Below are 141,243 nucleotides of genomic sequence, written 5' to 3' on the forward strand. Positions count from 1 at the left end.
GGAATTTCCTCTGTAGGAGTCCTAGGTAATGGCAGTAGCCCCCTGGGACATATATAATAAGATAAGGCCACAGCAGGAAACAGATGGCACAGAAAACTGGGTCACTGAGGAAAGTTTAATGACGAGACTATTCACAAAGCTGTGGAAAGGGGTTAGAGAACCTAGCATTTCAGGGCTAGGGACAGCAGGTCCGCAAGGGCAAGGGAAGAAGCACGGGGGTCCAGAGCGGGTGGCTGCGTGGAGAGGACTGTCTGGCAGGAGCTGTGGCCCTTAGTAAAAGATGGCAGCCAGTGTGGCTGGACACAAAACAAGCAAGGACGTAGAAGAACTCAACACACTATCAACCTACACGCCCCACTCACCATTCATAGAACACTGAATCCCACAACTGCACAACGCACATTCATCCCAAATGTCTGTGGCATACCTACCACCATAGATCGCCTCAGGAACCATAAAACAAACCCCAACAAATTTAAAGAGACTGACATCAGACAGAGTGTGTTCTTTGACTGCAGTGGACTCCAACTAGCTATTGCTAACAAAAATATAACAGGAAAATCTCCAAACAGTTAGTACTACACAACACACTTTTAAATGGTCCATGGGTCAAAGAGAAAGTCTCAAGGGAAATAAAAAAAGACCTTGAACTGAGTTAAAATGAAAATGTAACACATCAGATTTAGCTGTGGGGCACAGCTAAAGCAGAGTTAAGAGGAAAATTTATAGCATTAAAATGTTTACCTTAGAAGAGAGGAAAAACTCTCAAATTAATAATCTAGGCTCCAACATTAATAAAAAAGAAGAGCAAAATAAACCCAAAACAAGCTGAAGGAAAGAAATAATAAAGATAAGAGCAGGAATCAGTGAAATTGAAAACAGAAAAACAATACATAAAATCAATTAAACAAAGAGCTGGTTCTTTGAAAAGATCAATAAACCTCTAGCAAGTCTGACAAAGAAACGGAGAGATGATACAAATGACCAATATCAGGAACGAAAGAGGGGCGTCACTACAGACCCTGCAGACATCAGAAGGGCAATAAGGGGACACTACAAACACCTCCACACACAAATTTGACAGCTTAGATGAAATGGACCAATTCTTCGAAAAGCACAAACTAGCAAACTCACCCATTATGAAATAGATAATGTGAACAGCTCTATAACTATTAAGGAAGTAGCATTAATAATTAAAATGCTCACCCCAAGAAGAAATTCTTGGGCTCAGCTGATTTCATTGGAGAATTTTTCCAGGCATTTAAAGAAGAATTAACACCAATTCTACACAATCTCTTGCAGGAAATACAAGAGGAGGGAGCACTTCTTAATTAATTGTATGAAGCTAGTATTACCCTGATACTAAAACCAGAGAAAGATATTACAAAAAGGAGTTTATTCCAGTGATGCAAGTTTGGTTCAATTGTCAAAAACCGTTCAATGTAATTCATTCAGAAAAAGGGCTCTGGCTTTCCTGACCCGCCTTGGGCCAGAGGGATTCTCCGTCCTACGGCTGGCCGCCAGCCTCGGGGAGAGTGGGCCTGAGAGGCAGGACGGGAGAAGGTGGGAGAAAAACGTTTGCTCCGAGGTCTTCACGTTGGGCTGCTGTTTTCTGAGCTCCATTATATGCCACTGTGAAATCTTTGCTAACATTTTTCTTCAGCAGAATTAGGATCAGACTATGTGAACCATTTTGTATCCACTTTGCCCAATCTAACATCATTTAATGAACGTTTTTCAATACAATTAAACGTCGCTGAAACACAGGCCTGCTCTGTGCGCAGGGCGAGCATCTGCGGAGGTGCCCTGCTGTGTCCGAGGCTCCCCCCGCTCTGTTGCCCACCTTCCTGCCTGCCTGAGGGCCTCCAGTGTCCTTTAAGCCTCTCAGAAACTGAGTGACCCTGAGCTTCCACCGTGTGGAGGCCAAGTGTGACAATTTCAGTTGGCACTGAGGGGCTCAGGGTAAAACCTGGTGCTCGTCTCTAAGAATCCCTTGATTGCAGCCTCTGCTGCAAGGCTCATGGGTAGGAATCTGTCCCTCTGGTGGCCTGCTGCGACAATATGCACAAAGCTGGCGGGCAAAGTGCCACCAGATGTGGGATAGTCACCCACTGCCTGCTCTCCAGTCTTGGCAAGTGCTGACACCTTCCCTGCTCCCACCGGGTGGGACCCACACAGCCTTGGGTGCCGGGGAGAGCTGACCCGGAGTCAGCAGAGGGTCCTTGATCTCTCCAAGAAGCACACGGCAGGTTTCAAGAGTCTGAGAAGTTGAAATCCTTCTGTGGGAGTTCTAGGATAACAGCGTCAGAAAGTCGGGTTAACTTTCAGCCTCTCCTCCCCGGTCTGCCCCGACAGCTTTGTCAGTAACTCTGGGAAGTGCTAGGAAAAGCAGCAGGGTGGGGGTGGGCAGCGGGGGGTGGGAACAGGCCTCCAGCTGTGCTTTCCAGCCCCAGCTCTCTCACCCCAGCAGGTTGCAAAACATGGCCATGAACTCCCCACAGCACCTCCGTCCTGGAGTGGAGTCCGACTGCCCCTTAAACGTGGGCTTGGCCACGTGACCGGCTCTGGCCACTGGGACGTAAGAAAATGTGCATGTCGAGGCAGGAAAAGTGCGTGAGAATTGGGACTTACGCTCCCTGGCTCCTTGTCACCGGGAGAATGAACCACGTTTGCCTGCCTCGCGGTGACAGGTGACAGACCACACGTGGTTGAATCTCCAGCTGCCATTGAACCGACTGCCAGACGTGTGAGTCGTGGACCATCCAGCTCCAGCCGGGCCGGGCCAGACCGAAGCTCTGCCCAGTCGGCCCACAGAGCTGTGAGAAATGACATCGTTGTGTTGGAGCCACTAGGTTCGGGCCAGGTGCCAACACTCACGCACATCCAGGGAGTCCAAGGCGAACTTGGCTGGTTGTCTGAGCAGAGTATGCCATGGTCATAATTTGTTTTCCTGGGTTCCTACCGCCCTGTCCCCTCTTCCTTCTTCCCCATTTCCATCAGTCCCCCCTTTTGTGTCACCCTGGACCCAGTGCCCAGAGCCCCCGAGCCACCCTCATCCCCTCGGAGAGACCTTGCTGGCTGTCCCGGCTGTGCTCGGGCTGAGTCCGCCGCCCAGCTTGTCACAGGCACCCGCCTTGCGCCTGCCTCGGGTCCTGGCTTGCTTGGGGAAGCCACGACGACAGAAAACCTCCCAAACCAGCAGAGCCGACCTCCGCCGGGAAGGAGGGGGGTGCCTTCACCCGAGGGGCTGCGGCAGGCCCCCGAGGGAGCCCGAGGGTGGGAGCCGGGCACTGTTTTGTTTTGTCAAAACTCCACCACAGCCTGAAGAGGTGGGCGCTGACAGACAGGAAAGCTGAGACCACTGGGTGTGGTGAGTTGAATCTTGTGCCTCCAAAAAGGTGTGTCCAGGTGCCAGCCACCGGCTCTGGTGACTGTGACTTTGTTTGGAAACAGGATCCTTGCCGATGTAATCGAGTTAAGATGAGGTTGTACTGGAGTAGGCTGGGCCTAACCCGGCCCAGGTGCCAGCCACCGGCTCTGGTGACTGTGACTTTGTTTGGAAACAGGATCCTTGCCGATATAATCGAGTTAAGATGAGGTTGTACTGGAGTAGGCTGGGCCTAACCCGGTGACTAGTGTCCTCGTAAGAAGAGGGGAATTCGGACACACACCCACGGAGGAAAAGGCCACGTGGAGACAGAGGCAGGGACGGGCGTGATGCGGCCACAAGCCAAGGAACCCCAGAGATTGCTGGGTCCCACCTGGCAGCTGCAGGGGGCAGGGAAGCATCTGGCTCTACCTCTTTCCAGGAAGCACAGCCCCGCTGACACCATGACCTCTGACCTCTGACTCCTGCCGCGGGACCATGAGAGAATACATTTGTTGTTTAAGCGCCAAGCTTGCGGCAATTTCTCACAGTGGCCCCCGGAAACGAGCACAGGAGGTCACCAGTCCCCGGACCTGACAGCAGAGCAGGGCAGCAGTCCCCAGACCCGGTCCTGCTGGCTCCTTGCAGGGCAGCGGCTCACACAGCAGTGAGGCCTGTCCATGGGGACCGTTCCGTGTGGTTCCTTCCCAGCTGGTGGGCTGTGGTCAGCACACGGCACACCGCATGCCCGGGGCAGCCTTGGCCTGCAGAGACAGCCTCGGAGTTAGCGGGCCGGCTGTGTCCTAGGCAGTGGGGACCTGTGCGTCCTGGGCGGGGCCACCTCAGCACTGGCGGGACACATGTCAGCTATTAACAGGGCTCCCACAGCATCCACCCATTCACCCATCCACCTGCCCATTCACTCATCCATCGTCCATCGTCCACTCATCTGTCCATCCACTCATTCATCCACTCATTCATCCATCATTCACCCACCCATCCACCCACCCATCTATCCATCCATCTATCGTCCACTCATCCATCCACTCATTTATCCATTCATTCATCCATCCATCCACTCATTCATCTACTCATTCATCCATCCCTCCACCCACCCATCCACCCACCCATCTATCCATCCATCTGTCCGTTCTCCCTCCAATAAGTATTTGTCAAGCTCTGAGGATACATCAGGGAATAAAACAGACAAAACTCTCTGCCTCGTGGTGCTTACATTTTAGTGGGAGGAGATAGAAAGTAGACCATCACCACAATAAAAGGAGCTGTGGAGTCTGCCAGAGGCGGTGAGTGCCATGGTGACAAAGAGAGCTGAGTGCTGGTGGCCACGCACCGTGGTCAGGGTGGGCTGGCTGGGGTCAGCTGTGTGGGTGTTTAACAAGGTCAGCCACATCATGGCTTAGGCAGACTCTTCAGGGTTATTTAATTATCACTTCAAGCACAATCTCAGAGAGCAAATGGGTTCTGACTTCCAGCCCCGTTCCCTGTGTGTATGTTCGACGTGGCCCTGGCAGAGAAGGGGCCGCTGGGCATGCGTGTTGGGAGGGGCAGTGTGGGAGGGGCAGTGTTGGGAGGGGCAGTGTGGGAGGGGCAGTGTTGGGAGGGGCAGTGTGGGAGGGGCAGTGTGGGAGGGGCAGTGTTGGGAGGGGCAGTGTTGGAGGGGCAGTGTTGGGAGGGGCAGTGTGGGAGGGGCAGTGTTGGGAGGGGCAGTGTGGGAGGGGCAGTGTGGGAGGGGCAGTGTTGGGAGGGGCAGTGTGGGAGGGGCAGTGTGGGAGGGGCAGTGTGGGAGGGGCAGTGTTGGGAGGGGCAGTGTTGGGAGGGGCAGTGTGGGAGGGGCAGTGTGGGTGGGGCAGTGTGGGAGGGGCAGTGTGGGAGGGGCAGTGTTGGGAGGGGCAGTGTGGGAGGGGCAGTGTTGGGAGGGGCAGTGTGGGAGGGGCAGTGTTGGGAGGGGCAGTGTGGGAGGGGCAGTGTGGGAGGGGCAGTGTGGGAGGGGCAGTGTGGGAGGGGCAGTGTGGGAGGGGCAGTGTGGGAGGGGCAGTGTGGGAGGGGCAGTGTTGGGAGGGGCAGTGTGGGAGGGGCAGTGTGGGAGGGGCAGTGTGGGAGGGGCAGTGTTGGGAGGGGCAGTGTGGGAGGGGCAGTGTGGGAGGGGCAGTGGTGGGAGGGGCAGTGTGGGAGGGGCAGTGTGGGAGGGGCAGTGTGGGAGGGGCAGTGTGGGAGGGGCAGTGTTGGGAGGGGCAGTGTGGGAGGGGCAGTGTGGGAGGGGCAGTGTTGGGAGGGGCAGTGTTGGGAGGGGCAGTGTGGGAGGGGCAGTGTTGGGAGGGGCAGTGTTGGGAGGGGCAGTGTGGGAGGGGCAGTGTGGGAGGGGCAGTGTTGGGAGGGGCAGTGTGGGAGGGGCAGTGTTGGGAGGGGCAGTGTGGGAGGGGCAGTGTTGGGAGGGGCAGTGTGGGAGGGGCAGTGTGGGAGGGGCAGTGTGGGAGGGGCAGTGTTGGGAGGGGCAGTGTTGGGAGGGGCAGTGTGGGAGGGGCAGTGTTGGGAGGGGCAGTGTGGGAGGGGCAGTGTGGGAGGGGCAGTGTGGGAGGGGCAGTGTGGGAGGGGCAGTGTGGGAGGGGCAGTGTGGGAGGGGCAGTGTTGGGAGGGGCAGTGTTGGCGAGGGCACTTGCTCCCGCACCGGACTCTGGACAGGAGGGGACGGCTGGGCTCGCAGGGGCTGCACCTGCCCCCGCCCAGTGACAGTCTGACACTGCCCCATGCGGGGACCAGCACGAGGGGACAGAACTCAACTCAAAGCAGGAAGCCGGGGCGTCCACGGGGTCTGTTTGCCATTTCTGCTTATATTTTAATACTACATCATCCCTGATTAAAAAAACATACAGAATTAAATTCTTCTTGAATTCTGTGCTAGGAAAAAGTTGATTCCTCCCGAATAATCTGTTTGCTTCTCTCTGATAGAAAATTAGGACTGGGTAATTCATCAGGTTTTTTTTTTTTTTTTTTCCTTTGTTTGTGTGTTTTCTTCCACCTTGGCCACCAGGAAACTTAAAGCTGAGTCCCACTCTCCTTTGCAGTCACTCTCCTTCGGCTGGGTTTCCGCTGCAGTTGACTCTCTCCCACCTCGTCCCACCCACGACATCAGTGGCCTCATTTTCCAGTTCGGTGTCATGGTTTAGGGCACAGGCCCTGCAGCCTAAAGCCCAGGGTTCAGATCCCCACCTTACCCATCACGAGCTGTGCGAGCTGGGGCACCGTGTGCCTCAGTTTTCTTACCTGTAAAATGGGGAGAACAAGCGTCCTCTGCCTCCTGGGCTGGGTGGACGTAGTAAATGGTTAATAAACATGAAGTCCTGCGACACCAATGCCTGTGCCCCGCAGAGATGGGGTCACGTGAGCTGTCTTTACCTGTTACATCTGTTTTAAAGTTTGCATTACGTACCTCTTTTATTGCAAGCTGTCTCAAACCCTTTTTGGAAGGAGGTGAGTGTCTCAGGCTGCTTAGACTGCCATGACAAAACCCCACAGACTGCGTGGCTTGAACAACAGAAATTTCTCTCTCATTGCTCCGAGATCAAGGTGCCGGCAGATCTGGGTCCCTCGTGGACTCTCTTCCTGGTGTGTGGATGGCTGTCTTCTTGCTGTGTCCTCGTGTGGCCTCTCCTTGGTGCCCGCGCTCAGAGAGAGAGAAAGCGCCATCTCTGCAGTCTCTTCCTCTTTCACAAGGGCTGCAGTGCCACCAGGAGGCCCTGCCCTCTGACCCCATGCAACCCCAATCGCCTTCCAAAGGTCATCTCCAAATACGGTCACACTGGGGGTTAAGGCTTCAACATGGGGCTTTGGAGGAGACACATTCAGTCCATAAGAGTGGGGGGAAAACAAGAGATTATAAAAAGGAAAAGGAACAAAACAGAAAAAAGAAAAGGAAAGGAAAGGAAGGAAGGCGGGAAGAAGGGAAGAAGGAAGGAGGGACGAAGGGAAGAAGGAAGGAGGGAAGGAGGGAAGGAGGGAGGAGAGGAGGGAGGAAGGCAGGCGGGAGGGGGGAGATGAGCTTTCTAACTCTCCGGTTCCCATTTTCCAGAGAAGCAAAGGGATCTGGTTCTCCCGGCTGCTTTCCGAGGCAGTGAGGCCCCGGCCCGCCCCAGGCTATGACCCCGGGAGTCTCCACAGCTGTCTGGGCGTCTCTCGTCCCCTCCTCCCCAGTTCAGATGCTGGGGTGCAGGAGCCCGCCTGGCGCCCTGGGCAGCGGGGAAGGGAAAATGGTTTTCCGGGAGAAGGAGGGCGAGGGACCGGCTGGGGAGCGCCCCTGGCCTCACCTGGTCACTTGGCCCCTGGCCCGATGCCAGTCTGGTGCTGGCCCTGGTTATACAGCAGCAAACGGACCCTGCCGCCGGGGCTTGCCTGTGACCAGAAAGCTGGCACTCCCGCAGAGGGTTGGTGCTGTAACCCCGGGCCAGGGCTGAGCCCTACGCACTGGGACACGGGAGGGCACTGAGCTCTGCCCAGGCGGTCAGGGGAGGCTTCCTGGAGGAAGGTGCATCTCAGCTGAGAGCCAGCGGACCCCCTCTGCCCCTTTCTCTTAAGCACCTTAGGTAAGGTGTCCCCTCCACAGCCTCACAGGCGCTGGGACGACGCACCAGGGACGTTTCTGGTGGCCCCTGGCCTGAGCCTGAAGACCAGCCCTTCCCCCATACCCTCTCCCGTTCCCCTGCGTGTCTCAGACGTCGCCCTCCTTGTCACCCTCCCTCTTTGTCACTCACCCGTGGTGCAGGGAGACACCTCAGAAACAGCCTCTGATAGAACAAGGGCGGCGGGGTCCCTGTGCGGAGTCCCTGGCTGCCCCGCCCTGCTCTGTCCCCACTCTGGGGCCCGAGCTGCACTCGCAGGGCTTCTGCAGAGGAACAGGCCAACAGACTGACTTCAGGGAATGCGATTATGGAGCCGGCGAGTGGGAGTGTGACGGGCAAGGCCGGCAGGCTGGCGGGCCCTTGCTTGGGTGGGGTGGGCAGACTTTGATCCGCCCAGGGCTGCGCCTGCCTGGACGAGGCCCACCCCCAGCAAAGTCGCCCATGTAAGCGCGGATCTCATCCTCGCAGAACACCCTTGCAGAAACACCCAGAATCATGTGTGGGCACCGCGGCCCAGCTGGGCTGGCATGTAGATTGACTATCACACATGTGTTCGTCCCACCCGCGGTGTGGGGACGCCTGTCTGCACACTGCCGGGCCCAGCCCAGCCTCTGGCTGCACCACAGCGTGGGGACTCTCTGGGTGGCCCTGGGGCTGGGGGCCGGGTGGCCCACTCCCCTCTGCTGTGCATCTCCCGGGGCCTCTTGGGCCGCAACCCTGACCCGCTGCAGGCCCGTGTGTCATCCTGTCTCCCTGTCCCCATCGCTGGGCTCCGCACCCACTCCTGGCCCCCAGGGTGAGTCGGGAGGGGTCCTTGTCCCCAGCCTGCTGTGAGCCTCAGCAGCTCTGAGATCCCTCTCTGTGCCTCAGTGTCCCTGCCTGCAAAACAGGGGCACTAAGTGTTGCTGCCGACAGTCGTGCACCCGGAGGCTCTCGGAGAGGAGGGACGGAGCTGCCCCGTGTGGGGCTCGGGCACAGCCCCCGCTGCAGACGAGCTGGGCTAGGATTAGCATCAGGATTCAGTGACGATTTGTGCCCGTTTCCTAGGGACGCTGTGACAGATTAATACAAACCGGGTGGCTCAAAACAGCAGAAGTTTTTCTCTCGCAGTTCTGAGGCCGGAAGTCCGGGATCGGGTGTCAGCAGGGCCACGCTCCCTGTGATGGCTCCGGGGAGGGTTCAGCGTCGCTGGTGTGCTCTGAATGTTTCTGCCTCCCCGACTCCCGTGTTGAAACCCTCAATGCTAAGGCGACGGTGTGGGAGGAGGGGCCTTCGGGAGGTGATTAGGTCCTGGGGGAGCCCTCGTGGGCGGGACAGGCTCCAGAGATCTCCCTGGCCCTCGCGCCACGGAGGCCACGGCGAGCAGGCGCCGTCTGCCAAGCGGAAGAGCCCTCCCTCCCTGACGCTGGGTCCGCCGGCACCTGGGTCTTGGACCTGCGGCCTCCGGAACTGTGATGAGTTTCTGCTGTTTATCGGCCACCAGTCTCTGGCACTTTGTCACAGCAGCCTGGGCAGATAGCGCCAGCAGTCCCCGGCTCCGGTGGCTTGTGGACACACTGATCTGACTTCACCTTCACATCCAGGGCCTGCTCCCTGTGGCCGAACATCGCCATTTCCACACCCCATTTTGACAATAAAAATGTAATTTGTTTTATTCATAAAAGGAAAGTCATTCATTGTAGGAAATCCGGAAACCGTAGGAAAAACGTTAAGGAATTCCCCCAACCCCCTCCCCTCCTCCCCCGGCCGGGGTGTGATTCGGCCTGAATCCTAGCTCGCCCCTGGCAGCCGAGTGGCGGTCAGAGGGTTCGGCTTTAGGCTTGGTGACCGGGCCTCGCGCTTGCCTTGGCGGCGTCTGCGGCCCTTGGCGGAGAGGCCCTGCAGAGGATGGGGCGCAGGAGTTTCCTAAGGAATGAAACCAAGGCCCGGCCTCGCCTGAGGAGAGATGAAGGTTCTGGACCTTTCCTCGGGCTGCCTCTCCCAGCTCCATGGGCCTTCAGAGCCGGAGAGGTCTGGGCTTCCCGGGCAGCCTCCAGGTCTGGGCCGTGAGGCTGCCTTGGCCGGGTGGACAGGCCACCTTCCCCAGGGGAGGCAGCGTCCCAGGGAGAGGAGGGCAGCCGCGGGGCCCAAGGGCGACCTGGTGCCAGCAGAGCAACCCACATTCACTCTGTCCTGAGCACCCACGGTATGCTGGGCCACGGCCTCTACCCGGGCAGGCAGCCGGGGGCGATAGAAGCCCAGGGGGCCACAGTCACAGAGTGCACGGATGGGGCAGCAGTCGTTTATTCTGCCCCATCCCTGGGGGCTGGAGGAGCCAGAGCAGGTGCAGCAGGGCCTGTTTCTTCTGGGCCTCTCCTTGGCCTGTAGCCAACGTCTGCTCCCTGTGTCCTCACACGGTCAGTCCTCTGTGGGTGTCTGTGTCCTCAGGCCTCTTTTTACCAGGACGCTGGTCAGCCTGGATCAGGGCCCACCCTAGTGACCTTGATTTAACTTAATGGCCTCGATGAAGACCCTGTCTCCAAACAGTCCCGGGAGGTCTAGGGGGTCAGGGCTTTGACATATAAATTTTGGGGGACACAGTTCAGCCCATAACGAGGGCACTTATTCCCCACCAGACCTGGCTCCTGCCCGAGGCCACGTTTCTGGATGGGAAGTTCTGCCAAAGGCAACGGCAAGTCTACCCACCCCCGGCTCCCAAGAACCCGAGGGCCCACGCCCACTGCACACCCACCGCAGGCCACCGTGGCGAGGGCCGCAAGGCCATCTGAGGACACAGGGAGATGCTGAGCCCCCAAACCGTCACCTGGCCCCTCTTGGTGACTGATGGAGAATGACCCCCCTCCAGAGTCTGGAGCGATGTTGTGTCTGCCCTTTAGGTAGATTACAGTTAAACTCTTTTGGGCTGGGCGTGGCAGCGTGCACCTGTGGTCCTCGCTGAGCAGGAGGCTGAGACGGGAGGATCACTTGAGCCCACCCTGGGAGACAGAGCGAAACACTTTCTTAAAAAGAAAATCTTTTCTGCTGGGTGCGGTGGCTCACACCTGTAATCCTAGCACTCTGGGAGGCCGAGGCAGGAGGATCGCTTGAGCTCATGAGTTCGAGACCAGCCTGAGCAAGAGAGAAACCCCGTCTCTACTAAAAAAATAGAAAATTATCTGGACAACTAAAAATATACATAGAAAGGCATGGTGGCGCATGCCTGTAGTCCCAGCTACTTGGGAGGCTGAGATAGGAGGATCGCTTGAGCCCAGGAGTTTGAGGTTGCTGTGAGCTAGGCTGATGCCACGGCACTCTAGCTCGGGCAACAGAGCAAGACTCTGTCTCAAAAAAAAATCTTCTGACTTAGATTTTTAATGCCACCCTCCCAATTGCAATGTTGGAGGGGCAGGGAGACAAAGGCCGGCCTTGGCCAGTCATCTGCCCTTCAGTCCTCTCCTGGCCCGAGGGAAACCCAGCCCAGACCCCATCTTTGACATGAGAATGGAATATGGGTTTCCTGTGGCAACAACCAGGTGAGGCAGCTGCTGTCCTGTGCCAGAGGTGGCCGGGACGCCAACAGTCTCCCCTGATGGGTGTCTGTCGGGGCTAAGGACTTCATGGGCTTAGTGTTTGCCAACCTCACGCTGTAGCAATTCTGCTTCAAGGGTCTCCCACGTGAGTTGGTGAAAGACGCCAGCAAACAAAGACGGTCACATGGGCTTCAGACATTGCAAGTGAAGGGAGCCATGGAAAGTGATTGTACTCTGAGATACGACAGGTGACACAGGCCGGGTGGGTGGGGATCCGGGATGCCAGCAGGAGACATTTCTCCGCACTTCTTTCCTTACGGCAAGGTCAGAGCTGGAATCACAGAGGCCGTGCTGCCTTCTGGGTAAGCAGGAGGGTGGCTGGGCTGGGAGTGACACTTCCAAGGTGGCACATTGCCGGCAGCCAGGTGAGAGGATGACATAATTTAGGAGGCAGATTTGTTGGGATTTGTCAGATCCAGTTTTTGACACATGCATTGTTCCTTGAATTGTCAGGAAAAGTTCTTGGGGAGAAAACCAATGGAAAACTGTTTTCTTGGCCCCTTGGAGGAACAAGGCGCGGCTGGGTCGCAGGATGGTGCTGGGCTGAGCACAGGCCGACCCTCTCCGTCCCGACCCTCGTGGGGAGACGTCCTGCTCTGACGTGCCGCGTGCCGGACGGCAGCCCCAGCGCCAGCGTCTCCGACCTCGCTCTGGAAGCACCGGGCATCGCAGTTGTCCGTGCGGCTGGGCTCTGAACATTCTTATCCTTCATGTTGAGTGAACGCCGACCGTCAGGCAGAAGCAAAGTTCCCTCGGAAGTGCCCTGTCCTAAATGATGACGGAGCCAGCCCGCCCCAGAGGGGCGTCTTGGTTAGTGGGCTGTGCTGGTTGGGCTCTGCCTTCCGGGAGCCCCTGTCTGCAGGCTCATTCCTCCGGCTGGCCCGCCCCCAGGGCTGGGTGCTGCGTGGGGGCTGTGGGCACACCTGACTCGCCTTGTGCCTCCAGGGCCACGTGTGGGTGCTCTGGGGACAGGCTCTGAGGGTTCAGGCTGACTAGGGTGGACGAGGCCTCAGACCATGGTGCTCTGGGGGCTGCTCTGTGCAACGGGGGGCTGGCTGGTGGGCTTCCTCTGCAGCCTGAAGGGAGGGGACCCGCCCCCGTGCGGGGTGACTCAGGCTGGGGCTCATCGCCGGCTCAGCCAGCAGGTGGGAGGTACCTCAGCACAGAGGCATTTCCAGAGCAGACGGTTCAGGAAGCACTTTGTGGGCAGCTGGGTGTCCTGTGTCGGTTTCCGAGGGACCCAGTCACGGACACCGGGCTGGCCTCGCGGGAGCCGGGCCCGTCGCAGGTGCTGCTGGACGTCCTCACCTTGGGCATGTCGTTAGCGGTTGCTCGTGTTGCTCCAGGACGTGGTACAGCCCCAGGAGAGCGAGCGTGCCGAAGTGCAGAGCGCGTGTGCGGATGTGCATCACCTGCGGGTACACGTGTGCTGCCGTGTTTATGCGTCTGTAGGCGTGTGTCTTTGCGACTGTAAAGTTCAAGGACGCATCATATGGGGTTTCGTAAGGGGACAGGTGGCATTCTCAGTACATTCGCACATTGCAGAGCTCGCTTACCGACGGAGGCAGCAGACAGCAAACCTTCCACACAGGAAGACGTGGAGGCCAAGGGCGGCAGCGTCTGCACACCCTCATCTGGGCTGTATTCGCACCAAAGTTGCCATATATCAATATATAAATTATATATATATATATATATATATATATGTATGCTTTAGCAGGATTGAAATGAAAAACAAAAGCAGAAACAAGAAGAGGTGTAGAACTCACAGTTCCCATCTACGCCGAGCTGGATTCAAGGAGAGGTGAGAATTTTATAGGTCAAAAATGAATTATTCCAAGATGGGAAGAAATATTCTGGAATTCACCCAAAGAGAGCAAATGCCGGGAGGAAACGGAACCCGAACACCCCTGACAAGTCTGCAAAGCTCAGCCTGTGCAAGTGGCCTTCAGAGATCAGCTCTTCAGGGCGGAAGCTGTTCGGGGGGTGACTGTCCCTGGCGGGGAGCGGAGAGGAGCCCCGGCCCGGGAAGACGGGGAGGCACTCGGCAGGTGTTTCCTGGCTTTCTATGAATCTAGGCCCCAGGAGTCCAGGCGTGTGCGGGGGTGCCAGTAGAGCTCAGGGGTGCGCCACCACCTCGGGCAGGAGCAGACGCCGGAGCACGAGCAAGCCGAGGGCGGGGCCCCCGTGTGGGCACTGTGCCAGCCACCAGAATGTTCCAGGACAAAGGCAAGAAGGAAGGGGCAGCTCTCCTCCCCGAGAGCCCCCAAGCCTTCCCCTATCTGAGGATTTAAATGTATGTCCCCACCTTCCTGTAAACGGCCCCCCAGTGACAGCTGTCCCCTCGTGGGGTGTGCTTTCGCTGCGACACACGGCACCAACATCTCCCCTGTTCAGAAACACAGGACACACGCAGGTCCTTGCACTCAGGGCACCGTGGTGACATTTAATGTGAATTTACGTAGCACACCAGCGAGCTGCTCTAAGTGGCGTCTGTGGAGAAGCACAGCGTCCTTCGCCGCCACAGGAGAACTTGCCAGAAGCAGCCCCCGGAAACACAACTCCACCAAAGAAAAAGTACAGTACCCGTTTCTGTATAAGAATATATTATTTAAAAGACAGTTTAAAAATAAAAATTCTGTACAGTATCGTGAATTCCTTTGTTTTTCAGTGAACAAAACGGTTCTTAGAAAACGCGGTCCTGGAGCCGGGCGCGGAGAGCAGCACTTCCCGCGGGGGGAGCCGCGGGGCCGGCGCGAGCGGAGCGGCAGCCACGGTCACGGCCGTCCTCAGGTGCGGTCTGCGCGGGGAAGGAAAGCGACCACGGGTTGGTTTTGCGCAGACAGAGCACACGCAGGCAGCAACACACACGTCACAGGATTGCACACAGACCGTTTGAAAGAACCAGGCCAGCAGACACACTGTCGAACACGTTTAGGCAAATGAAACAGCACGGATCCCCCTTCAGAGCCACACACAGTCTGGCTTAAAAGCTAAACGCCAGCATTTCCTGCGCGCTCCGTACGGACCCGCGCTCTCTCTCTCTGACGCTAAGACAGCCACGGAAGGGGACCACGGCCTCCCGTTTAGAGCTTAGGGCTCTGGCTGCGGAGAAGCCGAGACACTTGTGCGCGTCGCTCAGCTTGTAGGTAGCAGAGCTCGGTCTCAAAACAGGGCGTGTCAGATACCAAAGCCCGTCCCTGCTCCTCTTACAAAACCACGTCCGCCTCCTCCTGCCCTGGGCCTCGTGCTTGGCAAGCCGAGGGGCTCTGGAATCATCTGCTGGACTCGTGTATGGTGTGACCCTATTACGAGGTGGCTCAGTGGGCCACCCTGCACCCCACGTGGACTAACGGGGTGGCCAGTGTCAATAAGAGCAGAGGAAAATGCTTAATGCAATGTAAGTACTTTGTTTTGGAAAAGCTTTAAAGCTTAAGTGCTTCGAATGCACTTTTTAAACGTGCATAAGCTGATTGTTGATGCTTTTCTACTAACTAAAGTATGTTCTCCTTTCAGAGCCTAATTCTAACTATTAGATGTGAAGAATAAAAGTTTCACTTAAAGAATTGCGGAATTCAGATGTTCTCCCCTCCCTCCCCCCATTCCCGCCTTTGCTTCTGTCCCACGATTTGCGGTCCCTCCCGCTTTAGTCTGAATCGCTGTGCGCAGCGGGACAGCTCAGAACAGCCTTACCTTCGCTTTTCTTCCCATCTCTGCTTTTCTCTCTGGACGTTTCGGGGCCCCCGGACGTCAAACTCTCCGTCTTTTTCTGTAACTAGACACGGTGCGGAGAAGGGCGGTCAGCTCCGGCCACAGGAGGTGAGCGGCAGCTGTGGCTTCTCCCGCAGCTGCGGTTTCTGCTGCCTGTGGCCCCGCGTGCCCAGACACACCACGGGGCTTTGCAGACACGGCCTTCTCCACCTTCCCGGTCATCCACGGCCCACGTGGGGGCCACAGCCGGGGAAGCCCTGACTGAAGGGGGCCTTGCAGGGGGTCAGGGCACAGAGAGGCCAGAACGGGAGCGGGGGCAGCTGGGGATGCTGTTCTAGCCGCGCCGGCCCCTGGAGAGAGGCGGCAGGAGGGTGGAGGGGCCTCCGTGGCAGCTGGACGGCGGGCAGGGGCTGCGGAGGCCTCCACCGGCTCTGCCCAGGCCTCCACCGGCTCTGCTCTGCGCACCTGAGCCTCCCTTGAGGAGCAGCATCCACCCGACGGCAGCCTGACGCCAGGCCCGGCTCCCCGACCCCTGAGAGGTGTCAGCTGCCGTGTGCATGCCCTGTGCCTGGAAACTGGGATGTGGGTGGTCACTTTGTCCCTGTGCTGAGGGCAGCGTCCCTTTCCAAGCCATGTCCTCCTCTCAGCAAGTCAGCCCTGGGCCCGGGGGAGGTGCGGGCCCTGCTCAGAGATACCCGCACACGTCTGGGTGCCACGGGATCGGTCACGGCTGTGCCTCTCGCTAACGGCTCGGCGAGTAAACTCCCTGGAAGGAGCGCAGAGCACGGACGCAGATGCAGCTGTGGTTTCTGGGAGCGCACAGGTTCCCCCATTCTATCAGCCAGCTTTCAGCGGAGCAGAAGTGCTCCCGGCCGTGGGGCCACCAATTGCGGAGCCCTGCGGGGCATGCTCAGGGCCTGGGCTAGGAGTGTGGCGCGGAGCCCGCTGCGGCGGCCTGCCCCGGGGAGGACGGCCTCCCGACCCCTCCGTCCTACCTCTTTCATGGCGTCGTCGATCCGCTTCAGCTCCTCGTAGCGGTCCCGGGATTCCCACAGCGGCTGCAGCATGAGCCCCTCGACCACGGGGAAGAGCTGCGAGGCACAAAGCGTTTGCTCAGACCGCGCATCGGCCCGAAGGCGACAGGACGTCTGAGAAAAACAGGTGTCAGGTCCTCTGTGTCCAGTGGAGCCCACAGGACGTCTACGTCCACCCCGTGGCACTTGTGGTGGCCTCCTGGGTCGGGGCCTCTGGGGAAACCCAAGTGGCCGAGGTACGGAGGACACCGGGTCAATCCTGCCTCCCGGGGACCCTCGTGCCAGCCAGTCCCCCCACCTCCAGGCTGGCGATCTGTGTCCAGCCCTCGCTGCCCCTGGAGTGGACCTGCCGAAAGCCCCTTCCCCTCCTGCCTTCTGGGCCCCCAGCCCCGTGAGACAGGGGCGGGGCACAGGTTCAGAAGTTCTTACGGAGGTGCAGGGAAGAGGAGCTTGCAGAGGCTGCGGGGCTGGGGGTCCTGGGGAAGGGAAGGGGTGGCCGCTCTGTGCCCTGCAGCCTTGGTCCCAGTCGTGCTGGGTGGGGAGAGTGGGGGGCGAGAGGGTGAGTTTTAGATGTGCTGAGGGGTCGAGGTGGGGGCCTCGGCAAGCAGCCACAGGCAGCCCTGGGGCCCCGCAGGGAGCGGGACAGGACTGTGCCGTGGGCGGGCAGGGCCACCGGCCAGAGTGGGATGAAGGCAGGGACCTGGGCTCTGGGTTGAGCAACCTGAGGTCACTGATCCCGGCTGGTTCCTTGAGGGGCGACGACACGGCCTGACGGTGGGACACAGAGGGAGGGCCAGGAGGTCAACAGAAGCAGCCCCGTGCCCGCTGGGTCCTGCAGGCCAGCAGGGGTGGTGCGGGGGGTGGAGGAGGAGCCCTGATGGCCCAGGGAGGCGGCTGGGCAGCTCCTCGCAGAGAGCAGGGCGCTGGGGCGGGGCCAGGCTGCAGGGGAGCCGGGCAAACGGCCTGGAGAGTGTGGACGTGAGAGCAGGGCGAGGAGGCTTCTCAGGGTTCCGGGGTGTGTGTGTGTGTGTGTGTGTGTGTGCTGTGCGTGTGCGTGTATGCGCACATGGCTGTGTGTATTTCTCAGGGTCAGGCCTCGGCGTGTGGTGACAGTTACCCACCTTGGTCACCGTCTCGAACATCGGGATCAGGACAAACTTGATGAACCCAATTTGGGCTGTAGCTTTGGTCACTTTGTCCCGGTCCATGAACGGGGCCACAGGGAGGCCTTCCGACTTCTCGCGGTCGCTCTGCGGGGAACGCAGCAGATGGAGACATTGGGGACAGAAATCCCACGGAATGTGGACAGTGGTGCGCACGCTCTTCTTGGGGAAGGACCAAGTGAGCTGATTTGTCAACAGCCAAGCACACCACGCTCCGACGCATTGGCAGGGACAAGGGACAGCCAGCCCTGGGAGCCAGGCTGCCCGCGCGCCGCCACCCGGGCTCTCTCCTGCCCCTGTCTTGCTTCTTGACTTTCAGGCAGTTTGCTGACAAGCCCATCCCTGAAAGTGGCTCAATTAGTGGTGACAGGCGGCAATTTTACAACATTAGCTGTTCTGGGCTATCACAGTCTTTCAGGTTTCAAGGACGACCTATTTTGTTTCTGACGTGCGCCTGCCGTGAAGGCTGGTGAAGCCGCCGGGTGGGAGCGAGCAGGCCCGTCCCCCCGGCACCCCCCAAACATGAGCCTTGCTAAACAGGGCTGAGGGGTGATCGCGGGTTTGACTGCTTTGCAAGACTCTTACCTGCATAAAATACTCTTCTAATAAACAGTCCACCCAAGGTTCTGCAACTTCCATGGGACGGACCTCGTTAGAGATATCGCAGCATTTTATCAAAATCATCTTCAGCTGAAAAAAGAGACTTTGGCATTTAGGCACAAGAGGACGTGACAACCTCCCGCTGCTGATCGGGTCTGGACCCGCCCTGGCTGTAGGGGATGCCGGGGGACGGGGGCACCGCATCAGGCAGTGCGGGGTCTGGCTGGCCTGAGCCGCCCTTGCAGAGGTGGCTCTGTGTGCGGTGCCTTCACGGCAGAGCCAGGGCCAGGAACCAGAGTCAGCTTCGTGTCTTCTTCAAGTCAAAAAGAGATGGAAGAACCGAAAGTGCTGCCCACAACCTCAAAGCAGAGCTCCGCCAGGAGGCAAGGCCCTGCTCAGGCTTCCCTGGAGGAAGCCTTGACCTTGAAAACCAGATCCACAGACACCTCGTTCCAGGGCAAGCCTGAGAATCTTGGCTTGTTGGTTTGCGTCTGAGCTGGGTGGCAGGACTCCTACTCAGCCAGCCCTGCGGGAGGCAGAGCAGCCTACTTACCAAGGTCACGTGCTCCTCGTTGCTGTAGTCAAAATTCTCCATTTTTTCTTTGAAAGAATCCATAATTTCTGCATGCCTTGCCATGTCGGTGGCCAAGATTAATGTGATCATTCCCTGAGTAGGGAGAGGATAAAGTGTTAACACAGGGCACAATCTCAGCAATTATTCCACAGGTGCCTACAGGGTACTGAGCCCCCGGACACATTGTTTCATTTAGCCTCATGCCAATTCTGCATGTATCCATCCACTATCCATCCACTTGTCCATGCATCCATCCATCCAACCATCCACACATCCACCCATCCATCCATCCACTTGTTCATGCATCCATCCACTTGTCCATGCATCCATCCATCCAACCATCCACACATCCACGCACATATCCATCCAACCATCCACTTGTCCAAGCATCCATCCATCCAACCATCCATCTATCCAACCATCCACACATCCACCCACACATCCATCCAACTATCCACTTGTCCAAGCATCCATCCATCCAAGCATCCATCTATCCAACCATCTACACATCCACCCATCTACTTGTCCATCAATCCATCCATCCATCTACCCATCCATCCATTTGTTCATGCATCCATCCACCCATCCATCCACTTGTCCATGCATCCATCTATCCAACCATCCACACATCCATCCAACCATCCACTTGTCCAAGCATCCATCCATCCAACCATCCACTTGTCCAAGCATCCATCCATCCAACCATCCACTTGTCCAAGCATCCAACCATCCACACATCCACCCATCCACTTGTCCATCAATCCATCCATCCACCCATCTATTAATACTCATCCACCTATCCACCTATCCATCATCCATCCATCCCACAAACATTTACAGAACACATCTCTGAGCTAGGTAATAGTGTTCTACTTTTCCAAGAAAATAAAACCACAAGCATCAAATACAAAACTCAAATCAATCAATATAGGTAAACTCAAATGTACATTTTGAATGGGGTCATTGCTTGCATTTTGAACTATGTATTTTTTCTGTAAAGATTTAATTATATTTTTAGTGAATTTTCAGTTATACCTCCAATCTTCAATGACAAAATATTTTTACAAATTGGGACAACTAATTTTATCCCTGGAAGAAAGTCTTTTTTTAAAGTCAGGGCAGCATTTGATGCAGGACAACCCCCCGAGTCTCCACGGTGGTGCTATGAGGATGATGCTGTCTGTAGGTGGCTGCTCCTTGGATCGGGCACCCCCTTTTTTGGGATGCTGCACTGACACCCTGCGGTGGGTGAGTCCTGCACTAAGGGGGTGTTCACTTGCTTGGGTTCTCCAGGTCCTGTTGCTGGAGGGGCTCCCACTGGGCAGCCGCCAGAGCGGCAGCAGCACACGTGGCATTCTCTCTTAGCATTCGTCCCTTTACCTACTGCAGAGGAAGATTCGCGACAGCTTATCCCAACCACACGCGGCATATGTGGGCAGGGGAACATAAACGCGGAAGAGGCCAGAGAGCCTGCAGATAAAGAGGAGATAACTGTCCCAGGAGCCGGTGATTCAATAACGACTGCACTAAGACTGCATTTAGCTTCGAACTTCCTGGGCACAGAGACACACGGGAGACAATGGTTTATGGGGCTGTTGCTCTCTGATAAAGGGAAGCTTATCAGCTCTCCGGGGGCAGAGGAGTGTTTTCCCAGCACTGGGTTCTAACGTCTATCAGCTGCACCTTGAAGGAAGGCCATGCGGACTCAGGACGGGCAGGTCTGCATCGTGGCGTGGCAGAAGGCGGCTCCCTGTGTGGGCTTCCTGGGGCTGCCATATGGTACCAGACCAGGCGCTCAAAGCAATAGGGATTCGTTCTCTCACAGTTCTGGAGGCCGGAAGTCAAAGGTCAAGATGCCGGGAGGCCACGCTCCCTCCAAAGGCTCTAGAGGAGAGTGATCTTCCTCATCTCCTCCAGCTCCTGCTGGCCACAGGTGTTTCTGGGCTTGTGGCTGAATCGCTCCAATCTCTGCCTCTGTTGTCACGGGCTCTTTGCCTCTGCACCCGTGTCTTCTCTTCTGTTTCTTAGAAAGACACTTGTCATTGGACTTAGGGCCCACCTGGGCAGACCACGCTGATCTTATCCAGAGATCTTCAGCAGAGATGGAAAGAGCCCTTTTCCAAATAAGATCACGTTCACAGGAGGTGGCTGTATCTTTTTTTGGGGTGGTGGTAGCTACAGTTCCACCCACTACACTTCTCCCCGAGCTCACTCCAAGGTCTCTCCTCCTTGCAAACGTCGGAGGGTGGGGCACGGAGTTAGGGCTCCATGGGGGCGCCCCGTGAGAAAGGGGTTGTTATTTTGGGGGGTTGGGTAGTCTTCCTCTCGTGCAGGTGCCCTCTCATCCTCCTCCCCTAAGAATTGGAAAGGTCCCTTATCTGAGGTGGCAGCAGGGCTGACGGGGCTGTGGGTGGCAGGTGACAGCAACTAGGGCTTATGGGGCAGTGGTCGGCTCTACCAGGCCGGATGCAGCAGATGTGTCTGTCCAGGCAGGTGACCCCTCCAACCTCTCTGAGCCTCAGTTTCCTGGCTGGAAAGTGGACAAAGGACTTATGAAGGGACTGGTGAAGGCTGAATTAAATGGCGGCTGGGAAGTACAGGTCAGTGGACGGCCAAGTGTGCGTGGCAAAAGTGCCCTCTTCTCGAGGCTCCCCTCTTGGCCCTGAAGGAGGTGGGGAAGGAAGGCGTGTTCCCCACAGCCCCTGGTGGGCACTGCTGTGACCAGGAGCTTGTGGGAGCCCCAGCCACTGGAGAGAGGGCTTCTGTTCTGCATCCCCCACGAGTGTCCCCTGACTCCAGTCAGAGGGGACTCGGCCCTGCGCACCTGTCGGATCTGCTTGAACCCGTCTGGGGGCACGTTGGAGAAGATGTTGCACTCGGGCTGGGCGAGGATCTGGAAGGCCACGGCGCAGTGGTGGTTCTCCAGCGGCGAGATGTCATTGTAGCGGACCGCCAGCTCCGTGCGGGCGTTGATCTGGTACCTGGGGGGCCAGGGGGAAGGAAGGGGAGGCTCAGGCGCCCTCCCCAGCCACCTGCATGGCAGGGAGGCTAGAGGGAAGTGCGTGGTTCAGGAACTCACTTCTGCACTTTCACATCAGAGGCTGGGGGCGAGGCCTGTGCCATGCACGGCCACACCTTGGAATCCACCGTGGCAAACGGTGCCAGGGCTCTCAGGGATATTTGACGTCACCCCACAAGCACATGCAAATTCAACAGAAAGGACTGATGCATCACTGTGAACCCAAACCCGTGCACGTGGCCTGGACTCGGTCAGTCACATGGGGTAGAGCTGTGTGGACAGAGGCAGGAGTAGAGCGATGCCCCATAGAGTGTGGCCTGTTGGCCTGTTCTCCTGTCCCCTCACCCCACAATGGACCTCCCACCCCCGTTCCTCTGCAGCTCCTTCCTCCCCCCGCTCCGGCCCCGCCTCTGCCTCGGCCCTGCTGGCTGCAGGCAGGGAGGCTGCCCAGGGCGCAGCGTGCTCTGGGGCCTGGCACTGTGGAGCCATCGCTGGGGTGTGGGGCCCCATTCCCTGCTTGAGGTGGCGGTGTCGGCACTGCCAGGGCTCTGCTGTGCACGTGCTGAGCACGGAGCCACGACCGCACAGGTGTGGTGGCCCCTGGCATTTAATTGCTCTGAAGATTCCTGCTCAGGGGAGGCCCAAGGCGCTGGACAAAGTCCCAAAGCCAGCAGGAGCCGCGTCCTGCAGCAGCAGAGCTAGGGGCTGGGGGGCCCTTTATCGACAGCTCCATCTTGGAGCTCGTCGAGGGCTGGGCTGACAGGCTCTCCCCCGATGGCCGGGGTGCCTTCTAAAAGAGAACAGAGAGGAAACAATGGCGCACGTACGTGTTGTTGTAGCCTGGGTGGTCCAAGTCGTGGCAGATGGCCGCCGTCATTAGGATCAAGATGTCCATTTGGGAAAACTTCTCCTGGATTAGAAAATAAGGTTTTTGCCCTCTTCACTCCAAAGGTGGGATGGGGTGAGGAGGGGCTGGAATGAGGTGGGAGACGAGTGATGCGGCTGGGACGAAGCCCCCTCCGGCTCTCAGGAGCCTCCTGGCCTGGTGGGAAGGACCCGCCGTACTGCGGGGCGGGGTGAGCAGGTGGGGACACGTGCTCATGTCATCCCAGGAGTGGCCTCGCCCACTGGGGCAGCCGATGGCAGATGTGGGGTATTTCCCAGGGGTGGGAGGAGCAGCTGGGCCCCCAACTGCCACTCTTTTCGGGGGACAGAAGCTGCCACTCGCTGGAAGCTGCCCCTGTCCCCAAGAACAGAGGTGGGGGACAGGCAGCAGGACCCACCTGGAGACCGCAGAGCCAGACCATGCTGTACATCATCTGCGCCACGCAGAAGCAGTGCCGGAAGTTGTGGAAAGGGTTGTTCCTGTAGTTGTCGTGCACACAGAGCTGCAAGAGAGGCGAGGGCTGCACACTTTGCTCCCCACGCTGCCTGCAGGGCACCGGCGGTTCGGATGCTCTCGCCAGACCCTCCTGCGCCCCGAGTTTCCCGCAGGTCTGGACGGGCACCCAGGAGCTGAGAGCGCCCACGGGCTGCGGCGGCTCCTGGGGCAGGTGTGGGGATGCAGCTCCCTCTGGGGTTTCACCTGGGGGACTGGGGTGTCCCTGGAGGTGTCTGACAAGCCACCTTGGGGCACGAAGCTAGGGCGTGGGGCGGAGGGACTCCAGGAGGGGCTCGAGGGCCCTGAGCACCGTGAAACTTCAGCAGGCTTTTCACATTCGGTTCCCAGCAGTGTTTTATTTTTTTTAAAACTCTGCTGCTAAACACAATCATACGCACACATGCTCACACACACACTCCCACGCACACATGCTCACACCCCACACACGCTCACACGCACATGCTCCCATGCACATGCTCACACGCACACACGCTCACACCCCACACATGCTCCCATGCACACGCTCCCATGCACATGCTCACACGCACGCATGCTCACACCCCACACATGCTCACATGCACACACTCCCATGCACATGCTCACACACACACGCTCATACACTCACATGCACACGCTCCCATGCACACGCTCCCATGCACATGCTCACACGCACACACGCTCACACACACACACGCTCACACACACATGCTCCCACCGCTGCTGCTGGGGCACGTGTTGCTTCACTTAACAACATCCTTATTCCTCGCTCGTCGGAGCAGGAGCTGGGGGAGAAGAGTGCTTCGGTGCAAGGACAAGCAGAGTGGCTCGGTGTCCTCACAAAACTCTGAGGACACGCAGCCTCCACTGGACCTCGTCAGGACAGTGCCCAGACGATCCGTCTCCGAGTGACTGGGTGACACTACGTGCCCAGGAAGGCCCGGCGGGCCTGCACTCACCAGCCATCGCTTGAGCGTGATGGGGTTGATGCTGAAGTCTCTGGCCAGGCCGAGGTCGTGGTACATGTGCTCCAGGCAGCTCAGCATCTGCGGGCACAGGGCAGGTGAGCGCCCCTCCCCACACGGCCCCCCGGGAGCAGGGCCCGGCCGGGGAGTGGGCAGAGAGACCCCTGCACGGCGCTTTCAAGACACCCCGGTGGGGGGTGGTTTGAGAGTGTCTGGGGGTCTCCTGGGGGCAGAGGGGCCGGTTCGGAAGTCGACGAGAGTTCCATGCAGGAGGGGACAGTGATGGGGGGAGGGTGCCCCCACTCTCAGTAAGCCCCCCCAAAAGGATTTTATTATTCCCACACGTGGAAAACAATCTCTGGGTCAACATCACAGTTTCAGGTTCTAGGACGCAGTTCTACCCACGCACACCTGGGACCTGGGTGCCTTCACGGAGAGAAAGGTCCTTTTCTAAGGAGCTTTGATGATTTACATCCAAAAAATGCTGAATTATGCTCCTCTGGGGCCCCACTGGGGACCAGAGACACTTCTTAACGCCTTGCTGTGGTGTCCGGAAGGCGGCCGGCCTCTGCGGTGCGGGAGCTGCCCTCCTAAACCGTATTCCACTGCGCTCTGTCTTCTACAGACAGCCCTGCTCAAGTCGAAACAGATTCTGTTCTTCGTCCCAAAGAGGATTTATTGCCATTGTTGAGATCTATTTAAATACAGTTCAGTGCTTTGGAGCTAATTAAGTTCGGGAGGAAAAGATGAAATGATTTTTAAAAACAAGAGTTTAACAAAAGTGGCCCTTGCTGTCTGGGAAAGGCAGGTCTTAGCCCAAGAGCCCAGGGAGACGGAAGAGCTGCCAAACAGGGACAGATCAGACACCCCTAGAAGACATCCTCTGCCCAGGGCCACACACACCCAGGCTGCCCCCGACCCGCCCGCCGGCCTCCCAACGCCTGCCGAGGGCACCGGGCCGACCCTGCCGGAGCCTGCACGGCTCCCACCTGCCTCTGTTCACCGCAGGAACTTCCCTTCCAGAAGGGCGTGTCATGGACTGAATTGTGGCCCCCCAAATCAATATATTGAAGCCTTAACCCAAACGTGCTTGTGTTTGGACATAGGGCGTTTAAGGAGGGAATTCAGGTTAAATGAGGCCACAAGGTGGGGCCCCAGTCGGATGGAACTGGTGTCTTTGCAAGAAGAGGAGGCAGCAGGCAGGCACTGCAGAAGGAAAAGGTCACCCCAGACCCTGTGAGAAGCCAAAGACAAAGGCCCCGGAGCAACCGGCCCTGGCAACACCTTGATCCTGCACTTCCAGCCTCCAGAACTGCGAGAAACAAACTTTTGTTTACAGGCCCCCCTAACTTTGTTACGGCAGCCTGAGCCAACCAGGACGGCGTGCCACCGAAAGTCCACTTTTCCTTGTTAGGCCGTATGTGAGACCTAGACCCCTTGCAAGCGAGGCAAGTTCCGTAACCCTCATCCTGTAATCCCAGCGTCCGTGGAGGGCTCGGAAGGGAGCAGAGAGTCCTGTGGCATCACCAGGAATCCGGCTGGAAGGCCAGAGACCACCCCAGGGCACACGTGGGAGGGCCACACGGGGAACATCCTTGAAGCACGCTGACCACACGCTTCCCTGGGGGGACAGTACAGGCGTGGGGTAAATCACGTGCAGGGCTCCAGGTTTCGGAGACGGTGGCTTTGAAGGAGCCCCTTCCGAGTGGCCAGGCATGGGGACCGGCGTGAGGACGGAGGCTGGCTCCCAGGCAGAGGGGCCGCAGCCTCGAAACCCCTCGCGCTCTGCCCTGCCAGCCCAGACGCTGCTCAAGGCAGCCCCGAAGAGCGGACACGTTTGCTGCAAAATCAGAGCCACTTTTGTGGCATACATGGCGGGTTCAGAGCAAGAGTGACAGATGCATCCGTCGCAGTGTTTGCAGCCCCGAGCCCCGGGCAGGCGAGCGAGTGAGCGGGTGGCTGCTGGACGGTGGTGTGTCCTGGGCTGCGTGGGCCGCGTGATCCTGAGTGTGGGGGACCGAGGAGAGCCATGGAGGCTCCTGCGGCCATCAAGCTCTGTGCTTGGTGGGGCAGCCCTGGGAGGAGGTCCCACGAGAGCCGCGGAACAGGGCAGCGTGAAGTCAGGTCCTCGGTCTGGTTTGCCACGGGCGGGATGCTGGGCTGGGCGCCGGGTGAACAGCAGCATCTCCCCACTGGCAGGGAGGAAGGTGATCACCGACAGACGGGGTCCTGACATTCCCTGGGTGCTGGCTGCGGTTTTTCGGGGAGGGTAGGGTGTTGAAGTTCTCAGGTGTGTCCCTTTAGTTCCTTTTTGCCACTCACACTTCCAAATTCCTGGCACCCCCAGATTTGCCTGAGGCCGAGGCTCTGGTCTTTGGGCATCTCTGGTTCTCCACCAGCAGGCAGCTGGGCACGTCTCAGAAGCTCCGGAACCCTCGCCAATCTCCAGGGTGCCCTTGAGACCTGCAGGACAGAGGCCATGGGCCGCAGCCGCCACCATGCAAGGCCAAGTCTGGCTGCAGGGAGCTGCCTGCTGGCCCTGCCGGCAGCTGTGAATGCTCTCCACGAGTCGGAGGACAAAGACGTGGGCTTTCTGTGACGGATGTACAGGCCTTTCAACCTCGTGGGGCAACCTCCGCCTCGCAGACCCGGTCGCCCTGTGCCCCGGCGGGCTCCCTGGGGGCAGGTGGCAGAAACAGCAGGTGCTGGTCTCCACATAGGTGCTTTGCCATCAGTGGCCCGTGGCTTTGCTCTCCCTCCCAGCGGGCTGAAGTCACAATGACCTTGGGGATGGTGATTTTCCCAGGTGATGCTCTGGAAGCAGTGCACCGGCCAGGCGCCGGTGTCCCACGTCCTAGGTGTCCCGCTGTGTCCGGCTTGCCCTGCACTTGCCCAGCCCAGCCCCACCTCCCGAGCGGGGCGGCTCAGAGCTTCCCTTCCCGGCTCCCCTGAGCTCTGTGCGCCTCCCCCGTGCCGGCCCTTTCCGATCATGTGCTGACCCAGCCAGGACGGGAGGCCCTTCTCTCGCAGTCTCGCACCGTCCTGCACCCCAGAGCTGGGGGCCGCTGCCCACGCGGTGTTCTGAGCAGGCTGCTCTCGTGGGGCTGCTCTGACCCCGCGGTGGGGAGTGGAGGCCGCTTGTCTTTTTCTGGCCAGTGCTGCTGAGTTTGTCCTCGTGCTGGGGGACTGTGATCTCGAAAATGGGTCACTTAGGAGATCCCGGCGCCCCAAGCACTGGCAACCGGGCACTATGAATGTTAAGGTGCAAGACCCCACCCCCGCCCTTTGTGGGCACTCCTCGGCCGCGCGCACACGGGCTGGGGGGCTTCTGCATTTCTGTGTTGCTAGAAAGCGTCCTTAGATTTCAATGGGTTAAAAATAGCTTGGCCCAATGTCCGCGATGAGGGAACATCTTCTTTTCTTGGGGTGCAGAAAGAGAGGGGTCTGATTTTGGCTAATGAGACTAAACCAAAAAAATCTCCATTTTTGTGTTTCTCAGCAAATCAGAAATTTCTAAGGAATATCTTGCTGCGAAGGTGGCTCAGTCCCCTGAATGCCACGTTTGCACCGGCCTGGGTGCCACCCAGCTCCTGCACCCTGCCCTGCTGACGACTCTCTCAGCAGAGCGCTCCCGCGGGGGGCCCTTTCCTGGGGAAGTATCTGCTCCAAGCAGGGGGCTCTGCCTCCAGCGTGCAGCTCCGCCGAGGGCACGCGCCTGGCAGGGTCTGCAGAGTCCTCGGACGGCCCCTGGGAGCTCAGTGCCAGGAGGAGGCTGCCCACACCGTCCAGCCGGCTCCTCTTTTCATGGAGTCCCCATCTTGGGGTCTGTCTCCTGGGCCCCCCTATAAAATGTCAGCTTGGACTAAAACCCGGAGCATCGGGTACAGGGCAGGAGGAGCAGTGGGCTGGTCCCCGGCAGGGTTCCACGACCCCGAGCTGCCGTCTCCCAGGGCGCTGGTGCTCCAAGATGCCCTCACTTACCTCGTTGGGCTCCCAAAGCCAGACGTCAAAGGTCGGCTTCCGCAGGGCCTCGATGGTCTCGGGAGAGAGCAGGTACTGGAAGGACAGGAGTTCAGTGTTACCCGGGCACCGAGGGCCTTCGTGTGGACACAAAGGCTGCGACCCTGGATGTGTGCGGAGGGCATTTCTCCTCCTTCTCCTGTTTCCTTTCAAAGACGCCTGTGCACAGACTCGGGCTGCATTCTGCAAAGGGCAGACTCAGGGGACGGAAATCCCACCCGTGGCTGCCAGAGGCAGGGGCAGGGGGAGGAGGGAGCGTGGGGGGGGATGGGAACATTCCGTCTCTTGGTTGTGGGGAGGTCCCATGACTAAGTAAGTGTGTCACATTCACAGTGCTCTGCGCCTAAAGGACTTCACTGCGTGTAAATTAGGTCTCAACAAGCCTGGCAATAAAAATACAGTAAAGTGAAGTCAAGGGGAGAAAAATTCACTGGCACACATTCAAATACCGCCTGAGAAGCTATTTTGAGTTTCTCTTGTTGGAACCGTCCCTGGTCCTCGCCGTGGGGACGGCACACTTGCTGTGGGCTGGCACCGGGGTGGTGCGGGGCGGTGCGGAGCGCCAGTGCCAGGTAGACAGGTAAACTGCCGTAAGGACCAGAGGGCTGCCATCTGAGACGTCAGACAGTGGCAGTGCTTCACTATTACACACGGTCTTCTCCTAGGTCTTTTTATTTGTTTTTTTAAAAAAGAACTGATGTGAGTACCAATGCGTTTTATTTTGTATCTACGCTGTGCGTGTGCTTCCCTGGGGTGGGATTATGAGAAGCGTGGGCCTATTTTCCTATGGGAGAAGGCACCAGTCTCCGTTCAAAAACCTCAGATAATATTCATCACTGTTTGGAACTGAGTGGGGAGCATCACCGACAAGCGGACGCCAGAGGTCCACGCAGAGGCTGAGGCCAGCGCTGGAGCGCGGGCAGTGGCAGCACATGCCTGGCGTGGGAGCCGAGACCCGCATCTTGGCACGAGGGCGTGCTAAAGACCAGGGGGCTGGGACTTCACTGCTCACCAGCTGAAAGCGTTGGCAAGACGGTGACCAGCATCACCAGACCCTTCTTTTGTAGGTATTGGAAAAACAGGGCGCTCCTGCTCCACCACGGGCCCGGCTTCTCTCATAACCGAGACAGCTTTTGTGCAAAAGAGTAAAACTTTCCATAACACCTATGTGTTGCTCAGGGACACGAGAGCCAATGAAACGAATTTTTTAAAATTCGGTTAAACATTAAAGTCTCATTTGAGTGCAAAGACCACTTACCAAGTCAGCAGAGGGAAGGGAGCACAGACAGCAGCAAGGAGCTAGTATCTCCTTGCAAAGTAAAGTGTGGTCTGGGATCACTTTTGCTAAACAAATGTCAAGGAGGAAAAAATACTTTGCCTAAGAGTAACCCGCACCTCCCAAAGCCCAGGGAAGTGGAGGGGCTGCTTCTGCAATTGCACCCACAGCAGGGCCGGGCCAGGGCGGTGCCCACGGAGCTTGGGTTTCTGCAGGGCCAGAATCTCCCCTCACCTTGGGATAAGTGGGGACATCACGGCGAGGTGTCAGCTTCTTGTTGTTATCCAAAAAGCTATACTTACAGGGACAGTTGGTCCTGCAGAGAAGAAGCAAAGATTAGCTTCAGTTTGGGCGTTCACCTGTGCACCCCACGGCGGAGCCCTCATCACAGCAAAAGCAAAGAAAAAACCCAAACCCAAACCACATCCCGAACCCCACAGACCGTGCAGTCTTATTTGTTCTGGGAGGATCAGTCAAGCAGGCAGTGGGGACCCTGCCTGGCCTCTGACGTCACCGGGCTCGTGGAAAACACACACAGCAGATGACGAGGGCGCCCTTCACTCTTAGATACGCCTCTAAAAAAGCTTTTTCTAATGACACAGTAAAACGCTCTTGCTCTAAGAAATCCAAACAACGCAGGAATAGAGAAAGTAAAAAGCATCTAAATCCTTACTTTATCCACTTCTTTTCCCTGAATCCCACACCCTGAAAATAAATTCAAACGGTTTGGTGTTATCCTTCTAGAATGTTCCTGGGCATGGACAGCCGCCTGTACTTTTAAACAAAGGTGGGATTGCACAGATTTACTCTCTTGCACTTTGGTTTTGTCACCTGATGTACCCGAACTCATTCTGCCGCTGCACAGAGCTAACCCTGTTTCCTGAGGAATTGAAGTGTCTGTGTGGTCCCCCACGGCGTGGCTGTAGCCCCCGTTTTATCAGTCCAGCCCCAGCGCTGGACTTTTAGGATGTTTCCACCTTTCTGCGTTACATATAACATTGACAGACAACTCTTCTGTCTGACTGTTTCTCTTCACGACTGGACATCAGGATGTCCCACCCAAGAACAGGACCAAAGGAGCCAGGTGTGTGCTGGAGGGAAAGTCACCTGCTGACTGGGCAGTGTGCCGCCGGCAGGGTCACGGGGTGTGACCGTGGAGGGCCTGCCCTGCAAGGCTTGGCTCCAGGCAACGGGGTCCACCGGGGGGCTGGGCAGATCTGGGGATCATCTTGGACGTTCACCTGCTTGGATGTGAACACGCCCGTTCAGGTGGAGCACGGCGGGGCCACACCCAGGTCATTTGGGATCTCCCAGGCTTGCATCAGCCAAGCACCAGAAACTTGTGCAATTTGTAAACAAAGTTACCTCTTCTGGGAGAGCAACTTAAGACAGCAGAGTGAGAGCCGTAAAGAAACTCGCGTCCCGTGAGCCCACATGTCTGCTCTTAATTCTTCTCAAGACAAGAATTTAGCAGGAGCAAACAGCTCTACGCACAAACGTATTCACTGCAGCGTTATCCGTTGTTACAGAAACACAAAACCAAACTAGAAGCCTCCAAACGCCCCCAAATGGGAAGTCATTTAAGCCCCCGTGGTGGACTACTCTGCCGCCATGAAGATCATTACAGATATTATTTGGAGCGAGTGGACTTTGGGTGAAAAGGGAAGATAAAAATGTTATGTGTGGTGTGCACTGAAAGATAATGCCAAAAATTTACCAAGCTATGAGGGAAAAAGAACACATTTGGTGGGTTAAAAAAGAGTGCTCGATTGTGGCCTTCCAGAAAAATGTACGAGCTGCATGTTGTTTACAATTTAATCTATTTATTGTTCACAACCGTTGTAAGCGAGAAAATGCTTACAAAACAGTATTTTTTAGTTGTCTTTCAATACTAGTTATCTATACACAGAGCAGGATTGTGTCCAGGTCTACCTGGGGCCTTGCTGGGACACCCCCCACCCCCATCCCTCAGCACAGGCTGGGAGCCTCACAAGGAGCCGACAGTATTTTCAAAGTTAGGATAATACGTCTATTTCCTTTTCAAACAAAGAGCCCTCAGTATTGTTTTCTTGGCATGCTGCTCTCTCTTCCCTGGTGAACCCACTACATAATGTCCTTTGCTGTCCCTTCCCGGGACTCGAGTTGTGACGACAGTTTCATGTATAGAGGGGAATTCTGACAGATTTAGCAAAATAACAACAAAACCAACCAACAAAATGTACCGACTGAACGATTTCCATCGTCGCCCTGTAGACGAGAAATCCCACCTAAACACTTCTCAGCAGTCAGGGACGCTGCAGTTAAGAGAACAGACGGCAGAGTTATTAATCCTTCTCTGCTCTGACGTCTTCCGTGTAAACATTCGCACACGTGCTGTCTCTGTAAGTCTTCTGTGTCCCCCAGGAGGGTCATGGAAGTCTTCACCAAGCAGGGTGGTTTGACTGCTGGAATCCAGTGGTTTCCCCGCAGATCCCAACGCTGCGAGCAGTAAGGGTCCACTGGGGCCGCTGACCCCGCCTGGCCGGGCAGCCCCTTGCTCTGCATGTTGCCATGGGAACAAGCATCCTTGGCGCACAGAGCAGCTGGCGCGGAGCCTCCTCTCATCATTCTATTTGGAGCTTTCACTTCCAGGGCTCCCCATGCTCCCCTCCCCCGGGGCTCGGTGCCAGTGGTCAAGGCCATGTGTTTGGGATGACAGCGGAGGTTACAGAGCCCCGGAGGCCTGGGCTGCCACCCCTGCTCCTGCAGCCTCCCCAGCCCGAGAGGACCGGCACATTCTGTACTGCCCGTGGGTGCTGGGGCCAGAGTCCTGCCCTGCCCCAACTGGGAGCCGGCAGCCGGGCCTCTGTCGTCAGGACGGGGCAGGCTGCTCCGGGGTGTTGGGCGCGGGCGTGCTGTGTGCGGGGGACAGGTCAGTACTCAGGCTCAGGCCAGCTGTGTGGCACAGGGCTGGGCTGACCCGCCTGCTGTCCTCTCCTCTCTGCTCCCCGCGGAGGCAAGAGCGCCCGCCCCGGGCTGGGCCGACATCTCGGAAGTGTGATTTCTCTCCCTGCAATGCAGGTGAAGTGACATTTTAACACGCCTAGTCCCAGGGACCTCAAATCGCTACATGGCACTCACGCGTGGTTAGAACAGAACCTGCCACCAACGGCATGAGGGGTAACACAAACAGCCTGTGGTCTCTATTCTGAGTTTCCTTCGATATAAAGAAAAGGGAAGGGTTTTGCGTGGGGTAGGGAAGCGGCCTGGGGTGGGTGGTGGTGTTGTGGGTGAGACTGGAGCCCAGGACGCACGGTTCGTTTTCTCTAAACGTGTAGGCAGCGCTGGAGACTTTCACCCCTCCCGTTTCAGATGGAAGCTCCTGTGCCTCCGTCTCTCACCTACGCGGGCTGCTGCCAGAGCTGTCTGCTGAGAATGTCACCTCTGCACGCCTGATGGGGACTGGAAAGTCTCCTTCTCTTCTGCTGACGGCGCTGCGAGCTCTAAAAATGTACTTCCGGGGGGAGCATGGACGCACACACACTGCCCGGAAGAGCCCGCGTGCTCACACGCCCGAGCTTGCCCCGACGGCGCCTGGCGGCTCCTTCCTCCGCGTGTTCTGCCTTCCCTGCGGGGCGTGTCGTGGCTGGATCAGGTCCCCCTAAAAGTCTCACGTGGAAGTCCTAGCCCCTGACGCCGTGGCCACAGCCTTATTTGGAGACAGGGCTGCTGCAGATGTACCGAGCAGAGCTGTGGTCAAGGCGATCCCCTACTCCACTGTGACCGGTGTCCTTATAAAAAGGGGCATTTGGACAGAGACAGACACAGGGAGGATGCCAGGCGAAGACGGGCAGGATCCGCAAGCCAAGGGGTGCAAAGGACACGAGGGCCACTACCAGGTGCGTGGAAGGAGGAGCCAGGAAGGGTCCCTGGAGCCTTCTGAGGCGGCAGGGTCTGCAATGCCCTGATCTTGGACTTCTGGCCTCCAGAACGGGGAGGATAAATGTCTGCGGTTTCAGCCCCCAGTTGTGGCACTTCGTTGTGGCAGCCTAGGAAAGTCCTACGAGTGCTACAGGGCTTGGGGGAGTGTCCGCGAGGGTCCCTCAGACCACATGGCTGTGGCAGGCAGTTGGTCACTTGGGAAGGGATGAGAGGCTGCATTCTAGGGACACCTCCCGCCAGTGTTGGCGCACCGTCTGTGGGTGAGCAGGTGCCCAGGGAGGCGGGAGGGAGCCCCGGCAGCAGGGCCCGGCTGGAGGCACAGCCCTCTGGGCGGTGGTGGCTGCACAGATGACAGGCAGGTGCCCAGAGGCCGCTGCTCAGGGAGTCTAGTTTCAGGCGCAGACTAGAGCTCGCTCTTAATCCTCTTTCTGCTGATGCTGCATGTGGGGACGGGGACGCTGGCCCTGCGGCACCCACAGTCCCTGCCCGAGGCAGCCTGCCCTTGCCGGGTGGCACCACGCTGGGCCACCACCCTCCCGCCACAGCGGGTAGCACCAGTCTGGGCAGGACGGGGCCCAGCGTGTGGCAGCCGGGGCACAGGGCAGGCAGACGGCCGAGCGGAGCTGTGCGGAACCCCAGGCCGAGGGTGATGCCGCGGCTGGGCCGCTGTGCTCTGAGGCCGCTGAACCAGGTCCCGGCCTCGGGGCCCAGCTGCGTGGCTATGCCCGTGTGACCCTGGAGCTCTTCCCTGAGGTCACGTAGAGGGACCTGTCCCTTAAGAGCTTCCCCCCACAGGGACGGTGAAGATGAACGGCTCACTCACGATCTTTCACGGTCACAGACTCCTCGGTGCCGACTTCCCCCAAATCAAATGGGACAAGATGTCTCTAACTCCAGATGAGCCCACAGAGAATGTGACATAAACGTGGCACGGCCCCCGAGGACACGCTAATGAGGCTCAGCTTGGCCTTCCTCCCTGCCTTCCTCTTCGGTACATTAGTCTCATTAACCCCACCGAGGCCGGGCAGTAACTTCTGCAGTTCTTCAAAAGCTTGGTGCCCTGGGGGGCGACGGGCCACATCATGGCCCTGTGGCCTCCCGGAGGGTGGCCGTGGGTGTGAAGACACACCCGGGAGGCGTGAGCTGGCCCTGCGTGCTGACCACACAGCACGGCGCTGACGTACGTGCTGTGTTCATCATCATTGGCGTCGTTCTCGTCATCACCTTAAGTCCCCATCCCCAGTTTGAACGTGGCTCAGCCACATTTGTTGTCACCGTGTTTTCAGTAAAGGGTCCTGCTGGACTTTCCAGGTGGCGTCATGAAGCCTGGGGCCTTTTTCGCATGAATCACACCTCACTGGCGGCAGGAGCGAGCGAAGGTGCCTGTTTCCGAAGGGCGTGTGATTTCCGCGTCCACGTGGCCGGAGCCCTGGCGGGACTGCACCACTGACGGTTCAGGGGACGTCACACGGGGAGCAGGGTCCCCGGGTGCACCACGAGGCTCAACCCCCAAAACCTTTTTCTTGTTATTATTCTTTCTTTAAAAACTGATGTCGGCCGGGCGTGGTGGCTCACGCCTGTAATCCTAGCACTCTGGGAGGCCGAGCTGGGTGGATTGTTTGAGCTCAGGAGTTCAAGACCAGCCTGAGCAAGAGCGAGACCCCGTCTCTACTAAAAATAGAAAGAAATTAGCTGGACAACTAAAAAAATATGTAGAAAAAATTAGCCGGGCATGGTGGCACAGCTACTCGGGAGGCTGAGGCAGTAGGATTGCTTGAGCCCAGGAGTTTGGGGTTGCTGTGAGCTAGGCTGACGCCACGGCACTCTAGCCCGGGCAACAGAGTGAGACTCTGTCTCAAAAAAAAAAAAAAGAAAGAAAAAGTGATGTCAACGTCTTTCAAGCTGGATGAAGTACCTACCGCTACCCCTTGATCTGCAGGAGGGTCTCTGCGGTTACTTGAAGTCGTCTCCCCGCCCCTGTCCTGAGCCGCGGATGCTCTTCCGCTGTCAGAGGCCTGGTCACTGAGCAGCAGGTCCCAGGCAGAGCGGCGCCTCCACATTGTGCTCCCCAAGCCAGACCCACGGACTCGCACTGAGCCAGACCCCACCAACGTCCACAGTCGCCCTCGCAGGCCTGGCTGCCCGCTGCCGCCCGGCCAGACCCTACCTGCTGCTCCTGGCCGCCAGCTCCTCCCTCATCTTCTTAATGTCACTCTTGCATTTCTCGATCTCCACCACTTTTAGTCCTTCCACTGGTGACAAAGAGAGACAGCAAGGGGTTACCAGGGATACACGCAGAGGCCCTCGCAAGGCCAAGGCCGGCAGCTACGGCAGTGGGGGTGGGGGGGTCCCGCTGCTGCCCCTCCTCCCCGCCCAGCTCAGCCTTGCCTGACTGTCCTGCCACAGGCATGTTCCACGGCCACGGCGGAACCACTGCATCCTTCCAACTGCTCAGTTCCCGGGGACCCCCTACCCCACTCCCCTAACCTCCTCCACCCCCTTCTTGCTCCATACCCCTAAACACCAGCTGAGGACAAACAAGTCTTTTGTTCCAAAAAGAAAAGAAAAGGGCAGAAATGTGTCCCCATGCATTAAAATGCAGCAAAAGGCACAGCTTTCTCAGCGAGGATTAAGATCTCATTAAGATAAAAGCTTTCCATTTTAAGGTCCCCCTAGAGCAGTTCACCAGGAGAAACTGTCGACTCCAAACAGATGAGAAATAAACAGGCGCAGTTAAGGATTAGCGGAACCTGGGCTGGGTCACATTCCGGGAGCCCCACGCAGAGGTGCGCCTCAGCAGCCAGGGCTCAGGGCGCTATTGTTCACCAAAAGACGACCTGGAGCTTATGCCGCAAGCCAGTGTTAAACTTCAGGACGTTGGGTCTTGGCAGACCGCACGCTTAGCTCGAAACGCTGCCACGAAGCAGGCAGCTTTGCAAAGGGTTTTAGATCACAATCGGCTCATAGGACATAAAAAGCCTGGTTACTTGGTAATCACACCTCCATTTTTATGCAAAAAGATACAGCCCACAATGTCACCTTATTCCCCTTTTCATCAAGCCTGGCTCTGAAAAATGCTAAAAATAATACATGAGTGATTCCTAAAGGAAAAACAAAGCGACTCAGAGACTTCGGCTGGTTTCTGACAACCCCCCGCCCCCAGAAGGAAGCGCCTCAGCTCTAGAGAGCAGGGCCAGGACAGGTCCTCCCAGGGCAGCTTCCCGGGTGGGTCTTCCAGGCATTTCCGTGGCCAGAGACCAAGCGGGTCCTTGGCTTCTCGAGGACACTGTGTCTTTCTACCCAAAGGGAAGAGAATCTGGAGGGTCTGGTATTTGGATGCGGAGGAAGATGTGGGGACCAAAACGCGGGGCCTGAAGTGCATGTGGCTGGAGCCAGCAAGGTCACCGCCATGATTGCTGGGTCTGGACAAGCTGCCGGGGAGGATGTGGGTCACCTGAGAGCTGGGGGGACATGGGGACACCGGGGGGCTGCTACATTTTCATTCAACCACCAAGAGTCCACACCTCCCTCTGGAGGGGAGGGTCTCAGTGCCTTCTGCACCACGGGCCCCGTGAGGACCCTGATGAAAGCCACAGGGGTCCCCTGAGCAAAGGCGCCCAGCTCACCGTGCAGGTTTGCACGTGGGCCGGGGAGCCCAACGCAGCCTCCCCGGGCATCCCCAGGCCTGTCCGGGCTGCAGTGGGTCCCACCCCAAGGGCCTGCGGATTTGCCACCAGGACACTGGCACGAGCAAAGGGTCGAGTCAACACAAGTGGGAAGAAGGAGCTCAGTCTTGGTGACAGGAGAAAGGCGGCAATGTCGGAAAGTGAACAGATCTGGGAAAAACGGGCACGCGGTACAGACTGCAAAGGGGGAGGCTGTGCCCCACGGTCCAGGGTTACATTTGTTATGTTTTAAATATCATTTTTCTGAATACAAAATGTCATAAGATCATCACAGGAAATACACAGAATATTTTAAAATTTATCTATGATCCTATGGGGCCAGAAGAAGCATATTTTAAAATTTATCTATGATCCTATGGGGCCAGAAAACAACTTAGTTATTTTATATTATGTATCAGTGCGTATCCTCTCAGGTGTTCCTCCCATCCCTGTGCATTCTAAATACCCTGTCCAGTCCATCCATCCATCCATCCATCCCTGCATTCTGTCTGTCTACCCATCCATCCATCCATCCATCCCTGCATTCTGTCTGTCTACCCATCCATCCATCCATCCATCCATCCCTGCATCCTGTCTGTCTACCCATCCATCCATCCATCCATCCATCCCTGCATCCTGTCTGTCTACCCATCCATCCATCCATCCATCCATCCCTGCATCCTGTCTGTCTACCCATCCATCCATCCATCCATCCATCCCTGCATCCTGTCTGTCTACCCATCCATCCATCCCTGCATCCTGTCTGTCTACCCATCCATCCATCCCTGCATCCTGTCTGTCTACCCATCCATCCATCCATCCATCCCTACATCCTGTCTGTCTACCCATCCATCCATCCATCCATCCCTGCATCCTGTCTGTCTACCCATCCATCCATCCATCCATCCCTGCATCCTGTCTGTCCATCCATCCATCTATCCATCCCTGCATCCTGTCTGTCTACCCATCCATCCATCCATCCATCCCTGCATCCTGTCTGTCTACCCATCCATCCATCCATCCATCCCTGCATCCTGTCTGTCTACCCATCCATCCATCCATCTATCCCTGCATCCTGTCTGTCTACCCATCCATCCATCCATCCATCCCTGCATCCTGTCTGTCTACGCATCCATCCATCCATCCATCCCTGCATCCTGTCTGTGTACCCATCCATCCATCCATCCATCCATCCCTGCATCCTGTCTGTGTACCCATCCATCCATCCATCCATCCCTGCATCCTGTCTGTGTACCCATCCATCCATCCATCCATCCCTGCATCCTTTCTGTCCATCCATCGATCCATCCATCCCTGCATCCTGTCTGTCTACCCATCCATCCATCCCTGCATCTTGTCTGTCTATCCATCCATCCCTGCAACCTGTCTGTCTACCCATCCATCCATCCATCCATCCCTGCATCCTGTCTGTCTACCCATCCATCCATCCCTGCATCTTGTCTGTCTACCCATCCATCCCTGCAACCTGTCTATGTATGTGCGTATCTATTCCTAATTTTAAAAGGCAAAACTGGGATAAGGCCATTTGTTCTGTTTTCCAAGTGGCTATTTGTACTCATCAGTGGTCACGGGCCTTCCCCGTGTTAGCAGCCGGCCTCCCAGCTCATGGTTTCCCACCTCCCCCACCGCTGAAAATGCTTATTTATCACACTAAGCAGGATAAATAAACACCAATGGCTTCATGTCAGTTCAGATCAAATTTTGCTGCTAAAAGAGTTTGCAACAAACCTACAATTTTTTCTTTTCATTTTTCAACATAAAGCACTGTTTAAATAGCTCGTGGTGTTCAGTGGGTGCACAACGTCTGGGCTGGTGCCGGAGTTCACTGAGATCAGCTTCCCTGGCCTTTTACTGGGGTGACGTTAAAATTAAGCCTCTTAGGCAACACAGCACAATGTCACCAGTTTGAATTCCAGAGAATCAGAATTTACAGCAATTAAGTTTATGGAGAGACTGTTTGCCAAGGAAACTGATAGTAACAAGATGGCAAAAGTTGAGCATTAATCAGTGGAAGAGAAAAACAACATGTCACGGAATGACAGAGCTGGAAGAGAACGTCTGAGGAGGAGGTGGCCCGGACAGAGCAGTACAGCGTCCTGGGGCTCCTGCTCCCCGGCCCTTCTGGGACACCAGGCTGCCTTTGGGAGGATTCCATAGCCCCCCTCACCGACCCATCCCAGCCCCCTCCGGCCCACCCTGGAGGGAAGAGCAGGCCAGTCTGATGGGACACGTGGCTCATGCTGAGAGCCCTACGCAGACAATGGCAGAAGGACAAGCCACAGGGTCCTCCGTCCTGGCCCACTCATCATCCACCCTCAGACTTTAAGCATAGGTGGGCACAGACCAAGCACCCCAAACTAGAGCAGAGGCTCCCCAGCCCCCTCGGCACTGCTGGGCCCTCGGAGTCCAGCCCACGACTGCCCCTTCCTATTTCCTGGACGAGGCTTGGGCCCTTGGACACGCGGACTTGGAGGATTAGCATCATCTGGAAGCCCTGGGCTGTCCTCTCGGGCTTTAGGAGAGATTTTATGGGCTTCTCAAAGACACGGGCCACCTGGAGTAGGAGCTTCACGAGCGATTTGCTAAGAGAGACGCTGGTTTCGGGAAGGGGCCGGGTGGGCAGGGGGGCTGAGAGGGTCACCAGGGAGGAGCTGTCCTTCAGCCGCCCCACTGGGCAAGGCTGCCAGGAACCTGGCGGGCCCACTCCTGTGGCTGCAGAGCTAATAAAAGTTGTTTAAAGACAAGCATGGGAAGAGCTTCCTTCCAGTGCTTCCTCCAAGGACTTCGCTGAGGATCTGCCTAAAGAGCACTTCTGAGCGGCAAAGACAAAACAAGGCTTGGTTTTGGCATCTAATCTTTGCCAGTTTTTTTGCATGACTTGTGTTAAACTTTGCCCCCGGGGTCAACTCTAGCCGTGGCCCGCACTGTGTTTGGGTTCTGGCCCAAGCCCAGGGCCTGGGGACGAAGGGTGGATGGAGCAGGGCCGCCCTGAGTCCTCCCGCAGACCAGGAGGGGAGCGAGCAGAGAGCCCCGCGAGGTGCAGTCTCCAGCCTCATGTGGCGAGAGCCCGGGGCTGCGTTTATGAAATAACTTCAACCTAAGTGGAATCCCAGATTCCTGGAAGAAGGCTACACACTGTGAAAGCCAATTCCGAGAAATGGAGAAATCTGTATTTGAGTCAGAGGAATTATATATTTAAAAATCTCAAAGAATAAATAGGAAATTCCTTTAAGACAAGCCCATCGCCACGTAATATTAATATATTTTAAAGATGGCCAATTCTAGCTGGATGAGTCCTTTAACTCAAGAAGCAGAAAACAGCTCATGACAGCTCATATATACCGGATGAAGCTGTGTGTGAGCACACACATGTATGCATGTGTCTCCATGAGGGTGTACATGTGTATGTGCACATATACGCACCTGTCTCTGTGTGTGTGTGTGTGTGTGTGTGTGTGCAGCTGTGTATGTGAGTGCCTCGGCGCGTCTCTGTGTTTCTGTGTGAGCATGTCTGGGAGTGTGTACGTGAGTGCATCGGCACGTGGCCGTGCTACACTTGTGTGTATGTGAGTGCATCCACATGGGTCTCTGTGTTTACACGTGTGTGCGTGTGGGTATGTCTATGTGAGTGTTATCTGCATCTTTCTCTGGGCATTTACACGCGTGTACGGTGTGTGTCTACGTGAGCGCACCCCTCTGGCCCGGGCCCAGCGCAGCAGCATGGCGCGGGGCTCCTGGCCACCTTCCCCGAACAGCGGGCTCCCGGCAGCTGCGCGGGGTCAGGGCTGCTCTCTGAGAAGCTGGCCGAGCAGTTCCCCGGGGTCTGCACCAGAGGTGCCGCTGCAGGCCCCTCCTCCTCGGAAGGATGTCCCCCTTCTGCCCTCCGCCGTTCCTGAAGTATCTGGCTACCCACGTCCTTGGGGTGAGGCTGTGTTGTCTCTGGGGGTCCCTCTGGAACTCTACTCCCTAGGGCTCAGCTCGGGTGCGGCACCTCGGTCACCTCCTGCTAACGCAGAGGCTGCTGGAGCCCGAGAAGCCGTCAGCTAGGGGCACCCAGGGAGGTCGAGCCCACAGCCAGTGGAGTCCCCAGCATCAGCGGGGACAATAAAACCACCTTGAAGATCCAGTGACCAATGAACTTTAAAAATGTCAGTACACTTTGAAAAGGATCAATATGACTATGGAAACCATGTCTCAACATATTTCGATGAGTCAGTTTTTGCACGATCCAGAATTTTTTTTCCTGAAAAAATCACAAGCAATACGAACAAGATATGAAAAGCGACATTTAGTCGATCTTAACAAATCCCAACCAGCCAGATTTTTTTTTTGGTGGCTCCGTGACCCTTAGTGGCCCCCTGCTTGGATGCCATTTACTTAGCGTCTGGGTCAGTGACCGCGGTGCCCTCAGTCCTTGGCCTTTGCCTTGACACTGACAGAGATCTCCGCGCCGCGCGGCCTTCAGGCACCGTCCTTACGGCTGAGGACACAGAGGATGAGTGGCCTGAAGCTGTTTTCCTCGCAGACTGAGCTTTTGGTAACTGAATCAAGGCTTGAACCGACTCGCTCACTCCCTGGCTTTCTGCTTCCTTTGTGTGACGGGAGGCCCAGCGGTGACGAGTGGCAGACACGCTGCAAATGACTGCGGACCTCAGCGTGCAGGTCGGTGTGCGGACACCGTCCTCGTCTATGCAGAAGGGACCCCGAGAGACCCTCAGGGGAGGTTCCAGGAGGGGCTGAGCCCGAGGGCTCCGTGTGTCCCCGCCACACGCACGGAAAGAACACCTACGCCACGCGCTGTGCTGCTTTTAACACAGAAATGAAACGCTCAGGCAGCGACTGTTCCGGCCTTTGTTAGCATCGGAGGTACATCCGAAGCATTTACCATCAGCGCTAAGCTCCTCCCCGTTCCAGGTGGTTAATTTGAGTAGAGGTTAAAGGGCAGACACGCGAAAGGGAAACAAACCCACTCACATTCGACTCTTTTCTCCAGCATTGCCAAGTGATTCGCGACTTCAGCTTTCAGTTCGTTGATTTTAAACGCTCTAGGAATGAAAAAAGAGAGAGAGGAAACATAACCCTTTGAACTCTCAGAGCTAACAGCTACTGGGGCTGGGGAGGGGCCGTGTGGAGAGCCAGGGGTGCTTTGCAGCCCCGCGGGGGGAGAGCACGACCCTTTACCCTGAGGAATGTTTTCCAACACGGAGACACCCCGCGCACGGCACGGGCAGGTGCACTCACGGCCTCAGACCTGGGCAGTGGACACAAGGTCTCTGCCCGTGAAGAGGGACGGCCCAGTCCCCAGGGCCTGCCTTGATGGGCACAGACACCCTCAGGGGACCTGGTCTCCTCCCTGGAGGCTCCAACCCACTCAGTTGAACAACGCAGGGGCTTTTAAAAAGTGGTATCCACCTGCCCTTCCCCCCATTTTAATTACTCTGGGGCAGTAAGATGCCAGAGAACTCGGTCTGACGAAGTGCAAACAGTGTTTATGTTGGAACTGGTGGGCGGACTCAGGATGAAAAGGAAGCAGCCGGACGACACCGAGTCCCAGCGAGAAAGCGTGTTTTTAACATGCTGTCAGTGCTGGCAGAGTATTCTCCTGGTCCCAGAAGAGCCAGGGGAGAAACTTCTCCTTCTGAAAGTGCCTACTCGACAGGGTCTCCGGCATAAGGTGAGCCTTCCCTGACCCACCCACGCCGGCCCAGGTACAGAATCACAGAAGGGTTGCGCTTCCAGGACGGCTGCTCCAGGTGGGTGACACATCCGAGCCGCCAGCGGCCCCCTCACAGCAGGGCCGCCTTTGCCGTTGAGAGAGAGCCCATCTCTGCACCGTGTGCTCAGAGGAGTCTGTACCTTGAGAACTGCTCAGCGACCTGGGCCAGCACCGTCTGGACGAGCTCTTCTCTCTCTGCAAACCGAAGCAGAGAGGCAGATGGAACACAGGCGACAGGGAAGGACATGTGGGGCTTCGTGGGCCAGGATCCCTCCTGGTGTGGACACGGGGGCCGAGGAGCTGCCCGGGGTACCTGGAGGGATGCTTTGGCTTCCTGTGAGCAACCTGGGCCCCCCACCTTCCACTCTCTTCCCCGCCGGCCCCGCAGAGGCTGCTCAGCAGTGTCCAGGGCTCGTGGTCTCCAGCTATAAAAAGCAGGCAGGACTGGGTCTCTCAACACGGGAAGTTTTCTCTTAGTGCCTGGCTCTATTTTATGGGGGCAATTACGGTGACAGAGTGAGTTCAAGTGCAAAACACGGTGTTCTCATGCCGGTCTGTGGAGAGGAAGCTGGCCGGGTCAAGCTAGTTCGTCCCTTTGTTGCCTGGCCCGTAAAACTGGGCTGGGCGGCTGGTTTTATAAGGTACCACAGGGCCGAGTGTACCCTGCCCGTTTCCCTGTTTCCTGGCCAGGCCCAGCGCCGGACCCTCAAGGGCCTAGTCTCGAGTTCCTGTCTTCTATGCTGCTCTGATGCCTAACCCCCCACTGTAAACAAAGTAAATAAAAACAAAACAAAACCAGCCCAAACAAACAAAAGTTTCCAATAATCCAATTCGTCAGTGGGGCTCAAAAGCTAAAAATGCTCATATCCTCTGACCCGGAGTCCCATTTGTAGGAAATAATCAGCCGTGTACACAAAAGATGTTCGTCACAAGGTTATTTAACAGTGAAACTGTAGCAGCCGTGGGCTTGTTAAATAAATGATAATGTATCTGTAATGCGAAATCATACTTTACTATTAGAAATAAAATCTTCAAAATGTTCACATCTATTGTTAAAGAAAAAAAAAAAAAAGGTTTTAAAACAGTCCTACAGAGAGATTCCACTTTTGAAAACACACTGGGAGGGTCAACTCCAAAACAACAGTAGTTACCCTTTGCTTATGAGATTATAGATACATTTTGTTTCTCTGTCTCTTAGGCATTTTTTATAATGAACAACATATATTAGTTTCATAAAAAGAAAAAACATTTAAAAAACGAATCAATTTAAATTAACCGCTCAAGACCTCCTAGCTTCACCTGCCCAAGGTAGACCAGGTGACCTAAGGCCCCTTGGACTTTAGCATTCAATGACTTGATAAGAAGAAGAAAAATGATGTTTTATTGTATCTCTTGAATTATAAGAATAAAAATGTCAGCCGTCATAGAGACCCAGCTGAGCCGCTGGCTGGCCAAAGCCACAGCCTTCAGAAAGGCCCACACCTGCCAGGGAGGAGAAGCGACCTCCGCCAATAAGGGTGACTGTGGGGTTTCACGGGCATCTCTGGGGAACTCAACAGGGTTTTAGGTCACTTATTATGAAGTCTTTGGATAACATATGATGTGTGACATAAACTTTAAGAGCTAATGATCTCGGGGTCTTGAGGTGAACGTAGAAGCCCACCAAGCAGTGCTAGGGGCCACGTCACCTAGCAACGGCAGGTGATGTTCCTCTCAGGTGTGACAAGCATGCGCCAACACAGACGGCGTCCTGGGCCATGGAGAAAACCTCAACACATTTAACAGAATTGAAACCACACACAGCATATTTTTTGACCAAAAGAGAATTAAACTAGAAATCAGTAGCAGGAAGATGGCAGAAAAATCTTCAAACACGTGGCAACTAAACAACACACGTCTAAGCGATTCATGTGTCAAAGGAGAAGTCTCAAGTGAAATGTAAAAAGACGGGGAACTCAAAGGAAATGAAAATGCAACACGTCAGAGTTAGCTGTGGGACTAAACTAGAGCAACGCTGGCAGGGAGGGTCACGGCACCAAGTGCTTAGTTAGAAGAGAGGAAAACGCTCGACTCCATAATCAAAGATCCCACCTTAGCAATCTAGGAAAAGAAGAGCAAAATAAACCCACAACAATAGCAGAAGGAATGGAGGAAATAATGGAGAAAAGAGTATAAATGCACTAGAAGACAGCAAAACAATGCAGAAAATCAATGAAGCAAACAGCTATTAAAAGTTATTTGGAAACATCAATACATTGACAAACTTCTAGCACGACCGACAAACCAAGAGAGAAGATGCAGATTGTCGGTATCAGGGATGAAAGGGGGCGTCACTACGACCCTGCGGACGGCAGAAGGATAAGGGACGCTACAAACAACTCTAGACACACTCATTTTACATCTGATACAAAATGGACCGATTCCCAGAAAAGCATGAGCTATCTCAACTCATTCGGTATGAAACAGGTCATTTGAATACCCCATAACTTCTAAGGACATTCAATTGGTAATGTTAAAACTTCCTGAAAAGAAATTTCCAGGCCTGGATCATTCCACTGGAGAATTCTACCAAACATTCAAAGAATAAACATGATTCAAAACAATCTCTTCCAGAAATAGAAGAGGAGGGAACACATCTCAACTCATTTTATAAAGTTAGTATTACCCCGATAATCCAGACAGAGACAACAACAAAAACTACACACCAATATCCCCTCATGAATACAGACAAAAAATCACTAACAAAATACTAGCAAATGGAATTCAGCAACATATAAAAATAGTTGTACATGAAGATTAAGTGGGGTTTGTACTAGGGGCGCAGGGCTGGCTCTGTATTTGGAAGCCATCCACCCCTAGATTACTTACAATACCTAATACAATGTAAATGCTGTGCAAATGGTTCTTACACTGTCTTTTTGAAATGTGCATTATTTTTTATTGTTGTATGTTTCCGTCCATGGTTGGGTGAACCCACAGATGTGGAACCCACCCATGTGGAGGGCCGACTGTGCTCCAAATGACAGGCTGAATGCTTTCTGCCTAAGATCGTGCCAAGGCAAGCACTGCTGTCGCTCAGCAGAGTGCTGGCAGTTCTAGCCAGTGCAATAAGGCAAGAAAAAGAGACAGAAGCCACACAGACCAAAAACGAAGGAAAAAAACTGTCCCTATTTGCTGTTGACGTGACTGTCTACATAGACAATCACAAGAAATCTACAACAAACCCCTCCTGGAACTAATTTGTGAGTGTAGCAAGGTCAAAGGATAGAAAAACATATAAAATTCAATTGTATTTATATATATTAGCAATGACCATGCAGACATTAAAATTAAAAATACAATATCATTTACAATCACCAAAAAAGGAAAAAAACAACTTAAGTGTGGACCTAAGAAAGCATGTGCAGATGTTGTATGCTGAAAACTATACAACGCTGATCAAGGAAATCAAAGAAGATATAAATACATGGCAAGACTGACTATGTTAATGGGTTGGAAGTCTCCACATGGTAAAGATGCCAATTCTCCCCACATTGGTAAACAGGTTTAATGCAACTTCTATCTATATCCTAGCAAGATTTTTTTTTTGTAGAAATAAAGGTTATGCTAACATTTATACAAAAATGCAAAGGAACTAGAAGAGCTAAAACAATTTTGAGAACCAAGAGAAAATGGGAGGACTCCGTGTATCTGATCTTGAGATTTATTACATAGCTACGGCAATCAACACTGTGAGGTATTGCCAGAGGGCAGATGGGGACAGTGATGGGACAGAACAGAGGATCCCAGCCACACCCACGTGATGTGCCTGATGGTTCCAGGGTGCAAGAGCAGATGAAGGGAGAAGAGAGCCTTTCAACAGTGGTGTGGAGCAATCGGACACCGGCAGGCAGAGAAAAAAGAGCCTCAATCTAAAACTTGCAGTTTAAATAAAAATCAATGCAAAATGGACCACGGATGTAAAATGTAAACCTATAAAACATTTAGAAAAAAAGATAGAGAAAATCTTCAGGATCTTGGGTAAGGCAGGGAGTTTTTAAGACTGGACACCAAAAATACAAGCCAGAAAAGGAAAAATTGATCAACTGGACTTCATCGAAATTAAATTTTTTGCTCTGAGAAAGATCCCGTTAAGAGGAGGAAAAGACAAGCCACTATCTGGGAGAAGATGCCTGCAAACCACATAACCGACAAAGACGTGAACATAGAATACGTAAACAACTGTCGAAACTCAACAGAGAAAAACAAAACCACCCGGTTTGGAAATGGGTGAGAGATGGCAGACATACTTCTGAAGCAGGTACACAGACGGGCACAGCTCGTGAGAAGACGCACCATTAGCCACGAGGAAGCGCAGATGCGAACCGCAGTGAGACCGCCCCACACACTGATCAGAAGGGCCGGGACGAGGCGTGGCGCGGCGCAGTGCCGCTGAGGGCGCAGGCTCACTCGCCTGGCCGGTGGGGGTGTGAGCGGGCACAGGTGCTCTGGGGAACAGTCTGGCAGCTTTTTAAAAAAGCTAAACATGCAACTACATGCGACCTCGCCTTTGGACTCCTGGGCCGAGAGATGAAAACTATTTTCACACAAAACCTTCACACAGTGCTCGTAGCCCCTTTCCCTGTCACAGCCCCAACCTGGGGACGACCCAGAGGCTCTCCCAGGGCGAGCGCATGAACAAGCTGTGGTCCACCCACACCACAGAAGGCCACTCAGCAGCGGAAGGAAGGGACCACGGCCACAGCCAACTCGATGGCTCCCAGAGGACGACGCTGAGTGCAAACAGGCAGTCCCCAGGTTGCCCTGTGTGGTCACATCTACAGAACATCTCAGCATCGACAAAAGTACACAAATGGAGACCACATCGGTGGTCGCTGGGGCTCAGGGTCGGGTGGCGAATAGAAGGGAAGTGGTGTGGCCACGGACGGCCAGCAGGAGGGAGGGACCCTGTGGGGACAGAATGTCCTAGGTCTGGACTGAGTCAGCGTCAGTCCCCGGCTGTGACATTATACTGCAGTTGTGCAATGTGTCACCGTTGAGGGAAGTGTCACCAAGACTGCCTGGCTCTCTCTACACTTGTTCTCACAACCGCACATCAACCTGCAATTACCTCAAAACGAGACCCGTGCGGACGGAATGGAATTGGGAAGGTAAGGGAGAGTCTTCCTCTGGCTCCTCGAGGTGGGCTCCCCTGAGCACTGCAGTGGTTTTATGCCTGAATTTAACCTCGGCACGAGCTTTGTGTTTCCTTACCCCCTCCTTCCCCGTCCAGCCCAGCGCTAGGGCCAGACGTTTGGGTCCCAGTTACAGCCGCCCGGGCCACCCGGGCCAGCATGCCAACGTGTCTGAGCTGTTCCCAGAAAGGGCACGGATTCCCAGCGGAGCTTCCAGCCACAGACGCCCAGGTCTTGGCACTTACGCTAATGGGACACAGGTAACTCCGCGGGAGGAACTCGCTGAACTGTCTCCTTGGATCACGTGAAGTCTGCACTCTGTGGCGAGGGTAAAGGAGCAACACGGCCTGTGTGCACAAAGGCCAGCCACACCCACACGTCCACAAACAAAGCCCTGGTCAGGAAATGGGCGCCGCCCTCCCCACCTGGAATCACTGGAATTCCTGCAGCGGCCACCGCTTCCTCCCAGTGGATTTCTTGACTTAAAGACGCGCTGGGGTCGCAAGCGTGCAGAGTGCTCAGGACGGCGCCTGCCTCAGCGATGCCGCCGCCGCTGCCATTACTGTATCTCGGGGGCTCCGGCAGGCGCAGTTCCCCTGACTGCCTTTCTTGCTTCTGCTGCCTTCCCTGGGACGTCACCGTCCCATGGGGTGACAGGTGAGCTCTGGGCATCACCTCTAGGCTGAGAAGCAGCGGATCCTACCTGCAACATCTGGAATGTGGTCTTCACCCCTCCAGCGCCTCCAGAATCTTCAGCGAGCCTGAAACTGCTGGATTTGGAGGCCACAAGCGGTTTCAGCTGCACATGTTAGTCATTCCCAACCTTTGTGGCAAAACCACACCGTATCAGCAAAATCCGGTATCATGCGTGACACCTGCCTTCTTCCTTAAATGCCATGTGGCATATACTGAATTCTAAAAATAAAGCATATTCAAGTAGTTTCACTTTGAGAAATTTTAAAAAGTGAAGAATAACCAGCAATAGCCCAGGATGCTGGCGATTTGCAACTGGACAGAACCTGCCAAGTTTCCGAGCACCTGGGAGAGTGGGAGTAAGACCCTGAGCGGAGGAGCCAGCGGGAACGGTCGCTGACCACGCAGGCGAGACCGAGGGACGGCTGCGGATGTGCACGCAGAACCACCTGTTTTCCAGAGGAAACCGGCCACCCGGCAGCAGCACAAGGCCCGAGTGTGCCCAAGTCTGGGCACTAGAGTGGGATTCAAGGGTGCTGCTCCAAGCGCCCTATAATTTAGTCCTGCACACGAGTGACTTTAATAAAGACAGAAGCGCTGACCGCGCAAATGAGCGGGTGTGAGGTTTAAGCCGGCCCCTCCCGGCCGCACCGAGTCCAGGCTGCTGTCCGCGTGCTCTGGACTGGCAAAGTTGGCTCATCTGGGTGCTGTGCCCCGACAGCCTCCTCACGTGACAAGCACCGAGTCTCTCACATGTCACAGGGGAGTTGAGTTTCGTTCCAGGGCCATCTCGGAATCCAGCAGGGTCTGGGTCCTGTGTTTAAGACGCTGCCAAGTCCGTCCAGCTTCGGGCCATGGATTTGCAAGAGAGGGCCCAGGACCCGCCCACGCGAGCAGAACCAAGGGGGCTGGGATGAAGCAAAACTCAGGAGGTGCAGAGGGGACCCTGTGGGGCTGCCCGCTCCAGGTTCCTGGTGGCACTCGGCCACGGGGGTGGCAGCAGGCGCCCGCCCCCGGGTGCTCGCACGGCTGCTCCCACAAGTGACCACGGCAGAGTCTGCCCCCTGCCCCCGTCCCGTGCCCAGAAGCCATCACCTGGCCCTACCTTAGGGTGCAGTGGACAGTTCAAGGAACCTGCCCTGGCCTTGCCCACCTGCTCCAGGAATGGCTTACTTGTTTCAGATAAATCACGAGTCTGCCCAGCGCAGAAGGACGTGAAATTTGGTTTAACTGATCCACAGCACATCCCAACCTACAATTCCACCTCCGAAGACTACTTTAACTCAACACACTAATTAGATCGGCCAGTGAGCTGCTTTGCATGTCTCTTTTTTAAATCTTGTGCCTGGGAGAACAATAACAGCAATAGCAATTCTTCTGTCCCCAGACACTGAGCGGGGTTGGGCGCACACTCTTCTCCCTGGCCGAGGAATGCAAACACAGCCCTAGCAACACTCTGGCCCCAAAACCTGTGCACTGAGGAAGGGGGCCTGGAAGCAACAGTAAGAAATTTGCATCCCAAGCCTTGGACCTGCAACAGTGGGACACACAATAGCACAAGGACGCGTGAGTGTGGCCTTGGAGCCCATGCCCGATCCCATCTGTCCCAGTCTCTCTCGACTGGGCAGCTGTTGCATAGCACCACTGGGCTCATGGTTACACGCCATTAATATACAGTGAGCCACGTTTCTCCTTATCAGATACTAACAAACTTTTTTTTTAAAACTCTGCTTTAGAAAGGGGTGTCTTATTTTTGCATTAGGGACAATAACCTACATTACTCGGCCCCGAAGAGACGAGCACGGCAGAGGCCCTGAGCATGGGGGGAGGTGCACTTATTTCCGCTCTTGTCCAGCCCCCAAGCCCTGAGCGCCCTGGCTCTGCCAGGGAAGGGCTGGCGGGCTTCCCGCTGGCGGGGGTGGGGAGGGTCGCCGTCCCTCTTCCTGGGAAGCGAACTCACCTCCTGTTCCACTTTCGCTCTCTCCCGACCCGCGACCCGCGCAGCTGCCCTGGAACCTCCCAACTGACCAAGGATGTTCTAACTCAGGGAACAGTCACTGCAGTTCACTGTTTATGGACACCATAAAGTAGATGTTCAGAACAAGGAGGACATTTCCTCTATGGCCCAGGAGGACAATAAAGTTATATGATTAACGGTGACCTCGCCTTGCTTCTTAAAGGCACAGGAGGCCTTCCATGGCTTGTCCCCCTGCCAAGGAATCGCACAAGTTTATCAGCAGCCAAAGGAACACCCCAGACGACTGGTGTTTCAGCCATTGGGTATAACAAAGGAAGCAAAGTGGGCCGAAGACCCTGACGACCAAATGTGGAATTGTGGAGAGTGTCGTGCAACTGCCTTGTCATTTCAGATTCAGGGCACCTCAGGGCAGGCCCTGGATTGAATTTCCTCCCTTTCGTTGCTGGAGAGGCAATTTCATGTTGTGTGTAGCGTGCATTGGATTGCAGATATCTGGGCATAACTTCTATGCGCTTCTCTCTTCCCTAGGATGGGTGTGTAAGCAGGAACACGCCTACGAAGCTGCAGGCCTCCGGGACGGCTAACACGCGTCTCTCTTTCCTGTGTTACAGACGGTGGCTCCGTCCCATCTTTACCGAGCCCCTGCGGTGCTCCGGCTGCCGCTCTGAGTGCTTTTAGTGCGTGAACTCACTCTAATTCTCCTCATAGCCTGCGGCGGCTACGTGACATTGACAGAGGCCACGTCACGAGCGTCAAACCCGAGCTGCCCTGCCCTCGTCATGCTGTCACCCAGGGCTGCAGGGACGGGCAGGGCTGCTCTCACCCACAGCAGGGAAAGACGATCCGCACTGACGTCTCCCCTTTCTTCTGGGGGACCCTCCCCGCCGGCGGGATGAACTTCTGGTGAAGAAGGGTGTGAACGCCCACGTGGATGCCCTCGGAGGAATCTGGATGGGAACCAGCAGCCCACGGCACATGCTGGTGGGGCTTCATTATACGATGCCCTGCGTGTGTCACTGTGACCTGACAACCCTACGGGAAAGGCTGATTATGGAGAAGCCGAAAGAAATCAACTCGGGTTCATCGTGTCTGGGGCATTGACTTTGTGTCAAATGACCCCCTAGACCAGTTCCAGGAAGAATGCTGTCAGGATAAAGTCTGACCCAATAAACGGATTGCCCATGATGCAAATGACCGGATGTTTGCCAAAATCTGGTAAAGACCGAGTCTTTTTGCAAACGGAAGGTCTCACTACATCTGTGGACTTTTAACAGGCTGCACACGGTTGTAAAGTTTGTTGCAAGAGAAATGAAAAATAGCCAACTGATCGCTGTCATAACAAAAGGCAGGAAGCAACACAGATATCCATCAGTCTCATACACAAGGGTATGTTCACAGAGGGAAGAACTACGCTGCTGTAAAAAATGGAAGATTTCCATGTCCTGCTATGGCGTGACCTCATATTGTAGGTGGCTAGGACGCAAGCAGAAAGTTGCAGGCTTATCTGGCTGAAGTGTCAGAGGACAGAGTGTTAGGTTGTCAGAGAAGATGGAAATGAAAGGGGGAATCCCCAAAGTCCCAAATCCCCAGGGTCCCAAAGGAACCTTGCGGGAAGGCACATTCTGTGTAAACTGTTTCTTGGCTGATCCCTGAATCGCACATATGTGTGGGTCTAGGAGGATGAAAGAGCCTAGCAGGGATTTCAGCTCCAAACAACGGGGAGACAAAGTTTGGAGCCTGAGTCCAGTCCAGTTTGAGGGGCCTAATAAGCACCTCAGGCTTCCTGCTAACCCCCCAGAAGGGTCACTCTACAGAGCTACCCTAACAAAGCATAAATCCAAGTCTCCACAAGTTTGAGGTCACCAGTCGGTAATTTAACTGACTGCTAGAACAAAACCAACACTCCTCAGAGAAAGATAACAAAATCTAGAGTCTCTGCAACATGTTATTCACAATGTTAGCATACGATGCAAAACAGACATGTGAAGAAACAGGAAAATGTAACCTACTGTCAAGAGAAAATCACCCAACAGACATCCCAGATAATTCAGATGTTGAATTAGTAGACACAGACTACAATGCAGCAATTATAAGTACGTCCAATAACCTAAACAAAAAGGATGTTAGTAAATAGTAAACAGACGAGGAATCTCAAGAGAGAAATCTATGAATAAGAATCAAGTGAAAATTTTAGCATTTAAAAATATAATATCTGGATTGTATTATAGATGGTGCTTACAGCAGTTTAGAGCCAGCAGAAGAAAGAGTTAGGGCAGATGAATAAAAATTACCCAGTCTGAAGAGCAGAGAGAAAAAAGATTTTTTTAAAAGAAAGAACAGAGCCACAGTCACCTGAGAGATAATAACAAACTTTCGAACATACATGTAGTTAGTGAGAAAGATGGGTGCATATAATACGTTTAAAGAAATAATGGCTGAAAATTTTACAGATTTGGTTAAAACACAAATTTACAGTCCATGGAAAATCAATGAACACCAAGAAGGATAAATAAAAAGAAAATCAGACCAAATCACATCGTAGTCAAAGTGCTGAAGCCCTAGGCCGGGTGCGGTGGCTCACGCCTGTAATCCTAGCACTCTGGGAGGCCGAGGCGGGTGGATCGCTCAAGGTCAGGAGTTCGAGACCAGCCTGAGCAAGAGCGAGACCCCGTCTCTACTAAAAATAGAAAGAAATTATATGGACAACTAAAAATCTATATAGAAAAAATTAGCCGGGCATAGTGGCGCATGCCTGTAGTCCCAGCTACTCGGGAGGCTGAGGTAGTAGGATCGCTTGAGCCGAGGAGTCTGAGGTTGCTGTGAGCTAAGCTGACGCCACGGCACTCACTCTAGCCCGGGCAACAAAGTGAGACTCTGTCTCAACAAAAAAAAAAAAAAAAAAAAAAAAAAGTGCTGAAGCCCAAAGAGAAAGGGAAAAAGAAAAACACCTTAAAAGTAGCTAGAGAAAGGACACATTCCATGCAGAGGAATGATGATAAAATAAAGCTGACTTCTCATCGAAACAATAGAAGCCGGGGAAAAATGAATCAACATTTTTAAACCTCTTAAAGAAAACAAAAAAAATCCTTGTGAATGAAGAATTCTATACCCTGAAAAACCATCCTTCAAAATGAAGGCAAAATAAAGACACGTTCCACTAAGCAAAAGACGAGAGAATCAGTCACTGACAGATCTGCACTGCAAGGAATGTTAAAACGGAAAAGAAGTTCTCCAGGCTGAAGGCACAGAATACAAGTTGGGGGATGGGGTAGGCAGGAGGAAATAAAAGCATCAGAAATGGTAAATATGTAGGCAACTACTAAAACATTTTTCTTTACGTTTCCTTTCGTAATTTCTTCCAAAGACAACTGGCTGTTTAAAGCAAAAGTTATAATACTGTATTATGGAGTTTAAAATGAACGTAGCTGAAAAATGCATGGCAGCAATAGCTCAGAGGTAAGTAGAATGATACTCCTCCAGTGTGAGGTGGCACAATATTAACTATAAATAGACTGTAAGAGATTAAGGATGATTAAAAACTGGGCGAAAGATCTGAGCAGACACCTCAAACAGAGAAGATATACGGAGGGCAAATAAGCAAATTTAAAGATGCTGAACATCATGAGTCATTAGGAAATTACAAATCAAAATGACAATAAGATATTGCAACACACCTATCAGGATGGGGACACTCCGAACAGGGAGACACCAAATGCCGGTGAGGATGTGCAGCAGCGGGAGCTCTCGCTCACGGCTGGGGGGTTGCGAAGTGGTGCAGTCAGGCTGGAGAACTGTTCGGCAGCTTCGCACACAGTGAAACATTCTCACACGAGACCCAGCAATTGTGCTTCTTGGTATTTACCCAGTGAACTGAAAGCCCGTGTGCACGCAAAACCCTGCACTGATGGCAGCTTCATCCATAACTGAATAAACCAGAGCCTGGAAGCAGCCAAGACGTCCTTTGAGAGGTGAGTGGATAAATAAACAGTGGTACCTCTGGACAGTAGAATATTATTCGACACTAAAAAGCTATGGAAAGGCATAGAAGAATCTTAAATACATATTAGTAAGTGAAACGAAACCCGAAAAGGCTACATTTTGTAGGAGTCCAACTATGTGACATTCTGGGAAAGGCAAAACCATGGAGACAGGAAGATCCGGGTGGGGCAGGGAGGGATGCCCAGGTGGGGACGTTCAGGGCGGTGGAACTGTTCTGTGATAGTCTGATGGTGGACACATGACGTCACACATCTGCCCAAACGCAGAGAATGTGCAACACCGAGCGTGAGCTCTAACGTGAACAGCGGACTTTGGTCACGAAAGACGTGCCAATTCTGGTTCACGGATCACAGCAAGTGCACACCTGACGCAGGGCGTGGCAGGGGCTGGGTTCTGTGTGGGGAGAGAACATGTGGGAATGCTGTACTTTTCACTCAGTTTTGCTGTGCATCTAAAACAACAAAATCTACTGATTGAAAAACAGTTAAAGATCCATATTGTAATATAACAGCCAACTAAAATAACACTAAAGGGTCCAGCTAAAGAGCTGACAGAAGGAATAAAATGGGACACAAAAATTTGTTCAATTAACCAGACAGGAGGCAGAAAAGGAGCAGCAGAGAAACAAAACCACGATCAATAAAAAACCACGAGCAACATGGGAGACCGAATCCCAACCCTATCAACAAATGCATTAAATGTAATGGACGTAGGAAGAAATAATACCAGAGCTGCTTGAGATCTTGCAGAAAACAGAGAAGAAAGTAAAACTTCCATGTTTTTTGAGGCCACCATAACCCCAATATCAAAACATGACAAAGACATTGCAAGGAAAAGAAAGTTACAAACCAATATCCTCCTTAAATATATATGCAAATCACTAACGTATTTCTAGGAAATCAAATCTAGCAATATATAAAAAGAGGCCATGTCAATACGTCAGGGTAAAGGGCCTGGGTGCCCTTTGTTAAGCTTATTCTTAAGTATTTTCCTAGGAATATTTCCTGGGAATACCAGTGGGCCGAGCCCAGGAAAGCAAAGTGGTTTTAACATTTGAAAATCAATCAGTATCATTCACCGTATTAAAAACACAGAGGAGAAAAGCCATCCGATCATCCCTGGAGGTGCAGAAAGAACGTGTAAAAATCCAACAGCTCTTTAGGACAAAAACCACTAGAAAACTAAGAATAAAGGGCTTCTTCAACCCATCTCAATATAGGCAGAGGGAACATTTGATAAAATTTAACAAAGAATTTTGTCAAAGAACATTTGACAAAAACATTCTTAGACAACGAGGAGCAGATGAAGACTCTGGCCTGAAGAAGGGCGTGCACGGGACAGTCTGCCGCTGACACCGCGTGAGAGGCGGAACGCATCTCCCGAGACCGTGCACAGGCAGGTGTCTGCTCTCACGCAGTTACCTGTACTGCAGCTTCAACCAGCGCAAGGACACAAGTAAGAGAAACAGAAGCCAAGCTTAGAATGCAAGAATGAAACCATATTCTAAGAAGCTACAACAGTCTCTATGGAAAATCGTAGGAATCTACAAAACAACTACTAGAACTAACAGATGAATTCAGCAACGTTCACAAGATACCGTGTCAATATACAAAAATCTATTGTATGTTTACAAAACCAGCGGCAAACTATTGGAAAATTAATAAAATATCATTTACAAGAAAACCAGAAAACAGAGAACACTTAGGAGTAAATTTAGCAAAAGATATGCAGGGACCTCTACCCTGAAAATCACAAAACTTTGCTGAGAGAAGTTCCATAAGACCTGCTAAGTGGACAGTTGTATGTTCCTGGGTTGGAAGACCCAACATGGTTAAGATGCCATTGTCCTCAAATTAATCTCCATATTAAATGCAACAGTAATCAAAGTCACAAAAGGCCTTTTTTTTTTTTTTTATAAATTGACAAGTTGACTCTAAAATTTATAGGGAGAAGAAAACGACCCACGTAGCCAAAACAGCTGAAGGAAGGACAGACACACAGGACTGGCCGGAGGCGACTGCAAGGCCCAGCAGTTCAGCCCGGTGGTGTTTGCGTGAGGACGGACAAGTAGATCCATGGAACAGAACGGAGTCTGGTGAGAGACCCGTGCGCGTGACAATTAACCTCCAACAAAGGCACAAAGGGACTCAGAGGGAAAAGGAGTCTCTCCAGCCAGCGGCGCTGTGCCAACCGGGTGTGCGTGGGAGAGAGCCAGGAGCAGCCCCAACTTCACCACACACGGCGTTACTTTGAAACGGATCGCAGATTAAATATAACAGCTATAACTCTACGGCCTCTGAAAATGTATCTTCATGATCTTGGGGCAGAAAAGGGTCCTTAGAGAAGACATGAAAGGTACTAAACATAAAAGAAAAACCTGTTACATTAGATTGACTTCATCAAATTAAAAACTTCTGCCCACCAAATGACCTCATTAAGAAAATGAAAAAGGCGAGTCACAAAGTGGGAAAAAAATTTGCTATCCATGTGTCTGACAGATGAATCATTTCCAGCGTATATAGCGTTTCCTACAAACCGGTGATAAAAGGAATACAAGCTGATGTAAACAATGAACAGAATACTCAGAGCTTCACAAAATAAGATATTCGGATAGCCAATAAGCACATAAAAACATGCTCACCTTCAAGTCATCTGGGAAATGCAAATTAAAACTATAATGAAAGGTGATTGATCTTACACCTACTTGAATGTCTACTATTTAAAAAAAGTGGGAACGCCCAGGCAGGGGGACCTGGAAACCACATCACTGGCGCATTGCTGGCGGGAGTGTAAGGTAGGACAGACACCTGGGATAAGAGCTGGGCAGTTTCTTGTAAAGTTAAACATCTACTTACCAGACAAACCAGCAATTTTACTCCCAGGCAGGAGTAAAAATTTTACTCCAAGATAATTGACAAGTATGTCCACGATAAGAATTATAGTAGCCGAGCCCCAGACCAGGAATGGCCCAAACGCCCACCCACAGGAGAATGAGCGGGCAAAATGTGCTGCTCAACAATACGAAAGTAAATACACCGCATGAGTGGATCTTAAAAACACGATGTTGAGCGAAAGAGCCCGGACAGCAAAGCGCACGTACCGTGGGATTCCAGCTCTGTGAAATTCAAGAACGGGGACAGCAGTCCGCGGTAGTGGAGGGTGGGACAGTGGTTTCTTACCGTGCGTGGGGACTGGCGTGAGGGAGGCACAAGGGAGCCTTCGGGGGTGATGGAAGTGTTCTCTGCCTTGACTGGGGTGGTGCCACACACGTGTGCATATCTATGAAAGCTCCTCACACCACGCATGTCGGATCCATGCGCTGCACTGCCCGGTTGCAGGACACGGGTGTGGGTGTGGTCCCCCTGTTCCTCACAAATGCCCGGGGGCAGAGAGGACAGTCTGAGCATGTGCGGCCTTGAGGTCCTTGCAGAAATGTTCTGCTGTCGTCGTTTTCATTATGCTGAAATCTGCAGTCAGGATACACAAATCCCAAGGCCTCGCTATTGTTTTTGCCACCCACATCTTGGACTGCGGTGCGCTGAGGGCTGCTGTCTTTGTCGGCCAGACCACCCCGAGGGGAGCGTGAACACACGGTTCCAGAAGTGGTTATTTTTCATTTCATACACTGCAGCCTTTTTGTTTTTTTTTTAAAAAAAAAATAGTGCAAGTAAGGATGACTAAGACTATGTTTCTAAAGCTCTTTGGAATGAAATTGCACTAAAAATAGAAAATATTATTAAGAAGCATTATTAATTCGCATAAGCACCATGTTTGTGCTCAAATTTCAAGCATTAACTTGACTTTCAAGTGCAAACACAGCCAGCACTGCATGGGCTGCTTTAGACCTCAGGAAGCATCCCGTTCTATTAAAATTCAGCAATTCCAGAGAGACATAACTTTAGCCATTCAAAAATGCCCTCTAGGTCCTTTTAAATGATAGCAACCATTTATCGAGCAAGGGGCAGGCACTGTGCTAAGCATTTTGCATAAATTACTTCATTTATCCTCCTAAGAACCAGGCAAGGTATGCATCATAATTCCTATTTGCAAGGGAAATTGGCGCCCAGTGCAGTCAAGCAGCTTTCCTAAGGCGACTTCATCCCACTGACAAATGAGTGCCTGTATTCTCTCACTCCCCCGTCCAAGTCTGCGGCTCTCAGTTTGACATCCTGCAAGCCGACCCGGAGACAAGGGGCTGGGTGCTGGTGGTGTATCTGGAGGTGACCCTAGGAAGCCCCAGGAGGGAGTGGGGAACAGAGGCAAGGAGGGGAAGTGAGGCAACGAGGGGAAGAAGGCTCCCGTGGGGTGAGTTAATGAGTAGGTGACCACTGTGGGGTCCCTCTGAGCAACCGTGCAGATGACATCAGAGAACTGTCCCCCAGCAGAGCAAGGAAGCCGAGCACCTGCCCACCAGCTCCCTCTCTCACCAGCGGAGGGCTGGTCTTGGGGCGGTAACTCCCAGCACTTTGGGGGTGCCCTGCACAGAGCAGGTCCTCACGCAGGGGGCGCAGGGGTTGGGCAAAGGCCCCCTCCATCCGGCTGCAGGGACCTCTGGGACGGGCCAACCTAGGGCACCAACGGCATCTGCTGCGAATGTTTAACAAATCCCTTCCCTTCAAGGTGGCTGGACTCTAAAAAATTTTATATTTTATTTAACTCAAAATATCTCATTTCAACATGTATATAATTCACACAAAAAATTGCACACAGATGTTTGCAGCAGCATCCTTCACAACAGCCAAAAAGTAGAAACGACCCAAATGTCCACCAGCGGACGAGGGATACACAGACTTCGACACAGCCACACGTGTTACACGCTCCCACACGTGTGAACCCGGAGAACGTTAAGCAGAGCGAGAGAAGCCAGACGCAGGCCGCGTATTCCGTCCAGAGCAGGCAAACCACAGACGGAGAGTGGCTGAGTGGCTGTCGGGGCCGGAGGTGCAGGGACTGGGGACAGACTGCTAATAGGTCCGGGGTTTCTTTTGGGGGTGACAGAAAGGCTCTGGAATTAGATGTTGGTGACGGCTGCACAACAAAGTGAACACACACTGAGAACGACTCCCTTTGAATGCTTTAAGATGGTGGACTGCATGTGAATCATGTCTCAATAAGAAAACATTAAATCAATATGAAATGATTTGAGATACATTCTTTTTTTCACACTAAGTCTTCAACATTCAGTATGCATTTTATGTTCACCGTGCATTTTCATTTGCACTGTGGCTGGACTTTTGATGCCTTTGTCACCTGGGGGAACTCTCCTAGGGGGGCAGTCCTGGGGTTCCACACTGTCCCTGAAACCTCCTCAGGTGCAGCGTTCTGGGGCACCGAGACTTCAGCGAGCCGCCACTCAAGCACTGACCACGACTTCTGCTTCTCAAGCTGCTGGGAGCAGGTTTGCAGGGAGTGTCCACTGCCTGCCGACGCCAGCAGCTCACCTACCGAGGCTGGGTCCTTCTGACCTGGCCTCCCTGGGTCTCGGGGAAAACAGGGCCAGCTCTGCGCTAGCACGGGCATCTGTAAAGAGCTGGAGCTCTCTCCCTGAGGGAGAGGAGCGGGCGTGTGCCGGGGGCAGGGCTGCCTGTGCCCTGTTGGAATTCTCAGCTCGTCCATGCACAGCCAGCCCGCCCTCCCTGCCGGCCACCTGTCCCCTCTGGCTTGCAGAAGCACAATACATGGCCGGGTGCGGTGGCTCACGTCTGTTATCCCGGCACTTTGGGAGGCTGAGGCAGGAGGATCACTTGAGGCCAGGAGTTTGAGGCCAGCCTGGGCAATAGAGTGAGGCCCCATCTCTACAAAAAATTTAAAAATTAGCTGGTCTCAGTGGTGCACACCTGTAGTCTCAGCTACTCGGAGGCTGAGGCAGGAGGATCGCTTGAGCCCGGGAGTTCGAGGTTGCAGTGAGCTATGATGACACCACTGTACTCCAGCCTGGGTGACAGAGCGAGACTCTGTCTCTTAAAATCAAAAGTGCAGCACAACACCGCTCTGTGGTGGACGCCCCTGGTGTCTTCAAGGCTCCCCTCTTACTGCCTTTCAGAAACAGCAATGACAATGACCCTGCTGCAAACAGGAAGGCTCTGAGTCACCCACGGTCTCTGGCCAGGGAGGCAGAGCCGAGAGCCGAGCTCAGCCAGAGGCAGCGTGCGGGACCCGCGGGGACTTCCTGCAGGACGCAGAGGCTGGCCAGGAGCGGGGCCACCAGAGAGCCCGTCCTAGGCCCTAGGGCTGGCAGGGACATGGAGGGGAACGCACACCCATATGTCAGGGTCTTATTCTTAGTTCTGAAGTTGAAGGTGCTGTCCCTTGGGTGAAGTACAACTCAATGGTTTGATAGGGCTGCACCCCAGAAACCGTGAGAGCGCTCGGCGGGGACGGCAGCACGTTCTGGCCAAAAGGAGCCATGAGGCCCCTGGCATAGTATCGTGAACACACCACACGGACTCATGCTGCCGGTCACGGGCCCAGGGAACTCGGGCCAGGCGAGGCCCACCGTCCTGTCCTTGCGGAGGTGGCTGTTGTCTAACGCGCCCTGCCCCTCGGCTCCTGGCAGGCAGAGGCAGCGGGCAGGCACAGCAGCCAGCTGCAGACTGAAATCATGCACTTACAATCTGGAAAACGCCACTATTTCAATGTGAGCTGCTTAAACAGAATAAAAGTGACTGATGGTTCAAGGTTTTGGGAGGAATCAGCGCTATTGTCACAGAAAGACACACAGGAGCCCGGCCCGCGGTTTTCATAGTCACTACTGACTTTATTCACAAAAGGGAAAAACAGTCTGTCCACACCACCATCTCCTACGATTAGGCAAAAAGAATGTTTTTCTAAGACAGAAGCCTGGTAAGTGCAGCGTCCGTGTGGACAGAGGCCGGCGCGTCCGCTCTGAGCCGCAGCAGGAGCCACCTGGCCGCTCGGTGACACCCCGCGAACAGTCTCGCGGCTCGCGGCGGTGCTGTGGGCCCACACCAGGACTGGCCGGTGTTTCCTTTCTATGAAAGTCATGTTTTTGATAATACTGTTCTCTTCACTGTTTCCTGAGTATTTAGGCAGCAAAACAGCAAAACTCTGGGTCATTTGTGCATCGCACGGTCCCACCAGGACCAGTCGCGGCATTTGCTGAAACCCACCGAGAATCCAGAGGGGCTGGGACCTCGGGAGGAGGGTGTGGGGCCTTGGCAGCTGCGTGCCAGTCGGGAACAGGCCCTGTCCTTCCTGAGGGTGATTGCCGTCGTCAACGCAGGCTGCTGGTTCAAGGGTGGCCCTGGCTCCACACCGCAAGAGGTGCGGGACCTGGGCAGGGGCCCTGGGCAGCGAGGCGGGCGGCCGGGAGAGGGGAGGTTGTCGCCACAGGGAGACTAAGGATTCCTAAGAACAAGTTCCGAAGGGAAAAGATGTTCTCCAAATGTATTTCTCACAGAGCCCCCTGTTCCTGCTTGTCTCAGGAAAGCCACGAGGGTCTGCCTGACCCCACCTTGTCCCCAGACGAAAACCCCGGAATTCTAGCCCACGTGAAGAGCAGGGGGCCCCACGCACCCCAGGCCGGGGAGAGGTCGTGTTTGCCTGGCCGGGCACGTGACCGGGCAGGAAGGCAGGCCCGAGCGGGAGGGGCTGCCGTTGCCAGGGACAGTGCAGCCCTTGGAAACCCAGTGACTCCTCGATGCAGAGTGAACGTGGCGCTGCCAGGGGGGTCCGCAGGGACAGAGCAGACCCGCGGCTGGCCCGGGCCTTTCACTGGGCTGGGGACGTCCTGCCCGGTCCAGCAGAAGGGGATGCAGCTCTGGTCCCCTCTGGGCTGCACCACGTGCTGCCTGACAAACAGCAAGCACTTGCGACCTGCAGGGCCTCGTGGGGGTGCGGCTGGCCGGAGCCTGGGCCCTGCGGACGTTCTCAAGGCCGCCACACCCTGCGCTTTTGCTGACACGGCCAGATGCTTCTGAGCCAGCCCGGCCCGCGTGCAGACGGTGCAAAGCCTGAGGGGTTTTCTGTTGTCTTTCATCCTGGCACAGTTAGGAGAAATGCCCCTGTCGTTCCTTTACTCAGAGTGTTACAATGCTAAGATCAACACAAGACTTTGTGCATTGCAGTTCGGTTTTCGGGGCTCCTGGGACCCGGGCTCTGGGAGGGCCCCAGAGGACGCCACCTCAGTGCCTGTTGGGTGCAGGGCACAGCCCTCAGCTGCCAGCCGTCGGCCAGAGTCCTGCGTTCCGTCCCTAAGGCAGCCGACATGACTTACAGCTGGCTCTAACCTTTGGTAAGTTCTGTCCCTTACTGAGCCCAAATCCATGTCCCATTGGTGCTAGGTGGGGCCCCAAAGTTACCCAAAGATCCACCTTCCTTCTTCCCGTGATACTCTGAGTGCAGCTGGCCTGGCCCGGGCTGCCTGTGCCGAGCCCTGTCCGGGCCCCTGTGCTTGGCCTGCCTTTTGTTTCTTTGCTCCCAGGGCTTTGTCACTCAGTGGCTTAAGACACAGCCCGGAGGCTTCTCTGACTCCTTTTGCCCCAATACCGAACATCCCACTCCCACTCGGTCAGGAACAAGGCTTGGCCTTCCTTCAGAACATCCCGGAATCTGGCCACTCCCCGCCCCCCCAGCCTGGGCCTCCCTCCCCTCCCGCCGGAATCGATGCCTTGGCCCCCTCAAAGGTCACTCTGCTTCCACCTTCGCCGCTGCCCCTGCGTGGTCTCAGCACGGCAGCCTGAGCGAGGTTTACAAACATAACCTGGTGATGTCACTTCTCTGCTCAGAACCCGCTCACAGCTCCCGTATCACTCAGGGCTGGAGCTGGAGTCCTTACAACGACCTTCGAAGCCGACGCCTGAACGCGATGAGGAGATAAATGGAAGATATAAAAATGGAAGATATAAAAAAAGAGCAAAATGGAATTCCTAGGGATGAAAAATGCATTGCCTGAAATGAACATTTCACTGAGTGAGATTAACGCAGACCAGGCAATGTGGAAGGGAAGACCAATGACACTGAAGATAGAACAAAAAGTCTAAGTAAAATCAAGCAACAGAGAAAAAAAATGAACAGGGCCCGAGTGAGTCTGGGGACACCACTCAGGTGATTGGGGTCCCAAGGAGAGGGGAGGAGGAGAGCAGAGTGTGGGAAACTTCCGAATTGGATGAAAAATGTGAACCTGAAGGTCCGAGAAGGTCAAGGAACCCCGAGCAGGCTAAGCAGAAAGAAAACCACACCAAGGCCACCGTGACCAATCCCTGAGAACCAGTGACAAAGGGAACATCTAAGCAGTCTGGGAAAGGGGCACATCACAGACAGAAACAAGGGCACGGCCCATCGCAGACCGACGCTCACCAGACACTGTTCCAGCCAAAAGGCAACGAAAAGACCCACTGAAAGTGCTGAAAAGCGTCAAACTAAAATTCTATATGACAACAAAATGCCCCTCCAAAATGAAGGTGAAATAAAAACGTTTTAAGACAAATTTGTTGTCAGAGGACCAGCAATATGAGAAATGTTAACAGAAGTTCAAAAGGAAGAAAGAAAATGGCACCAGATGCAGACCCGGATCTACACAAATAAATGAAACAAAAAATACAATTGACCGATGAAAGCAAAACATAGCAACAGTGGATTGTAGGGTTTCATACACACGTGGAAGTAAAACGTATGTCATTGAGCACAGAGCGTGAGACGCGAGAAATGGAAGTACACTGCTGTGTCATATGTCTCAGTGACGTGCTGTGATATGATTAAAGGCAGATTGTGATAAGTTAAGGGTATGTGTTGTAAAACCAAGAACAATCACAAAGAAATAAAACAAAGAAGTACAGCTCATAAACCAAGAGTGGACAAAAAGTATTAAATTGAAAAATTCTCAGTATCCAAAAGAGGTAGGAAAAGAGAAAAAAATCTAAAAAGGATAAATAGAAAATGAATAGCAAGATAGCAGATTAAAACCCAACCATGTCTATATTTGCATTTAATGTAAATGGTTTAAAAATGTCAATTAAAAGGCTGAAATGGCCCAAATTGATAACTGCTGCCTATAAGAAATGCACGTCAACTATAAAAACATACATCCATTTACAGAAGGAAAGGGCATGACATTTGAGCACTCAGGATGAGAAAGCGGGAGTTAATATGAGACACAGAAAGAAGACTTCAAAACAAGGAATAGCATCAAACATAAATTTTCATAAGAATTAAGGGGTTAATCCATCAAGAAGGTTTAGTGATCCTAGATGAGGCTGCACTTAATAACAGAAATTGAAAATGTGTGGAGCAAAAACTGACAGAACCGAGAAACGAAATCAATAAATCCACAATTATAGTTGGATATTTTAATATTCATTTCTCAGCAAGTGCTAGAACAAGTAGACAAAAAATAAGATACAAAAAACCTGAACTACACTGTCAACTAACTTGACCTAAACAATAATTACAGAATATTCCACCCAGTAATAGCAAAATACACATTCTTTCACGTGCTCATGAAACAGTCACCAAGATGAACCATGTATCCCGATAAATTTAAAAAGACTGTAATAATAGAGTCTGTTTTTGATCCTAATGGAATTCACTTAGAAATCAATAACAGAGAAAGATACCCGGAAAATACCCAAATATTTGGGAATTAAATCATACACTCCTAAATAAAAACTGGGTCAGGGAAGGAACCACAAGGTAAATTAGAAAATATTTTGAGCAGAAGGAAAATGAAAACACAACATGTGAAAATGTATGGGATACAAGTATGCTTACAGGGAAATCTTTAGCTTTAAATTGTTATATATAGGAAGGTCTAAAATCCACAATCTAAGCTTCCACCTTTAGAAGCCAGAAGAGTAAATCAAACCTGGAGAGAGCAGGAGGGAAACCCAATACAGAGGAGAAATCAATGACACAGGAAACAGACAATGGAGGAAACCAAAGAAAGCCAAAGGTGATCAATAAAATCTATAAATCTCTAATTCGACAGGTTAACCTAAAAAGGGAGAAGATGCATATTACTAATACCCCTGAATGAAAGGGGGGATTCTCCTAAACTCCACAGACAAAAAGGATAGCAAAGACGTATTTCAGACTACACTACACCAGTAAGTTCTTAGGTGAAACTTGGAAGAAATGGACACCACTTCCTGAAATTAATCCTCAAAGAAATATACAACCCGAGTATTCTTATCTAGTAAAGAAACTAAATTCATAATTAAAAATCTGCCCACAAAGAAACTTTAGGCCCAGATGGATTCATTGGTGAATTCCATCAAACATTTAAGGAAGAAATAATGCCAATCCTACACAAACTTTCCCAGAAAATAGAGGAGGAGGGAACATTTCTCAACTCATTTTATGAGGACACCATTACCCTAATTTCGAAACCAGATGAACATATTATAAGAAATGGAAACTATGGAACACCATCCCTCATGAATGTAGATGCAAAATTATTTGCAAATTGAATCCCAAGCAAAAAGATAAAATAATATGCCACGACCAAATGGAGCTTATAACAGGAATGCAAGGTTAGTTTAATGGTTTAAAATCAATCAGTATAATTCACTCTTAACAGAATAGAGAAAACATGATCATTTCAACAGAGGCAGAAAAGCATTTGATAAGATTCGACACCAATTTATGATTAAAACTTTCAACAAACTAGAAATAGAAGAAAAAGCAAACAAAACCCTCTCAACCTGATTAAGAGCATCCATAAAAAAAGCTACAGCTAACATCATAATTGATGGTGAAAAGACCTCTCACATGTCTCCTACAATTAAGAACAAAGCAATGATCTCCATCTCACACCTATTCCTCTACTGTGGTGGACATCCTAGCCAGTACAACAGGCAAGGAAAGGAACTAAAAGAAAGAAAAGGCATCAGGAATTAGATGGAGGAAACAATTCTTTATTGGCAGATGTAGAAAATCATCTACAGAATCATGGGAAACCTACAAAAAGGTACTAGACCCAATAAATGAGTTTAGCAAGGTCAATACACTAAAGCCAATTTCCATGAACTAAAAACTACTGGAAATTGAAATTTGAAAAAATCCATTGACAATAGCATTAAAAATATAAAATAATTAGCAAAGAATTTATCAACATATATTCAAGAACTTTACACCGACAGCTATAACACATCATCGAGAGACATTAAAAGAGACTCAAACATGTGGAGAGGTATACCATGTTCATGAATTAGAAGACTCAACATTATGAAGATATTAATTCTTCCCACATTTTTCTGTGTATTTAATGTAATTTCAATCAAAATCCTAATACAGAGACTTTTTTATTGGTATCAATTGACAGACTGATTCTAAAATTTATTCGAAAATAAAAGCAATAACATTTTTGAAAAAGAAGAAAGAAACCAGAGAACTTACACTACCTGACTGACTTGCTATCAGGCTATGGTAATCCAGACAGGTGCTGCTGGTTTAAGAACAGACATGTATATTAATGGAACAGGACATGAAGCCCAGAAAAGGACTCACACATATATGGCCCACTGATTGTGGACCAAGGCGTCATGGTAATTCAGTGGGAGAAAAGGACCATCTTTCAACAAATGGTGCTGGAGCAAATGGATATCCATACAGAGAAAAGAACCTCAATTCTTTCTCCCCCCTTAGGTGGGCTAGACTCAGTGACTTGCTTCCGGAGAACAGTGAGTTAGAGGATGAACAGTGCTCCATGAACTGTACCATGGAGAAGCCAGTGATCCACGTGACATCACACACATGCTCCTTCCAAAAACCCCACGCCCAGGCTGATCATGAGGAACATGTCAGACACACCCAGACTGGGGGCACATCCTACAGGCTCTTCCATCCCACTCTTGAGGAAGATGGTTAAGTATATGTTTAACTTCATAAAAAACTTGGCAAGGTCTTAGGGGTCTTAGGTATATACCCAAGTAAAATGAAATATATAAGACCATGGCCACCCCTACAAACACTTGTACTTTATTGTCCAGAGCAGCCTGATTTATAAAAGCCCCCAAACTGGAAATAACCCAAACAAACATCCACCCACAAGTGAATGGAAAACTCACTGTGGTAATTTCAACAAAAACTGAACCACAATATAAAGGAATGAACTATATATACACACCACATGGGTGGATCTCAGAAACATTCTGTCGAGTCAAAAGAGAGCACACATGTTTTATAATTTCTTTCCTGTGAAACTCTCAGAGACAAATCCAGCGGGTGGTGTCAGAAAGCAGGTCGGCCGTGGACAGAGAAAAACTGGGGGCACAAGAGAACTTTCCAGGCGGCGTAAATGCCGTGTCTTGATTTTGGTGATGGTTACAAGGGTGTAGAAATGTTTCAAAACTCATCAAAATAGGCACTTAAATGGGATCATTTTGTTATGCACAAATCATACATAAATAAAAGTGATATAAAACCCCCAAGGAAAGGAATTCTAACACAACACCACGACCGGCTGCGTGGGCTGCAGATGGCCCAGCCTGGCAGCCACCGTGGGGGGCACAGGCGTGGGCTGGGAGGACAGAGCGGAGTGTCGCCTGGCATCTGCTGAGTCCTCAGGGACTGCGGGGGGGGGGGGTCCCAGAGGGTTGTCGTGGGCAGAGCCTCCACAGTGGTATATACAACGTTTCAGACTCTTAATGGTATCGGGCTGCAGATTCAAACGCTTAACTAATACATATTTAACCACAGTGCAGGCTCAATCATTCTTTTTTTCTTTTTAATTTAAAAAATGACCGCAGCACCTTACCAGAGAGTTGCTTGACGGCCACGGGTCTCACTTTGTAGGGAGTGCTGCAAGAGAGAAGACAGTGCCACTGTGAGATGATGTCAAGGCCGCCTGGCGGGAGAGATAAGTCCCTGCGTGAATTAGAATTCAGTAGATTAGGCTTTTTTTGGTTTGTTTTGAAATTAGTTTCTTTGGCTGTTCTGAGTTTCTTCATTCAGATGAATGTTAAATATATCATTTAAACGATAACTTCCTCTATAATGTTCATATTTGGGCAATGAAACAAATTTCGTCATTGGCACCGTTGCCAATCAACGCGCAGCCAGGAGCCAGGGAGGGCGGAGCTGACGGAACCGCCTGTGCCTCCCGTCCCTGCGGGTGCGGAGGGCTCCTCGCCTTGGCTCTGTTGGGTCACAGTGTCTGTACCCCCAGATCAACAAGTCCAAAAGTCACCAGTGTCTCGGTGATGTCACCCCCCAGTAATCCCAAGACCCCAGGTGGATGGGGAGGACGCTGGCAATGCGCACGACAGACAAACGGTTACCCACGTTGACACACAAGGGCCTCTGGCAGGAAACGATGACTTAGCCAGCGGAAAACGGGCAACGAGCAGGACTGGGCAATGGCCTGTCGGGGGGGACAGCACAGGAGGGGTTAACTTCGAGAGAGAGGTTATTTTACCCGGCGGTGCAGCCAAATTCTGAAACCCGGTAAAAGGAGTGCCACAGGGACACAGGGAACGGCTCACGGGTGTTGCTGGTGGGGTGTGGGCTGCTACACCCCGGGGAGAGCAGTCGGCAACCCCATCGAAACTCCAAAGAGGTGACCCTCTGTCTCAGCAAATGAACTTGGGAACGAATGTATCAAAATGAAATACAGGTTCGTGTCGTTCACGTGTTCATTCATCTCCTCGTCCATTCTATCCAGGTCTTACTGTGTGTCCCCATAGTCCGGTGCTGGTGACACCACTGTGAACAAGACCAAAATGCTCCTGCCCTCGTGGAACTGACGTCCACATCCAAGCACAAGTTGGACCCCACCCCGCTGTAGGTGGGAGCAGAGCGGGAGAGGCGTGTCCAGCAACTTCTCCCATGTAAGAGACGCTGGGGAGGACGCCCTGTGGACTTGACACACCACAGGGGCACCAGGAGGCCCTCCACTGCCACCGGGCTCCTGGGCCTGCCTGTGCACCCGGACGGAGCCCCCCAGCCCCTTCTGCCCAGAAGCACACGGAGGCAGCCTCTGGGGGATGGGAGCCGCCACGTGAGCCACGGAGGCCAAGTAGCCGTGGGACTGGACACCAGGCCTGTGTGAATGCTCCAGGCGGCTGCAGAACCTTCTGGGCTCTTGGGACCCAGATCCCTGGGCTGCATTTTTTGGCCACGCAAGATTAGTCCCGGCTTCCAGTTCCCTAACCCTCCGGACTCCCACAGCAGCGCTGTTCTCAGAACCGGCCACGCGGCTCCTGCGATGGAACAAACTCGGCTCAGTCTAAATCAAGTCGCATCTTCATTGTCCTCCTCGGCCACAGAATTAACATAAACATCCCTCTTTGGAAGGGATAAACTGGCCTTGACCTTTCATTGTATTTGTCTTTTTCTAAAAGTTCTTTTTTACGTTTTTTCTTTTAGACAAGGTCTTGCTCTGTCTCCCAGGCTGGAGTACAGTGAAGTCAGCATAGCTCACTGTGGCCTTGAACTCTTACGCTCCAGTGAGCCTCCTGCCTCAGCCTCCTAGTAGCTGGGACTACGGGTGCACACCCCCACGCCCGGCTAATTTTTCTATTTTTTTGTAGACATGGGGTCTCTTTATGTTGCCCAGGCTGGTCCGCCACAGCTAAAGAGAAAGTGGGAGAAGACCACATAGTGCAGGTTCTCATCCATAGCCCCACTGACACCCCGGGCCAGTGAGCTTGTGGGGGCATCCCGTGGACTGAGCAGCACCCCTGGTCTCCACCCCCAGATGCCAGCAGCACCCCTTCCCCTTGTGACAACGAGAATTGTCTCTGGACACTGCCCAGTGTCCCCTGAGGAACAAAATTGCCCCGGCTGAGAACCATGGGCACAGAATAAAGCACTAAGCCAGACGTGATGACGGGACGTAGTGATATGAACCGTTTAGATGCTTCTCGCTCTGGGCGGTAGAGAAAGGAGGAGACGGACATGAGCTGAACGTGTCCATTCTCCCGCTGTGACTGAACACTGTCACGTGCCACCTCCGGCAGGGGCTGGCCGTCCAGCAGTGGACACGGCCGGATTTCCCGGACAGGGATTCCAGCCCAGGGGGGCAGGCAGCAGTGAAAACATCCAATGAGCAAACGAGGCCATTTCAGACTGAGGTGCGTGCCGAGGGAGGAGGCAGAGTGACTGGTGAGGGCGGGGCGGGGCTGGCACCTGAGGGACGGGTGGAGCGGAGGAAGCAGGACCCTGGGGGCTGAGCCTGGTGGTGGGGGGCCATGGGACAAGCAGAGAAGTCGGCGGGGCAGAGGTCACGAGGCCACCACGGGGAAGGCACTGTCTGAGCACAGTGAACCTGGCAGCTGGGTGGGAGAGGCAGGCTGGACACAGGGTGGCAGAGGAAATGGAAGACGGGACAAATGACACGGCGGTGCAGGACGTGGGGACCACATCCACATCTCGGACACGTTCCCTGCAGTCACCATCGGTTTGGCAGTGAGTTTATTCTCTTCTCCTGCCGTGTCTGTATCTCCACCCGTATCATCTACGCCCACGGCCACTCTGTCTGCCCACGGCCACTCTGTCTGCCCACGGCCACTCTGTCCTGCCCACGGCCACTCTGTCCTGCCCACGGCCACTCTGTCTGCCCACGGCCACTCTGTCCTGCCCACAGCCACTCTGTCCTGCCCACGGCCACTCTGTCCTGCCCACGGCCACTCTGTCCTGCCCACGGCCACTCTGTCTGCCCACGGCCACTCTGTCCTGCCCACGGCCACTCTGTCCTGCCCACGGCCACTCTGTCCTGTCCACGGCCACTCTGTCTGCCCACGGCCACTCTGTCCTGCCCACGGCCACTCTGTCTGCCCACGGCCACTCTGTCTGCCCACGGCCACTCTGTCTGCCCACGGCCACTCTGTCCTGCCCACGGCCACTCTGTCCTGCCCACGGCCACTCTGTCCTGTCCACGGCCACTCTGTCCTGTCCACGGCCACTCTGTCTGCCCACGGCCACTCTGTCTGCCCACGGCCACTCTGTCCTGCCCACGGCCACTCTGTCTGCCCACGGCCACTCTGTCCTGCCCACGGCCACTCTGTCCTGCCCACGGCCACTCTGTCCTGCCCACGGCCACTCTGTCCTGCCCACGGCCACTCTGTCCTGCCCACGGCCACTCTGTCCGCCCACGGCCACTCTGTCCTGCCCACGGCCACTCTGTCCTGCCCACGGCCACTCTGTCCTGCCCACGGCCACTCTGTCTGCCCACGGCCACTCTGTCCTGCCCACGGCCACTCTGTCTGCCCACGGCCACTCTGTCCTGCCCACGGCCACTCTGTCCTGCCCACGGCCACTCTGTCCTGTCCACGCACAGTGACATGACTGGGCCCACAGTATCTCCATCTGTCTGTCTCTGTCTCTGTCTCTGTCTCAGGCATTTACTTTATCTCACAAGACAGCATTTCAGACATGTGGGCTCTGTGGGCTCGGAGGGCTTTTGTCTGGTGTGTCTGATGCTTCCTCTTCTTACAGAGGCACCTGGGGCCAAGGTGAGCTGCCCCTGTACTCTGCCCGTGTGACACCTCTGCAGATAGACTGTTTTAATTGAGTTCAGGAAAAACAATGCAGCTTCCCTCAATCAGAGACCCGGCTTGCACTGCCCAGGCGCTGGTCTGCGTGAAATCCCCTTTGACGAGACCACTTTAGTCTGTGGGTGTTGGGGTGACAGGCCACTAGGGGACTGGCCTTCTGAAGCAAGATCCAGCGGTGCCGTAGCTGGTGCCTAGATTTACAAGATCCTCATGGAGCCTCTGGGGAGCCAATTAGCACAGTGCCTTCGGGGAGCGCGGAGGCTGAGAATCGGAGCCGGAGGGTGCGGGGCAGGAGATGGTCTCCAGCTGCGGACGGGAGGGGAGGGACGGGCACAGCTGGCTGGGGAGGAGGCCTGGTCAGGGCCTCAAGGTGATGAGGAAGACAACCGACCCGGACGGTGCTGGCCACAGTCCACTAGGACCTGGCTGAGCGGGACAGCAGAGTTCTGGGGGCAGGAGGAAGGAGGCAAGGTGCATCCTGGGTGCACAGGTGCACACACACCTTGGGTCGGGGGACCCCCTGGGGACCTAAGTGGGGGTCCCAGGCCATGCCATCAGTGGAGCCCAAATATTAAGCAGCCAGGGGACACGTGAGGGTCTGCCCGGCATGCACTTCTTGCTGTGGGTGCAGAGCTGGCCGCGGGTCAGTTAGGCAGAACCTGATCACGGGATTAACAAAGGTCACCAAGCATCTACGGAGTCCCTCAGGGGCTAATCAGCAGAGGACAACAGAGAGGGGCCCCCAAGGGCACCCCACGCCTAACGACTCACCTGCTCACTGCCTCACAAGAACGCAACTTAAATGCTGCCTCTCCCAACCTCGAATAGAAGTGGAGACGGCTGGGGACTGTCCAGGCCGCCCGGCACAGGGCAGGCCACCGCCTGGAGGGGCCCCGGGCGGTGTCCTTTCCCTCCCTATGTCACGCACGCTCACAAGTGCATTCACAGCCAGCCCCGCTGGACTTCCTAGGCCTGCCCCACTCCCACCCGTGTCCCCAGCCTCTCCCGCCTGCTGTGCACGGAATCCTCCCGCACGTGCCACTTTAGGGACACGGGGACCGGCTCTAAATGGGTAAATGCTAACTGTCCACAGAGGCTGTGGCCGGGGTGTCTCCCACAGCCCTTCCTGAGGTTGACGCAGGGTTCCCAGGGCTTGGCTCTGCTGCTCTTCTTGCCCCCTTGCCTCAGTTTCCCCCTCTGTACAACGCTTCCTCAGAGGGCTCCTGGTGTGAGTGTAGAGCCATGCCTGCCATGACTGTCACCTTGGAAAGTGACTAACTCCTCCGCCAAGGATGAGCCAATCAAGCCTCCTGCATGCTCCCTCCCACCCCCACCCCGCCCTCTCTGCTCGGAACTCAGACTTCCCTGCAGTAGTAAATTTAAAGGAAATCACAGAAACCCTCTCACGTCACATAGAGAAGCGTCAGACCCACCCAAGAAGAAGAAGCCAATGGCGCTGGCGGAGCCCTTACCGTTCTGAATTTGCCGGCATGGTGGGGTCGATGGAGACCATGGCGTCATCTGTGGTCAGCAGGGAGATGGTCGTGTTCCTGAAAAACACACCCAGGTCTGTGTTTTCACCCAAAATGTGCTCTGGGTGCACACTTGAACTTGGGCCTCATGTGAGGCTCGAGCCACAAAAGATCAAGAACACAGTCTCAGGGCCCAGCCGTCCCCGGGCCAGAAGGACAGGGAGGTGAGAGGTCGGGCTCCAGCCCCTGACATTCCATTTGCAAATGAAATTAAATGGCCATGTGTAATTCTAAGTGCTTGCAGGTTTTTAAATAATTTAAAATAGGAATTGGAGCAAGTTGAATTTACTGAGTTGGGAGATTAAAAATAGGAACTAACATTTGTATCAGCAGATGATGAATTTGCAGTTTGCCTTTTTACTTCCAGTTCCTTTGGGAGTCCATCTAGACCACACATCTTCCCTACGAGATGGTTTTGAATGGTTACGGTGAGTCTTCCTCCAACCGCTCATCTTTTGGGGGCTCTTATGAGCTGTGTTACCTCAACCAAGTTACTTAAGCTCTCCGATCTTCAGTTGTGAATTTTAAAAATCTGTGCAATGGAGGTGATACCTGAGTCCTGGGGTTGTTATAAAAAACAATGTACATATATTTCTTAGCATGGTGCTTAATATACGCACCCAAAGATGCCTCAAACTATGGGCTATTTTTGCTGCTACAAACTGCTATTTGCTGCAGTTTCTGGCATGTAATTCCATCTCCCGGGTCTCCCTTTTCTTGCCTGTCTCTGAATGACTTCTATTGCTCTCTCTGCCTCAGCCCTAACTTTAAAGTTAACTGCCATGCCAAAGCTAGTCGTCATGCCAAAGCTACTTGCTATGTCGAAGCTACTCCCATGCCAAAGCTACTCCTGGTCACCCTCTATGATGGGGAAGTTAGTATGCTAATTAGAAAGTTCGCTTGTTTGAACAGACTGTTGATTTAGGAAAATAACTCTTAGGGAATTCTGATGATTCTATAGCGTAGACCACTGGTCTTTTCCACTCACTCCCGAAGTCAGTCTTTTGCCAAATGTAGACCTGGGATGAGCCCCCGACATAGAAAAGGCACCTACTGGCCTGAGGACCAACCCAAACCCAAACGTCCTCCTCTCAAAAGTGAATGGAGAAACCCCAGACTCGGAAGCGGCTAGTTCTGCTTGGTTCGGCCCAGTGGTTCCCCTGCGTGGGCACAGCCAACACCCGTGGCAGGCAGTGGGCAGGGACTTCCTGCGGGGTTTTGTCCACTGATCCGAAAGCGCCCTCGTGGAGAAGGTGAGCCCAGTGGGCCCCTGTCCCTCCCCGCGCCCTTCCTGGCACTGCCCTTCCCAGGTGCGGTGAAAGGCGCGAGGCCCCGCGGGCGCTCACCTGGGCAGGCCCGTGGCGATGCAGAACAGGTCCATGATGTCGCTGGAGTTGCAGTACTTGCTGAAGATCACCTGCAAAACAGAAGCCACCGCGGTGAGGCGCACAGGAAGGGGCAACAGGTTTCCATGGAGACGCCAGATTCCGCCTGCTTCCTCTCTCCCTCCAACCTGAAGGTTTACTTTAAAAAGCAAGACTGTAACCCCCGGCATGGGAACGTTACGTCTATCTTTTTATTGGTTGATTTATAGGGGCTGCGGGAAACTTTATTCTTTTGTTCAGCGGAAAGAGTTGTGAAAAATAAAGTGACTCCCCACGTCCACGCGCCTGTAGGTGACGCCCTGCCGCGTGGCGCATCACTGCCACGGGCGGAGCGGGACTGACAGCCTGCGCGTACCAACGTTGGCAGCCTGGCAGTGAGTCCCCAGGTACCTCCTGGGGACCATTATGTAAAAAACAAACAGACACATTCAAGTTTATTAACTTTAAAAAAAGACTGCCTTTTCGTATTTGGGTCCTGAGGGCTTGAGGTTGAAAGACTCAGTCAAAGAGGGGAAATCAAAACGACACAAGCCAGCGTGGGTGGTCGGCGCCCGCGGTGAGACAAACTGCTCTGACGACGGTGCGCCAGCCCGCGTGTCCGGCCGCGGCGAGGGCGGCACCGCGTGCACCTGTGTCTTTTGCCCACGGAGTCCTGAGTGTGCGTCTTGGCTCCAGATCCCTCCAGGGAGGGGGGTGTCGGCACAGTGAGGACGGGGTCCCCCAGGCCACACCACACCCGTTTCCATGGCAGGAGACATTTCCCTTGACAGCACCGGCTGGCTGCACCAAACCTTCTCTCCTCCTGAGCACAGTCCTGGCAGGGGAGCCGCAGGCCCGAGAGGACGGCTGGGTTTTGGTGCCCAATGTATCTTTTTTTTTTTTTTTTTTAGCTAAGATTAATTTGCTTTTTTCTTTACTTGGAAACAGTGAAATACAGAAAACAGATTTCTTCCCCCGTAGACTTAGCCTTTCTGTGACTAATACCGTTTCCTGTGTGCGGCTGCACCAGCAGCGATAGGACAAAAGCAGCCGCTTTGTTCTCGCCCTGCCGACCCCTCCCCCGAGGACCTGTGCCGGGGTGACCGAGGTCACGTGTGGGCTGTGTGGGGTGTCTGCACGGCCCTGCCGTCTGCAGCCTCTGGTCCACCCTGAGGCTGCTGACGCGGCTCCACCCCGGTGACGCTTGGACTGGTGCAGTGGCCCCTCACGGCCCCACTCGGGTCTTGCTCCCTCCCTGGCACATCCCCCCGACGGTGCCACGGCTGTTCGCGGCACTTTACTGCCTCCTCACTGCGGGCAAGTCCATCTCCTTGGCTGGGCATGGGGGTCCTGGGGCTCTAGCCAGCGTCCTCTTCAAGCTCCCCCAGCCCAGGGCCCTGCAGTCCAGACTCACAGACACCCCCAGTCCCTGCCGCTGCTTCGACCTCCCTCCGCTGGGGTGCCCTCCCCCTCCCGCCTCTAACTCCCAGCCTCAGTGCAGCGGCCGCCCCTCTCGACCCCCTGCCGCGGGCATCTTGCCTTCCTCTGGCCGGGAGCCAGGCCCTCGCTCCCACCCTGGCGCCATCCTCAGCACGGGTCACAGTCCACCCCACGGCGGGCGGGGTGGGGGTGGTCATGACCATTTACCCCGAGATTGGACGAGTTCTGACTTTCCCACTTTGAACCGTGGGGCTCACCTCGCCTGGTGCGGGCTTGCTGGTGGGTGCAGAGGGCAGGGGTCATGGGGGAGGAAGGCAAGAGCACTCTGCATTTGCCCGCAGACTTCGGAAAGTGGGAGGCGGCTGCAGAGGGCCCTGCTAAGGAGGTAGGTGCTCCTCAAAGTGCGAGTCTGGTTAGAAAATGCTGATCTCCGGGCCCTAGCTCAGATTTCTCATGCAGTGGGTCTGGGCTGGCCCCAGGAATCTGCATTTTATTTTACTGGGCTCCACAGATTAAGAGCCGCCACTCAAAGATGTGTTTCTGGGGGTCTCTCCCAGCTGAGGGGTGGCCCTGCCAGAGGTGGGGTCCTGTGGTCCCCACGCTCTGTCTTGTGTGGTCATGGCAGGGGACCCCGTCATAAAGACACCCTCTTCCCCTGCTTTTCCTCACGTGCATGACGGGCACCCTGTGGCCTGCGGGGGTCCTGCCCCAGCCCCTCAGAGCCCACGGGGGTGATCTGGGAGCTAAATTCCCTCCAGTCACACCTGGCAGGACCAACTCAGACCACGGGCTTCTGGGGGCTGGCCTGGCGGAGGCCCACCTGTCAGCAGCACCTCAAAAGGCGCAGGGTGTCGACTACGGCGTCTCAGCCTCTGCACACTGGGAAGGGAAGGGACTTTGCCGAGGGCGCCCGGTGCCCAGCCCAGGGCTCCTCCGTGCAGCAGTGCGGGACCAGGGCAGGGGGCAGGGGGCAGGGGGCACCCTCAGCTGCTCTCACCTCCGGGACCCTGGGCAAGCCACTCAACCCCTCTGTACCTCGATTTTGTTTTTTGTAAATTGGGCCCAAAAGGGGGCAGCTGTCCTCTGCAGATGGTTCGTTTCAGTCTGATCAGGCCGGAAGGCCGTGCGGTCAGCTGGGCCGGAGTTGGGGACTTGGATGATGCAGCCCAGAGTCCCACAGGCAAGGACTGCACCAGGCACCTCCACTGCCGACCCCCAAAGAACAGGCCTGAGGACAAGTTCTGACAGCTTTGCTCGGACCATGCTCGGGCCCGTCCAGTGGGCTGGCCAGGGTTTCCAGAACCTTCCCTGGTTGAGAAACAGCTTCCTGAGGCTGCCAACCCAAGCCCACTGGAAGGAGAGTGAGGTGACAGGAGACACTGCGGGGCTTGCTTGTGGCATTGTTGATGTTTTAGGGTTTGACTTTCCGGCTCTGCAAGAAAGCTCTTTCTCTTTCTTCTCAAGCCACTGAAACCCTTAACAACCCAGTGGATATTTTGTAAACAGAAACGGATCATTTTGAGGTGATATCTGATTTTTACTGTCTGCTCTCCTTCCTCCTCAAATCCAGAAGCTCTGATGGAGTCGTCACTCCTCCGGCAGGACAGTTATTTGCCAAGCTCCCGTGAGGACCTGTCCTCCTTTCGCCAGGACATAACCAGGGACGGCTTACACCACCAAGGCCTCTCCTGGGAGCTGTGCGTGCTAGTCACCCCAGTGTGACCGCTGCTCTTGAGGAGCTGGGGGAGGCCCTGCAGAGTTTGTGCCCACACAGTCCCGGGGGGCCAGGAGGCTCTCGGGGCCCCAGCCTTGCAGAGGGGAAGACGGGTTCTACGCACCGGCAGGCCAGGCCCTGAATGTCACGGCAGGCCAGGCCCCGAATGTCACGGGGCCCTGCGAAGAGAGGCGCTTACCGGACACGGTAAGTACTGCAGGTAAACTCCGCAGGAGGGCTTTGTGCCTGGTTTCCCAGCCTCAGGGTAGCAAATAATAAAGGCTTTTAAAAGTCTAACCGTGAAGTCTTCCAGCAGAGCAGACCCCAAACGGCCCCCTCGGCACATCGACACTCCCGCCATTCCCGTACAAATCATCAAGCCGGACCTGGTGACACCAGCCTTATTCTGTGGTGAAGAATAATCTTGCTCTGAGGTTATTTTTGGCAAAAGGTAGGGGGCTGTAAGGAAATTTTGCATAAGCAAAAAAGTCCCCGCTGCGTCCCCAGTGGAGAACAGCGTCCTGTGCTCGCTACCGTCCTTCGGTTCTCTTTGGGGCTGGTTGAAGCATCTTACCGGTTCCCTCATTCCGTTAATGAGCGAAGTAAAAATCTTTGACACACGTTCACTTTATATCTGAATGAGAGTCTTGATTTTAGCTTTCGGTGGTGTTGTTAACCAGCCTTCAGAGGGGCTGAAGCCGAGGCGAGGCCGGGTGCGGAGCAGCACGAGACCCCGACGGCGGGGTGGCGAGTGGAGGCTCGGACAGCCGCATTCTTTGCTGGCGTGCGGGAAACCAGCCCCGCTGTGGCCTGTGACCGTGCGGAGACCCTGGGGCTTTCTGTCCATGTGCTGAATAATTGTGCAAATCTTTTATCCTTTATCCAGAAACAATCGCACAAGAAAAAAATAAAGTTGATGAAATGAAATTTAAAAATGAGATGTGGAGGCAGCAAGATTAATGGAAAAATAAAGCCTGTCTGTTCCATCCAGCCCGGAGGAGACCGGGACGGGAGTTGGTCAGGAAGCCGACAAATCACCCAGACTCTTTTGTGTGGCTTGACTGGCAGCGCCACTATATTAAAACAAGATGAGAGACGCCAGCGAGGGACAGGGGCTGCTGGGCCGGATATTGACGCTGCTTCACATTCAGCCGGGACCTGTGGGCGTCGGGGGCGGCTTCGTTGTCTGGGCGTCTTCGTCCCGCCTGCGGAGGAGGATGCTGGCACTCACCAGGCACCGGCCACAAGCCATGGGCCATTCTCAGGTGTTTACACAAGAAACCGAGGCACATGGAGGTGTGTGTAGCACCCACGTGCCCAGCCAGCGGGAGATGCACCGGGACCGCATCCCGGACTGCACATGCCTGACCACAGCACGCACTGACTCCCGTGTTCCCGTTATTCAATGTCTGTACTCAAACTGGCCTCCTGCTACACAGCACGCTACGGTAGGGCCAGTGGATTCGAGAGTCGGAAGTCCTGCACTTAACCAGCTGCTCCTTTCCTCTGCCAGCTCTTTCGACCCTGCAGGCAACGCCGTAGCCACTGGAGCCTCAGTCTGCCCTTCCCATAAATGGGTTGACGGCATCAGCCCCACCTGCCTCTCCGGCAGTAACGGAGGGACACATCTGAAAAGAATTACTCAAAGTGCTGCTGGTTTAACACAAGATTCAGTTTTATACCATTTCCATTGTCTGTGGATCTCAGGGTGGGGTGGGGGCCGAGGCAATGCTGGTGACATGGCAGATGTCACATTCCATTCCTCCCGCACCCCAGCTCCGATTTTGGGAGTGTGTGTTTGCAGATACGTGTCCCTCCGTGTACTGCTTCCGAGCCACACATGCACGCAGCGACACGGAAACTCTAAGTTTGAGGAAAAGCCGGCTTTAATGTCCATACTCTGCCTTCTCTCGCTCCTTGCCTTCTCCTATCCTGAGGAGGTGGGGGCAGGGTGCCGGGGCTGGGCCTTCCTGGCCCCGCACACAGGACGAGCCCGGCCGGGGAGAGGCCGCTCTCAGGGGGGCGTCGGCTGCGGAGGGCCGGGGCCGGCGGGAACGCGTGAGGCGGCACCCACACGGTGCACGTTTTTTGGGCTCCAGATATAAAAGTGGCTCCTCATTGTCTCTGCCCCGTTTACCTGGCCACGGCAGCAGCCACTCAGTCCAAACGTGGCCGCTGAGGAAACTGTTCCCTCTTCTGAGCAATCAGGGGCCTGGGCAGGAGGGCGGGCGACCGCAGAGCCGTGATCGCCAGCCAGCAGCGATGCGGCCAGGCCCCCGCCCGGTCCTCTCCTGTCTACCCCGCACCCGAAGGGGCGGCAGCCCCCAGTCGTTTTCCTATTTCCACTTGAGCCACTTCCTTGCAGCCGTGTGAAAGACTCTTGCTGGGTTGTCAGATTCCAGTTTGGATTGGCACAAAGTCAGTGGCCGCTAGAAACTGTGGGTTTCTTGCGCAAACATTTGTGGTGCTGTGTCATGAAATGCTCCAAATCCTGGACAAATAAGATAACCGGACGGCAATTAAGGTTTGGGCTGAGTTTGGTAGGCTGGGGGAAAGCTCAGCATCGTCAGGAAGGAACAGTGTTGTCAGGGACCCGCGGGGGCGGGGTGGGAGTGTTATTGGAGGTGTCCCCGGGACGGCTCCTCTCTGCCAGGCCGGCTGCAATCTTTTCCATCAGGGAGACAATCTCGCTGAGCTGGTAAACCAGGATGGCGTGCGTTCCTTTCCAATCGCTGAAAATATCTGTGCTACCTTTCAAAATCATTAAAAAACTATCTATGTCGGGTAAGTTGTGCTTTGGGGTTGGTTGTTGTAAAACATGCAATTATATTCATTGTCTTGCTGTTACTCGTACACTGACTGTGAAATTTTTTTATTCAACTGCCTTAGCAACAATTTTCACAGAGCTTCTTTGAACTTGGAGTAACCAATCTGGAGCAAAATGTTCCTCATTATAATTCTTCTAGTGTCTTCCCCCCCAAGTGATTTTAAGGGGCTACGGCTGAAGATGACAGCCGAGGCCTGGACACGGCAGGATGCTGAGCTCCCACGGGCAGGGACCAGGGCGGCAGCCTCTCTTTCCGCCCTACCGCCCTTCCCGAGGACAGCGAGCCGGCTCCGCGCCTGCACCGGCGGGCCGGGGCGAGAGCCGCACCTTTGCGGGCGTGTCAGCATTCACCCTGCATCGCAACTGTATCAACTCCTGTAACTGGACGATGCCGTTTATTGATTCTAATGTCAAACTGACATCAGGCATCTGCTACCCAACCACAACAAGGGGCGCTGATTTCGGAAACAGCCGCGTTGGCCTCCAAGATGCTGAAGGTGACACTAGCGTCACCCAACCGGCCGTGAAGGGAAAGTGGCAGGTGGCCCCGGAACTGGAACCGGCCCCGATGCCCTTCAGAGGGCAGATGCTACACAAACTGTCGTCATCCACACCACGGAACACTCCGCAGCAGAAAGGCACAAACTACTGCTGCATGCAACAATCGGATGGGTCCACAGGGAATGACGCTAGCGAGAAAAGGCCGATCTCGGAAGGTTACGGACCGTACAGTTCCATTTGTGTAACAGTCTCGAAATGACACAGTTATAGACGTGGAGAACAGATTAACCCTCACCTGGAATTAGGGACGGGGTGGCGGGAATGGGTTCGGGCTGGGGCTGTAGCAAGGTGGGGGGGTGGTTACAGCGGGGATCCTATGGTGACGGAATGTTCCGGACGGAGACTGTGGCAGTGGGTGTAAGAAACTACGCAGGTGTGAGCATCGTAGAGAACTAAACGTACATGCTCAGGTGAGTTCCAGTGAAATGGGGGAGTCTGAGTGGGGGTGTCTCCCTGTCAACACCCCGGCTGTGGCACTGGGGGGAGCTGGGCGGAGGGCACACAGGTCTCTCGGATCCTTCCTTACGGCTGCGCGTGTGTCTGCTGTGACCTCCAAGAGACCATCTGAAATCCAGCGAGGGCACCAACGCGCAGGTGGCGGGGGCCCCGCCCAGGAATGCGGACCACACGGCCCAGAGGAGAGCAGTGTGACCATGCGTGTTCCCCCGGACTCAGCATCCACTTCCAGGACGGCTCTTGGGGAAATGATAATGACACACGTCATACGAAGAGCATGGACGGGGTGCCAGGCACCCTCCTGGTGCCTCCCACGAGTCGTCTCATCGAATCCTCACAGCCAGAGGGTCACCGCCCGGGTCTGTGCCGAATCCGCGCCCCGGGCTGCCCTGCTGCCGGCACTGACGCACAGCTAGGACGTCCCGCTTGTGTCTGCTACTGCAGAGAAGCGGAATTAAGCTAAATATCTCATAAACAATGAAACAATCACATTTTAGTAAGTCTCCACGAAGGAACATTATAAAGGCAGCGAAATCATGTTTTGAAGACTATTCAATGCTGCACTGGAAACCGCCGCTTACGTAATGCTGATTGGAAATGAGCAGGATACAAAGTCATGCAAAGAGAGCTGCACACACACACACATGCACACACGTATGTATGCTCACATAAGAAAATACTCGCAAGAGAGGCCCTGAAGTGTTAAAAGCAGTCTTCTCTGGGTAGTAGGAGAAGGAACTATTTTCTTTCTTCCTGATATCGTTTCGCATTTTTCAGATTTCCCACAGTGAGTGTGTGGGGTTTTTATAACCGAGGAAAAAGTTGTGCCGCTCTGGAGGCCGAGCTTGGAGACTGATGGCAGTGCCAGCTCGTGAGCACAGCCACATAAATTCCCACGGGAGAGACAATCTTTGCCACTGGTATTTGGGAAGAGTACTCGTTGGCAAGAAGCCAAGTAGATGAGAAAACTAAATGACAGTTAAGCAGAGGACAGAACTCAGAATTTAAATAGCACAGAGCTGGGAGTCATGGGGGATCGGTGCAGGGGGGGGTACCAAGAGAAAATCAGAGATGTGGGGGTCACAGAGGGTCACAGAAGGAACAAGAATGAGGCAGAGAAGGAGGCCAGGTCCTGCTGGGAAGGAGACAGGGAGGGGGCTCCATGGCTCCGCACGGGCCACAGGTGCACCGACGCCCCAGTCTGCCAAAGGCCAGGAGCTTGAGAGGTCGTGCGCCTGGTGACCCCAAGGCACGCAGATGGAAGGGGGAGGGGAGAGAAGCAGCCCCAACCCCACTTTTCGTTCCTGACAGTCACGCCGAATCCCACAGCCAGGCCTCGCTCCCCAAGGGCCAGGACTCGGCACGGAGTTAAAGAATTTCGAAAGCTCCACCGCCTCCTACCGCCCTCAGATCCACGCACCTCCCAGACTGTGGAAGTGAGGTTCTCGGTGACCAGGGACGGTGTGCGGCCTGGGGTGCCCGGGGGCTGCGGTGAGCCTGGGCAGGGGCTCCCCTGGGTCTAGACCGGCAGGGGGGCTGAGACCTGCTCCTGGTCCTGTGCTGCCCTGGGGGCAGAGTTTGGGCGGGTATCCGTAGCATGAATTCAGATTTCATTTCTTCATTTCTGTTCTAACTCTTCTAGACACCAACTACGAAGCAACACACTCGGTGTGTAGGACCCGAAACATCAGCACATTCAAGGGCAGGTCCATCGTCACTGGGGTCAGGTCCACTCAGTGTCCAGTGAGCTGCCCACGGCTGCTGCCCTGAGCTCCAAGTGTCTTGCAGGCGCCCGCAGGCCAGCGGGTCGTGGGGCTGCCCTGCCCCGGTGGCCCAGCCTGTCCCCATCTGCAGAACAGTGCAGGCAGCTCCTTCCCGCGCAGCACGGTGGGGTTTCTCCATTTGGGGACCACCAGGACAGACTGAAGCAAAGTGATGCTGAGGCTAATGTGAGCCTGCAGCAGTCACCCTGCATGCCCAGTCCCAAACTGGTGCTCACACCAGAACCTTCTTTGTTCCCGTTAACACTCTGTTGGGTGCTACAAATGGGACTTTATAAAATAAATGGATATTAATAAACATGTTGCTTAACTGCTTATATATGCTTTATATATTAGGTACACACAATTTTGTAAGAAAAAAAGGTTCAGTTACCAAAATTCTGCAAATTGCTACACTAAACTCTTAGGCCATCAGGGTGGAGGCGGCTGGCAGTGAGGGCAGTCGGTCAGCAGAGTGACTTCCGCAACGAGTGCTCCCAGCTGGCTCCGTTCCAACCGGGTGGGCCTTGGGTTGGCCGCATCAGTGCTTTTTGACTATCTGATACCTGCAGGGTCGCCCTGGTCAGGCGTTGATGCTGTGTACTGCTCCAGGTGCAAGTAGGGAAGAGGGCAGGGAAAGGAGGAGTCAGAGATGTGAGTTCAGTCTGGCCCCTCCTCTTACCAGCTGGACCCAGGGCAGATTTCTCAAACTTTCTGGGGCTCTGATCCTCCGGCTGCAGAGCGAGGCTAGTCCAGCCTCGCCCACGGGGACGCTAAGAGGCTTTGTCACGGCAGAGAGAGGCCTGGCGCAAACCGAGTGCTCAGTGGACGGCAGCTGGGACTGCAGGAGGGCCCTGAAAGCTCGCGGATCGTCTTCCTCCTCCTGTCCCTTCAAAGGCCATTTTCACAAGCAAGAGGCACCAGGGACGCAGGCTCAACTTCAGCGTCCCAGCATTTCCGGGTGTTCCCGCGGCACGTGGGACACGAGGCTGTCTGAACTTGGCAGTCCCGTCGCAGCACAGGCTCTGGCTGCTCTGACTGACCTACTGACCCCCGTATCGATTGTGAACCGCGTCCAGCTGTGTCCACCGTGCACGGAGAGCCGGAGGTCACGGCAACGCGAATATGTATTGGCTGATAAGCTCAACCACGCGGGATTAACAGAAAATCAAACTCTGATAGGTTAAATGATCCGTTTGACCTCACTCTGGTTAGTGTCAGTTTTCTCTCCCCCGGGCACGGCAGGGGCTGTGGAGAGTGCAGGCCCCTGGGCGAGGCCTGCGTCAGCCCCTCCACACCCGCCACGGAGCCCGACCTGCCCTTCGGCCCGTGCTCGGGGAACGCCGGCGCCAAGGCACGTGCCTGTGTGGTCCCTGGTTTTATGTTATATGACTGATGATGCCACCGCCGCCACCACCAACGGGGATGAGCCCATGCTCGGGCCAGAACCAGAGCCAAGCGCCTCACAAGCCCAGGGACCTGGGGCCTCATAAAGACCTCCTGAGCTCGGAGTCACTGTCACCCCCACAGACAGGGACATATGAGAGAAGGGCCGGCCTAACCACCGCGTCCTGGACACAATCTCAGACTCACGCGGCCGCCAGCCCAGGGCTGCAGAGGTGCACGTTGCCCCTGACATCGGACTTCAGCTGAGGTCTGCGCGGGGGGTGGGGGTGGTCCCGCGGCCTCCTTGCTACCATCACCCCCCATGGGACAGGCGTCTTCCGTCGGCCTGGTTCTCCAATCACTGATAATTCTGGCCGCGCACGCAGGAGACATGCTGACTCAGGCCTCCGCAAAGAAAATAAACGAATTCAAATTCCTTTTATTGTCTCTATCCCAGACTGTGATTCAGTTTTTATAGCTTTTATAAGCTATTAAGCTTTTGCATGAGCTTCCATGAGCTTCCGCTAGACTCTGTCCACCCTCGAAAGCAAACCCGCCGTCCCCGACGCCGGCGCCCGGGTCGCGTTACCGCGGAGGTGGGAACCGAGGACCTGCCCTCAGAACCTCGAGCCCGAGGTGGACTCACACTTCTGTCTCCAAGGGAGTGAAGAGCCGTTGCCTTTCCAGCACCCGAGAATTACAAGTGTTTAGTATAAAAAACAAACAAGCTAGGAAGAGACCAACCCCAAACTCCACATCCTATTGTTCTTTATCACCCAAGAAATAAACACGTTACTGAAGAAAACATTGCAGGCTACCTGTCTGTCCACCCATCCGTCCATCCTTCTCTGTACGCCGGGAATTCATCTCTAATTCTAAATTACATGCATGAGTTTAACATCTTGTTCACTCTGCTTCGTCTTCTGTTTTTAGAATACAGTAACGCCACGTTCAGAATGGGTAACAGTCAACCACAAGCAATCACTGCAGTTTGTTTGCTAAAATAAAATCTGTTCTTCGGCCTCCTTTCCCTTTCCCATTTAGGAGATAGTTTTCAGGTCATTTCATTTGAAAAAGGATATAAAATAATAACAGAAATTACCATTAATGACTATGTGCCAGACACACTGCAGACAGTTATCGTAGCAAAAATCTCTGTGCTAGAGAAATGCTGGGATATGTCCAGAAGGAGAGGACGCACACGGAAACCTCCGCTACCCGCCTCCCCGCCTCCCGGTCCCCCCACGCGCCCCTCCTGCCCGGGCCGCCCCGCCCCCACCCCAGCTGGGTCACGCGGAGCTCGTGTCAGAGGCCATGGCGCCCACCGCGTGGAGGTCTGAGCGGATCTCTAGACACAGCGCAGGCGCGTGGGAGGAAGTCAGCAACGACCCCCAGCGTCTCTCGGTTGTCACGTACATGTCTTCGGGGCGTGTTTCAAGGGTCAGAGACAGTCTGTGCTTCAACGGTAAATGGCAGGAGCAGCACAGGGATGAAGCGCAGGTAGAGAGAGACTTAGGGACACGTCGAGCAAATGCGACGTGTGGGCCCCGCCAGGATCCCGACCTGAAAACAAGTGCATGTGTGTGTGTGTGTGCATGTGTATGTATGTGTGTGCGCATGCGTGTGTGGTGTGTGTGTGTGTGTGTGTGTGACATACAGTCCTTCCCCTCCTTGCCACCTGCTTGGGGGTGCACACATTACCTTTGACCCCAAGGACACACCTTGCAGGTGGGTGCTGTCCCTCCCACCGCAGAGGCTGCGGCTCAGAGAGTGAGGTGCGTGGGGTGAGGAGGGCAGGGACGGAGCCCAGCAGGGGGGTGACAGGCCGCAGAGACTGAAGAGCCGGTCGGTGGCTCTGAGTGACAAACCGCGGTCGGAAGAGGAAGACCGTGGTGAGGGTGGTGGCACCGAATTGTTGACGACACTCGGAAGCAGCACTCGTGCGGAGCCTCCTGGAACGGAGGGAGGGCTGGTTCTAGGCAAATACAAAGAGACGCCCCGAAACCGTCCTCGCTGCCCTCACACAGCTTGCAGGGTCGTGAGGAGACAGAACTTTCCGAGCCGGCTGGCGGGCGAGGTTCTGCACTGGGGCCTGGAGCCCACGTTTGGGCTCTTCTCTCGCCAGCCGCGTGGCCCTGGGCACGTCTCCGCACCCCTCTGGGGCTCCCCACGCTCACCCCCCACACGGGGACAGCGCCAGCTGCACCTGCCTCCAGATGCCACGAGGCTCCGTGGGGGGTGAGCCGCAGCCTCTGCGGTGGGAGGGACAGCACCCACCTGCAAGGTGTGTCCTTGGGGTCAAAGGTAATGTGTGCACCCCCAAGCAGGTGGCAAGGAGGGGAAGGACTGTATGTCACACACACACACACACACACACACACCACACACGCATGCGCACACACATACATACACATGCACACACACACACACATGCACTTGTTTTCAGGTCGGGATCCTGGCGGGGCCCACACGTCGCATTTGCTCGACGTGTCCCTAAGTCTCTCTCTACCTGCGCTTCATCCCTGTGCTGCTCCTGCCATTTACCGTTGAAGCACAGACTGTCTCTGACCCTTGAAACACGCCCCGAAGACATGTACGTGACAACCGAGAGATGCTGGGGGTCGTTGCTGACTTCCTCCCACGCGCCTGCGCTGTGTCTAGAGATCCGCTCAGACCTCCACGCGGTGGGTGCCGTGGCGTCTGACACGAGCTCCGCGTGACCCAGCTGGGGTGGGGGCGGGGCGGCCCGGGCAGGAGGGGCGCGTGGGGGGACCGGGAGGCGGGGAGGCGGGTAGCGGAGGTTTCCGTGTGCGTCCTCTCCTTCTGGACATATCCCAGCATTTCTCTAGCACAGAGATTTTTGCTACGATAACTGCCCCGGCCGCAATGCTGGAGTGACCGCCCGTCCCAGGGGCCGACCTCTCCCAGGCAAGCGCGTCCACACTGCGCCCGAGCTGAAGCCAGGCCTGCTGGCTCATCCCCAGCTCTGCCTGTCACCTGTGACCGGGCAGATCCCTCCACTGCCTCAGCCCAGTTTCCCCGCAACAGGGACGTGACACTAGCAGCCTCTGTGACACACTCGGAGAGACACCAGAGTGCAGCAGGCACTTTGTCTGCCAGGCAGGCACTATCCCCACGTCACCGCTGCGGAAACTGAGGCCCGAGAACACACAGCCGGCGCGTGGCACTACTGGACTCACACCTGCTCTGCCCATCCCAAGCCCCGGAGAAGCATGGGGGCGGTGGGGGGGCGGGGCGGGATGGAGCCTGAGGCCAACGCTCTGCAGCACGCCACGGTCTCCCGAGATGTGTCTCCTGTTACGTCCCTTCCCTCTGGCGCACGCCAGGCCCTCCCCACGTGTGCTCCGGGAAAGGATCCGAGGGGCACGTGGCCCAACAGGGCAGGAGTTCATTCAACCAAAACATACAGAGAAACCCGACGGGAAGCAGAGAGGCGCCTAAGACCCCGCAGGTGGGGGAGGGAGCAACGCCAACCACAAACACCACAATAAAGGCAGGCGTGCGACAGAGGGACCTTGAGGGACGGGAGGCACAGGGCACCGTGATGACACCGTGACAATGTGAGGCTGGAAAGCAGAGTGTATGGTGCTGAGGAAACCGAGGGGAGAGAAGCATTTGCAGCCCAGAGGCTGAGAGCCTTGGAGCAGGCCGAGCGACGCTCCCAGCCCACAGATACCGAAGTCCCATCCCGGGAGCCTGTGAACGTTACCTGATGCGGAGGGTCTCTGCAGATGTGCCTGCATTAAGGATTTTGAAATGAGATCACCCGAATGATCTCGGTGGGCCCTAATGCAATCATAGGCATCCATATAAGACGGGTAGAGGGGACAGGCACCCAGAGGAGCCGGTGATGTGAGGACAGAGACTGAAGACCTTGGCCTCGAGGGCTGCAGTGACGTGGCCACAGGTCAAAAACTGCGGCAGCTGCCAGAAGCCGGAAGGGGCAGGGACGGGCTCTCCCCGGACACCTCGGTTTCGGCCCAGTGACACTGACTTTGGACTTCTGGCCTCCAGAGCCGTGGAGAGTCAACTCCTGTTGCTCTGAGCAGTGCCATTGAGACCATTGTCACAGCAGCCACCGGGCGCTACCACGAGCCTTGCCCTCTGCTCTAAGACGGCTGGAATGGTTTTTGCAGGGAATGGGAGTCTCAGAGTGTGCGCGTGATTGGGGGCGACGTCAGGAGGGGCCGGTGGAGGATGGCGCAGAGATGGAGCTGGTCAGAGGCCTCCGGCCGACCCTCCCCTCGAGAGCTGATGCGGGGGGCCTGGACGGGGGGGTGGCAGGTGGGGAGCCTCAGGTGCCGCAGGTCTGCGATCCGCGCAATTCCTCTCCTGGCTGAGGGTGCTGTGAGCAGGACTCGGCTCGGACGTGTGAACGCCCCCCGGGCTCACGCTCAGGGCCACCTCTCTGCACGCGGGATCTCAGGGCCCACTTCCCTGCCCGGCGTCTGCGCGGATCCCGGGCCTCCAGCGCACAGGACACATTCGTCACGGCTGGTGCACGCGTCGCTCTTGTCATCTTTCTGGGCTGCTTTGTTTTTGTTTTCTTCACTTGTGGTGTCTGAAGCCAGTCTCCTCTGGTATAAATAATGGATCACAGGGGACTGAAATGCAGAAGGCAGGGAAGTGGAACAAGCGTGCTGAGACAGCTCTATTCAGAGGACTCTCGCGGCGTCTCTGAAGGTTTCTCCCTGGTCGCAATCGCTTGACTCCTCGAGATCCGGTTCAAGTAAGAGGCAGCTCTCGATGGGCGACCCACAGCCCCCCACGACGCTCCTAGCTCCCCTGCCCCTGGGCCCCGCGCCTTTGCATAATTCTTGCCACTCCTCCCTGGGCCTCTGTCTCTGTTGTATCAGGACTCCAGTGGGACCCCTCCCTGGGGTCCAGGCTCCTTGTCACCCCAGAGGTGAGGGAAGGGGAGGGTGGAGGAGGGGACCACTGGGGAGAAGCTTCTCCCAGCATGCAGCCCCTCCAAGCCAGGTTTTAAGGCCCTATGCCAGGACGGTGTGGCTGGGCAAGGGGGAAAGGCACGGAGGAAAGCGTGGGAACAGGACCGGGGGAGGACGGGGAGGACTTTTCTGTGCACCCCTTGCCTGGCTTAGACCGGGAGAGCTGGACGCCTTGGTGACCAGGCAACATGGCCTCCGTCACCACCAGTTCCAAGTGGGAATGAAATGGGGGTGGGGAAGTCCCCACCAGAACTGACGTGGGGGAGGGGCTGTGCATTTAGCAGAAACTGTGTCCTGTGTGGGTCCCCTTGGGAGGTGCCAGCAGGTGGGGGGTCAGGGCTGCAGGAGGCCTGGGTGGAGCTGCAGGTGCCGGGAGGAGTAAGCCTGCCAAGGGAATTCCTGGAAGTGCTGCCTTCAGCCCTCTCAAGAAAACCCAGCCTGGCTCTGGGAACTGGACAGAGGCCTGGCCGGCCGTTTGGAGACACCTGTTGGGGTCTGAACTTAAAACCTGCAACTTCTGCGAGCAGAGACAGGCTGGCTGCCAGACCTCACCTCCGCAGGAACGCTGGCCAGCAGGACCCCTCCTGAGTCACGCACGGGAGGGGTCCCACGCACCACCTTTTTCTTTCTCTCAAGGGGACGAAGCAGGCACACAGGGCAGCCATTGGGGGGGCATTCTCATTCAGAGCTCTCTTCATGCCGCCCTTCAAATGTAATACAATTCTGAGTCCCCCTTTAAAAAGCCGCGCCCTCCCCAGAGTGGAGCAGTTTCGGAACTGGCGCCTTCCCCGAGCTGACGCCCTCTCCACCGTCCCTGCTGCTGGGAGCCACCTTCGTCCCCTTTGGGACGTCAGCAGGTCGTCTCCCCTGTGGCTGCCAGGGCTCTGTCCCCACCCAACCTCCCCACTGTGCAAGACAAAGTGGCCACATGGCCGGTCAGTCCGCAGACCGTGTCAGGGTCGTGCGGTGGTCCCCAAGCCTTGCCCTTCACCCAGCTGGAGGACGAAGAAGAAAAGCTTACACAGAGGGAGCGAGTGGCCAGGCAGGGCCAGGCACCCGATGTGCTGAGGGGGCGGGGTGGGCAGGGTCAGCCATCACTGGGCGTGGGGCCTCGGGGACGCCATTTAACCTTCTGGACCACGATGCTGTCCTTGGCGACTTGACATCTTCCAGGCCCCTCCTACTTTGTGGCTTTAGGATTCCAGAGGCTGGAAGACGGGAAAAGGTGACGGTCACGTCTCAAAGGGGGTGTTATGGACTGAACTGCGTCCCCCTAGAATCCACATGTTGAAGTCTTAACCCCCAGTGCCTCAGAATGCGACCTTATGTGGAAACAGGGCATTTAAAGAGGAAATTAAATTAAAATGAGGCCATTAGGGTGGTCCCTGACCCATTCTGGCTGATGTCCTCATAAGAAGAGGAAATGAGGACACAGGCCCGCTCAGAGGGATGCCCATGTGAGGACAGGGAGACGACCGCTGTCTGGGAACTCCGGCTCCCCAACAGTGACAGGGTCAGTATCTGTCGGGCAAGCTGCCCGGCCGCGCACAGGCAGCCTGAGTGGACTAACGCAGGGGAACGTGGCCCTCGGAAAGTGGGGACCACCGGGGTGGGCAGATCCTTGGGGCCTCCTGAACCAGCTCTGCACTCCTGCTGGGTCCCTAACGACGATCTCGTGTGCAGAAACGAGCCCATGATGCCCATCTTCCTTCCCCAGCCCCCCTCACACTTGGAGGTGGGGGTCAGAAGTACTTTGGCTCCAGCCCTGTAGCTGGTAGCTCCCCTGAGACCCTCATGGACTAGGACAAAAGCCAACCCAAGGGCAGCAAAAGTGATCCCGTCCCTGGTGCAGATGGCCACGCCCCTCTGCTGTGACCACGCCCTTCACCTTAACCACGCCCTCTTTGCTTTAACTTTTGCAGAACATCCCTTTGGATTTCAGAGCCTGAGGGCCTTGAGGAAGGCAAGCATGCCCTTCTTCACCCGCCCAGGGGCAGGGGAGTATTCTTGGCTAAGGACTTCTTTCCCCAGCAGGCCCCTCCCCTCCCCCACACGCTGCCTCCTGAACCTCAGGGGACCCATGGGGAACAGGTGCCGGGGAGCCCACGCTGGAGGAGGACACCCCTCGCCCCGCGGGGAAATGCTTTCTCACAGGAGAGCGGAGTCAACTCGCTTATCATTCAACAGACATTGCTGGGTCAGGCCCAGGCTGGAAGGAGGGTGACAGGGCTGCGCTGACAACAGGTGTGGCCCCGATGACCAGCGCAGTGCAGGGAGGTACCTGCGCCAACACATGGGCGACCTAGGAGGGGAGAGAAGGTGGCGAGCAGGAGCTGTCGGAGTGGAGACGCAGAGCCAGTGAGCTGGCCAGCAGGGCTGGAGCCAGATGTCCCCACGCCCTGCTGGCCCCATGGGAGCCCAGGAGAGCAGGAGCAGGGTGACAAGATGCAGCTGCAGGGTGACAAGAACAGATGACCGCAGGGCTTTGGCGAGCTCCCTGGGGCAGGGCTCAGTGGTCGCTGGGTGGGGCTGGAGGAGATACGGGGGGCAGTTTGGAGGGTCCCCTAAGAGCCAGGCCCTCGGAGGGCCGGAGTCGGGGTGGAACAGAGTGGCTCTGAGTGTCCTGGAGCTGCCATGACAAAGTAGCACACGCTGGGTGGCGGGAAGCAGCTGAGACGTTCTCTCAGCTCTGAGGCCAGAAGTCTGAGATCAAGGTTTGGCCGGGCTGGTTCCTTCTGAGGGTTCTAAGGGAGGGTCCTCGCCCCCCGCCCAGCTCCTGGTGGCTGCCGCGACCCCTGACTGTAGACACATTCCTCCTTGTGTAATTCTCTGTCACTGTGTCTTCTGTTCTCCTTGTGTCCCAGTTTCCCTCTCCTTGGGACACCAGGCACATGGGATCAGGACCCACCCAATGCAGTGTGGCCTTGTCTTGATGTGGTTCTGTCCGCAAACATCCTGCTTCCAGATGAGGCTCTGTCACAGCACCAGGGCTTGGGGCGTGGACTCATCTTTTTGGGCGACACAATTGAATCCACAAGAGCGACGAGGAGGGGTGGACAGAGGTCACTGACAGGATGTGGTGCCCTTGAGGCGGGCGGGAGTCGAGAGGAACCCGAGGCTCTCCCGTGGCCACTTGGCTGGCGGTGGCCGTGTCTATGGGAACAGGGCGTTGCAGAAAGGGGGTGAGTCGAGCTTGAGGAGCCCTGCGGCTTCCAATCAACGGGAGAGGTCCTTCCTCCCTCTTTTCCTCTTCCTCCTCTTCTCCTTTTTATTGCCTTGAAATTTCATTAGAAAAACTGAGCACGGTTTTCCTGCCGCCCTGTGGCTGCGGTGGCTGGAGTCCCCGCCACGGCCTTCCCGCTTCTTCCCCGTGCGGAGGCCGGGGTGGCGCCTCGGCTGGCCTCGCGCCGCACCTGCTGCCAGCACCGCCCAGTCCCGGGTGTCTGCTCCGTGCCGTGGACGTGGGGATGTGTCACTGCAATGTGTCATCACCTGCAGGCAGCGAGTCCCATGCCAGGCTGAGATCCGCATTGTGTCACTAACGTGCCCCACGTCACGTGGCCCATGTCACAATGTGCGTCAAGGCAATGTCGCCCGTTGCGCTGAACACAGAGAATTCCTCTCGGACTGGCTATTTTTAGTTTGACGCCTCAGGCTCCCAGCGGGTTGCAGAGGCCGCCAAGCCCAGCTTCCTCTCCCAGAGCCACGCCTGGCCCCTCGGAGGGGCAGCGGGAGCCGGAGACGCCTCAGCAGCCCCTTTGGCGTCTGGGCCCACGCGGCTCCAGGCCGTCCTCCGGGTGCCCCGGATGCAGGGTGGGCTTTGCCCAGGGACAGAGGCTGAACCAGAAATCCCAGACCCCAGCAAGGACCTGGAGTGACACCAGCACCCAGGAGACCCCAGAGTGCTGGACCCTGGAGAGGCCTGGGCTTCAGGGAAAGGCCCGGCACACGCCACCACCATCCAGGGTACCAGGGACAGGGGTGGGCCACGTCTGTGGTCTGACACCAGCCTGTGGAGTTGGGACGAAGCCATGGAGCACGGACACTCCTTGTCTGGGGTAGGACCGGCTGGCCAGCTGCCGCCATCTTGTCTAGGGGACACCTGAGGTCCCTGTGTGCACTCTGAGGACTCTCTCAGCCCTCCTTGCAGAAGGCCTTCCCCCATTCCCCAGGAGTGAGGCTCGCTGGGTCAGCTGCAGCCAGGGGAGTGAGCATTTGGGTGGCACAGTGTCCAGTGTAGTGGGAGAGGCCCTGTGGCGTGTCCTCCATCCCCAGGCAGGACAGGGCTGTGTGGCCCAGGCTCTCAGTGACCCCAGGCTACCTGGCGCCCGGTCCCTGCTGCCTCCCTGCCCGGCTTGTGCCCCAAGGCGTCCTCATCGCTGGCACTGAGATCAGCGCCTGCCGCATGCCGGTGTCAACTCTCATTTGCATGCCAGTTCATCTGAGGCACCCACAGGGACACCATGCCCTTCCTCTGAGCCTGCGTTCCCTTGCTGGTCACCAGAGCCGTGCCCTGCACATCTCCGAGGCTACAGCACACTCTGGAGTGGACAGGGTGGAGACGAGGTTGCTAGGCTGTGGCACCCAGGGGCTGGGAGGTCATGGGGACTGCTTCTGTCCTCATGGCTGCCTTGGTTCGGATTCACAGTAGACTCGGGACAATAGCCAAACAAGTGACAGGAAGGTGCCTGCCGTGGCTTCCTCTACGTCTGCCAGTCGGCAGGTTTGGGGCGTGAGCGTCTCAGGGCTGTGCAGCACCCAGGCCTGCGGGTCCAGGTGGCATTACACGCCCTGCACCCCCACCCATGCTGCTCAGCACGGTCTGTGTGGTCACCCCACGGGGCACCACTGTCCGCCCCCGTCACCGTGGATACTTTGCCCAGGCCTCTCAGCTCGCAAGTGGCAGAGCCAGACGCAGTGAGGCCGTCTGTCCCTGCCCCAGCCCCGCGCCCAGCGTGACGCCAAGAGCAGGGGAGCCCTCCGAGGTAGGGCAACCCTGCATTCAGTCTGAGAGGTCTCTAGGTCACGGATGGTCAGCCCTGAAGGTATCCCCTCCGGGACCTCTGGACCCTGGAAATGTCTGCTGGAGAGGCCACCCATGCAGCAGGGCCCTGCCTGGGCGGTGTCCCAGGCGAGCTTGGAGGGACCTTGTTTGCCAGACCTTCCGTGGACAGCGCCTGCTGTGGCACCCCAGGTGCTTGGCGCTTGTGGAAAAAGAAACCGCGAACCGAGATGCTCTTCCTCATCTTCGCAGCCCGGCTCCACCCAGGTGGAGACACAGGCGTCACCCCCGCCAGGGGTCAGGATGGAAACGGGGCGGCAGTGACCATGCTCCCTGCGGCCCGAGGCTACCACCCCTCCATCCTTGTGCTGGGAACCCTCTTTCTCCAGCTCCTCTTGGTCCAGTGAACTTATATTACCCTTTTCATGTCTGTTTAAATATCTTGTGTTATAAACACGTAACAGGAAGACAAATGATATGCTGGACCTGGGGACGGTGGCCAAGGAGAGCAGCCGTGCACCTGGCAGTGAGGAGTAGCTGGTGGTGCTAGAGCCAAGAGACTGGAGACGGGGGAGCCCAGCCGTGGGGTGTCCCTGCAGGAGTGAGCAGAGGCCACGCAGCAGGGACGGGGCCTGGTGCGTGTGGGCAAAGCAGGCACCCGCCTTCCGGGGTGAAAGGAGACTTGCGTGCGACTCGGCCAGCGCAGGGCAGGCAGCTTCCAGGCGGCTGGAAACGCACCCGGGAGCCAGGGCGAGACTCAGGCCCTGCCAGGTGGACACTGGACAGGGCTGGGGCAGCTGCACCCTCCTGACAACAGGAGACGAGATGGCCTGAAGAGCCGGCCTGAAACTGCAGCTCACGTGTGTGCCAAGGCAGGAAATGAAGGGGCCTGAGGGCCCTTGGGATGCAAGGCCCGAGCAGAGCAGGGGCGGGGAGAAGCGGGGAGCTGGGAGAGAGCCTTCCGGGGGCTGGAACCAGAGGCGGGCCCGAGGGAGGGCGCAGAGTCCAGGTCTCTGAGTGGGAGGCGGAGGGCCTGAGCCAAAGGGGAGCACCTGTGGGACCCAGCAAGGCTGACCTTGGGCCCGCGCTGCAGTAGAACCCAGCTGGGTGGAAGGTGGGCAGGCTCCCACCCCCACCCCGCACTGGGGAGACCGAGCCCTGGGCTCTGGCCGGCCAAGCGGGCAGTGGCAGGCGGGGCGCAGCCACCATGGCGCAACCCTTGAGAACTAGGAGGAGCCTCCTGCGGACACTCTCACAACCCTTCTGGCCCTTCTCATCGGCTTCCCTGTCTCAGAGCAGAAACAGCTTGGCAAACTCCAGCGGCTGTTTACGCATTCAGTCCTGGGTTCCAGCTGCAGAGCGGGGCTGGGACAAACACACTGCAGCCCACAGTTGCCAAGGGGGTCGGGAAGAGCGCGGACTGTCCCAAGGGAGCCGCGAGACCAAGGCCGCGGCTCCAACAGAGGCTCCGGGGTGTTCAGTCTTGACCAGAGGTGGCTTCTCACCAAACCCAACCCCAAGGCCAGGCCCAAGGGCCCCCGAGGCCTCTCTCGTCTCATTCGGAAGGTTGGTACACCTGAGCCCAGACGTGCCACCAGGCAGGAGCCCTCGAGCTCCCCAGTGCCGAGTGTACTGCCCCTGTCATCCCGTGGGTGGCTCGGCGGGGCGCCCTTTCCCACAGGCAGAAGGAGCGGGTCGAGGCCAGGGGAGGCTGAGCGAAGAAAGGCAGCCCGCCTGAAGAGGGCCCACACCTGAAGAGCAGCCCTCTGGGGCAAAGGTCTCTATTCTGGGCTTGGGGACCCCAGCCCCCACCCCCTCCTCCTCCAACAGCTCGCCTGAGGGATCAGACACGGGGTGGGGAGGGCTTCACTGCTGCCAGGAAGTGGGATCCCAGCGCCCCGGCAAGTGGAGGTGCACACTACCAGACAGGTGTGTGGGGTGCTGCTGGCCAGGTGAAGCCGTCCCCAGGCCAATCGGCAGCTCCTAAGCAGGTCGTCCTGGTGGCCACTGGGTCTGCACAAAGGGCTCCTCCCCGACAAAGCCAATCTCCGCGGAGCAAGGAACCCCGATCCCCAGGCCCCACACATGGTGGCACCCTGGGCCCTCCTCACCTGCTGCCCAGCCCTACAGCACCTGCTGTAGGTGCGCCAGGCCCAGCACCCCGCCCAGGCCAGAGCGGACAGTCCCTGGGTAGCTACTGCTCAGTGGGGCTCGCCACGCACCGGGACTGTCACGCTCACACTGGATCCCAGCACTCAGCACGTGGCAGACGCTCAACAAATGCGTGTGGCTAACTGGGAGATCTGCCCCACCCCATCCAACTCTTACAACAGCAACACCAGCCGACGCCCATTTTACAGCTGAGACAGCAGTGACACAGAGGGGTGATGTCACTGACACCAGGAGTGGAGGCGGTGAGACTGGGACTCAGTTTATCTGACCCTGGGGCACCAGCGTTCCGCCACTCGGACCCCACCCAGGAGACAGGCCGCCCCAGCCCCGCAAGCTTTGGCTGCACAACCTCCAGGGATGGAGACAGCAGCCCCCCCGATTCCCGTGGCTGGTGCCCCACTGCACAAGCTGGGCAGGTGATGCGACACCTGTGTGTGTCTGGAGTCTTCGTCATGTTAAAAAAAACACATTGAACTGGCTGCAAATAGCAGCGACGGTTTCTCCGAATCCTCTGGAATGCCCACAGGATCACCTTTACAGGTCGGCCGAGACAGGTACGTCCAGCCTGGGGCCTCCCCTGAGACAACGTCAGATCTTCCACCCTAAGCTTTGCTGGAGCAGATGACACTGCAGGTGCCCCCTTTGGATGTCACCTCCTTCCCGCCCTCTAAGGGGGAAGCTGGAGTGGCCGGCGTTGGAAACTAGAGGGACCAAGAGCACAGACAGTGCAGGAGCCTCTGGCCCACCTTGGGCAGGACTGATGACCCACACAGGGTAGGACCGATGACCCACACAGGGCAGGACCGATGACCCACACAGGGCAGGGCACAGCACACACCCTCACACCAGAACTTGCAGCGTTTACCCAGTGCCTGGGACTTTAAGAAGGGAATGGCGGCTGATGGCAGCGCTACAGAGGGTGCTCCCAGTGGAGGGTGCTCCCAGGGAGCCCCAACAGCGCTGCTGGGTGCAGTCCGGGAGGTGAGGGGGAGGTTGTCACTCTCCAGCTCAGGCTTGGAAACCCCAAAGCCTCGCTCTCCGCCAGGGCTGAAAGCGCAGGGAGGAGCGCCCAGGGCGTCAGCAACACGGAGCAGAGGGCAGCGACAGGGCAGGGACAAGTAGGGGACCTCATGGGCAGCAAAGGCACAACAACCATGGTCGCCTGCTCCCTGTTTGTGCCAGAGAAAGGACGTTCATGGAGCAGAGAGCGAATAGCGCCCAGGGTGTTCCGCAGTGTTCCGGGCACTGTGCGCACCCTCCCCTGCACTTCTCAGGGTCTGCAGAGCAGATGCTGCCGTCCCTCTCTACAGCAGGCGCCTGGCAGCCCCGCCACTCGCTCACGGTCACGGAAAGTGGCGGAGCCAGCATTCAACACAGGTGCCCATCCTCCCGGGGCTGCTTTCCTGGGGGTCACCCCAACCTTGACATGTCAACTGGGAGAAAATACCCTGCCCACAATGACAGCCCCACCCACCACACCCAGGGTTCACCTCCCCCTCAGCCTCGCCTGCAGTGTTCGCCCACTTCCAGGAGAGCTGCTCCTGGGACACCTTTGGGAAGTTCTAAGGAGGGACCTGCCAATGTTGACCTGGGGACAACTTGCCTCTTTAAAAATATAAAAAGAAGTCAGGTCTTTGCTAAATTCTCACCTGCTGGGGAAGAAAAAATGTGCCCGTGTGCATGAGTACATGTTCATGTTCACATGTGCGTGCATATGTGTGCACATGATTGTGTGTGCACAAACGTGTTTGTATGTTGCTGTGTGTGCACACGTTTGTGCATGCCTGTGTTGGTGTGCATGTGTATGCATGTTTGTGAGTGGATGTATGCACACTGGAGCATGTGCGTGTGTGTGTGTGTGTGTATGTGTGTGCATGCGTACGCTGGCCCTCGAAGGAGGGCCGCTCCTTCCTCTGGGAGGAAGGGAAGCTGTCACGTTTCCATGTAGTCTCAGGTGCCTGGTCCTGGAAGTCAGGGGACCTGGGTCTAGCTGTGCCTCTGCCGCTGACCGACTGCCTGACACTGATGAAACGGTTGACCGTCTGTGCTGGAAACCGCTTCCTACTCTTAACTGTGTCTGCCAAAGCGGCTGCAGTGGGGGAGGAGGGCTGTACTTTCCATTTCATGGGGACCAAACTGAGGAGGGGTGAGAGTGGCTTTTTGGCTGAAATCCACTAAGGTGGCCGAGTGCACATCTGAGAACAGGACAGACCCAAACCTGGCCAGCACCTGCTCTGTGCCTGGCGGGGGCACCTCTCCCGTTCCAGTCACCCGGGGCTCCTTGGGCTGCAAGGTGAGGAGCAGCGGCTCACTCAGGCTTCCTGACGCGTCCAGCTGAGGTCTGGGAGCAATTTCCTCACAATGGCTTTCCCCCAGGGACTTTAGGGGGAGCTACGGAGAGCCCCTCTGCAAGCCAGTTCCCTCATTGTCCCTGTCTGCCAATCAGAAGCAGGGGTCCAGGGACACTCTGGGGGGGCTTAGAAGCGGAAGAGCGGCGAACAAAGGGGGTCTGTTCTGAAGCCCTCTCCAGTGTCACTCAAGCTGGTTAGGAACACGGAGGACTTCCTGTTTCCCAGCCCGAGGGCAGGTGTTCTGCGGAATTGGACCAACGGGCCCCCAGTCTCTGCGCCCCTGGGAAGCACAGCAGTCGGACCCTCCGTTGTCTGGGCGGACCACCTGCGGGCCCAGGACGCGGGGGGCGCAGTCCCCGCTGTGCCGCCCGCCCTCTGCACCTGCCCCCTCCCGCCAGGAGGCAGCCGATGGTGACCCAGGGGCTGCCCCGCAGGTCTGGGGGGGTCTGCTCTGGAGGTCGTTCCACCAGAAATTAAAGGCTTAATGGACCAGCCTTTGAATGTAAAAACTCAGCCCAACCACATCTTTTTAAAAAGAAAAGCTCTGCCCATGAAATAGAAAAAATGCACCCCCTTTCGAGTCGCCCCTTCCCACGGGAAGCCGGCGCGCGGGGAGCCCGCCCGGCAGAGCCCCCCGCCCGGCCGAGCTGGCGGAGCGCACGGAGGCCTCGGCCGGCCCCGGGCTGCGCGGACGCACGGACAGCGCCCCCGCCCCCCGCTTCGCCCGCGCTGTCCCCGTGTCCGCGGGCGCTGTCCCCGGCCCGCACTGCCCCGGGCGCGGCTCGGCGTAGCGAGGCGCGGCCGCGGTGGGGTGGGGGGAGGAGTACCTTCTGAATGCGCCCATCGATGTCCAGGTAGATGGCCTTGGGCCGGTAGCTGGAGGAGCCGGAGCCCATCTTGCGCCGCCGCTGCACTTGGACTTTTACTGTACTTTCCCGACGCCAGCCGCCCGGAGGGCGGGAGCGCGAGCGCAGGGGGCGGCGGGGGCGGGCGGCCAACCAGAGCGGCGCTGCGCCGCAGGTCCCCGCCGCGCCTCCCCTCTGCCGCCTCCGCCTCCTCCGCCTGCCTCCGCCTCCGCCTCCTGCTCCTCCTCCTCTCTGGAGCTGGGGCTCCGGCTCCGCGAGCGCACGCCGCTCCGGCTCGCGCTCCTCCTCCCGCCGCCCGCCTGCCGTCGGCTTCCCTCCGCCTCCCCTTTCCCTCCTCCCTCCCCCCACCTCCTCCTCCCTCCCTATCCCTCTCCCCGCTCTCTCCCCGCACCGCCTTTCCCACATTAAGGCACACCCCCTTCTTCCTTTTGACTCCAGCCACCTTGGGGACAGGGCCAGGTCGGCAGCCTGTCTCCAGATGCCCTCTGGACAGATATCCATAGCGACCCCTTCGCCCCAGCGGTCACCTCCCACGTGGTCAGCCAGTCGTCAGCCAACGCGGGCTGAGAATGGCCCGAGCTGTTGCCATGGCTGCTCCAGACCCGAGCCCACTTAGCTCCAGGAACGTCCCCCTGGCTTCCTCTCCCATTTGAATAGAAAATAGGAAAATTTCCTTTTCATTCATCCACATCCTTCCCCTAAGTTTTCTGTACATTCTCGGGGGTGTCAGCCTCTTCCAGCTGCGCCCGGAGCTGAAATGGCAATTTTATTTCTGTCCTTTATGTAGCGGGGAGCGAGGATTACCCAGCGGCGCGCTGTTTGCTGGATTGGCTGCTCTGGTCTCCTTGGCCCCCTTTGTTAATTGCTGCAGGGGGCGGGGAGAGCGGGAGGGGTCAGCAGGGTAAGGGCAGCCTGTTGACCTGCAGGTAACGGGCGGGGCTCCTTTGCCGCCCCCAGGCCTGTTGGGCCACAGGCGGCAGGAGTTGTGGGGGAGCTCGTGAATGCTGTAGTGGCTCTCAGTGCGCTGCTTTGGGGAGCGAGTGTCAAAACCAGCCGGAGAATGTGCTTATTGTTTCGCTGGAAGTGAATTCCAAGCCAGCGCTTTCCATCTGTTAAGTGTCTGGGTTCTGCCTGAGAGCGCCTGGTGCACGCAGGCTCCTCCCCCCCTGCCAGGCAACGCAGAGCGCTAACCAGCGCCACGGCCGGTGGGCATTTCCCGTCCCCCCTCTGGCCAGCGGGGTCTCCACCTGGTGGACAGTCACTGGCTGCACAGACCCTCCAGGGCCATGCGGAGCGTCAGCCAGGGCTGGGGCCCTGGGGAAGGTGAGAACTGTCCACAGGGGTGACTGGTTGTCAGGTGAAGTCAGTGGTCATCCGCGGCCTTTTGACAGTCCAGCCCACTTGTCAATTCGTGTCCCCCGCCTGCCCTCATGGAGAGGCGCTGGGAGAAAGATGGCCTCGCCCCCCAGCTTGCCAGCCGCTGCCACGCCGCCAGCGCGGGGAAGGGGCCGTGTCAGCGTGTGGGCGCCATGAGGCTCGCTTTCCCAGCCAGTGAGCATGAGAGGAGGGCAGCCTGGAGGCTGTCAAGCGATGGAGATCCAGTTGGGTGGTCCCAGCGGGCCACCTGGCTCACAATTGTAACAACATGTCCCCAAATACCTGAAATGAGCCCTATAATTAATAGTTCCAACACTATTTGGGCTAATCCGGAGACTGCGCTCAGGGCTTCGTGTGCCGCCTGGCGTGGGATTCTCACCAGCAGATGGCCCGTCGGTGCCCGCTGGTTCCCTATGCCTCGTCCTGGTCTGGCCTAGTCCTCTCCAACAACGTCCTCCCAGAGCCCCAGAAAGACCGAGTGCCCTGGAAGCAGAGTGTCGTTCTGCAGGGCGGTTTCCCGCGGGCTGGAGGGCCTGGCTCTGTGCCTGCGCGTCCAGCACGGGGCAGGCTGGCCCCCATCGGCCCCACTGGCTGCTACTCAGAGTCACAGTCACTGCTGTTAACATACTGCATTCAGCGTCTCTATTCCCAGGAGACAGACCATGCCCCAAAGAGCAAAACCCGATTTACCCGAGTCCCTGTGGAACAGTGGTCTTCCACCTAACAGGACTGTTGTCGCGGTGTGTTGGGTGCCGCTCTGGGCACTGGGGACACAGTAGTGAACAAAATAAGCAAACTCCTGGCCTAGGGGAACTGGCGTTTTAGTGGGGGAGGTGACAAGATGAGATGAGTGAACAGAGTGTGTGGTGTGTTGGATGGTGACTAGTGCAGAGAAGAAAAACCCTGCTGGGAAGGGACATAGAATGTGGAGTGGGGGGAGCTGGAGTTTTAGAGAGTGGCCAGGCAAAATGTCACCAAGAAGGAAAGACCCGGTGGAGGTTAGGATGGAGGAGCCCATGTGTATCCGAGGGAAGAACCTTCTAGCACAGGAAGCTGCCTCATGCAGGAGGCCCACGTGGCTGGAGTGGCAGTAGGAGTGGGCAGAGGGGGCTGCAGTGAGCTGGGAGGTCGCAGAGGTGACAGGGGCCTGGGCCAGACAGGAGACCAGCGGGCGGCGGCTGCAGTTGTCTTTGCGGAGCATCATGAAGGTCTGAGCCATGGTGGGTGTCGGGGCTCTTTGGAGGAACAGACCAGGGACGAGGAGTTGGCTCCCACAGCGATGGATGCAGGGAAGTCCTGCCATGTGCCACCCACAGGCCGGAGACCCAGGGAAACCTTGGTGTGGTCCCAGCCCAAGGCTGCAGGCCTGAGCACGGGGGAGCTAATGGTGTGACTCCCAGTCCAGGGCAGGCGAGGACGGGCATCCCGGCCCCAGCAGGGAGGCGGGAAGACACAGCACAAAGTCCTGCTCCCCACCTTTTGCTTCTATTCAGGCCTTCAGTGGATGGGCCGTGCCCCCCCACCCTACAATCCAATGCTAATCTCTTCCGGAAACAGCCTCACAGATGCCCCCAGAAATGATGTTTCACCAGCTATGGGGTATCCCAGCCCCAGCCCCAGGGACACACAGCCCTGACGTCACGGTGCTGGGGAGCGGTCGATTCCACATCCAAGTTGGGGGGCATTGGGGTCTTTGCTCCTGTTCGTTTCCCAGGTTGATGCCATTGCTACTGCCTTCCCGCCCGCCCTCTGTGCAGTGTTGCTCTGCCTGCAGTCGCCTGCTTGGTCCTGGACGGCCTCTGTGGGTGGGTTCCGGAAGCCCCTGCCCCGCCCACCACGTCAGCCCGGGGTGCTCCCAGCGTCCTAACCCTGCGTTCCTGCTCCTGGCCTGGCCACCAGGAGTGCAGTAAGTCAGTGTCTCAGAACCGAGATAAAAATGGAGCGAACCTCCCGCTCTGCCAGTGGCTGGGGACCCCTGGTGGAGTCGAGCAGCCCAGCTCACCTTGCTCTGCGGCTCGGGCTGTGGGTGTTTTGCCAGCTGGTGACTGAGTTCACGCACTCACAGGGGACGACAGGAGGGAAGTTTCCAACTGTCCCAGACCTCAGAGCTGAGGTTCTTCCCGTGTCCCCCAGGGCAGGAGATTCTGGAGGTGCAGAGCGCCTGGCTCCCCCGAGCTGGAGTAGCCCCAGCCTCCATCCCAGCCTCTGTGTGGACTGCAGTTTCTTCTGGCACCTTCCAGGGTGCACACAGGCTCATTCCTGTATGCAGAGCTCACTCTTTAATTCCCCCCAAAATCCCACCAAAAAGGAATTTCTACTTAAGGCATCAGAGCCAAATTGAAGAGCAGAAAGAGCTGAGCCGGCCCCGGGCCAAGGCCACCACCTCGGCGTGAGGAGCTGGCCGCTGGGTCCCCAGCAAGAAAGGGTGAGATGACGCCACAGAGGAGAAGGGAAGGGCTTGGCCTCCCAGAGTAAGCACCTCCACCGAGACGGGGAGACGGGGAAGGAGGGAAACGACTAGAGGGTGTGCCCAAAGGCAGAAGAAGGCGCCATGAGGTGTGGCCAGGCCAGGCAGCATCTCCCCCATGGCCAGCGGCTCCCAGCAGCCGGCCTGGCGGGCGGGTCCGAGCCAGGGGATGGCGGCTGCTGCTGAGCTGGTGCCCGGGGGGTTCCCTCCAGCCTGTTCTCGCTCAGGCCTAACGGGTATTTTTCCTGACTATTCTGAAAAGACTCCAGTTGCTGCCTCCCCCTTCTCTTCTTGTTGCGGTAGGGACAAAATCAATTTGTGCAACAAGCCAAACGCAATTAGCGCCTGCTTGCTGCGGACAGGCTCCGGGAGGGGCCTTGCTGCCGGGGACCGGAGTCCTTCGACTCTGGAGCCTGAGGGGAGGGGAGCGAAATGGACACTTTCGCTTCACCTTCTGAAAGGTTCGCCGTGGGTCTCTGGGAGAAGGCAGACTGTTTTGTATGTATGTGATGAACTTGAACTCTGGCGGGCACTGGGTCCCCACGGCGTTGCTGTTTCCACATGCGTGCTCTTTGGTGGCTGTGCTGTTATGCTTTAGGATGGATTTTTGACAGTAAGATTTGTGGCTAAAAGTGTGTTTTTCGCACTTTTGTGTGCTGGGTAAAGGCACAGTTAAGTGTTTGGTTTTGCCAGGTGGCCCTCCAAAATGGTCGTGCCAATTTATCATGCTCCCACCTTTGTAAAACGAGAGGCTCCGTGGGCCACGCTTTCAGCCAAATAAGGTAGGTTTAATCCTGTTTATTTTTCCAATCTAGAGAGGGGAAAAATCTCGTTTTGACTTTCGTTTCTGTGTTTGTAAGCGAGACGAGACGCTGCTCGTGGCGCGTGGCTGGCGTCTGCCCCGTGAGTGCGTATTCCCGCGTATTCCGTCTGCCCCTCGTCCTGCCGCTGACCTTCCCGGACCCCGGTGCGTGGAGGACGGCAGCCCCTTGGCTACTGCGCACTTTGCAGTGTTCTCTCCAAGTCAGCTCGTCTTCTAGCCTTACTCACGATACCATCACCATGCGGCTTCACGTGGTTAAGCCATCAAAACCGTTCCACGTTTCCTGTGGGTATCTGGAGTTCTTGCCAGCTCAGAAAGGAGGTATTATTTGTACTAGAAAATTTAAAAAGAAGAAAGAAATGACCTAGATTTCCCAAGATCAGGCCTAGCTGAGGAAGCCGGCACATTTGCAGAAGGGACCAGCACGGACGATGACGGTGACACTGTGCGGAGCCCGAGGGAGAGGCTCACGCGTGGCTGCTGGCGCACAGAAACCGCGCGGGCCTTCGCGCCCCAGCCGTCCCCACTCGCTCGCAGGCCAACTTGCTGAGCGGTGTCACGCGCCAGGCACTGGCGACCCCCTGGGGACAGAGCCGCCCGCTAGGGGGCGCGTACTTGCTGGCGTCAAGCTTTGTAAACACCGGCAGAGCTGAACCGACCCGGGATGGGACTAGGAAGCGGTTGTGTTTAGAGTGGTAGGATTCTAGGCATTTTCTTAATTTTTTAAAAATTTGTCTAATGCTTTGAAGTTAATTTTGCCGTAAAATCAGGAAAAACGGAAGTGTTGAAGTGCTGAAAACTTAGCCACACAAAGCAGCGTGCGCCACCTTCCCGGGCGTGGCCGGCAGGGAAGACCAGACCCGCGCGGGGGCGGAGCGGCCAAGTGGCCTCCCGGGCCGGGGCAGACGTGCAGGTCATTTGCAGTTGCCTGTGGGCCGAGGACAAGTTGTGAGGTGGCCCCCACTGGCCACCCTTGCTCCCCTGCCATGGACACCACGTGCCTTTGCGTCCCCTCGTCCTTCCTCGTGCACTTCCTGGGAGTCTTCCTCTCACGCTCACCTGCCCGTCATGTCCCTGCTTGGCCTCTCTAGGGACTTCCCCTGACCTCCAGGGTGGCGTTTGTGGCCTCTAATGTCTGGTCCTCTGGCTTCTGCCCCACCCCCGCAAGGCACCAGATACTCCCCCGTCATGTCCTTGACTTTGTGGCTTGTTTCTTCCCCGAGGAATGTCCCTAAATCTCTCCTCCCCTTGGTCACCTCATTCTTTAGGACCCATGAAGGAGTCACCTACACAGTCACATCCTCCCTGCACTCCCGGATCCCTGGAGCAGGTGACGGGCTCCTCACTGGCCCGAGACCCCTGCAGGCCTCTGTGGTCCTTACCGTGGCCTGGACACGTCCTCACTGAGCTTTGGTGTTTAGTTCATGAAACGGACGAGGCAGCTTCTGCAGGTGCCTGGGAGAACCGGCTGGCGCCTGCGCTTTGCGGAAGGAGATCGAAGTCTCGGGGCCACCCCACCCCCGACTCCCTCTGCCAAAGAGAAGGTAAAGACCTGCAAAGAGCCGGCCCCACAGATCATCCGGTGGGGAAATTCCCCACAGGCCCCACAGGCAAGGACGTGCACATGGTCCCCGTGTCCAGCGCCTAAAACTGAGACCAGCTGATTCCACCTAATAGCGAGTTTCAGGTTTGTCTTACGAGTAAGAGCCGGAGACAGGCTGGGCGTCCTTCCACCTGCCCGGGTCCGCTATGGAGCGACGCTTCCTTCCCTCTCCGTTCTCGCCTAAGGTTCTCCTTGTTTCCTGTGAGACGTGGATTTCCTGGGCCGCACAAGGAGGCCACAGTTCTGCCTCATCAGCCCCCCTTCCCTTCCCTTCCCTGTCGCCATCAAATGCAGGGGCTCGGCCTCTCCTCCAGGAAACAGCTCGTGTGCGGTGCGTGTTTTTCCCCGGCGCCAACTTCGGCTTAGCGAACCTCCATTCACTGAGATGTTTTTCGCCTCAGGTGTTTACTTGGGTGGACAATGTCCCCCAGCCCAGGGCCTGGCGCACAGTGGGAGCTGTGGGATGGAGGAGGGGCCCCTCGGACGGGGCGGGTGGAGGTGCCCGGGGGCGCGGTCTAGATCCCCCACAGGAAGGCCCAGCTTGCCGGCCAGCCTCGGCCTGTGGGAATCACTTCCTCCCGTGGCGTGGGAAACGGCCTCCCGCAGGAGCCGACCCCACAGGCTGGCGTCTTCCCGTTTGGGCCTCTCAGGCCGGTCCTGGGAGAGAGGCGAGCGTTGGAGGCTCTGCGCTCAGCGGCCCCTGTGTCCGGGGGCCCCGAGGTGGGCGCGCGAGCAGCCGCGGGGTTCTAAGTCGGTGTCGAGGCTGGTCTGAGAAGCCAAATGACCCCCGTGCTCGGGCCTGACGGTGTTGTGTCTGCCATCCTACGTGGCACAAACTGCAGACTGGGCTCTCACTTCCAGAAATAGGACGCGGAGCCCAACTATTCTGCAGACTGTACTTGCTGTGCCCTGACTGCATAGACCCGTAGACCCTGTCATTCCAACTTGATAGCAAGCTTCTTACAGAAGAGGGCTGTGTCCCGTTTATTTTGGGTGCCTCGGGTTGCTTCAAAAATACATCGGATGCTAGTTTTAGGGGCCGAACTTGTATTTGTTTGGTGAAAGAAACTCTGGCTATGCTGCTTGTAATTTGCGATTAATTTCTTAAGCGCTACCTGCCCAGGTGAGCCGGCAGTGCCCTGTTGGAGCCCCTCCCTGTCTGCGTGTGCGGAAGCGCAGGGCTTGTTCACGCAGGTCTGACCCTCAGCCGGCGATCACAGGGCGATCACAGGGCGATCACAGGGCTCCCATTGGCCCATTTCTTCTACGCTGCCCTGAAAAACAAGCCAATAGGCCCAAAGTGCCCTTCCCCAAACACGCGTGTAGGATTGTATTTTGCAAGTTGTAGGATGATAGAAAAATGAGATCTTAGTAGGAAGAAGTATGAAAAGTCTGCTCCTTTTTTTTCTTTCTTAGAAGTTGGGTTGTTGCAGGTATTTGCTCATTTAAATATTAATAATTTGGGTCTGCGGGCCATGCGGATCGGGTGATGCCCCGGTGCTCTCACTTGGGTGTCCCTTGGGTGGGGCGTTAGGGAGCAGGTCTCATGGTGACATTCGTGCCTGCAACTCGCTGGGGTCACAGCTGCCTGAGAATGGCTGTCACCACGACCCTCAACCTCCAGGAGCATCTCCCCCTCCTGCCTTGTCCTCTTGTCCTCTCTCGATCACTTTCCTGGCACCTTCTAGCCTGTGGACATCACTGTAGTGTCCCTTCCCTTCCTGTGGCCCTGGGAGGATGGGCTTTGGCCTCTGGGGCAGGCCCGTTCTCACCATTACCTCGACACCCGACCAGAAGAGGCTGGAGTGTGTTAAAGAAGCATCTATTATACTGAGAAGTTAGTGAGGTGGGGGTGGGGAAAATCAGAAGGATTTGCAGACACATGGTAGCGTGAGCTCATGTCTGACCAGAACTTCATAGGCCAAGTGTGAAGGAGGAGGTCTGGCAGGACCTCAGGCCTGGGCCCAAATTCAGAAGATAGCAAAAACACTCACGGAGCACGGATCAGGGGCAGGTGCTGGCTCAGAAGCTGGAAATTGGAAACAGGAGTTGGGGCAAAAGATACATGCAGCTGGGCCTGGCCCTGAGGAGCAAATGGGCAGACAGAGGCGGGGGATAAGTAAACAAGCAAGTCCTCCCACCCCTCCACCCTCCATGTGACAAATACTATCTCTAGCAGAGGTTTGCAAAAAGCTCTATCAGTAAATAAGACAGGCAGAGTTCTACCAACCTGAGACTTATATTCTGGTGGAGAGACAGGCAACAAACACCTACCTGGGGCTTATATTTTGGTGAGGGGATAGACAATAAAAAAGACAGATGTCTAATATAATGCCAGGGCAGAGATAAGAGCTATAAAGGGGGAAACCAAGCAGAGAGAGGGGCAAGAGAGTTCCTGGGGCTGCTAGTTTTGATATCGTGGTGGGGCAGGCATCAGGCAGGAGGTGACACCTGAGCAGAGACAGGAAGCAACTGAAGGAGGAGACGCCGAAAGGAGAGCCATCGAGGTGGAGAGGAGGCAGAAGCAGCTGAGGACCAGAGTGGGCTGGTTTTTGCAGGATTCAGGGTTTTGTTCCAGGTGTGATCAGAGGACAGGAGGCTGGGGAGTGGGCGGGGCTGACTTAGATGCAGGTGGCACCTGCGTAAGGAGGCCTGTGTGGTGGCTGGGCCAGAGGGTCCAGCCTGGTTTGCTGGGGTCTGGACCAGCTCTTACCTGCTGGGCCACACTGGATAAGTTGCTTACCCTTCCTAAGCCTCAGTTTTCTTCTCTGAAAAAGGGGGTAACGGGCCTTTGTGGGGAGGAGCTGGCACATGGCGTGGAAGCTTCTGGCCCCCATGCATGGTGCTTTCATCCTGCCTTTGCTCGTCCCCCTTGCCCCTCTCTGCCGCCTTCTGTTATGATCCACGAAAGCCCTGGGAGCTTCGCTAGCTGTTTAACAAGCACCGGATGCCTGTTGCCATGGCAGTTGCAACGTCTCCCCGCCGGGAGCGTAGGTTTACAAATTGCCGAAGAGGCCCCTTTAGAGCAAGCTGAACACTCTACAGAAAATTTCTGCCCACTCCAGGGAACCAGCAGTGGTTTCCCGGGACACTTGCAAGTCCCTGCGCCCAGCTGTGGGGAGGGGGAGGCCCCAAGCAGCGTAAATCTTGCCGGAGACTCACGCTGGGTGCAGCGTGGCCTTCCCTCCCAAATCGCTCCTCGCAGCCTTCAGAGGGTGGTGCCGAGCCGGCAGCCCAGCCTTCCCAAGGCTGCCTTCCAGGCCGCGCTTGCTTGACATTTGTGCAGGGGCAGCTCTGCCACTGCGGTTCTGAAACACGTGCAGGTGTTGCTGTCGTTGTTGTTTTAGTGTGAATTTACTGCTCCCCCCTTTAAGCACAACGGCAGGAGTAGATGCTTTAAATTCCCGTTTTAAGGCAAGCTGGTCCTCAGCCACCACAGCCACAAGCAAGGAGCCAAGAACAAGGACGCGTGGCCACTGCTCACAGGAAAGCTCGGGGCTTCGGAAGCAGACATTAATAGACTCGAGCTTTCCATCTACGAGGTTCCCAGTACAAATTTCAGTTGCTCATTTGATGACACAATACACGGCTCTCCGGAGTCCCTTCCTTTCTAAAGCACAAGACCAGCGCAGCATTTCTTAGAGTCGGCGCGTGTCAGAAAGTTTTCAGCTGCAAGTGAAGGAATCTCAACTCAAATAAACGTAGGCAAAGGCGATGTTTTGACTCACAGCTCCTCAGTCCGGGGGCCGGTCTGGCTTTAGATGTGAGTGCAACCGGGACTCAGACTCACTCTCTCTCTCCCCGTCGCCCCAGTGGGCCTTCCCCACGTGGCAGCGTCGCTGCTGGCTGGCTGCCCAGAGCGCACGTCCTACCAGCCTGCAGCCCTGGCAGAAAGAATAATTTCCTGGGAACTTGATGAGAATGTTCTGGAGAGAAGCCGAGGGGTCGAACGGGGTCCCGCGTGAGTCATTTCCGTAGGGGCTGGGCGCTCGGGTCGCAGCCTGAGCAAGAGTGCGCATGAGTCCCAGGTTTAATAAGGTTTATTCTTTAAATAAAATTTCATTTTAGAACTGAGTTAGATCTGCAGAGACGTTGCAGAGATAGTGCACGGGCTCCCACGGACGCCACGCCGGTCTCCCTTGCTGCCACCTGACGCAAGTAGGTGCATTTGTAAACGTCATAAACCCATATCCATGCATTGCGATTAACCAAAGTCCATGTGCTTTTCAGATTTCCTTAGTTTTTCCCAACGTCCTTCCTCTGTCTCAGGATCCTGCATGACATTTAGTCATCGTGTCTCCTTAGGCCCCTCTTGGCTGTGACAGTTTCTGAGTTCTTCCTTGTTTTTGGTGAACTGCACATTTTGAGGAGTCCTGGTCGGCTGTTTTGTACGATGTCCCTTCATTGGGGTTTGTCTGATGTTTTCCTCATGATTAGACTGGGGGATGGGCTTTAGGGAGGAAGACCACACAGAGTAAGTGCCACTGTAGTCATGTCGTGTAAGGGCACATGCTATCGATGGGACAGTTGTCACCGCTGATGTTGACCTTGGTCACCTGGCTGAGGTTGTGCTTGCCAACTTTCTTCACTGGGAAGTTACTTTTTTTCTCCCTCTTTCCGTACCGTCCTCTTTGTTTGTTTGTTTGTTTGAGACAAGGTCTCGCTTTGTCACCCAGGCTGGAGTGCCGTGGCATCATCGTAGCTCACTGCAGCCTCCAACTCCTGGACTCTGGCGATCCTCGTGCCTCAGCCTCCCGAGTAGCTGGGACTACAGGTGTGCGCCGCCACACCCAGCTAACTTTTTAAACATTTTTTGTAGAGATGGGGTCTCGTCATTCCCCAGGCTGGTCTCAAACTCCTGGCTCAATCGATCCTCCTGCCTCGGCCTCCCAGAGTTCTTGGACCACAGGCGTGAGCCCCCTCGCCCGGCCGCCGTACCATCTTCTGCGGAGGGAAGATACTGTGCACAGCTCCCACTTGGGGGGTGGGTCGCACCCACCTCCGAGGGCAGCGTGTCCCTATCAGTCACCTAGAATTCTTGTGCTCTGAGAGTTGTCGCTTCTCTTGCTGGGTGTGTCTCTTCAGTCACTTACACCGGCAGGGACTCAGAGTGTTTATGTTGCACTTTGGGTTATAATCGGACGCTACCGTATTCACCCTGCTGCTCCAACTGCTCAGGCTTCGGCTGCCGGGGCTCCCGCAGCTGGCCTGTGCCCCGTGACACCCCCGTCATTGCGGCTTTTGTCTCTCTGTTTTCTCGAGCACTTCGTCCCTCCCTGGCCCCACCAGATGCCCCCGCTCATCTGTGGATGTCCTGCCCGACCCTCGCGTCCGCCACTTCGCCAAGCACCCCGGCTCCTTTTCCCGGAGAGGGTGCTGGGAACTGAGATCCGGACGCCAGCTGTGCTTGTCGCGACTGGGCGTCGTGGCCTCCGGCCCTCTCAGCTGACAGAGCCGAAAACGCGTGTACGTTCTGGCATGTGTGTGTGTGCACATACCCGCAGGTATTTCCACACGTGGCCTCCGCGTGCGTGGTGAGTCAGATGTGTGTTCTCACCGGCACCTTCAGTCCTAATCCGTCGCCACGTGGATCCGTCCGGCCTCTCCGCGCGTACCTGTCACCTCCCACTCCAGCAGTGAGGCCGTGGCGCCCACCCTCTGCCGTCCTCCTGAGAGGTGGGGTTCCAGCGTCCGTGCGTGCTGATGTGTGGGGAGCAGCTGCGGGTGGGGGTGTCTGACGTGGTGGTTTCCACGTGGGGAGTCGGGGTGGGGCCCTGCTTCGGCCCGGGCCGTGGCTCCCTGACGTGGAGGCCGAGTGCCGGCTGTGACTGCGGAGTTACTCTCAGCCGTGAAATTCACGGGCAATCGCGCCGCTTCCCTGCAGAGCGTTGGCTCCGGGCCTGCACAGATGCCACGTCCCCTCTCAGCACAGGCCACCGCGGGGATGAGGGAAGGACGTTGCCACATGTGGGGGGGGACATGAGCCCGACAGACCAGCTCGGGCTGCGAGAACACAAGTGAAGACCGGCCCGAAGAATCGTGGCCCAGAGACGGCCCGAAGGACACACTCTCCAAGTGCTGGGCGAGGAAGAACGCGACTTAATTGCGAATTAAGCAGCGGCTGTCTTGACGAGAGGCCCAAGGTTAAAATGTGTTTCGGCAGGAAACGTTGAGAGGCAGCCCTTGTCCTGCCCCTCAACCAACGTGAAAAGTCCCCAAGCCAGACTGGGGGAGCGAGGGCTGGGCCCCCGGGAGCCCACCTGGTGACGCTAATGGCATTTCTAAAGCACCGGATGTGGGTCTGTTCCTAGAACAGGGCTCCTGCTAGGGCAGCACCAACGCCGTTCCTGCTCACTTTGTCCCCCTGAGCCAGGGCTGTGCGGGTGAGCTTGTGGTTGTCCCACACTATGAGCCGCAGCTGTGGCCAGGAGCCTCGCTGCCTGTGGCTTGTGGGTCAGCAGAGCTGGCTTGAGTGTTTTGCTCAAAGGCAGCCCAACGCCACAGCGCAGGGAAGATGTGAAGTCCCCATGTGACCCGGCCCTCGGTGTCACCTCTGTTGTCACAGGAGCTATCCCCTGCAGACTGCCGAGAGAGTGAGGAGAGCCTGTGTACCACCAAACGCTGCAGCGCCTCGTGGTCACGTGCTCCTTTCCCGGCTTGGGATGTCGCTTCTCATCAGAGCTCGCAAGTGAGATCAGAGCTCGGCGCTGTGGAGTTCTGGGAAGGAGGCGTGGCCCATCAGGGCAGCTAAGAAAATACACAGTCCTTCGGTATTTTAGAAGTATTCATTTTTCTTATTTTGCAACTCAGATTGATTCTATAGGAGATGCCGTTATCAGGCACACGAGCCTGATGTGCATGTGCACGCGTGTGCCATGAAATCTCATTCATGGCCTGTTTAGCACCAGTGGGAATGGGCACGCATCCCTTCTGGCGCAGGCTCATGAACATAATCCCACCTGCAAAGCACACACGGCCTCTGAGGCTCAGTCCTTAAAAGTCTCATAATGGTGGCTTAAGAAAATACACAGTCCTTCAATATTTCAGAAATATTCATTTTTCTTGTTTTGCAACTCAGATTGATACCTTTAGGAGATGCCGTTGTCAGCACATGGGCTTGATGTGATTATGCGCATGGTAAAAAATGACACCAGCCCACACTTGCAGCCGGTGCGGTTGTTTGTCCTGCTTGACCGCTGGGCTTGGTCCGCTGGCCTGCGCTCACTTTCCAGGTTTATAAGAAAAGACAATGGAGTATGAAACGGCACAAACTGGAAAAGACAAATCTCTTCGGAAATTACGAAAGGCTTCTGCAGGAAACTCCTTCCCTGGGTTGTGGTGTGTTACCGTGTAACTAACACGTTGCGCAGTAGGGCTCTGTCATAGAACACGAAATAACCACCTGCTTCAGTGGAAAAGCCAGCCACGGTGGTGATTTCTCGCTCTGTGGAGCAAATACCTAGTTATTTGGCTGATTTTAAACCTTTCCACTGACTGATTTGATGTTCTGCAGACAGAGCTTTAATTAATCATTGTTATATCTACTTAGCTTCCTAAGAGAAAGAAAAAAATTGTCTTTAGACACACAAAATGAAAACCAGGGACTGGTTCTCTAACCTTCTCTGCATTCTAGTCTTTGCTTTAACGGAGGGTCGAATAAGAAAAACAGCTACAGTCAGTTAGGGCCTCTCTGTTCACTGAGGCCCCTGCACGGGTCAGGAGGTGGGCTGTGCAGAGCTTAGTGACAGGCAAGACTTGCTCAGTCTCAGCACCTGCATCTGTGTTACTCCGTGTGATCTCTGAGAGAAGCAGCCAGGGAGGAGTTAAAAATGAGGTAAATGTCATAAGCCACGGGCACCTGATGGAATCGTGTTGATCATGAAAGGAGCAGGAGAAGCTGTCTTACGTGGATGGGTGGATAGATGGATAGATGGATGGATAGATGGATGATGGATGGATGGGTGATGGATGGATGGGTGATGGATGGATGGATGGAGAGATGGATGATAGATGGATGGACAGATGGATGATAGATGGATGGATGGATGGGTGATGGATGGATGGGTGATGGATGGATGGATGGAGAGATGGATGATAGATGGATGGACAGATGGATGATAGATGGATGGATAGATGGGTGATGGATGGATGGGTGATGGATGGATGGGTGATGGATAGATGGATGGACAGATGGATGATAGATGGATGGATAGATGGGTGATGGATAGATGGATAGATGGATGGATAGATGGATGGATGGACAAATGGGTGATGGATAGATGGGTGACAGAAGGATGGATATATGGGGGATGGATGGATGGATAGATGGGTGATGGATGGATAGATGGATGGATAGGTGATAGATGGATTATGGATGGATGGACAGATGGATGGATAGATGGCTAGATTCATGAATGCTTAGACCTATGTATATATGTATGTATCTGTGCATGCTTGGATGGATGCATGTATGCATAAATGTATGGATGGATGGTTAGTAAGTAAAGATTCTTGGTTTGGTTCAGGTAAATGTCAGTACATCTAATCACAGAAGCCCAGTAGGCGGTGGACGCACATTTGTTGAGTACTTACTTTGTGCACTGTTCCAGCTGTTAGGAGCATGAGGTCCCTGCCGGTGTGAGGCTTACCTCTAGGGGTTGGAGGTCACTGCTGTTGGCAAAGGGCCAGGAAGGCCTTCAGGGAGATGGCCTCTGTCTGGGCTGAGTGAGGAGGAGCCAGCCCTGAGCGGAGGGAGAGTGAGGTGGGAGCAGCTGGTGATGGGTGGATCCCTGGGGGCTGTGGGACTGCAGCGCCATGCGCAGTGGCGAGCCCCTCCAGGTCCACTCTCCCCCAGCTCAGCTGCCCTGGGCTGGCCGCATGGACACACCCACAGGCCCCTGGTCGGTGGCCTCTGGTTGGCTCAGCCAATGGGGGGCCCTGCTAGGAGCTGGAGGGTGAGGCTGTGGCGGGTCCTCATTCCCTGGGCGGCTGCCTCTGGCTGGCTCTCCCTGTACTGCGGCCTCCTGACACGACCCCTTCATTCAGGTCCTCGTAGCCTCCACCCCAGGGTGGTCACAGCTCCCCGGTGACTAGCCCAGGTCACTGCGCCATCTCTTAGGCTCCCCCAGCACCCTGTCCACTCCTCTGTCATGGTCCTTGCCCAGGTTCCCCCACGTGACCCTAATTCTAGCTCTGCTTCCTGCTGGGATCCGGCTGATGGGTACCTGGTACAAGGAGTGGCCGGCAAACAGGCCCTGCATGTGGGCAGGCCTGGCTTGGCGGCAGAACAACCTCCTGCTGGGGGAAGGGGACGGGGTGACCAGTGGCAAAGTGGCATCTCGGTGACTCAGATTGTCACCACGCTGGTGCGGAATGGCTCTAGGGAGGGTGAGGTACAGGAGAGAAGCCAGGGTTGCTATGGCGATAGCTGTGATTGAAGGGAGCTGGGTCTCCTGGCTTCTTCCACCCACAGGAGCAGGAGAAGCAGAGTGGCTGGACGTGCAGTCAGGGACAGAGGGGCAGCTCCGAAGGACCCTGGTCTCCCGCAATCACGGGGAGGCGTTGCCGAGACCAACACGGGGGGTCAACTGTTAGCTCCGTTGGGTCTCAGGGTGCAATGGGGTTCTCAACCGTGGTGGTGGTACCCCCAGGGGACGTTGGCAATGTCTGGGGGTATTTGGGGCCATCTCAGCTGGGAGGAGGCTACTGGCATTTAGTGGGTAGAGGTCAGGGGTGCTGCTAAGCACCCACAAAACACAGGACAGCCCCACGGCAGAGTCATTGGTGCAGACGGTGCCGAGGTTGAGACCTCCTCGCTGAGACAAGAGTGCTGGCGGGCGAAGAGTGGGCCCTTGCAATGTGGATGACCCATTTGAGCATTTGAGCTGAATACTTCGAATTCCTGAGTTCCCCAGCCTCCCTGGCCTCTGAGGCAGTCTCCTCCCTCATCTGACAGGCCTCCCTCTTCCACTGAGGCTGCTTCTCCTCCTCTCCCCTCACCCCAAACCACCTCCCTCCCACCAGGCCCAGACGGGAGTGAGACCAGCACTCCCCGTCTCAAACTGGAACCACAGATCCCCTGGCCATCCTGAGACAGGAGGAGTTGGCCTTAGGTTTTGTCATGACCCCAAGGGACAGGGAGGGACAGACCTGCCGGGAGTGGGAGGAGGTGGCCCACCCACCACCAGGGCGCAGGACCCCAGGGGTGCACGTGTGAGGGAATCTAGGTGGTAAGACTGGGGGTGCCAGGCTGGACAGGGCCACATCTGCCAATGTGGGAAAGCTACGGGGACCAGCTGTGATGCAGGGGCTGGGCCTTCTCTACTCCCTGCAGAGCCTGATAAGTTCCTGATGCCCGAATCCCACCCTGAGGTTCCGATTCCCTTGTCTGGGGCAGGACTGGGGCACTGGGGTTTGTAAACATTTCCCCGGGTAGCTGTCGGGACAGCCAGGGCTGAAGCCAGTAGTTAGATGCATGGACTGAAGCCGCTGGCTCCCCCAAACCTGGGCCCAGGGACAGTCCACGGTGGTCTGGGCGGGCCCGTGACTCTGCATTTCCGAGACGACTCCTGGAGCGGTGGAGGCCAGTCACAGGCAAGAGGGGTGACGTCCCCACCAGAATGCGCAGGGCTGGGTGCTGGAATGTCTGGGTCAGTAGGGGTCTGTGGCAGAGGCTAACGATCACCAGGTCACTGTGAAATGGTGGGTAGCCTGCGAGATACACAGTAAGGGGGAAATTCTCTGTACCTCCCTCTTTGTGTGTTTATATGAGCCGGAGGGGACACAAACATTCAGCCCATAACAGAAGCCCTGGAGCCGCCCTACACTTCACACCCAAGGTGACCGACCACACCCCGCTCTACCTCCCAGGGCAGCAGCAAAGACCTGAGAAATGGAGGGGTGGGGTGTGCCAGGGTGGGTGTGCCGGGGTGTGGGGTATGACCAGGGGGGGTGTGCCAGGGTGGGGGTGCTGGGGTGTGGGGTATGACCAGGTGGGGTGTGCCGGGGTGGGTGTACTGGGGTGTGGGGTACGCCCAGGTCGGGTGTGCTGGGGTGTGGGGTATGCCCAGGTGGGGTGTGCCGGGGTGTGGGATACACCCAGGTGGGGTGTGCCAGGGTGCGGGGTACACCCAGGCGGGGTGTGCCAGGGTGGGGGGTACACCCAGGTGGAGTGTGCCGGGGTGGGGGGTGTGTCCAGGTGGGGTGTGACGGGGTGGGGGGTATGTCCAGGCGGGGTGTGACGGGGTGGGTGCACTGGGGTGCAGGGTGTGACGGGGTGGGTGCACTAGGGTGCGGGGTATGCCCAGGCAATGTAGCTCCTCTCTTAGTTGGTGGAGAAGTCAGTGGGTCCCAGAGCTGGCGGTGGCTTTTTGCAGATGTGATCACGAGTGACAGTGGGTCCCACCCGTGGCTCCAGGTAGCGTTTTTACTAGAAGTCAGCACAGCCCCTGGCGCCTGCTGTGCAGCCCCTGCCTGGAAAACGCCTTCTCACTTCTCCCGGTCAGTGGGGCAGCCACGGGAAGTCCGAGTTACGCGCACGATGGAGGCTGCCCAGCGGTTCACCAAAGCTGCTCTGGCCACCGCTGCCGAGTGCCTGGCCTGCTGACTCTCCTCCCGGGACAAGCTGACCGCCTGGTGGCAGGTGAGTTATGGGGAGCCTCTCCCATCATGGAGGGGGCAGCCTCCGCTCTCAGGGGACAGATCCACCCTCCTGCTCTCTGCACCTCTGCCAGCACCGCCGTTCCGGGACTCGTAGAGCCTCTCACTCGCCCGTCACTATGATATTCGCACCCCATCACCTCCAAAGGGGGTGCTGCAACCCCAAAAAGAGATCACCAAGTGACCACGTGACCTGAAGCACAAAATTAGACGTGCACAGCAGAATTCCACCATAAAGGGGAAGTTTTCGCACGGGGAAGAGTCCTGAGCAGCCTGGAAGGTGCATGGTACAGACTTCATGGAACCTGCCCCACTCCTTCCCCCGCCTCCCCCCAAGCCTGTGGCTGGCGGTCGGAGGAGGGGGTGGGCCTGGTTAGCCGAGGGTCTGCACGCACGCCGGCACAAGCTGGACATAGGGGCCAAGGTGCTGCAGCCGGGTGGGTGGCCCTGGAGACAACAGGGGAGGGAAACCGTCCCAGTGGGCAGGACACCATGAAGCACACCTGGCTGTCCACTTCCTGTGAAATGAGGCTTGGCCGCAGGTGAGAATCTGCATGTCTAGACGCGCAGGCAACGGTGAGTGGTGAGAGTGTCAGCCAGTGCCAGAGACTGGGACGGGACACAGACGGTCAGCCAGGGGTCTCCAGCGGAACCAGTAGGAGACATGTCGCTCTCCCCGTCTCTCTCTAGAGTGAGATGGTAGACACAAGCCCAAATATGTTATTAATAGAAATGATTGAATTAGATGGAAAAAGCTCTACAAACTGAACAGAGCAATGCACTGTACGGGCACAGCGTGAGCCTACAGGGAGAAGTTCTGCTTCCTGTTTCGCCGGTAACCGGCTCTGTGGCTTCTAGCCAGGCTTTCCTTGTCCCAAACACGTGTCGCTTCGCGGTGGGAAGAGGGTGAGCTGGGGCTTGCCCACCCCTCAGCTCCAGGCGGGGTCTGACACATGCCTAGAGCGCTGAGTTCTAGAAGCGCAGCAGACAGGTGCGGGCGAGCCAGACAGCGGCCCGGGAGCAAAGCGGGTCGCGCAGCCGCGTGTGAAGTGCAGAGATGTCTGATCTTCCCGCCCACACCTGTCAAACGTGCCGCACCCAGGAAGCACAGACAGGAGAAGCGGGGTTCAGAGCTGAAAGAAGTAGCGCTCACAGCCAGGGATCATTTCCAGATGGAAAAGATGGAGACGTCCCACCCGGCGGCACGTGGGGCCCGTGCGAACCTCCTTGCCGATGACCTCACCCGGCCACAGCTGGCGACCTCCTCAAAGCCCAGTCGCGTCCACGGAGGTCAAACTGGGACGCGTCCTTTCTGAGCGACTCCCGGCCTCACAGCTCCTCACTGGCACCGGCTCGGCACTGTGACGCCTGCAGCCCGGATCTCAGCGCCGGAGCTTCGGAATAGGGTGCGGAGTTGGCCTTTTGGGACCAGCCCTTGCGGGGCGGGACAGCCCCATGCCCCGTGCTGCAGGGCTGCCGCCAGCACAGAGACAAAGTCGCCTTCCAGGGCCTGCTCTGGGTACGGCCTTGAGATGACAGCAAAGGCTTCGTCCTGAAGGGCGTTCGCTGCTCCCTCCGCTGTTTCTTCCACAGCCACACCGACCACTCGGGCCTCGGGTCCCGGGGACGGGGCTCGCTCTGCCTGGGTGGCGGCTGTACCCCGCATCCCACACAGTGTGCCCTCAGCAAATGCTGGCTGGGCAACTAAATACGTAAAACAAAAAATGAATAAACGAATAAATAATTCAGGGACCTAGAAGGCAAAGTGTAGCTCTGATGGAAACCTGAACTCCACAGAGCAGAGGGTGACATCTGACACCCTCACCTGATGACACACGCACCCTCCCCGCTGGCCGTGCTCCCCTAGGGAAGAAAGCAGAGACTTCCAGGAGTGCCAGGCCGGGCCTGAGTGCCGCCACCGCCGAGGCTGACGCGTGCCCCGCTTGTCACTGGGTCCCTCTGGTCCCGTCAGCGTCTCGGGAAAAGGCCATGCACGTGCACCCGCTCAGGACCCCCACGCGTCTCGGTCCCTCTGTGAGTCGCCATCCGTGTGGGCCGCTCGGCCAGCCTGCTGGGTTTCGAAGGTGGGCTGGGGGGTAATACCGGAAAGGAGGCAGGAGCCGGGCCTGGGGAAGCCTGAACCCGCTGCCTGCCGGTTCTGCCCTGCGGTGGAGACAGAACTGCCCGCGGGAAGAGAGGACAGGGGCCAAGGTGTGTCCTAACACAGCTCCGGCTGCCGTGACGACATGGCACGCCGGCGGCTGGAACAGACGCGTATCTTCTCTCAGTTCCGGAGTCCGGAAGCGTCGGAGGACGGTGTCGGCAGCTTGTGTCCCGGGGAGGGCCGGCCCGCCTGCAGACACCGCCTTCCGCTGTGTCCTCATGGCAGAGAGATCTCGCGTCTCCTCATCCGGGCCTTAATCTCGTCACCGAGGCTTCACCTGTGTGACCTCATCTAACCCCGATGACGTCCTTACTCCAAACAGCCGCACTGGGGCTTGGGGCTTCCACATATGAATTTGGGGGCAGGCACTTCCACCCATAGCAGGGTATGGTGTTTTCCACGTTCTGGAAGCTTCCGTCACAGACTGCATATCAACGTCCCTGCTTGTGACAGGGGCTGAGCTGCTCTGTGCCTTCTCTCGCTGTAGAATTGGGAGGACAATCCCAGAGGAAGGTTTACAGGGTCTGGGGGGCTGAGACTGCCCCCCGCAGCATGGAGCAAACCCTCCCTGCCACGCCGGCGCCCACGCTGGGAGGGGCGGCTCCCGCCCGTCACTGCTGTGACGTCCACTAGCTTGAGGGTCTGTTTTATGTACAACTTTATCTTATATAATAAATTGTTGGGTACGAGAAACAGCCATTTTACTGTATTGTTTTGGAAAAGAAATAATAGCTTCTCATGTGAAATAAGCTAAATTATTTCAAGAATTTCAGAAAAAGCCAGGATTTTAATTTGAACAAAGATGATTTTAGGAATGTGCTCCGGCCCTGCAGAGAGGCTGGGCCCAGGAGACGGAGACCGTTTAGGGATCCTAGTGCTCAGGCTGGAAAAGCCCTTCCCGCAGAGAGGGCTTCTCAACTCTGGGTGCCCGTGGGTCCCACTGCCTGGGCCCCAACTAGCCCAAGGGAACCAGGGCCTCTGGGCTGGGCCTGGAACCCGCAGGCGGAAGAGCACACGCAGGCTCTCGCCCGTGCAGGGAACCCCCTGGTTTCAGAACACAGCTGGCACCCAAAGTGTGGCTGGGCGGGGGCGGGTTGCTGGTGGGGGTCTCCCTGCAGCCTGGGCCCCCCAGCAAGGCTCAGTGGGAACCCCACGCCCCTGACCCTTGACCAGGAAGATCCAGGCCGCTCGCCGGCCGGGAAAGGTGGTGGTTGCGTAGGGGAGGCTAGCAAGTGAAGAACCGGACTGGGCCAGTGCCATCACTATGGCACCAAGCAGACGAGCCGCATCAGTTCTGCTGTGACGTTAGTCATGCATCCAGCTGTCCCTGCGGGAGCCTGTGCCTATCCACGTGCATCCCAGGCAAGCGGTGACTGACAGCTTGTCCCAGAATGGCAATGCAGACGACAGAAGCTTAATCAGAATGGAAGAGGCGTCTCTTAAAGACCCCAGTCCTTGAAGCACAGCTCGTGCGGGAACAAGAGCTGAGTGGCCTGGAGTGGAAGAGCGGTCGAGCTCAGCAGGCTGCCCCCGGGTGCGGAGGGAGGGGCCTCGTCACTCTGCTGCTCTCTGGGCGCGTCCCTCCTTGTGGGTACAGCAGAGTCCGACGTCCTTTATCCCCCACTGGGCTCTAAACTCCTCGAGGGCTGGGACTCTTATCCTATTGACCTGATGTCAGACACATGACAAGAATTCAATTTTTGTTTAAGGAATGAGTGAATAGAGTCAGCAGTGTCTTGAGGATAGGGGTGACACCAGCCTCCCAATGAGACGCCCCTGTCACCGGACATGGAAAGACTCCTCCAGCCCCACGTGCCGACAGGGAGAGAGAAGCGTGCAGGCGAGCATTTCCAGCGCGGTGGTGGCCTGTCCCGCCCCGAGTTCCGTCACCAGCAGATAGGAGCCCGGCAGTGGCGGGCAGTGGCGTCTCCACGTTCCGCAGGGATGGGTGTGTTACGAGGGCTGAGTCTTGAACCTGAGACCTCTGTGCAGCCCTTGGCAGAATGACAGCGAACGGGTCAACACAGCACTTGCTTGTTCACTTGCTTGGTCGGCGGTATTACTGTGGCTGGGGAGCCCCCGCAGCTGGCCCTCGCAGAGCTCGGGGTCCAGCGTGGAGACAGACAACCCCAGCTCCCCCTGAGATGGCGCGCGAGGGGCACCCAGACGGTGGCGGCACCACCGATCCAGAGGCACAGGGGCGAGGCTGGGAGGGGCCTTGCCGCTCTCCAGCATCTGACCACTTAGTGAAGAGAAGGGGGAGGCGGCCTGGGCTGGGGCGTGTGGGTGCCCTCAGAGCATCTGTGCAGAACCAAGTGGCTCTGTCCAGTGAGAGTGGGGGACTCTCGCAGAATAAAACCTCCACCTGGCACAAAGCACACAGGATGCTGCTGAGTCACCGGTCCCGGGTAACAGGGACAGGGCGCTCGCCCTGCTCCCTGCCAGTCAGCTACAGTGCGCGCTGCCCGAGGACAGAGACCAGGTGTTTCCCGACCAATTTGTGCCATTTCTGGTTTACAGTCAGCTCCGCAAGTCTCTGACAGCTGAGAGCCGAGCCGAATGCCCAAGCGCACGCACGCCCTGCGCTGCGACAGGTGCGGCTGCCTTTGGAAACGTCTCTGTGTTTCAACTGTAGACATTTTCTTATTTTTAGCGTTTAATTGCTTTTGATTAGAGCACTGATACAAAAGAGACGCTATGCATTTTTGGATATGCTCTAGCTCATCCGTACGGAAGACGGTCCGCCGTGGAACAGATGTTTACATTGATTCCTGAAATCTGTTATTTCTGCCAGTTTTCTGCTGCCAGGGCTGGTGCCTTAGAATCTTTTTGAGGAAGGAATGAATATCACATTTTTCACTGGCTTTACACACGGCGTAGAAGTGCCGGGGATGAAAGGTTGTCTGCCTTGAGCTGTGCGTGACGGCGCCATTTCGGGAAGCTTCGAGTTATCTTTTGTCAGCTCAGATGGACGACGATTCCAGTGAGCTACGGCCCAATCCACCATCACCCTGGGGCTCCCTGGACAGAGACGGTGGCTTTCTAGACTGTCTGCTTGAGTGAATCACTGTCATGCAGGGCGTCTCTGCTGCAGGCCACCCCCGGTGTCCCCAGGTTGAGTCTGAGCGCTGCCCTAAGAGGACAAGAGACCGTGTGCCCTGCGGCCGTGGGGACAGAGGGGCAGCTGCCCCCAGAGGCTGATGAGCGGACTCTCCCTACTGCAGAGGTCTGAGTGACCAAACAGGACTGTTGGATTTCGCTGGCACGCACACTCGCGGACTCTCTGTGAGGTCCTGCCTGGGTGTGGGGCCCCGTCATTATAAAGACAGCAACTTGTCATAATTTAAAAGGCTTGTTTTGTCTGGACACATCATGACAAGAATCGAACTCACCGAAAGACATAGTTGCCATCGTGAATGGCACACGGCAGCGGTCCCCAACCCTTCTGGCACCAGGGACTGGCTTCACGGAGGACAAGTTTTCCGAGGACCGAGAGGGGGGTGGGGTGTCGTGGGCGGGGGAGGTGGTGCGGAGCCCAGGCCGTGACACGGGGCCGTCTCCTGACAGGTCACCGACTGGTCCTGGGCTGCGGCCCAGGGATTGGGGACCACAGGCGTCAAGTGTAAGTTGCTTCCTGAGGGCGGGATTTGGAAGCCCCTGAAGATCTTTTCAAACGCACTCAGGGGGCGAAACCCACTTCAGGTCCCCACTTAAGTCCTCCAGTCTGCCGAGGAGACATCTCGCAAGAGGCGACGTTTGTGCAGAAGACGCGAGCTCCGCACAAAGCCGCGCTGTGCCAGTCACGCTCTTCCAGGAGGCGCTGGGAGTGGGTGCGTCTTGCGGAATGGCAGGATTTGGGTGCGGAAAGCGTTCAGGACACAGCCCATCCCCCTTTCTGACAGCCCGCGCAGACGCTGGCTGCAGATGACACGGTGGTCGTCAGATGAAGGGCCCCGTGTGACAAAAATCCCTCTGGACTGTGTCCAGTGAGGGCCACAGAAATCGACCATGGTCTCAAGATTGGTGTGAAACTAGACAAACGCCGGCCAGTTATTCTGGCTCGTCGACAAGACTGTGGGCACCAGTCAGGGGCATCGGCCCGTGTTGCAGTCACTGCGCAGCCGGGTGCCTGCCCGGTGTGTGCCCAGGGTGTGGCCTGGAGTCTCGCTGTGAAGCCATGGAAACGCCTCCCCTCCTGTCACTCGCACACACCAAGGCAGGGGGGCGGGGGGGGGGAGCGGCTGCGGGAAGGGCAGGGACCGGGCAGTCAGGTGTCCACGGCAGGTGTCCGTGCGAGTGCTGCTGCCAGCTCGCTGTCGGAGAGCGGCCACCCCTGGGACCACCCCGGCCCCTCTCGCCCTTCTCGGCAGTGCACGCTCCAGATGGCCCCTCGTCTTGGCTCCCCGCCTGTGGTGGTCCCCATCCCAGCGTCCGGGAGCAGGGAAGGACTTGAGCTCATCCCCTTCAGCTTGTGCGGTGGCAGGTGGGTCTTGCTGCCCGGCTTCGGGGACCCACCCCCAGGAAGGGCATTTGAATGGCGAACAGAACAGCGGGAACAGCCAGGGGCCGCCCGGTCTGCGCATTCGTTACAAAGGCCACAGAGTGACTCCATGAAGGGCCACCGCGTTAGTGAGACCATATTAAATCACACATGGGGTTTTTATTTCTTTTGAAGCTTATTTCTTGCTTTTGAGCTTCAGTTTTCTTACTGGTGATGTTGCTCAAGTCGGGAGGTGGGAGAAAGACCAGTACCCCTAATACTGCCCGAAAAACCAGTAAGCACTTAGCAAATGCTCAAAGAATGAATGGGTTACACTGTTGGGCAGTGAGTAAGCAATTAATTATTGCAGATACTGAAACTACCACCTTTGAACGTAGACTGTGAGAGCAGCCCCGTCAAGGTCCCCCTACCAGGACACGCTCCGCTGTGGCATCCGTCCCGTGTTCAGGGCTGGTGCAGACGCTGCCAACGCCCAGCCCTGCGCTCTTGCTAATGAGCCTCTGTCACACTTGAGCAGCAATTTTCTCAGTCCCAGGAGGAACTACTTTCTGGTCCAAGCCAACAGTGGCCGTCCTATCCACCTGTCCCATCCACCCGTCCCATCCACCCGTCCCAGAGAGCGGCCTGGAAGTCAGCAGGGGACCCAGTGCTGGCCAGCGACACACATGGAGAAGTCGCCCAGAGCATTTCTGGGAAATACTTTCCTTTTTGATAATAAAACCAAATTTTGCGAAGACATCCCTTTTTGTCCTCTTCCCTCCTGCTGTGGATTCCACCGCGTGAGAACCTGATGTCAGGTGCACGGAGCCGTTTTGTTTCTGCGTGGGAAGAGCATTTCTGTCACTCTTGGGGCGGCAGTGTGGGGGCACAGAGGGACGTGGGGCTCTGTCACTCGGCAAGCCCCGGCACTCTTGGAGGGGAGGGGGGTTAGGGCGAGGTGCTTGCTGGAAGCCCACCAGGCCGTTGGTCCTTAGGGCCTCCCCCCATTAGGGCTCAACACCGGGTTCTCTACCTGGCACATTTCTGGGACCGCAGGAGACCCCATTAGCCACGGTGAACTGTTTTTGAATATTTGCACCTTAGAGGAAACAGTCGGGACACGTGGCTGGACCCGTAGAAATCCATCCGTATTTCAGGAAAAACGGCTCCCAGTGCACACTGCGCCGAGGGCCGCACTCTCTGGAAGGGGCTTCTGGGCAAGTGTGCGCTCAGCGGGAGGCGGCTGGGGAGCAAGACGGGGCAGGGACCGGATCCCACAGATCGCCAGAGCTGGTCCCCCAGAGGCCAGAGCTGGTCCCCCATAGGCGAGGGGCCAGCTTTGGAACTGTCAGTCAGTCACCGACTGGGGCGTCACCTGGGGCAGGCGGCCCCCTTTCAAGAGTGTCCCTTCCAAGGTGGGTCAGCTTTCGCCACGAGCGGCACCCGCAGGAGCAGGGGATGTGCTGGCCCCAGCAGTGTCCGCACGCCACCCCCGCTCACGCTGCCAGGACCGTGCGTCCAATTTCTCTGTCCCACCTGCGGTGCTCCAGGAATTTAGTGGGTCACAATTTCTGAGAGCACTTAAAGGAGCAGGGCTAGAGTGACAAGCTCAGCTCCCAGCTCTGTGGCTCTTCCTGGGGCTATAGTCCCCATCATCCCTTCGACCACAGGTTCCCCGTCCATGGCTGGCCCCTCCACGGGTCTGGGGGGCTTGCTGGGTGGGGTGGCCCAGACTGCCATCCTCGAGGGTCACTGCAGGCTCGTCAGGCTGTGCCTGCTGCACCTGTCCATTCTCAACGTGACCCAGCCCTGGGAGAAGCCAGAGATGCCCAGGGGGGCACAGAGCTGCCGAATGGACTCCTCCTCCTCCATACCCGGCCACGGCCCCACACCCCCTTGCGACCAGGGCGATCGCCCTGCCAGGTGCCCGTGCCATTCTCCACCTGCCAGTCTGCGGGTCTGAGGAGCCCAGTGTGTGGCTGCCACGGGTCCCTGTTTTCCAGGACCCTGTCGCCCTGTCCTTCCCAAGCACGAACACCCCCACCAGCCCCACCCTGCAGAAGCCCAGCACTCTCCTCTGCTGAGCCCCTCATGGAGGCAGGTCTAGGACATCTAGAAGCAGCATCACCAACAGCTGTGGCAGAGACTTTGGAATATTTGCAGTAGGTGCGTGTGAAGGGCTCTTTCAAATCCACAGGCGAACCACGTGGACAGGTGCACGGGCGGCATGAGACCTCCGCTGCAGGTGTACACACGTTGATGAAGTAAAAGCCTGAAACGTGCAAATTGAAAGAACATGAGCACCATCTTTATCCATCAAATTAGTGGAGATTAAAAAGAACTTTGGACCGTGTAGTTTGTGGTTGCTTACAGAGCCTCCGGCAGGTTTGCGGGCGGCGCCGTTCCGCGCGTGTCTGTTGCACAGAGGTTGTTCTTTGTGCGCCACCTCGGTCCTTCTATGTCTCAGCTGCACCCGTCGGGGGCTTTGCTGCTTCTCACTCACCAAACACTCTGCGCTTAGTCTCTGCACACGCGACACAGGGTGGCCAACGCCGCGCCCTTCTTACCCCGCAGAACAACTTGGGAGTAGGCTGAGAATTTACCCTCATCGGGATGGTAGACGCTGGCAGAGCTGGAAAAATTACTAATATTAGTGACCAATGCAAGATCCGGCTTGGCCGTGGCCGTGTGTGTGTGGTGTGTGTGTCTGTGTGTGTGTGGTGTGTATTCATGTGTGAGTACACGGTGTGTGTGATGCATGTGTGTATGTATGTTTATGTGTATGGTGTGTGTATGTGTGTGGTGCAAATGTGTATGTGTGTTTATATATGTAGTGGGTATATATCTATATGTGTGTGTGTGGTGCATATGTGTAGGTATGTTTATATATGTGGTAAGTGTGTGTGTGTGGTATGTGCATGTGTGTGTTTATATGTGTGTGGTGTGTGTATGTGAGTGGTGTGTGTATATATGTGTGGTGCATGTGTGCATGTGTGCTTATATATGTGGTGTATGTGTGTAGTGTGTGTATTTGTGTATAGGTGCATGGTATGGGGCTCCCTGTGCGCACAGCATTAGCCAAGTGGGGCTGAGAAACCGAGACATCTGGGAGTAGCTCTGCCCACACCTGCAGAGGGTGACATGCCAACTGGCACTTTGTCTCTGTAAAGCCCAGAGAAGTCCTTTTTGGAAAAAAAAGATCCCAAAGTTTGAGTGTCCTAAAGTAGCCCCTTGGCGAGTGTGACTTTCTACCGAAGTCACTTTGGTCAGACAAACCCCGTCAGCCGTGAGGACAGGTTCTATGGAGAAATGCAAATCACGCCGCAGGCCGGTGCTCAGCTTGGGACCAGCAGCCGGGGCCGCCGGGGCTTTAAGCCTCGTGTTCTTCGTCTGTGAACTGGGGCAGCCGCTCAGCTGTACCCGGTGGTCTTGTGGTCTTGAGGGTCGCGCTTAACCACCAGTGGAGACTGTGCCGCCCTGGGGCAGTTAGTCCCCTCTGCCTTCCCAGGTGCGTCTGCTCCTCCTCCCTTGTGGCTGCGACAGGGCCAGGAAGGTGACCTGCTTCACTGCGAGCCAGTACGGTGGCATCACCTGTCGAGCAAAACGCAGGCACCTGAACCCTGCCAGGGACGGAATCTGACTTATTTTTAAACTGATGATTTAAAAAAGAAAAGAAAGAAAGAAAGAAAGTAAAAGCAGCAACATTGTAGCATATTAAAAATTTGATTTATCTGAGGCAAAAATGTTACAAACATGACTCCAGAGAACCCCAGGCTTCCGGACGCCGGGTTTATAAACACTCGTAAACACAGACGGCCCCCGACACCTCGGCCGCACCCAGGCCCTCCCACCCCGTCTCCCCTGTCACCTGTGGCTGCGCCATTCCTGAGAGGGTCGGGATTCGGGTCGGAGGGAGGGAGGGGGGGGCGGGAAAGCGGGACCCAGGGAGTGGCCCAGCCAGAGAAGCACAGACTCCCCTCCGGGCTCTCCCCCCAGGTGACTCCCCTGCAAGTTTTCTCTTCACTCCGTGTCCCTATCTGAAGTGACAGAGTCGATAGCGTTACAACACTGCCTGTTTTCCACCTTCACATACGGGCTGGCGGCTCCCCCTCCCTGAGCTCTGAGCCGAGGCGATGCGGGAATGTGAGGTTTTACTCTCGGGAAGCCATTAGAAGAGTGGGGTGCATGGAGCATGTTGAGGGGAGCATGGGCCAGGTGGGGAGACCCCTCCCAGGGAGGCCCCTGCAGGGTGTGGACTAGGGAGGCAGAGAGCCCGGAACACAGAGAGGTGGGCGAATGCCACCAGGAAGCCCTGTGTGACGCTCCCTCCCGGGCCCTCCGTGCTTGGGAAAGGGGGGGCACGGTCCCTCCTCTAGTGTCTCCTCCCCTCTGCGCCCCTGGCTCCACGATGCAGAGTTCAGGCCACTGCTGTGGCCTCTGTGGTTGGCCCGTGGCGGGGCTCTTGTGGGCTGCCCTGTCGTGCACGGGACATACACCCCGAGCTCCAGACAGCCGTGACACGGTGTCTTCCGGACGCACCCGGTTCAGAGAGTCGGTCAGCCGGGCTCGAGCCTCTGAACTTTTTACAGAGTTTGACTGAAGTCCTTTCCCACCTGGATTCAGAGTGGAGCCGCGCAGTCGCTGTCAAAGCGAGCAGCCAGGAAGCCACGGCCGGCTGGTGTCAGAGGAGGCGAGAGCTGCCACGGAATCTCTGCTGAGAACGGCCGCGACGGCCTCTGTCTCCAGCGATGGGGGACTGAGCAACTGGGACCAACCCTCCCTCTGAGGACAGCAAGAAACATCTGAACAACAGATTTTTTTTTAAATCTTCTTGAGAGAATACTGATGGGCTAGTAAGACAGCAAAAACAAAACAAAGCAAAACGAAACAAACGACACACCCACTGGGCCAACATCAGGAAGACAGAGGTTCTGACTGACGATGTCCGTCAGTCCCGGAAGAGACGCTCAGAGGCGGAGCAGCACTTTCTGTGCCGTCCTGTAAGGATAAAAGCAAAGCGAAGAGCCCAAGACCCTCCAGGGTTGGGGTCTTAGCACCCTCCTTCTTTGGGCTAGGACCTCTAGGAATGACACCTAAGGAAAAAAGATGAACGGGAAATAAACAATCCCTTACAAGAACTTTAGCTCAATATTCAGATATCTGGATGTTCCAGAAAAATCTCAATTCCTACATTAGGTTAGGGTGATTCCAGATTGCTGATACGCCCAGGTGCTTGTTAGTTATGAAAAGTTCTCAGAGAAAGATTTTAGCAGCAAGTTATTTCTACGAAATATTTTTCCCAAATGCAATGTCTAGTATACAATCTAAAATAAGCAAACACAGGAAGAGAAAGACAATGGGGACGAGAACCGGTGGAAACTAGGGACAACAAAAGTAGAGCTTCATGGGCTCCAGGTATCGACATTAACCAGGTACAACTTCAAGTGAGAATTGAAAATTATTCTAAAAAGACAACAGGTTTGGAAAAAATTTATATACAAATGTGAGAACTACAATATGTAATTCTGAAATTAAGAACTCAATGGATGGTTCTAATAGAACATTAGTTGGAAAACTACAGAGAAAGTCAGTGAACTTGAGAATGGATTAGAAGGTGCTAACCAGAACAAAGCACCGATGGACACAGAGCTGCACAGTAAAAGGGGGTTCAGGGCTGTAGGGGGCGAGAGGCTCGCCAGCGCTCACAGCAAGCAAGCCGGCGCACACGCGCTGGTGCCACCTAAAACCGACTGCAGGAGTAAAATCACAAGAGACATAAATTTATTAGAGATGAAAGGGGACACTTTGATTCACCAGGAAGATATAAGAATTTTAAATTTGTTAAATTTTTATTTTATTATTCATACGTGCTCATATATACACATAAAGTTTAAATGTGTATATATGTATATAACAGAATGAGAATTAGCAGAAAAACACAATTGCAATTATAGTGGAAAATTTTGACACACCCTTTTCATTAATGCATCAATAACACAGACCAAAAAAAATCAGTAAAGACGTAGAATATTTTAATAGAATGAACAAACCTGACATGAACATATATGGACCACCAGGCCACATGAATGCTACACATTCACTTCAGGCAAATTTGAAACACTTATCAAAATATACCCTAAAGTCAGTCTCAACAAATTTCAAAAACTAAACTCACACAGAATAAGTTCTCTGACTGTAATGCAACTCAGCTATAAAGCAGTAACAAAGGAAAAATAGAAAAACTCTAGATATTTGGAATTTAATACTTTTAAAAGCTCCTAGGTCAGAGAAGAAATATCAGTGAAAAATTTTTTAAAAGTTTGAACTGGAAGATAATAAAAGTGCTGAATATCAAAACTTCTGGGAAGTATTTAAGTAGTCCTTGCAAATCAATTCATAGCTCAAACACCTACACTTCAGAAGAAGAAAGACTGAAAATAACTAAGACTTTGTCTCAAGAATTTAGAACAAAAATAAACACAAAGTAGAAGGAAGGAAAAAAGAGAAAGACAGAAATTATTGAAATAGAAAACAAATATGCACTAGAAAAAAATCAACAAAAGCAGCAGTTATTCACTGAAAGGACTAACAGTATTGACAGGGCTCTGGGGAGACTGCTCCAGGAGAGAGGCAGTGTCAGCAGGGAGGACGTCACTGTGGACACCAAGGGACATCACTGCGGACACTGCAGACAAAACAAAAACAATTTTATGAACAATTTTGTGCGAGGAAACTTGAAAATTTAGAGAAAATAGAAATAGTCCTAGAAAAAAATAATTTACCAAAAACTAACACAATAATATATGAAATGTGAATATTTTACCATCATTAAAGAATTGATTAAATTTTTTCAGATAAGGGAAAATGCATGAAACAATGTCAACACACCCTTGTGATTTTTTTGAAAAAAGGACTCTTGACAGGAAATGGTGGCTCACACCTGTAATCTCAGCATTTGGGAGGCCAAGGTGGAAGATTGCTTGAGCTCAGGAGTTCGAGTCCAGCCTGGGCAACATAGTGAGACCCCCATCTCTACAAAAAATAAAATTAGCCAGGTGCGGTGGTGTTTGCCTGCAGTCCCAGCTACTCGGGAGGCTGAGGTGGGAGGACTGCTTGAGCCCAGGAGTTGGAGGCTGCAGTGAGCTGTGATCACTCCTCTGCACTCCAGTCTGGGCGACAGAACAAGACTCTGTCTCTAAAAACAAATTTTGGAAAAAAAGACACAAAAGGACTCTTAGCAAACTAGACCATAAGGGAATTTCCTTAATCTGACTCTGTACAAGCTCCACACCTACAGGAAACATCGTAATTAAGAGTGAAATGCTAGAAGCTGTCCCCTAGAGACTGGGAACAAGGCCGCTCTTACTGCTGCTACACGACATCGGATCGAGGTCCTGCCCAGGCCCGGCTTCTCCTGAGAAGTCGGCCCAAGCCGGGTTGACTCCTGCTAGGGAAATCCCTTTGAGGGACTGACTCAAGACGCTGGCCCTGCCCCTCCCGCAAGCGCAGCTCCCAGGCCTGCTTGCGGCCGGTGGGGCCACGTGACTGGGTGCCCAGCGAGCCGCGCGGGGCAGCGCTCGTGTTCCCTGCGCAGGGTCTGTCCAGCCCTCCAGTGGTGGCCGTTTCGTCAGCCTGGACCTCCGAGTTGAAGAAGAGCCCCGAACTTGGCAGTGGAGGAGGAGCACAGATGAGCAATGCGTCTTCATTATCACATGCCGGAGGGCACAGCGCTGGGGCACAGGGCTCAGGGGGGTCTTGCACCGGGAATTAAGTGTTCCAGAAATTAAATGTTCTCCTTTACCCTGTCTGTGACTCAGTCCCCATGGGTGAGCATTGTCAGAGTCCAGTCCTGTATGCACAGAATTGTGGAGGGAGGAAGTAATTTCTTCCCCCGCCCCAAATCCACGTGTCGAAATCCTAACTCCCACGGTATCAGGAGGCAGGGCTTTGAGAGGTGATTAGGTCATGCGGGTGCAGCCCCATGAATGGGAGCCTTACAAAGGGGGCCCCAGAGAGGCCCCGCACCCCTCCTGCCACGTGAGGACACAGCAAGAAGGCACCGCCTTGAGCCAGAAGGTCGGCCCTCACCAGGTCTGCCTTGACCTTGGACTTTCCAGCCTCCAGAACTGTGGGGCGTAAGTTTCTGCTGTTTATGAGCCACCCAGTCTTGGCATTTTGTTACAGCCCAAATGGCCAAGACAGCCGGTGTCAGAACTCAACCGTCAGAAGACCAATGGCTGCAATTATCGTGGCGAGCAGAAAGGTCAGAGTGGCGGCCAAGGGGGCCCGACCGGCAGAGCTTGTGAAGATGGTTAATGGCACACAGCGTCCTAGAGACAAAATACACGGGGAGGCAGCTCGGGTACTGCTCACCTCCAGCCGTCGGAAGAAAACAAGGATGGATGATCTGAGAGGTGAGGGCAGGTGCCGTATTAAAAAGTCACCGTCTCTGCTCAGTTTCAGGACCTGAGCCAGTTTCCAGACCGGACCTATCGGCTGAGGAGGCGTCTGGGTCCTCGGGAGGAAAGACCACGCGACGCTGTGGCCAGTGACCTTGGTAACGCTGTTCTCATTCCTTCCCCGAAGAGACGCACAATTGCTTGGGTGACTGTGTACTGGGGGGAGGGAACCACCCAAGCATTTTAAGGGTGGTGGACAGAGGGTTAGAGTTGACACTGATTATCTACAGACCCAAAGTGCCACCGTAGCCCCTGCTGAAGTGAGGGTACACAGGGGCCACGCAACAGAGCCGTGGCAAGGACTGGCATGCAGTGGGCCCACTGGGTCCCGGACCCCTGGTGATCATGTCCCTGGTTCCCAAATTATAATTAGGAAGATTCAGAGAATTGCCATTGATAAAATTCTTGGGGGGTCCCATAGCCAGGAGCACACTGGGACCTCCCATCCAGAGTAAAGGACCAATTGCCGCATCTTGTGTCTGCCACCATGAAGCCAGTCAGACAACGCCACTTGTGCCCCCAGCATGTCCCACACCGGGGAGGCGGCTCCAGCCTGTGCTGGTGACGTGAGAAGCCGCCAGCTCCGACCGAGCGCAGAGCAAGAGGGGGGTGTGACACAGGGCCGGGCTGCGGGGCCAGCAGCCCTGTGACGCAGGCCGTGTCACCAGCCAGGCTGTGCCACCAGGCATCAGGGGTGGGAGGAAATGCTGTGCTTATGGCGAGCCGCACGTCAGAGTCCCCACGTGGGCCCTGGGACTCAGGAACGAAGCCACAGAGTTCTGCGCCTCCGGTGAAACCGCCGCGGACGTGCTCCTGGGCTTGGGGACCGAGGGGGCACCTGAGCCGGCGTCTGGACCTGCTCAGGATGAGCTGCGTCGGCCACACCCACAAGTCACAGGGCTGGGGACTCAGAAATAATCGCTCACAGACGGAAGTGCCCGTCTGGGGCCAGCAGAGCAGGATGGTCTCTCCTCGTCATCTGAAGATTCCGTATTGTGACCCTCAAATCAATACCCGCGCTCTGGGTCCCTCTCCGACATGTGCAGGGAGGCGAAACATTTGAGTCGTGCTGGTTCCCAGCTGAGGGGAGCCAGGCGACAGCCTTCTCGTTCCAGCTTCATCCTGTGAACTAGCGTCCTTTCCGTGGTCTACGTGGGGCCACATGCTCCCACACGTGGCCCTGCTGCTGAGAGGCCCCCACACGGCGCCGGGGCGTCCTCCGCGCAGAGCGCCGGCCGTGGGGCACCTGCCAGAGGCCATGCAGATCCCAGAAGGTGTCTCGATAGAAACGGGTCATGTATTGTCATGTCACGACATACAAGACATACACACATGACATACATGATGAAACAAGGTCATGTATCGAGTGATGAAATTTGAGGCCAGAAGCCCTGGGGAACCGACCCCTCCGTTTCCTCTCGGAGCTCCGGCTCATCCTCAGTGAGTCCGTGTTCACGGGGCCTTTACGGAACACGACCGCTGCAAGGCCCGTAACTGACGGTTGACACCTGGCATCAGGTTTGTAGCTGCCCGGGTGGCACCATCCGCTCGAGAACGCAGTCGCTTCCCACCGCGGCTGCGCAGAGCCAGACGGCAGGTCTCCCGCCGCGCCAACGCTCACGTGGAGACCCACAGCCTTCGCCTCCCTCCCCAGAGCCATCGTGTCCACCCAGAATGGCTCAGGGGTCCCCTCGGCCCATTGGGAGGTTCTGGACATGGACGTGGCCAGGCCCTGCCCTCAGTCTCGCAAGCGGCTGAGCTTTCCCGCGCGGTTGCGCCAGCGTCTCTCCACGTGAGTTCTGCTGCCTGTTTGCGGAGTGAACCTTCTGTCACGTCCTGCAAGTTCCTGAATTTGTTGACTGTCTACTCCCTTCCATCCTGGCTTACAAACCACGCGATTATCCCCTGAGCTCATTGTTTTCTTATAATATCTTTCTAACCGAATCCAGCAGCGACCCACACAGTGTACGAAACACGGTTTCCAACCACATCCTCGAGCGCTGCGATTTCATTGAGTGAGAGGTCTGCCGCCCACGGATCCCTGGGGGACAGTTTCCCATGCCAGCCCCTGCTGCCCCCAGCACTGCCCTGGTTTCCTCACGGCCTGTGGCCCCGGTTGCAGGTGGGGCTCGGGCCTCTGCCTCCCATGGCCGCCCTCGGGCCCGGCTCACAGAGCAGCTGACCGTGTGGACACGGCCATGGCGGAGGAGATGTCACCATGCCTGTGACCTCTGCCCAGCCCAGAAGGGACACCAGCTGCCCCGCTCACACAATGCTGGCTCGCAAGGTGGGGGCTGGGAGCGGAATTGCTGCAGGTGCTTAGACGGGGTGAGAACGGAGGTGCCGGCAGGAAACCCTAGTGACTGCGACAGAGGACTACAGGGATGGGGGAAATGTAGGGGACTGGAGGGGACAGGCCTGCTTGGCTGTCACACAGAGCTGAGGGTGCCCGAGCCCCACAGAGTGGACAAGCAGGGTGGTCAGGAGGGAGGACGCAAACTGCTCCACGGTCCTGCCCTGCGCTGGCCCCGCCTGCTGCACACGGGACCGCGTCCGAGGACTGTGTCAGCCCTCCCTCCGCTCACCGGCTTGCCCCCGCCGCGGCGCATACCTGGCCACAAACTCGAAAGCCCTCTGCGTTCTGTCCGCCGTCCCCCAAGGATCCCAATCCAAGGAGCAGTCCTGGCTTTTGTTCCAGCTTAATTTGGGAGCCCAGGAAATGCTAAGCCTTTACAGCCTTTGCAAATGGCGTGGAAGCTTCGGAAGAGAGCTAGGTGGTTCCTGGAGGGTGACACCCACGTGATCAGTTTGTCACGGATTCGAAGGCCTCCCGTAGATCCCGATCGGATCAGATCCCACGCCGGGGCTCCTCTGAGTCACTGGCGCTTGGTGGCTTTCTTGCATCTCGTGTAGTTTGGAGGCCGGGATTTGTCATTTCCCCCACTTGGTGTTCTGGAGACGTTCGTCTCTCCTTTCATGCTGCCGTTTCTAAAAATAAAGTTAGTGGTAACTTCAGTGTGTTACTCATTCTCCTCCCTTCCAGCACGCGGTGAGTGGACTTATGACGTCCTGCCGCTGAAGGAGTGGGGGGGACACAGCACTGGGCTTCCTCCCCCACCCCTCGGGCTAGGCCACAAGCGGGACCCGCGTCCCGGGGGCTTGGAGCCCAGCGGGACTCACTGTGAGAAGCCGCTTGACCTCACCGGGCTTCCGCTGCTTCCTTCGTGTGGCCAGTGCCGAAGCAGGTCTGATCTTTGCACGGGTCCAGCCAGAGGCTGAACAGGTGCTGGCCAGGGCAGTGACGTCGTCGGGTAGTGATGTACGATCCAGGCATTGGCTTACAAACACGCGACGTGGTGGATATAAGGAGCTTACATGGCGGGGTAGAGAGGAAACAGGACACGTGGGTTGCGGGCAGCCCCTGAGGCTGGGCAGCGGGCACGCGGGGCTGAAGTTATCTTGCGTGTTTGTGTGCACGAACCCACGGGAACACCCACAGTGAGCAAATGAAAGACCACAGAACAAACTCACGAGGAAGCCCGTTCATTGCGGCCCCTCATTTGGGTTGGAGCTGGGTGGGTCTGGGCTCTGGCCGGCCGGACAATCGCACAGAGGTGTCCACTCGGGGCCTGGACCCCCACCCCGAGCTGCGGACACAGGGCCTGGGCCCTGAGGGAGCTGGAGCATGCGGAACTCTCTGAGCCTCAGTTTCCCCATTAGAAGGAGGGGATGACAAAGCTGCCAGAAGTGCGGGGGCAGTGGGCAGTGGGCGAGTGGGGAGGGGCTCTCCACGTGGTGCCCGGGGCCCCACCCCCTTCCTGCTGCCCAGGCCGGCTCCCTGGACACGGGATTTCTCGTAGCTCATTAAATGAGACAAGTGACGCTGATGGACCCTGTGACGCCCCAGACCGTGAGTGCAAGGCCAGGAGGGTGTGCGGGGACATGGTGGGTGGGCATAGCCCCGGGGGTGGGGCTGCCGAGCTCCAGGTGTCTGTGCCGGGGAGGTCGGGCCTTCCCTGGCTCAGGGCTGGGAGGCCCTCTGGTGGCCACTAAGGGTCTGGGTCACAGTAAACAGAAAACCAAACCAGGGACCAGCCTTTCAGAGCCCCGGGCGGGAGCAGCTGACAGCTCCTGAGGCCGTCAGCCCCGCGGCTGCAGGGGAGCCCCACTCGTGGCACAGCCCCTGGCTGGACATGGCGGCAAAGCGCCGATGGCTGAGGTCAGGGAGCATGGACAGTGCCTCGTTTTGGCCGGGCCCAGACTGCCCCGGTGGCCAGAGGAGCTCTCTGAAGACCAAGTGCCACGTCCAGGGGTCCTGGCGGTCGAGGCGCGGTCAGCCTGGGCTGGAGAACCGACAGCCGCAGACACAGGCTGCCTCTGGGGGAAGCAGAGAGCAGTGGCCGAGACCTCTGGGTCTGGTTGCCACGGTGGGCCTCAGTTTCCCTATCTGTCAAGTGACCTCTGAAGCCGCTCTCAGCTCTTAGATCGTGATTTGACCCAAATTGGACCCCAAAAGCCACTCTTCCACCCAGAAGTGGCTTTCCTCCTGCCTTGCACTTCCGACTCTTCCCATTTTCTCTTGTGCAACAGATGTCCAGCTTCCCCTCCCGCTGCCCGCCTCGTCAGCTCCTTGTCACCATGTCACACGCTAGAGCTTGCCATCAGCAACACCGACACTGCCCCCCGAACCTGTTCCAAGGACCCCACTGGCTGCCAGCCCCCGTCTGTCCAGATTGCCTGGGTCAGTCCTCGGGCCCCCCTTCCCCCCATCCTCTACCTCTTCAGCAGCGCTGACGCAGCGTGTCCTGGGCTGTCACTCTCCACCGCTCCTTCCTCTCTGGTCCCTTGTCCCTACAGCCCCACTTGTTGGAAAACCCCAATCCTGGTTAAATCGGTGACCCTCTATGGCCTGGGCTCGCCGACCTCTCCCGGATCTGCCCACCGTGCACTGAGTTCTGTCCCACCAGCCCTTCCTCACAGGCCATCAGTATAAAGTGACACACCCCCTCCTGCCCCCTTCTGTGTCTGCTTCTTTGTGGAACTCGCCCTTGTAAGAAGGGGCACTGTGCCCTTGCTCGTCATCTGGACTGTGACCCCGTGGGGGCAGACTGGGCTTGCCTGTTCGTCACCATATCCCTGTACTTGTTCTCGGGGCTTGGTGACACGTGTGTGTGGAATGAATGAATGACACTGCTCTACAATCAGGTTTGAAGTCATGACTCTGCCTCTGGATTCGGTAAACTTGGTGACATCAGACGCCCAGGAGGTGTCTTCACGAGGCTGGGCCTCAGGGCGGGGGTTCTGAAGGTAGAACTTCCAGAGGTGGTGGCATCTGACGTCACCAAGGGTGTGGCAGGCTGCTGGGCCCGACAGAGAGGTGCCATTGCGTCACCTCTTGGACAACTGTGCTCCAAAACAACCACCCAGGAAGCAACAACCCCTGGCATAGAGTGGTCACTTTCTGGTATTATCCCCAGCTTGTAAAACTAACTTCATTACTTCTGATTATAAAAATAGGATGTGCCCATTTAAAACATGTAGACAGTACAGACAGGCAGCGTCAGGGCTCCACCAGAGACACAGAATCAGTGGGCGATCACACACACACACGCGCGCACACACACACACACACACACGTGCACACGCACACGGAGTTATTTCAAGGAACTGGCTTCTGCGGTCGTGGGCCGGTCAGGCAAGACTGAACTCGGTACGGGGACGGCAGCTGGGAGCTCTCAGGCTGGAGCGGAGGCTGAGTCCACAGGTGGAACTTTTCCTTCCTCAGGGAAACCTCGGTTTGCTCTAAGGGCCTTCTGACTGCTTGAACCAGGCCCACCCAAGTTACTGAGGTAAACCTCCTAGAGTCAACAGAGAGAAGATGTCAAGCACGTTTATAAGACACCTTCACAGCCACGGCAAAACTAGTGTCAGCTGAACGCTCGGGCACCATAGCCAGGCCGAGCTGACACACAGAACCAGACAGACACGAGCAGCTCTGGAACGAGCACCTGGCCCAGGACTGTGTCCTGCAGATGTCCTTGGACCGAACGGCACCGGGTGGCCCGGCTTGTGGAGGGTGACATGTGTCAGTTCCTGGGGGCAGGCCTGTCGGAACACAGCGGACAAGGACGCCCACGTGGGCAGTTAACCGAGCTGAGCGAGGGGCACCACTGGGAAAGAGGGGCTCTCTCAGCCAGGCCCCCAGCTCCAGTCTCACCCTGCATGGAGTGTGTTCTTCAGGGACAGCAGGACTGGGACATGGGTCCCAGGGATGACACTCTGAGAACAAGTACAGGGATATGGTGACGGACAGGCAAGCCCAGTCTGCTCCAGGGGACATCGGAGCTGGCACTGTGGGGCTGGAACCTCGGCTCCCGTGTGATGCTGACTCCCACCACCTCCCCGGGGGTCTCAGCTTCACTCCCACCCTGGCACCCCAGCCCCCCTCAGCCTCTCTCTCCCCCTGCCCCCCACCCCAGGGAAGCGACTAGTGGGTGGTGTAGGTGGGGGAGTGGGGAAAGCCCTGTGCCTCCAGGGTGGCCCGAGGAGGACAGGAGAGGTCAGGGCCAGGCTTGCTGCCTGCAGTGTGGTGAGGCCCAGCGGATGTCCCCGCCCAGGCAGGCAGTGCCACACCTGGCGCGTTGGTCGGGGACAGAGCCAGGCTCCTGTGAGTGGCTGCACTTGGGTGTCCCTAGGCCCTAGGGAGCACAACCTGAGCAGCAGAAAAAACATCATGTCAGGTGGAGAGAGACAGCCGAGGAAGGGAAAGTGTTTTATTTTTTAGCACTTTTAACAACACTTTTTTCTGCTTTTTGGGCAGGGCCCCACCTTTTCCAGGCCCTGGGTCCTGCCCGAACATCTCAGCCCGGTGCCCGCATGGCTCAGGGTGCCCGGAGGCCAGGCCGTGGGGCACAGTGCGGGCTCCTTCCTCCCTGCTGGCCGCAGCCCCACCATCCCGGTGTCCCCAGGGCCACGCAGGCCCCTTGTGCCCGCTTCTCACCTGCGCCAGCTGTGCTCTGCAGGGGCTGCCACAGCCCGCGGTGAGCTGAGCAGTGGCTGGAGCATTTACACCACTTACAGCCACTCAGCAGAGCGGTTCTCTGTCTGCTGAGTCTAACAATATAGACTTTGGGCTTATATCTTTTTTAGTTCATTTTTTGAGCAATTTATTAATAGCTTTCTCTGATTTCAGAAGCTGGCAACTGGAAGGCTGGCTCTAGCCCCTCCCCTGGGCAACCTCAGTGTGGCTTGCATTGCAAAAGCCACAGGGCACCGTGGCACCTCCCGGCAGCTCTTTGACTCTGGTGCTGTGTAGGAGGCAGCGTCCAGCAGTGGCCTTTCCTGCTCTGGGACTGGAGGGCCGGAGTCCCGCAGTGGCCTCCTTGGCAGACCTGTCACGAGCTTGCATTTCCATCATCCTGGCGTTTCTTGCCGACTTGACCAGTAAAGTCTCAGTGACTTGGTGCCTGTTCCTGCCGGGCACAGTGGCATTTCCGGGGGCAGGCACGCGTGCGTGCGTCAGAGCCGGCTCTCTGCAGACGGACGCGATCTCCGCGACCGCGGGGTGAAGTGAGGACGTGCTTCTCTAATGAAATCATGCACTTTGCCCCTTCAACGTCAGGATGAAATCTTCCACCCAAGCATCGAGAATGTGTTTCAGCTAAACTGCTTAAAAAATAAGCTCTGTGTGTCCTCCTCGTTTTCAGAAAGTTGACCACCCATCCCAAACGGCATTATCAGTGCTGAGCTTAGAAGGTTCTGAGATATGAAATTGCTCTTTGTGGCTTGTGAGAGATTTTCTTCTAATAGTTCGGGTCACTGACTTGGGAAAGTGACAGTCACCACCACAGGCTGCTGCTGAAGGCTTGGCGGTGGCCATGG

At 56.1% G+C, this 141,243-nt stretch overlaps 1 protein-coding gene across 1 annotated transcript; it reads right to left on the bottom strand.

The window, feature by feature from the left end:
* Positions 1 to 14,348: 14,348 nt before the first annotated feature.
* Positions 14,349 to 100,361, bottom strand: PDE9A (phosphodiesterase 9A). The gene is made up of 19 exons (XM_069472251.1): positions 100,293 to 100,361; positions 74,809 to 74,879; positions 73,403 to 73,480; positions 68,192 to 68,235; positions 42,774 to 42,828; positions 41,892 to 41,962; positions 35,399 to 35,483; positions 29,545 to 29,626; positions 27,996 to 28,070; positions 24,009 to 24,095; positions 22,955 to 23,059; positions 22,499 to 22,581; positions 21,477 to 21,633; positions 18,632 to 18,745; positions 18,064 to 18,168; positions 17,437 to 17,565; positions 16,277 to 16,372; positions 15,264 to 15,345; positions 14,349 to 14,370 (listed from the first exon to the last, which is right to left on the bottom strand). Exons 1-19 carry the CDS (start codon positions 100,359 to 100,361, stop codon positions 14,360 to 14,362), a joined length of 1,599 nt encoding a protein of 532 aa, XP_069328352.1. The 3' UTR covers positions 14,349 to 14,359.
* Positions 100,362 to 141,243: the final 40,882 nt, after the last annotated feature.

The sequence above is a fragment of the Eulemur rufifrons genome, chromosome 7 (genome assembly GCF_041146395.1).
Source record: "Eulemur rufifrons isolate Redbay chromosome 7, OSU_ERuf_1, whole genome shotgun sequence".
Taxonomy (NCBI): Eukaryota; Metazoa; Chordata; class Mammalia; order Primates; family Lemuridae; genus Eulemur; species Eulemur rufifrons.

What these genes read in the sequence shown, in the direction of transcription:
- PDE9A (XM_069472251.1), bottom strand. Translation starts at nt 100,361, where the DNA reads ATGGGCTCCGGCTCCTCCAGCTACCGGCCCAAGGCCATCTACCTGGAC. An exon ending in GTCGCTGAGCAGTTCTCAAG is followed by an intron (nt 41,963 to 42,773) that starts GTACAGACTCCT and finishes TTTCATTCCTAG; the next exon opens with AGCGTTTAAAATCAACGAAC. An exon ending in ACGAGGAGCACGTGACCTTG is followed by an intron (nt 18,169 to 18,631) that starts GTAAGTAGGCTG and finishes CTCTTTTTTCAG; the next exon opens with CTGAAGATGATTTTGATAAA.